This window comes from Malaclemys terrapin, chromosome 12 (assembly GCF_027887155.1).
Source record: "Malaclemys terrapin pileata isolate rMalTer1 chromosome 12, rMalTer1.hap1, whole genome shotgun sequence".
In the NCBI taxonomy this organism is placed as follows: Eukaryota; Metazoa; Chordata; order Testudines; family Emydidae; genus Malaclemys; species Malaclemys terrapin.
In genome coordinates, this window is record NC_071516.1 from 30,346,610 (window position 1) to 30,489,318 (window position 142,709).

The 142,709-nt window shown below is 48.6% G+C and overlaps 4 protein-coding genes across 9 annotated transcripts; 2 read left to right on the forward strand and 2 right to left on the reverse strand.

Moving 5' to 3' along the window:
- Positions 1 to 1,864: 1,864 nt before the first annotated feature.
- LOC128846712 (uncharacterized) lies at positions 1,865 to 11,376 on the reverse strand. 3 transcript variants are annotated; one of them, XM_054045955.1, is made up of 4 exons: positions 11,293 to 11,376; positions 10,542 to 10,649; positions 7,066 to 9,914; positions 1,865 to 2,134 (listed from the first exon to the last, which is right to left on the reverse strand). In XM_054045955.1, exons 1-4 carry the CDS (start codon positions 11,294 to 11,296, stop codon positions 2,030 to 2,032), a joined length of 3,066 nt encoding a protein of 1,021 aa, XP_053901930.1. In that variant the 5' UTR covers positions 11,297 to 11,376; the 3' UTR covers positions 1,865 to 2,029. The 3 variants fall into 3 exon arrangements, with proteins under 3 accessions (XP_053901930.1, XP_053901931.1, XP_053901932.1); XM_054045956.1 differs by lacking the exon at positions 11,293 to 11,376 and adding an exon at positions 11,204 to 11,282; XM_054045957.1 differs by lacking the exon at positions 11,293 to 11,376 and adding an exon at positions 10,740 to 10,824.
- Positions 11,377 to 17,132: 5,756 nt separating this feature from the next.
- LOC128846975 (mediator of RNA polymerase II transcription subunit 15-like) lies at positions 17,133 to 19,563 on the forward strand. The gene is made up of 2 exons (XM_054046273.1): positions 17,133 to 18,099; positions 18,990 to 19,563. The coding sequence occupies exons 1-2, from the start codon at positions 18,024 to 18,026 to the stop codon at positions 19,490 to 19,492; spliced, it is 579 nt and encodes a 192-aa protein (XP_053902248.1). The 5' UTR covers positions 17,133 to 18,023; the 3' UTR covers positions 19,493 to 19,563.
- A 3,918-nt stretch (positions 19,564 to 23,481) lies between these two features.
- On the forward strand, positions 23,482 to 43,283 carry GSS (glutathione synthetase). 2 transcript variants are annotated; one of them, XM_054045722.1, is made up of 13 exons: positions 23,482 to 23,548; positions 25,696 to 25,841; positions 27,913 to 28,058; positions 29,912 to 29,987; positions 33,066 to 33,205; positions 33,419 to 33,535; positions 34,068 to 34,148; positions 35,646 to 35,723; positions 38,095 to 38,161; positions 38,840 to 39,034; positions 39,392 to 39,473; positions 40,248 to 40,437; positions 41,864 to 43,283. In XM_054045722.1, exons 2-13 carry the CDS (start codon positions 25,704 to 25,706, stop codon positions 41,985 to 41,987), a joined length of 1,434 nt encoding a protein of 477 aa, XP_053901697.1. In that variant the 5' UTR covers positions 23,482 to 23,548; positions 25,696 to 25,703; the 3' UTR covers positions 41,988 to 43,283. The 2 variants fall into 2 exon arrangements, with proteins under 2 accessions (XP_053901697.1, XP_053901698.1); XM_054045723.1 differs by having other exon boundaries at positions 23,534 to 23,616.
- A 12,656-nt stretch (positions 43,284 to 55,939) lies between these two features.
- Positions 55,940 to 121,229, reverse strand: ACSS2 (acyl-CoA synthetase short chain family member 2). 3 transcript variants are annotated; one of them, XM_054045512.1, is made up of 19 exons: positions 121,038 to 121,229; positions 117,987 to 118,182; positions 82,209 to 82,300; positions 81,215 to 81,318; positions 80,708 to 80,780; positions 79,729 to 79,804; positions 78,693 to 78,810; positions 76,100 to 76,138; positions 70,150 to 70,287; positions 69,620 to 69,790; positions 67,876 to 68,009; positions 66,461 to 66,593; positions 65,754 to 65,810; positions 65,187 to 65,267; positions 63,842 to 63,950; positions 63,543 to 63,611; positions 59,762 to 59,938; positions 58,244 to 58,318; positions 55,940 to 57,911 (listed from the first exon to the last, which is right to left on the reverse strand). In XM_054045512.1, exons 1-19 carry the CDS (start codon positions 121,159 to 121,161, stop codon positions 57,784 to 57,786), a joined length of 2,094 nt encoding a protein of 697 aa, XP_053901487.1. In that variant the 5' UTR covers positions 121,162 to 121,229; the 3' UTR covers positions 55,940 to 57,783. The 3 variants fall into 3 exon arrangements, with proteins under 3 accessions (XP_053901487.1, XP_053901489.1, XP_053901488.1); XM_054045514.1 differs by lacking the exon at positions 121,038 to 121,229 and adding an exon at positions 120,622 to 120,642; XM_054045513.1 differs by lacking the exon at positions 76,100 to 76,138.
- Positions 121,230 to 142,709: the final 21,480 nt, after the last annotated feature.

Below are 142,709 nucleotides of genomic sequence, written 5' to 3' on the forward strand. Positions count from 1 at the left end.
GCCACCTCACTGTTTACTCCTTTTTCCAGATCATTTATGAATATGTTGACTAGGACTGGGCACGGTACAGAGCCCTGGGGGACACCACTATTTCTCTCTCTCCATTCTGAAAACTGACCATTTATTCCTACCTTTTGTTTCCTATCTTTTAACCAGTTACCAATCCATGAAAGGGCCTTCCCTCTTATCTTAACAAACTGTGGTTACTGCTGACATGGGCAGCATTGAACCAGTAATTCAGCAGTGAAGTCTCCAGGTCACATTTCCAGTCCCAGAGTCAACCGGCTCCCCTGGACTAGTGTATTGCTAATGGAATACTGGCATCGTGCACTGCCATCTAGTGGGAGCAGAGTTCATGGCCACGCAATGAGCTTACCCTACAGCTTCTCCGGGGTTGATAGACCAACAGATGCTTCACCTGATGATGCGAGCATATGGGCCAGAAGATAACGGAAATGATGGTCAGATTTCAAAACAATCCTCTTTCTGCACGCCCCAGATACCAGTCGATGCCTACAACAGCATTGGCCCCTCTTGTGTGTTAACAACAGTGACTTTAACTAGGGATGTAAATACCGTTTAAAAAGTTAACTGTTTAAACGATTTAAAATATTTCATTTAAACGGTTAACTGATTAAAGGGCCGGCTGGCCAGCATGGCTGGAGCAGCAGCTGCTTCAGACGGCGTGGTGGGGGCTGCTGTGGCTGGGATTGGCGGGCCGGCCGGCGCGGGGCTGCTGGGGCCGGCCAGCTGGCTGGCCTGGGGGTTAAATGTTAAGGTGGGGTAACCAGTAAGACTAATGCTTACCGGTTAACATTTTACATCCCTAACTTTAACATTGAATTCTTCCAGCCCCCAGTTCCAAAAGGACTCTGGGGTCCTAGATGAAAATCAAACAGTCACAAAAAGCCACATCTCCCCAGTGCCCACTCAGAGAGTGATAGAGCTGGTGAGGTGCTCCCCACCATGCCAGGCGCTAAGCCTGCTGCCACTGCGCACTCCCAAATCCTGCTGGTCACAGAGATGAGCAAGGACCTCCTTGCTGTACCAAATGCCCTGCCACTGCATTGCCCTGGGCCCCTAGGCCTAGGGGGAGTGAGGGGCTGACTGAGGGGCTTCCCCTCCGTCCTGCTGTCAGAGATGGGCAACCAGCCGTTACCCAGGGAGTGGGACTACATCTGAATGGGTGCTCATTTGACTATGTAGATGTGGAAAGTGGGGTGCCACTTCCTGGCCAGCAGGACCTGGGAGTGCTGCAGCAGCTGAGCCATGGGTGGGCTGAGAGCCCTTTGCTCCCCAGATGGCGCAGCCTGGTGTCCTCAGCCCGGGAGGCAGGAGCTCCTCACTCCTCAGGCAGCAGTACGAGCACTGCAGAAGCTGCACGCTCAGCTTCTCCTGGGCTGGGAGCATCTTGTTTCCCAGGCCAGTGGGGGTCTAGCTCCATTTTATGGGTAAGGAAATTGAGGCACAGAAAGGTACCTGAGGTGCCCGGCTGCCCAATGCACCGTGGCCTTGTCCCCTCCCCGCTTTACAGGAAGGAGAGTGCTATTGTGCCTGGCCCTTGTGCAGTGAGTAAAAAGGGAGCTGGGGTGGGCCTTTCCCCCTCTGCACACCCACACAGGGGCTAGACACCACCTGCCCCCTAGCGTCATTCCTGAGGCACACAGGGAACCTGAGCCCAGATCAGAACCCTGCAGTTCCCAGCCCTTTTGCTCTGTATACAGCTGTAGCGCCCCACACCCCGATGAGTGAGCGTAGCAAAGGGAAGGGAGAACGAGGGGACCTGTAATGGGATAGGATTTTACAAAGGCTAATAATACACATCTGATTTGGAGGCTGGGAACCATTGTTTTTTATGTATCAGTATCGATGGGCTTCGTCCTCTCACGTTCGGTCCATCACACTTCACTGCTTCACCTCGGAATAATCAGCTTTGCTGAGCGCTTTATTGGAGAGTCTCTATTTAACAGGCCCAGGTTCTTAGGCATAAATGATCACTTCCACCATTTTGAGCTCTTGCTTCTTGTTTTCACTCAGCGCCCCTCCCACCGGCAGGCCACACTGAGCTTTGCCTTCCCAGGCAGCCTGCTCGTTCCGCTGGTCTTTTCCAGCCACAATGGTTTTGTGAAAAATCCTAAAGAAAAGAAACAAGAGTTAGTGGGAATAGAAAAACTGCCTCGCTACTCTCGGTAAGGGGCTCCCCTGTTAGGGGAAGGCAGAGGATCGCTGTGCTGTTCATACACGGGTCTGGTTTGTCAGTGAATTACACTTTAAGCTTTACATTTCAAACAGTCCTTTTGCTTGTTTGCTGAGTATGGGTATCACTAGTAAACAGAGAGGGCAGGGAAAGGGCCAGGAGGGAACATCTTTCAGCAGATAAGTGTCCAGCTCCAAAACGCTGCTAAATGGAAGAAGACACTGTTGTTGAGGTTGGGTGAAACCTCGTTGCAGCTGGTGGGTAAAACTGCTGCCTTTTACTCAGGGCTTGCCTTCACGTACAGCCAGGGCCAGCTCCAGCTTTTTTGCCACCCCAAGCAGCGAAGAAAAAAAAACCAAAAACAGCCGATCAGCAGCACTTCAGTGGCAGCTCAATTGTGCTGCTTCATTCTTTGGCGGCGGGACCTTCACTCCCTCTCTTCCTCTTCGGCAGCACTTCGGCAGCAGCTCAAAGAAGAAGAGAGGGACTGAGGGACCCGCCGCCAAAGACCTGGACGTGCCACCTCTTTCTATTGGCCGCCCCAAGCACCTGCTTCCTTCACTGGTGCCTGGAGCCAGCCCAGCGTACAGCACCACAGCACCAGTGCAGCTGCGCCTGTCACACTTTCAGAAAAGACGCTATTATGCCAATTGGAGAGTTTCTCCCGTCAGCGCAGTCAATCCACCTCCCCGAGAAGTGGTAACTACATTGATGGCAGAAGCTCTGCTGTTGACATAGCGCTGTTTACATGGGGGATTAGGTCAGTATAACTATGTCGATCGGGGGCGTGGATTTCACATCCCTGAGCGACACAGTTATACTGATATAGGTCTGTAGTGTAGACCTGGCCTCAGAATCAGTATAAAAGCCACAGAGTCAGACAACACTAGGTGAGATGCGGGAATGTGCTGGAGAGGAGTATCTCAAAAGTACCAATGTAGCATTTTGGATCAGATTGTCTCTGAAAATATAAATCTACACCGTTGCCGTAGTCCCACCTTAACTCTTCCCCTTGTGCGTATATGTTATGAAAAAAATCTTTAATTATATGACCCCGGCCAGTTGTCCACAGGACCCTGGCTTCATTCAGTGCACAAGTTGGATGTTGTGCAGAGGATGACGCAGGGATACGTAGTGAGTCTGGGTGGAGGTGTGGTGAAGCGGGGAGGGCAGATTCTCTGTTGTCCTGCCTTGTGCCATGTGTAGCTACTAACTCCAGTGCAAAGTGGGTGTAAAATACTCCTAGATCAGAATGAAAGTATTGTACATCCACTTTGTGCTGGCGTAGGTGACTCCACAGGCACAGGGCAATGGAGAACTAGGCCCAAATTCTGTTTGTAATTGGCTAGTTCTTGGTTAGACAGCGCAGAAGCCACCGAACGCGTTATGAGCCTCCATGGTGCTCTGTCCAGAGCCAAATCTGGCGCGTTACAGGTAGAATGTAAGGGGATAGGAGTCTTGATGCTGTCCAGACGTTGTGTTGTAAATCTCTTAGGGGGTCTTTTCACTGGCTCAAAGTCAAAGATGAATCTCCCAGGGAAGTTGGTAGGCATTGGAGCAGATGACCATACCACCTTAGCGAGCACTGGGTGCCCATTTCAGGGAACGGGACCTGTTTAGTTAGGAAGCAGAGCTCTTTGTTTGACTTGAATTTGTATCATTTGATGGTTTTGATCATGCTGAGATGTTTCATCTCAATGGTGTCTAACTTCTTTTCAATCTTGACAGCAATAGGTTTCAGTCCCCTAGCGCAGAACACTGACCACTGAGCATTATATATCCTCAGTTTCATCTCTCTACCAAGCTAGGTGTTCGGTTTGAGAAAGACATTTTTGACAAGACTCCCCCATTACTGACTTCGCTTGTGCAATGCGGACTTCAGGTTCTTTCTCGATGCCCTTCATTATCGACAACAGAGCTGAGGTAGGTGAAATCACTGGCAATATCAACTGGGTGGTTGCCCACTAAGATGCTAGAGGCCACAGCCCAGCATGTTCCAGATCAGTGACCAGAAGAGTTTTGGGTTTACCCGAATTAGTTTTCAAGCCAATTTTTGCAATTTGCAATTCCCATGATGCAAATATGGCCTACGTGCAAAATTGCAACACTGTAACTGAAATAACATCTGAGCCCTTAGTGGACATAGTGGGCAGCATGTACAGTGGATGAGACAGGCAATGTAGTATAACATTATCAAAAGCACCAAAGTTCTACTGAAAGTCATTTGACCATAGCCTAAGGGTCATGTCAGGGAATGGCTAGAGCTTGCTGTGCTCCGGCTATCCCAGCTAGCATACAGTCTCTTGGGAACTACTGCCAGCTGGTAAGATCAGAGCAGCCCCAGAACTGCCCTGAGAATCTGAGTGCCATAGCTGACTGCACCTTCCCTCCACATCAGAACTTGGCCCAGCAGATAATCTGGGTCTGTGCTATGAAGCATAAGCATGAGGGGGCAGAGTTAAGGGTGTGCATGCAAGACTAACTTTCCCTGATTCTAGAGTGCTGCATTTTACAGCCTCACACTTCTTTTACCATCATTTTTTAAAATGGAATATACTTTAATTGATGGTATCTCTGTACACACATTGCATATATTATGCATATATTCAATGCAAAAATATGTATTGTTAATTCAAGGTTAAGATTGCAAAATCAAGCACTCAGATCAGGAAATTCCAGGAGTTAACTCCTGTGATAGATGCTACAGAAAAAATTAATATCAGGTTGATAGTTTACTGTATTTAATGCAATAATAATTTATGTTTGTACTGTTTCCATGGGATCTGAGGTCCCAAGTAAGTTTTATAAGTTCCATTCAAAGAACTACATTAAGGGGACACAAGAAATGCACAGTAGCTCTGCCCCCTGAGCACTTGCTTTACAAACCCATCTTTATTTACAATCCCGTTCTCAAATTTCCCCCCACTATTGGACACACACACATTGCAGGTTGTTAACCACAGTTGTGTTCAAGTGTTCTAACGTTACATTCATTTCAGTCAGATGTTGCGATGGGTTCAGTGAGTCTCACATTTTCGTCTCAGAAATGCCCTATGCGAAGTGCATCCTAAGTACTGTAACGAGTTGGTTCCATTTAGCACCTATCACAGTGTATGGAGGAGGGTGAGGTTGGGAAATAAATGCTCAGAGGGGAGCCCTAGTGATGATGAAATCTTTGCTCTATTTCTGTTGCTGCCGGGCTGACATTATCTGCCGGCGATTTCTGGAGTCTAGTTCTTTTATTCGAGGTATTTCTAAGGATTTGCCCAGGGTGTTCAGAGTTTGGCACGCAGGCTCTTTTGGGCAGTGTAAGTATACATCGGAACAAATAAAAGAGGAAGAAGCAATTTTTTCTTTACACACAATCACGAGGTTAACGCTGCATTAGCTCAGAAACTGCTTTCTACAAAAGTATGCCTACCGCTTGTTATTTGGTTTTCACTTCCCAATATTTCTTTTTAGCAGAAGTTATTTTTGAGGCAACTTTTTAGTTATGTTCCATTCTCAATACAGATTGTTACAAAATTGTATTGATGCCATTCTAACATTATTTTCACACTGCAGCAAATGTTGTTCACTGCAAATGTTTAACATTATGAGAGAGACAAGGTACATAAGGGAATATCTTTTATTGGACCAACCTTGTCTCTCTCATATACTGGGATCAATACGGCTACAACACTGCATTTAACACTATGTCATTTTGAAAATTACTGACTGAACTGAAATTGAATCATTTCCAGCTTTGCATCTTTTACTGAAATACCATGTGACAGAGCAAAGGAACATTTTAATGAAATGGATAGATAAACGTTATGTCTAAGGTTGTAAAAAGAAGTGTCATCTTGTATTACTTGAGAACCTGCATGTAATCATGTAATTAAAGAATGTATTAGAAATGCATGCACCCAATGGGAGAGAGTTTAAGAGTACTTACTTATTATTATTTATGTTATGGTGGAGCTCAGACACTCCAACCAAGATGCCATAGGGATGGACACCGTCCAGACCCACAGTGAGAGACATTCCCTGCTCAAAGCTAGGAAATGCAAGCTATGGCTGCATTAATCAGGATTCACTCCTGCTGGCACACAGAAGTGTAAACTGCACCTCCCTGCCCCAGGGAGCTCACTATATGCTAGGGGGCATTCACCCCACAGGAAGGCAGAGTTCACACACAGCTTTAGTCTCCAATAGGAACTCTATAGACACCATGGCAATGGAGGCTGCTGGGGGGCTGTCGGGGGTGCAGGGCACATGGGGGGGGGGAGAATGCTGAATCATTGTACCCCCTTCCCCGCCTCGCCAGAGCTGCCCACTCTTTGAGCTGTGCTACCTGATGCAGCCACCTGCTCCAGCAGACGGGAGATGACAGACACTTCCCACTGCATTCAGTTCACCTCAGACCCAGACACAATGCAGGGAATTTGAAGAACACCAAGGAAAAGGAGCTGGGTCTCAAGGACTGACTTACAAAGAGTGTAGGCTAAATAGCAACGAAGGAAGGAACATGACAAGTATCTGAAGGATGTAAACACCAAAGAGACAGACTGCAAAGATAAACTGAATCTGACTATCAAGAGAAATGAGACCTTTTATACTGGTGAATGCAGTTTTGATGGAAGCCTCATAGATTGAGACCTTTAAAATTAGCTTGGACAATGCACTTGAAAATGCATTATAAGAACAACCCTGCCCTGCTGGGGCTGGAGCAGAATAAGGTTTTTCCATCTCTAACTTCTATAGTTCTTCAGACATTCTGCAGGATGCATGTACTGGGGGAATGTTCTGACTTTTGCGGGCACTGAACAAGATCTTTAATGTTATCCAACTGAATGTTTGCATAACTATTTTGAGTTGGTACAAACCTGAATTAGGTCTGGGTCATTTCTCTTTGGAAGTGTAGCTCTATTTTCCTCATACGGGATACTTTGTTCCAGGTAGGGAAGGGGGATTTCTTGAGAACATTTGCATTGGCTCCTATTCCCCAGGCAAGGATCAACTGTAAACCCTCTCTCTATGCTCAAGGAACTCTTGGGTTCTTTCTGCTTTGACTTGAAGCAGTTATAATAGTCATTTGATGTGCCTAGTTTTTGGGTAGCAGCAGGCTGGCAGGATGGGCAATAGTTGGGGTGATATATGGAATACTCTGGTAGTGTTTTCTCTCTCCCACCATGCTCAGAAGGTGTTGCAGCATACATGCCATGTGCACAAATTTGATGCATGGCATCAACTTCCATATTGCTTCTGATATTCCCGCTTTCACCCATTTCCATTCGCTTCCCTTCTTTTAGGAGTTCATTTGTCACCGTCTTTGCTGGAACACTGTTCTCAAAGTAAGACTGTGTGTTAGTGAACTGCCCCCTTGTGGCTTCTTGCTTGCGTATGTTTTCCAAAGATGAATGAGTTGGAAATACAGATTGGTTACTGTACCAGTATGTTTCATTCATGTTATCTGGTATTTCTCTATGGCAGCACTCCCTTGCTGGCTCAGGTTTGCAGGGTCCCATACCAGTAGCAGGACGGCTTATGGTTTTCTTAGTAACTGACTGGAAAATATCTCCAGTAGGGAAGAGTCCATGTTGTGGCATCTGTCCACATCTGCAAAACATGAGCTTCTTCAGGATGGAGTCTCCAGAAGGAACTGGGGCAGACTCAGAGTCCAGTTTCTCCAACGGTACATTATTAGTGGCCTGAAACATACTCCTCTGCTCTGGTGGCTGTACTAAATTACTGATATTCCCAGTATAAGGAGAATCCAAGGTGTTCAAATTGTCTTCAGGATGAAATGTCCCATCTGCAAGACTCTGACTCTCTCTTTCATCTTGGAGAAATGGGGCAGTCAGACTTCTCCTCTCAGCTGGTAAAGGTGGGCTCAAAAGACCTTCCTCTTTTGTTTCTGGATCATATGCAGTGGAAGAGATCTCTCCTTTACATGGTGACCTCTCATGTTTCTTTTGTGCCCCCGGCCACCCAAAACAAAAGTTCAGAATGCTCTGCATCTTCAAATCCTTTTTTCTTTTGGAAGGAGAGATGTATTGGGTCTCCTCAGTACTGTCTCTATCACTTAGCAGAGACTGTGCAGAAATTCTACGTGTTACACCACCTCTTTTGGATGGTTTTCTGTTAATGCTTAGGGATTTCTCAATGCCAGAATATCTCCGCTTTGGATACAGGTTGACACTCAAGTTAGATAAAGGACCACAATGACACTTAACAGTTTCTGATAAAGGCACGTAATTCAATTTACCTATTTCTGTTTCTTTCACAGTTTTGTAGTGACCAGATTTTTGCTTAAAAGGTTCAATATCCAAAGTCTTTGTGTTGTCAAGGTTGGAAGAGATGTAGGGTTTGTTTATAAATCTTTGATCTCTTTGAGCTTCTTTGGGTTTGGTAGACACGATAGGATGTCTTATGGACCTGCAGACTTTTAATTGATGTTTCTGCTCTTCAAAGGGCTCTTTAATGGATATCCCTTTTCTGTAGGGAATTTTTTTAACACTATAAGAGGTTGAAGGCCAAACTGTATCCTGTGTATCTTCAGAGGACACAAAGAACTGCTTGGCAGACGGGGGTTTAAATATAGAAGATGCTTGTTCTATCTGAGCTCCGGGAATGTCAGAATCAGATGAATCGGTCTGCGTTTCCAGAGGCTGATTGGCTTCAGGACCTGGGACTTGTTGGAGTCCTACCTGCCCAGTAAACGGAATAGCTTGCTTTCGAGTGTCAGTATCTAAGTGCACAGGATTTGGAACTATAGAAATACGCAACTTGTTAAAATATTGGTTAAGCTCAGGCTCTCTAAGTTTGAAAGCTAAGGCAGGTCTACTTGCATCGCCTCTGACTTTCCTAACCTTTGAAGAACTACTATATTTTGTTTCAGCTCCTGCTAATGAAACAGATGGAACTGAATAACCTGCTTCCAATGCTAGAGATATAACAAGAGTTGATGAACTAATGGGCAAACACCAATGCTTGGAGGTCTGTGGTTTGACAGGTATATCAGTCACTGCTTCCAAAGGACAATGTAAATGTCCATTCACCAGTTCACCAGAAGATAAATCTTGATTGGCAATACTTTCAGTGTTATGAAACACAGCAGCTTTCTTCTTGTCCAGTTTTCTGTTTCTCTGTTCCTTTAATAGTGACCGTTTTGAACATTCACAAACAATACATTCACCAGGGTCTTCCCCTCTACAAGTGAAAGAAGCCTGCACAGCTTTATTGCACTTCGAAGTTGGAGGAGAATCAGCTGGCGGGTGCTTTTGATGTAGCTTATTAACTATGTAGGCTTTCTTAATTGTGAAAACGGCTGGCTCCTGTATTGGTTGCTCAGTAATGAAGAGCTGGGGGCGGTCACTTTGGGAAAGTAAATCCTTTCGAGATGATAATGCAGACCTTGACTGAAGCACTCGTGCTGAACAACTTGCAGATGGGTGATCAATTGTTTGACTTCTGTTAAATGTAGAAGGTGGTATGGATTTTGGTGCCTTTTCTTTTTGGCTACTCCTAGAATATTGTGATTTTTTCCCTTGTAGTAAAAGATAGTCCCTGCCGTTATTTTTTTTGTTGGTTTGATTGTTTCCTGAGACCAGAAAAGCTTCTGTCAAGTCATTGGTGGTTTGGCTTCTTTCCCTCTCTTCTCCCAGGGAATGGTACTGATCATTTGTATCAATGTAAGAATGACGATCACTTTCACTGTCCGAGCCAGTTAAATCTAGAGAGGAAACACTTAGAAGTTATTTTCAACTAAAAATGATTCTTTACAATAGAACACTTACAAAATATATCACAAGGAATCATTATCACTCACAATATTAACTAATGGCAAGATACATTACTATAAAGCAACGGTTCTCAAACTGTGGGTCGTGACCCCAAAGTGGGTCGTGACCCGTTTTAATGGGGTCACCAGAGCTGGCTTAGACTTGGTGGGTCCGGGACTGAAGCCCGAGCCCCAGTGCTCGGGGCCAAAGCCCAAGGACTTCAGCCCTGGGTGGTGGGGCTCAGGTTACCCCTGCCTAGGGTTGAAGCCCTGGGGCTTCAGCTTTGCCGCCCCGCTCGTCCCTCACCGGGGCAGTGGGGCACGGTTTTTGGCCCCTACTCCTGGGGCGGCATGGCTCAGGCTTCGGTCTCCCCTCCAGGGGTCACACTGTAATTTTTGTTGTCAGAAGGAGATCGTGATGCAATCAAATTTGAGAATCCGTGCTATAAAGTATCAGCAACAAATTCACCAGAGAGAAACAGATTCATATTAATTTCTTTAATAATTCACTACTTAGTCTTCAAACCAAAACACTGCTGAAAGTTTAGACAAGGTTTTGTAGCCTGACTTTCATTTTACCTTTGCAGCTACAATGGCTATGTGAAAAGCTTGCTTCCCAGGAACAAGAATAAAAATCAGATTCATTTGCAACGTCACACCATGCTGAGTTCTTGCTGGACATAGCACCTAAAATATAAATATATAAGAAGAGGCTTTGAAAAAATAACTCCTCGAAACAGGGAGGTTGATGCCACAGATAGAAAAAATGCTATGTACCTGCCCTCCCTGTGGGAGAGGAGCTGCCCACTCTCACTCCTGCTGTACCCTGTCCATCTCATGTGGGAGAGGCGACATCACCCAGGGCTCCTCCAGCTCCATGGGGAGAGCTGCCCCCTGAGCACCCCAAACCTCACCAGCCCATTGGGAGAGCTTCCCCCTGTGCACCCCAAACCTCACCAGCCCATTGGAGAGCTTTCCCCTGAGCACCCCAAACCTCACCAGCCCATTGGGAGAGCTTCCCCCTGAGCACCCCAAACCCTGCCAGCTCCATGGGGAGAGCTGCCTCCTGTGCCCCCCGAACCCTACCAGCTCCATGGGGAGAGCTTCCCCCTGAGCACCCCAAACCCTGCCAGCTCCATGGGGAGAGCTGCCTCCTGTGCTCCCCGAACCCTACCAGCTCCATGGGGAGAGCTGTCCCCAGGCACTCCCTGCCCCCTGGGGTCGGGCTCCGCCCCGCTCACCCGCAGGCTCCGCCCCTCCCGTGGCTCATGGCCTCTGCTGCCCACGCGCCCGCCGCTTCCGGGTCCCCGAGGGGATTTGCCTGACGTACGCATGCCTCACAGCGCGTCGGGGTGACGTCACACGGCACTGTGATGGAGTTCCGACGTCAGCCCCCCGTCCCCGGTACTGGCCGGCACCGAGCTCCCCCGGAGGGCCCACGGGCTCCCCCTGCAGCGCCCGGGGACTCTCCGTATCAGGAAGCGGTCCCGTGCCGCTCCCCGCCCCAGTACCGCACGGTCCGCACCCCCCGGTTCCAGCCCCTCCGCCTGGGACCTCGCCTCTCCCTTGGGTGCTCATCCCCCAGCGGGGGTCTGCAGCCAGCGGGACCCCTCCACGGGTACCAGCCTCCCAAGTCTGGGCCTTGCCCAAGGGACCTCCCTGCCAAGTGGCACCCCCCCTCCCCACGGGCTAAGTGGCACAGTGACCGCCCCGCCTCTCAGACAGGGCCAAACCAAAGGGCCAAATGAGCAGCTCAGAAGAGAGAGTTGATAGCATCAGATTGAGTTTCCCTCCTCCTCTATGGGGGTGTCTGCAGTTTAATTGCCCTGGGAAGGTGAAGGAGGGGAGTGCGAAGCCCTGCGGAGTGCCTTCCTGCCCCCACTGGCACTTAGGGCCTGGCAAGGTGAAGGGGTTGTCTACCTGGGAAATTATTCTAGCCAAAGTGAGGTAGGGTGTGAATTTAAAGCACTCCAGCTATTCTGGAATAACTCCTTGTGTGGACACACTTATTGTGGAGTAAGAGGGCCTTTTTCTGGTTTTTGGCCCTGGAGTAAATGGGCATATCTCCCATTAACTTCGCTGACTGCTACTGGACTTCATTGTGAGCATGTACACCAGACCTGAATTTGATGCAGAATATGGCTAGTGACTTCACAATAGTCATCTTGGCGCTCCACGTTTGTCTCGCTGATTCCATTTCCAAAGAGCTGAATCTACAAATTAAAAACTTATCTACTCCACATGCCAATGACACAAGTTCCACCTGGAACACTTCTGGTCCACATGTCACCAACCATTAAAATGCTGCAAACAGAACTTAATTCTGTTGATGTCTGAGGCAAAATAGACTCCAGCTTTCTCATCTGATGTAAAGGAGCAGCAGACACCACTGATTTGGTCAGCTTAATGGACTCTCTCTACATACACACTCATCATACATCATTCTAGAGCTTATTGTGTATACTTGAAGATGAGGTATGATGTGGAGCTGTCAAGTGGTACCCTTACCATAAAAAACAGGGATAAATAATGACACTATCAACACATTAAAATGACCACTTTGAAATATTTGCATTAGTTTCTGTTAGTTTAATGACTGTGTATTATTTCAAAACATAAATTTGGATTTCTTTTGACCTCAAAGCATCACAACAACAATCTAAAGGGTAAAAATAAAATCTTAGCACTGGTGACATTTCTAGTCATCATCATCATGGGTTGCCACATTCTTTATTCTCTTGGTATATACACAGTTCTGTGCAGGAAAGATTGTTCTGACTACAGTTGATTTTCTCAAGTATTTTTCATGGTGAATTGGTGCTGGACGTTTTTTGTTTTTTCAAACACTGCAAAAGAGAATCTGCCTGGGTAGAGTGACATTTTTTCCCCACACTTCAGTGATATTTCTTGTGATGCTGGACTATCTGGAGACTGTTCTTGAAATACCTCTCTGTCTCTTGAGTGAAAGATATTATTTCAATCAAGGGTCTCTATGATGATTATATTATCTTCTTCATGGATGAGATTTCCATCCGCATGTAGTGGTACAATTCCATTTGGAATGAACACATCTCCTTGGAGTCTTTCTACTTCAGTTTTTGCAGCACTAGTGATGAATTGCCTCAGTTCATCATAATTGATAAAATCAGTGAAGATGTAGCCTGTCAATTAAACTACAAGCCCCAGATTCATGGTGTAGCTGTGCAGCCAGGCTTATGTGCAGTGGTGTGTTTATTTTGGAACTGTTAAACCCTATGTGCTCTGCAATTGAGGGCATCTTATTTGACTGTCTTCTGAAAGATGATACTCATTGCTGGCTGAATTATGTGCATTTTTATCCATCCATGGATGGACAAAGAAACTCTTGCACCAACTGGGGCACAAAAGTAGATGACTTCTCTAAACTACAATCACCTGGCTTTGGATAATATTCTGAGACTTTCATTTTGGCTATTTCAGACTGAAGGATTGAAGTGGCATTATACAAAACCACTCGCTCACCAGAAGAACATTGACCAAACATTTAGATGACTTAAGTTCCTGCTTCAGATTACTAGTAGCTTGGATAGCATCAGCTAATGTTATTGCACTTTATAGAACAAAGGTAGATTTGCCTAGTTCGTGCTGTGCATGGAATGAAATTGCAGAACCAGAATGTTTTTCTAATCTTGCTGTTGGGATTGCTTGCAGTTTCTACATCTGAGGGAAGTAGGGCTTTATATCTTTGTAGCAGCTTGGATAGGAGAAGAGCCTTCTTGCTGGTTAATGATCTTATATACATTTCTTCAATCAATTGATTGAAATGCAGTGTCATAAGATGACTGTATTGTTGAAGTGTAACTAGATGGTTTTGTGTTAAGATTCGTTTTACTCAAGTAGGAAGAAAGGCACGTTGAGTAATAAATTGCATCCTTAGCAATTAAGTCTTCCACGGGTATTCTGCACAACATATCATCATCTCCTCTTTGAAGTGCTGCCTCCTTGAGATTGGTTGCTCTCTCCAGTGTTTCTATTTTATTAATGTGTTGTGTTTTTTATCAAGCAAACAATGCAACAGGACCAATCACTGGAGGATGTGCATACTCTGGAAGCAGGTGAATATGATGCTGTCTGATCAGATTGTCGGTTTTCTTTCCTGGGTTCACTACATGTGTCAAAGTCAACTTTCTTGTGTATTTCTGAAAGCAGGCCCTGTCATAGAGTATTGGTGACACATCATCTAAACTAGAAGAGGCATCCAATAGCTGCCAATACAATTAATATCTCCTGGCTTTTGCTGCCAGCATCACAGAATTCTGTCCAGCATTGGTGGCTTTTGGCAGTTTTATATTGTTTTGATTTCCTTGACAAACAACAAAGTTTGTGGAGAATCTTTTTCTCTTTGATGTAAGCTTTAAGGGGTTTGTGTACTCCATGTCTTCATATATTGTAACTTCCCTATAGAGTTAAAATTCCCAATGTATCTTGTTAGCATTACCATCACCACTATCACCCTTTCTCACTTTGTACAAGTAAACAGGCTTGTGCTAATCTAGATATAAATTAGATCTGTTAGTATCAAAATTGCCATTTTTGTTTAGTGAGCACTTTCTGTACCAGTGTAGACCAATATAAAGCTTTGTATGATCATCTCAAACAGTAAGTGTGCATAAGTGTCACTAAATTAAAAGCTAGTTTCCAGAACATTTCAAAGGCTAGTATTCGACATTGGGGAGGCCTCATCTGGAGTACTGTGTCCAGTTTTGGGCCCCACACTACAAGAAGGATGTGGAAAAATTGGAAAGAGTCCAGCGGAGGGCAACAAAAATAATTAGAGGGCTGGAGCACATGACTTATGAGGAGAGGCTGAGGGAATTGGGATTCTTTAGTCTGCAGAAGAGAAGAATGGGGAGGGATTTGATAGCTGCTTTCAACTATCTGAAAGGGGGCTCCAAAGAGGATGGATCTAGACCAGTAGTAGGCAACCTATGGCACGTGTGCCGAAGGCGGCATGCAAGCTGATTTTCAGCGGCACTCACACTGCCCGGGTCCTGGCCACCGGTCAGGGGGGCTCTGCATTCTAATTTAATTTTAAAAGAAGCTTCTTAAATATTTTAAAAACCTTATTTACTTTACATACAACAATAGTTTAGTTATATATTATAGACTTAGAGAAAGAGACCTTCTAAAAAAGTTAAAATGTATTACTGGCACGTGAAACCTTAAGTTAGAGTGAATAAATGAAGACTCGGCACACCACTTCTGAAAGGTTGCCGACCCCTGATCTAGACTGTTCTCAGTGGTACGTGATGACAGAACAAGGAGTAATGGTCTCAAGTTGCAGTGGGGGAGGTTTAGGTTGGATATTAGGAAAAACTTTTTCATAGGAGGGTGGTGAAGCACTGGAATGGCTTACCTAGGGAGGTGGTGGAATCTCCTTCCTTAGAGGTTTTTAAGGTCAGGCTTGACAAAGCCCTGGCTGGAATGATTTAGTTGGGGATTGGTCCTGCTTTGAGCAAGGGGTTGGACTAGATGACCTCCTGAGGTCCCTTCCAACCCTGATATTCTAGGATTCTATACTACATGCATTTCAAATTAAAACCCTCAACCAGGCAGACTAGATGCTACATTGTATGTACAAAAGCTTACAAATGGAGAAGGATTACATTAGGAATTCACATACATTTATATCTACCCACTGTTCAGCACAAACTATGGGCATCCAATCTATGCTGCTGGTGCACAACCTTCAGTCTGAGATTGATCTGGTCAGCAAATTTCAATTGAAAATATAGAAAACTATTAGAATGACATGGGAGATGCATATTCTTAATTGTCAAAGTAATGTGAAAACATTTAATATTAGTATATTGGAAAATTTGATATTTGCCATTCTTACCACATGTTAAACAGCTTAAGCATTCCTGGAAAAAAATACTTGCCCATGAAAAACCAATACAGAGCTTTTAATATATTGTTCTATGGTACCTTTAACCAATAAACACTATGGTAAGGTGTTGAAATTAACTTAAACAGTAAAAACTGTATTCAGAATTATGTTGCTGTATTTCTGGAACTGTGCAAAAATTGAAACTTTCTCTTTCTGGGTACTATTGTTTCACTTACAGCACCACTTGACAGTTTCACATCATACCTTATCTAAACATACATAAAATAAGCTTTCAAATGATAGATGATGTCGGTGTGTGTAGGGCAGGTACATTAAACTCCAAAAAAATTGCCTTTTTTGGAGAACTGCCACATGCCTTACAACTGTGATTGGCTCTTAATAGAAAAAGCAGCTTGATTTGTCACCAGCAGCTCTAGATCTTATATACACAAAGCAGATCTGCTGAGTAAGAAGACACAGTTTTTATGCCCCCTTCTTTTCTGCAGGACTTCCTGGATGGCAGGGATTCGAGCCTTTAACTCTTGCTTTTCTCATACCATCTGTGTTCAAACTTTCTCCCTATCTTGACATATACTATATGAGGATTTTTTCCTGAAAAATGTAATGGCGTCTGTCACTTCATCATAGTACAATACCCCCTTGTTAATCTGTGCTTCACAGCAACCAGAATGACAAAATGGAGGCTGCTGGATTGGGGTGTAGCACTAGACTTTGAAACAGAAGATCCATGACATGCGATAGTCAGAGCTGTAGCTCACCAATAACTGGTACACCAGAGTCTTCTTGGCTAGACTGTGGCTATTGGAAATGTCACTGCTTGGTCCTTCATGAGCTTAATCAGAGCTCTTACAAGCAATGAGATCAGAGAAATACAGACTAATGATCCTGATGGGGCTGATGCAAGATGTGGAGTGGATGGCTCTGCAGTGCTGTCTTTTTGCCATGTGTAAAATACTTGAATCATGACTTTTGTGATTAGGGGAAGCAACTTGACACCAGTTACTTAGGTCTGACACCTTCTGGCTACTTGAAGTATCCTGTTGAACTGATTCTTTGGATCATTCACAAATCTCTTATTATGCATGGTCCTCAGAGGTAGCAACGCTGTCTTCACCCATCTGTATGGTTCTAAGGCCAAGCTTCTTAGGAGCCACACAATCATTAGAAAGTCTCTTCCTTCGCTTTTCATTCTTTCCTCATTGCCAGGAAAACCTACCGTACTTCATGAGACACCACTCACCATTTATCTATTCAGGGCAAATTCAATACACAAAGATTTTTGAACTGCAAAGAGCAGAGATTTGTGGAGCTGCTGGTTTTGCTTAGGCCTGGTCTACACTACAAGTTTAGGTCGACTTTAGCAGTGTTAAATCAAATTAAGCCTGGACACGTTCACACGACGAAGCCCTTTCTTTCGACTTAAAGGGCCCTTTAAACCGGTTTCTTTACACCACCTTCGACGAGGGGATTAGCGATAAAATCGGCCTTTGCGGGTTGGAATTGGGGTAGTGTGGACGGAATTCGACGTTATTGGCCTCCGGGAGCTATCCCACAGTGCTTCATTGTGACTGCTCTGGACAGCACTCTCAACTCAGATGCACTGACCAGGTAGACAGGAAAAGACCCGCGAACGTTTGAATTTCATTTCCTGTTTGCCCAGCGTGGAGAGCACAGGTAACCACGCAGAGCTCATCAGCACAGGTAACCGTGATGGAGTCCCAGGATTGCAAAAGAGCTCCAGCATGGACCGAACGGGAGGTACGGGATCTGCTCGCCGTATGGGGAGATGAATCAGTGCTAGCTGAACTCCGTAGCAGTAAAAGAAATGGCAAAGTATTAGAAAAGGTCTCCAAGGCCATGAAGGACCGAGGCCATAACAGGGACACACAGCAGTGCCGCGTGAAAATTAAGGAGCTAAGGCAAGCCTACCACAAAGCCAGAGAAGCAAATGGAAGGTCCGGGGCAGAGCCGCAAACTTGCTGCTTCTACGCGGAGCTGCATGCCATTCTAGGGGGTGCAGCCACCACTACCCCAACCATGTGCTATGACTCCCTCACTGGAGAAACACACAGGGAAGAGGGTTCGGGGAACGAGGAAGATGAGGATGGAGTAATGTAGGTAGCTCACAGCAGCAAGGAAGTGGAGAAACCGGTTTCCCCAACAGCCAGGATATGTTTGTCACCCTGGACCAGGAACCAGTAACCCCCAAACTCACCCAAGACCCTGAGGGCACACAGGGGACTTCTGGTGAGTGTACCTTTGTAAATATTACACATGGTTTAAAAGCAAGCGTGTTTAATGATTAATGATTAATTTGCCCTGGCAATCGCGGCCAGTACAGCTACTGGAAAAGTCTGTTAACGTGTATGGGGATGGAGCGGAAATCCTCCAGGGACATCTCCAGAAAGCTCTCCTTCATGTACTCCCAAAGCCTTTGCAAAAGGTTTCTGCGGAGGGTCTGCCTTATCCCGTCTGCCATGGTAGGACACTTTACCACGCCAGGCCAGTAGCACGTAGTCTGGAATCATTGCATAACAAAGCATTGTAGCGCATGGCCCCGATGTTTGCTGGCATGCAGACAACATCCATTCCTTATCGCTCTTTGTTATCCTCAGGAGAGTGATATCATTCACGGTCACCTGGTTGAAATGGGTGATTTTATTAAGGGGACATTCAGAGGTGCCCGTTCCTGCTCTTCTGAACAGAAATGTTCCCCGCTGTTAGCCACGCGGTGGGGGGAGGGGTGAAGTGATCATCCCAGAGAATTGTGTGTGTGTGTGGGGGGGGGGGTTAGTTGGGTTTGTGCTGCATGTTAACCCGGAAACCACAGCCCCTCCTTTTACATAGAAAACCCATTTTAAATGGCCAACCCAATTCATCCTTGATATGGGAAATGAGGGCGCTGCTGTTTGAAACCATTCCCACATGTTAAGAAGGTTAAAAAAGCCAAAAGACTGTGGCTTACCATGGCTGCCTGCAAGCCGAAATCTGTTGCCTGGCACTGCGTGAGTGATCTCTCATACCAAACCAGCAGGCCCTCACTATAAGAGGAAAAATGTGACCTTGTAACGAAAGAGTGTACCCATTGTTCTCTAAAATGTGTCTTTTTTAACCACCTCTCCCTTCTCCTCCACCAGCTGCAAATGTTTCGCCTTCACAGAGGCTAGTGAACATTAGAAAGAGAAAACGGAGGACGTGGGACAATATGTTCACGGAGCTCCAGATATCCTCCCACGCTGATAGAGCACAGCAGAATGCGTGGAGGCAGTCAATGTCAGACATGAGAAAAGCACAATATGAAAGAGAGGAGAGGTGGCGGGCTGAATCGCGGGATGAACAGAGCAAGTTGCGGGCTGAAGATGATAGGTGGCGTCAGCTTGCAGACAGAAGGCAAGAGTCGATGCTCCGTCTGCTGGAGCATCAAACTGATATGCTCCAGCGTATGGTTGAGCTGCAGGAAAGGCAGCAGGAGCAGAGACCGCCGCTACAGCCCCTGTGTAACCAACAGCCCTCCTCCCCAAGTTCCATAGCCTCCTCACCCAGATGCCCAAGAACATGGTGGGGGGGCCTCCGGCCACCCAGTCACTCCACCCCAGATGATTGCCCAAGCATCAGAAGGCTGGCCTTCAATAAGAGTTAAAGTTTTAAAATGCAGTGTGTCCTTTTCCTTCCCTCCTCCCCCACCCATCCCGGGCTACCTTGGCAATTATCCCCGAGTTGTGTGATGAATTAATAAAGAATGCATGAATGTGAAATAACAATGACTGTATAGCCTCTGCAAGCGGTGCTCGAAGGGGGGAGGGGAGGGTGGTTAGTTTACAGGGAAGTAGAGTGAACCGGGTGGGGGTGGGGGCGGAGGGTTCATCAAGGAGAAACAAACAGAAGTTTCACACCGTAGCCTGGCCAGTCACAAAACTCGTTTTCAAAGCTTCTCTGATGCGCACCGCGCCCTGCTGTGCTCCTCTAACCGCCCTGGTGTCTGGCTGCGCGTAATCAGCGGCCAGGCGATTTGCCTCAACCTCCCACCCCGCCATAAATGTCTCCCCCTTACTCTCACAGATATTGTGGAGTGCACAGCAAGCAGCAATAACAATGGGGATATTCTTTTCGCTGAGGTCTGAGCGAGTCAGTAAGCTGCGCCAGTGTGCTTTTAAACGTCCAAATGCACATTCCACCACCATTCGGCACTTGCTCAGCCTGTAGTTGAACAGGTCCTGACTCCTGTCCAGGCTGCCTGTGTACGGCTTCATGAGCCATGGCATTAAGGGGTAGGCTGGGTCCCCAAGGATCACGATAGGCATTTCAACATCCCCAACGGTTACTTTCTGGTCCAGGAAGAAAGTCCCTTCCTCCAGCTTTTGAAACAGAGCAGAGTGCCTGAAGACGGAAGCATCATGTACCTTTCCTGGCCATCCCACGTTGATGTTGGTGAAACGTCCCTTGTGATCCACCGGGGCTTGCAGCAGCATTGAAAAGTACCCCTTGCAGTTTATGTACTCGGTGGCTTGGTGCTCCGGTGCCAAGATAGGGATATGGGTTCCGTCTATGGCCCCACCACAGTTTGGGAATCCCATTTCAGCAAAACCATCCACTACTGCCTGCACGTTGCCCAGAGTCACTACCCTTGATATCACCAGGTCTTTCATTGCCCTGGCAACTTGGATCACAGCAGCCCCCACAGTAGATTTGCCCACTCCAAATTGATTCCCGACTGACCGGTAGCTGTCTGGCGTTGCAAGCTTCCACAGGGCTATCGCTACTCGCTTCTCAACTGTGAGGGCTGCTCTCATCCTGGTATTCTGGCGCTTCAGGGCAGGGGAAAGCAAATCACAAAGTTCCATGAAAGTGCCCTTACGCATGCGAAAGTTTCGCAGCCACTGGGAATTGTCCCACACCTGCAGCACGATGCAGTCCCACCAGTCTGTGCTTGTTTCCCGTGCCCAGAATTGGCGTTCCACGGCATGAACTTGCCTCAGTAACACCATGATTTCCACATTGCTGGGGCCTGTGCCTTGTGAGAGGTCTATGTCCATATCAATTTCCTCATCACTCTCTTTGCCGCGCTGCAATCGCCTCCTCAGCTGGTCCGGGTTTCGCCTTGGCATGTCCTGGCTCTGCATATACTCCAGGACAATGCGCGTGGTGTTCATAGTGCTCATAATTGCCGCGGTGATCTGAGCGGGCTCCATGATCCCAGTGCTAGCTATGGCGCCTGGTCTGAAAAAAGGCACAAAACTAGTATCTAACGGACCAGGGGAAGGAGGGAGGGCCGAGTGACGACATGGCGTACAGGTACAGGGAATTAAAATCAAGAAAGGTGGCTGTGCATCAGGGAGAAACACAAACAACTGTCACACAGAATGGTCCCCCCAAAGATTAAACTCAAAACCCTGGGTTTAGCAGGCCGTTGATTTCACGGAGTGAGGGGAAGGAAATGAATACAGAACAAATCTATTTTTTACATCTTAAGCTGGCAGCCGACGGTGCAGCATGACTGATAGCCTCTGCAGTACGACAACGATGGATACCAGTCATAATATAACATCTTCTACCAAAAGGCAAGGGGCTGCTGCTGTGTAGCAATGCAGCCCCACATCTGCCAGCCCCCAGATCACCCTCGGCCTCTTCTGGGTGCTTAGCAGACAATACTGGGCAATTGGCAGAAAATAGCATACTACGACTGATAGTCATCATCATCAAGACAATAGAATGTCTGCCCAAGTGCCCATGATTGACAGCCACTGCAGTACAACGATGATGGTTACCAGTCATAATATACCATCTTCTACCAAAAGGCAAGGGGCTGGTACAATGCAGCCCTACAGCTGCCAGTCATGCTACACCATCTACCACCAAAAGGCAGTTAGCTGCTGCTGCTGTGTAGCAATGCAGTACCACGTCTGCCGGCACCCAGATGACATATGGTGACGGTGAGCTGAGCTGAGCGGGCTCCATGCTTGCCGTGGTATGTTGTCTGCACAGGTAACCCAGGTAAAAAGGCGCGAATCTATTGTCTGCCGGTGCTCTGACGGAGGGGGAGGTGCCTGACAACATGTCCCCAGAACCCCCCGCAACACTGTTTTGCATCATTCAGGCACTGGGATTTCAACCCAGAATTCCAATGGGCGGTGGAGACTGCGGGAACTGTGGGATAGCTACCCATAGTGCAATGCTCCGGAAGTCGACGCTAGCCTCGGTACTGTGGACGCGGTCCGCCGATTAGAGCACTTAGAACATTTTATGTGGGGACACACACAATCGGCTGTATACAACCGATTTCTATAAAACCGGCTTCTATAAATTCGACCTAATTTCGTAGTGTAGACATACCCTTAGTTTCTTTCTCTCTGGCTAGTGTCTGAGCTTTTTATTAAAAACCTCCCACAATTGGTGTAGTACTGGTGCAGCTCCAATGGTGGGAGTGCTGTTATAAACACTCTGCCTGTATTTTTAGCCATGTGTCATCTAGACCTGCTTTAAGCAGTTGGACAACAGTGGTAAAAGCATCAGTAGCTAGTCTGTCTTAGTGCTCCCCCTTTTTCTAGCCCCAGTGGAGCTCAATCAGTCATATAGCAACATTGAGAGATTTTTGAAGAAAAAGTTCAGTGTTAGACACAGCGTCCCAGACTGGGCCCACGGAGGAACCTATTCTCAGCCTGTGGATCACTTTCTGTCTCAAGACGTTGGCCTACTACACTAACAAAATTTGGCCTTGTATTTCTTCAGTAGTGAAAGAAGTTGGAAGCATGAAGCAAAGCTGTGTAGGTATCCAGGAGACCTTTCCCAGACCTGAAGAAGGGCTCTCTGTAGCTTGAAAGCTTGTCTCTCTCACCAACAGAAGGTATTACCTCCTTGTCTCTCTAGGTATCGGGGAGACATTGAACTGAGGAGAAGGGGATAGACTTCAAGGGCTGATACGCAGGGAACCCTGCTTCAGCTGACCACAGAAGTCCAGTTAAGCAGGGATCCCCTCCTCCAGACTTTGGTAGCTGGCGAGCAGGAGGGAATCAGGAGTGCCTGGAACAGGGTTGAACTAGGACAGCTTGGGCTCCAGGAAACAAGCAGTGGCACACTGGGCATTGGGTGCAGCAGGCAGGAAGATCAACTCACAAAGTGGGAGCAGCTCACAAAGCACCTGACAAAAATGGGCTGGCAGGGGGCTGCATTTGAGAGAGGTCGCAGTTGAAGCACTGGTTGCCGGCCAGCGTGGGCTGGAGAGCGAGGGGCGGCTCTGCTCCCAAGCTCCCCAGGTGCCCTCCAGCAACTCGCATAGGGCCGGGCATTGGTGGGTGACGCTGCCTCGGCAGGCACCGAGCGGGGTGTTTAACGATGTGCATTGCCAGGGCCTGAGCACCCTGAGGGGCTGGCTCAGCCAACCTGTCGGGCGCCACGCGACGCGAGGGCCTGCCTGGCAGCCCGGCGCAGGCGCAGTAAGCGATTGGGTACGCAGGGGCGGGCGACGGGGCATCCCGTTTCCGATGTATTCCTTCTGTAGTTGCTCCAGAGTCCAGCCCTGACTGGCGCCCTCGCGTCCCTCGTTACTTCACGGTGATAGGCCCACTCTCCTGCCAATCACGGGAGAGGGCGCGCGCTCGGTGCGGCTCTGGGCGCTGAGAGAGGCGTGTCCAATCAAAGGTTGAGCAGAGGAAGAGCGCGTTTCCCTTCGCACGCGCAGCCGGCAGGTGCCGCGAGTCAGGTACTGGGGCTTGTCGCTTCCCGTGGGAGGCCAGTCCTCCTTCCCCCGCTCACGAGAGCCCGCCTCAGGTGAGGTTCCTGAGCTGGACCTGCCCTGCGGGGGTGTCCCGCACTCTGCCCCCCCCCCACCCCCGGGTCCGTTCGCTCCTCGGGCCCTGCCGTGCCGCGGGCCGGGCAGGTGGCCCCAGCACGCCCCGGGGGCCGGCAGGAGCGAAAGCGGGTCACACGGTCCCTTGGCCGTGGAGCTCCCCCGGGCCCCGCTCAGCGTCAGGCGTGGCTGTGCGGGCCCGGAGGCCGGGCGGGCTGTGACCCGCTTAGGGCGGGAGAGCTGAGGAAGGCTGGCGCTGGCTCTGAGCTTTGTGGGTGAGGTGGGCTCCGCTGTACGAAGGACTGGCCTGCTATCCATGCAGCTGCCCGGGGGGGCTTTTCCTTTGTTCCAGCAGGACTGGCTTATTTGGATTAATAGGTCATGTACTTAACTGGTATATTTGAAATGGCTTATTGTTTATCAACTACTTTATAAACAAAATGGCACACGTCCCAGGGTGTGGTATCCTTTGGCCAAGGAGAAGCACTTCATTGGGCTTTGTGTGCCTTGCTGAGAAGCACACACCTTAAATATGATGGCTGTTTCAAATTGCCCAGTTAAATGACTGACTCCTTTCTAAAGCAGGTGTCTATATAGCTATTGTAGCCTTGTGCAGTCCTTTTTCTAAGGGCTAGTCTACACTGGCAACGTTTAAAGCACTGTGGCTTGTGTAGTCATGGGAGAGCTCTCTCCCAGTGCTCTTAAAAAAACAAAAAAAAACCCATCTCCATGAGAGGCATTGCTACCAGCGCGCCCCATCCTGCTGCACTGTCTACACTGGTGCTTTACAGCGCTGAAACTTGCTGCGCTCAGCGGGGTGTTTTTTCACACCTGAGTGAGAAAGTTGCATTGCTGTAAAGTGCCAGTGTAGACAAGCCCTAACATGGCACTTCTCCCGGTGACATTGTGCCTTGAAAGGCTCCACTGACACTTCTGTTACGTGTATAGAGTGCTGTAATAAATGTGAGCAATGCTTTGTAAGGCACATAAAGAAGTCATGACCTGTGCCATGGGGAGTCTGTTTACGTGCAGAGATAGTACAACCTGAGCGATGATGATGCAAGTTTCCTACATACATGCTATGCTGCTGCCTCATCAGTAGGCCCCAACCCTGCCCTGGAGGGACAACTTCTGTGCACCATGTAGGACCGTATGAAGCGTAATTAGAAGTGGTGACATGCTCATTTGACATAGTTCCAGCACTAACAAATTTCAGTGCATTAACACTGCATGATATTTCCTTGCTTAACCATACTGCTGTGGTGCAAAAATGTGGTTCTTGGTGCATTTTCGTATCTCTCCCAGACTGTTCTGGCTGCTGAGAGCAAGCTACACTGATGCAGCTTGGCAGTCATGATAGAAATTACAAATTGGTGAGAGCCTGATACTTGTGTTACAGCCCTGTTCACAAGCAGGGTAAAAAGAGTATAGCCACGTGGCTAAGAACTTTATCCTAACCATGTTTTGGATGGTCACAAACATGGTACCAATCAATAGTGCAGATAGGAGAGTTGGGTCAGTCCTTGACCTCTCTGCTGCATCTGTTTTCTAAGGGTCATGAAAACATGAGTATCTGCTTTACTACTTCTCCCCACAAAAACAGTTTTTCTATATCTGGCAATACCTTTCCCTCTAAATATGCATCTATTATGTTTAATAGGTGATATTAGAGCAATTAGTTGGGTCAAAAGCCCCAGGAATATAGTTACAGTGCGTGGTCTGAAGATCTGTTTGGCACTTTGGCAAATCTCCCAGGGAAGTTAGTGTGAGTATTGCCTGAGTAAAGAATGCTGACTAAGGCCCATATCATGCTAAGAGCCTGTTCAGCAACCCTGTGTATATCACCTCTGATATCCAGATCTGAATTCAGTACAGAAGGGAACTTGCTAAAGCTAGAAGAAAACTGCACTTCCATCTGGTCTAATTTAAAACAAAACAACCACCTTTGCACCCCACCACCATCACCTACTAAGCAAGAAAGATTAGGCCATGTACAGGTAAAGAGCATTGGATTCTGGTTCCTCCCCCTGTCTTGTGAGTGACTTCTTTTCTGTCTTTAGCATTTGAAATGACTGCCCACCTGGCCGTATGGGAAGATGTTTTGCACAATGAGCAGCTCATTCCGGAGGTAGCTGCAATCGCTGTGGATGCAGCATTGCTTGAAGGAGTTCTGATGAGGACCAAAGAGGAATCCAATTCATCCGATGTAAGCTCAGCTTATTTAACTACTCCATGTTCTCACATAGAGATAATGCATTCTTGGAAAAGGATCAAATGACTCAGCAAGATTTCTGCCCCGTAGGACAAGGTCTTGGGAAGGGAGATGGTTGCAGGTGATGTGGCTTGTTTGTTGAGTCATCATGAAATATGCAGTATTTTGCAATAACTGCACAGCTCCACAGGAGACTAAGCAGAGTTGAGACAATAGCAGAGTAAACTTCCACCATACTCCATAATACCAACTGTGGTCAGACTAAGATATTCTACTGGGAGATCTACCTGCATTATGAAAATCTGTTTTATTTGTCCATGAGAGAACATGAGGTTTGGATGTGGTGTCTGAGCACTGGATGTCAGTGCTGTGTGTTCACTCTCCCCAGGGGCAGTCCTGGTGTGATGGACGTGCTCCCAATAACTGAGCAGAGCTCATCTCTGGTGAATCTCAGGAAGTTTGTCAGTGGGAGGTTCTGCTTTTGAGGAACCTTTAGCTACCACCATAACTGAACAAGGAGAAGAGGATGATGTCACCTGAAATGGCCTGGACTTCGCAGGGATACCAGCTCTGCTTGGGAGGAAACTTCTCCCTTTGGTGAACCTCCTATAACTTGCCAGAGGGGAACTCTTGTGTTATAAGCAAGGTCTATTGGACCAGGATGCTGCTGGTGGACCTAATCAGGTCCACCAGCAGCATGTGAGAGAGAGAGAGGGACTGTGTATTGGCTAAAAGCTGGCTTGTTGTCTGGCATCTCCATGGGCAGGCTGCAGGAAGACTGAAGAGATGACTGACAGTGATACTATGGAGTATGTCTCTGCCATGTATCTTTGTGTTCTGATGCTGGCTCTGCTGTCCAATCAGTCTCTCTAAGATCAGCATCCGCCTAGGGCAGAGGTAGGCAAACTTTTTGGAACGAGGGTATAGAAATTGTATGGCAAGCCATGAATGCTCACAAAATTGGGGTTGGGGTTTGGCATGCAGGCTCCGTGCGGCGCTTACCTCAAGTGGCTTCCGGAAGCAGCAACATGTCCACCCTCCGCCTCCTATGCGGAGGTCCGGCTGGGTGGCTCTGCTGCATGCTGCCCTGTCCTCAGGCACCTCCCTGCAGCTCCCTTTGGCTGTGGTTCCTGGCCAATGGGAGCGGCAGGGGCAGCGTGTGGAGTAGAGCCCCATGGCTGCCCCTACACATAGGAGCCAGAAGGGGGCCATGCTGTTGCTTCTGGGAGCCACGTGGAGCAGCCCCTCACCCTGTTCCTTGGCTGGAGCAGGGCAAGCCTCAGACCCTGCTCCCCAGCGGGAGCTTGAGGGCCAGATCCGGCCCGTGGGCTGTAACTTGCCCACCCCTGGCCTAGGGAATTCTAGGATTTGATGCTGAGGAGTGGGAAGGCAGTGTTGCAGAGCAGACATACACATTGTCTTCCGAGAAAGGCCTTGGCTTCTCTTGGCGTGCACAAAAAGTTATGACAAACAAGGAGAATAACTTTTGTCCTGTATAAAATTGCTGTTTTCAAAGTGGCGTATGCCTGAGATGTGGTCCTAGTGAAGAGGTGTATGGAGTTTGGAATTTGCAATGACGAGTTGAGTAGCTAACATGAGTCAAAAATAATGATACCCTCAGGGATAAATTTCAGAACTGGATATACTATAAAATTCGTTCTCTAAACAGTGCTTGTGGTGAATCTGGAGACTACATTCTATCATTAAAGTGAAAACAAAGATTATACTCTTTTAAATGAAAAGTTCAACACAATTGTAACTATGGAGTTGCTACTGAGGTCTCCCAACCCAAATTCCATTATATTAAGTTTTGTAAAGTGAAACACTCAAAACTAGACATGCCGAAGTTTCGGCCATGCAGCCTGTGGCGTACTGAGGGAAAGTCTGTTCAAGGACAAATGAAGTAAGGATCTGGTCTAGAATATGTCAGTTTTAAATTGGGACTAACTTAATTTAAATTGGGACTGGCTGGGCCACACTTTCAGAGGGCTTCAGCCCAGTCTGTTAGGGAAAGGAAGTGTGAGGGAAATGGCTGACTTTTCCATTGTTGGACCCTTATCTGCAGGTGGTGAATTATGCTCCCTTTACATTGCTTCCATCTGTAGTACCAAGCACCATCTTTGAACAAGCCTATGCTGTTCAACAAGATTTTAACCTACTTGTGGATACTATTAGCCAGAACGCGGAATTCCTGGAACGCACTCTTGCTAGGTATTTATTGTACTGTATGTGTTAACTAAACAAATATTTTAAATGTAAAGCTTCTATCGCTCTTACTCTTAGTCCATTTTTGCTTTTACTTCTTGAGTTGATGCCCTAAGTCATCTCTCCTGATAGTTTATGGATGTTCTTCAGGTTACAGACAGAGGGTATAAATACACAACTTCTGCTACAGATTACTATCTCTGTCTGCCAGACTGATTACAGAACTAATCTCTCCTTTTCCCCACCACATTAGTTTTCATAAAATGGTTCCCAGTAATCCATAAGTAGTTAGGTGCATTAGACTCTACATTCTTATTTAAAATTAGTATTTTTTAGCTGTTTTCATTAAGGTTTTGGAGTCTCTTTGGGTCCTGCAAAAAATGACAGATCTATATGGGAAAATGGGGTATGGAAAGGGCTTCTCTTGCCTCACTATGTTCCCCACTTCAGATGATCTTACAGACTTTATCCTCCCATCTGGGAGTCTGCTTGGGACTTAAATTCAGTGTTAACCACTGGGATCTCAGTGAGCCCTGGGATCTCATTGTCTGTACCACTATTCGCTGAAGGTTTTGTTTCTGGCAGCCATTGGCATGGCCAGGAGGGTCTGAGAGCTGCAGGTTCTGATTTCCAGCCCACTTAATAAAATATTCCACAAAGACAAGATATTTGGATCTTGCCCCAAATTTTGGACCAGAATTCTGTTAGACTTTCAGCTCCATCTGTCGCTATCCCTGCCTGTCCAGTAATCCTGCGGGGGAGCTGAGGGTGCACCTTGTATGTTCAAAGAGGTGTTGTACTATGATGACATGACTAATCTGTTATGACCCTTGTGGGGGGAGGAAAGGGACTAAAGGTTGAGCCATCTAACCTGCAGGGCTGTCTAAATGGACGTTTGCCGGAGAAGACGTACACACACCAACCTAGTCGCTGATACCTGTGGCTACGTGGCCAGGCACAGGATTCCTGTGGCTCTTGGCCAAGGGAACTGGGGGTAGTGTGTTATGTAAACAACTTATTGCTAGTAAATAATCCTGTTGTTTGGAGTAGAACATACATGTAGTTTGTGCTAGGGCCCTTTCTAGAAGGGTTATACAGCAGTGAGTACAGTGATGTGCAGCATGGCCAGCCAGTAAACTACTAAAAGGTGAATTTGGTGATGGGCCCCCATAATTTGCGCTGTGAATTATTATACCAGACCCCAATGGGAGTGGGGAGTCTTTTGGTCTTTATCTTTGCTTCTTTTCTCTATCTTCTGTTTGTCTTCTCTCTCTTCCTTCACAGAGATTCACACCGGCAGTTGCAGAGGGAGAGCCTCTGCAGCATGGGGCCTGGGTCACTTGCAGGTTTAAAGTAGTGTAAATGGTGGATTCTCTGTAACTAGAAGTCTTTAAACCATGATCTGAGGACTTCAGTAACTCAGCCAGAGGTTAGGGGTCTGTTACCGGAGTCGGTGCGTGAGGTTCTGTGGCCTCTGATGTGCAGGAGATTCGACTAGATGATCACGATGGTCCCTTCTGACCTTTAACTGTATGAATCTCTGAACCTTCTTCACAGAGAAGCTTTTTACTAGGGTCCCTACTGCTGTGTGTGTGTGGAGAAGGGTTATCTGACTACTTGAAACTCTTGCCATATGCACAAGGGTACATTGTAAATGCCCTAGGTGAGGCTTTAGCTTGTGCAGCTCTTACTAATGCTCAAGAGCATGGTCTGACCACAGCCCTGTGCATTGTGCTGGGGAGTATATCCTGTAGCTTCCACCGTGTAATAGATACTAGATTACCTCAGATAAGGGCTTTATTTATATATCTCCCTTATAACCAGGTAAATTGATTGGTATACTCTTTCTTTTTCTCTAGCACCATCAAAGTGGATGACTTCACAGCTCATCTCTTTAAAATCTACAAGCAAGTTCTGAAAGAAGGGTTGGCTCAGGTATTCCACAGGAAGTCTTTTCCCCCTTACCCCTCTCCCCCCCATTAGCTGCCACCCTCCTTTCTTTCATAATGGAAGTTTGGGGTTTTTTGGTCATTTGAAAAATCTCTCCCACCGGTTGGTTTTGAATTGTTCAGTCAGGAGGAGGATGTGTAGGGTTACTCTCTAGATTATGGTATCTTGGCCAGTAACACACCATAAGAGTAACTTGTCCCATTTTATGAGACCATTCAACAATCATGCCTCTAGTATTCTTGGTGGGTATTGCTGGAAACATCTAACCTTGTGTGAAAGTGGACCATGATTATACACACTTATAATGCTGTCTTCTGAAAGTCTCTAAAAGTAATTTGGTGCGTTCCAGTTCAGTGTAGCTGTGTCAGAAGTAGCACTTAAGGGCTTTCCTGTGCTGTTAAGTTTCTTTTGTACCATATATCGGGGGTAGCCGTGTTAGTCTGTATCCACAAAAACAACAAGGAGTCCGGTGGCACCTGAAAGATTAACAGATTTAGTTGGGCATAAGCTTTTGTGGGTAAAAAACCCACTTCTTCAGATGCATGGAGTGAAAATTACAGATGCAGGCATTATTATACTGACCCATGAAGAGAAGGGAGTTACCTCACAAGTGGAGAACCAGTGTTGACGGGGCCAATTCAATCAGGGTGGATGTAGTCCACTCACAATAACTGATGAGGAGGTGTCAATTCCAGGAGAGGGAAAGTTGCTTTTGTAGTGAGCCAGCCACTCCCAGTCCCTTTGGATCCAACCAGGGGTGGGCTTTGGATCTTCGTTGGGTCTGTCCTGTAGTAGGTGACTTCTGGGTAGAATGTTGTGTTGAGAATTGCCTGGCAGCCTTCAGTTCATAATCCAACCTGTTCATTATAATCAAAGGGACTGACAAAGGAGGTGCTGTAGTCGGATTATGAACAGCAGGCTGCCAGGTAACTCTTCAACACCACATTCTACAGGCCACTATCCTCCGATCCCACTGAGGACTACCAAAAGAAACTACACCGTCTGCTCAAGAAACTCCCTGCAATAGCACAGGAACAAATCTACACGGACACACACACCCCACACACCCCCGACCAGGGGTATTCTATCTGCTACCCAAGATCCATAAACCTGGAAACCCTGGATGCCCCATCATCTCAGGCACTGGCACTCTTATAGCAGGATTATCTGGCTATTTGGACTCTCTCCTCAGACTCTATGTTACCAGCACTCCTAGCTATCTTCGAGACACCACCGACTTCCTGAGGAAACTACAATGCATTGGTGATCTTCCTGAAAACACCATCCTGGCCACCATGGATGTAGAAGCTCTTTACTCCAATATTTCACATGAGGATGGACTACAAGCTGTCAAGAATAGTATCCCTGATGAGGCCACAGCACACCTGGTGGCTGAGCTTTGTGACTTTGTCCTCACGCACAACCATTTCAGATTTGGGGACAACTTATACCTTCAAGTTAGTGGCACTGCTATGGGTACTCGCGTGGCCCCACAGTATGCCAACATATTTATGGCTGACTTAGAACAATGCTTCCTCAGCTCTCGTCCCCTAGTGCCCCTCCTCTACTTGCGCTACATTGATGACATCTTCATCATATGGACCCATGGGAAGGAGGCCCCTGAAGAATTCCACCTAGATTTCAACAATTTCCACCCCACCATCAACCTCAGCCTAGACCAGTCCACACAAGAGATCCACTTCCTGGGCACTACAGTGGAAATAAGTGATGGTCACATAAACACCACCCTATACCGAAAACCTACTGACCGCTATACTTCCCTACATGCTTCCATTCAGGACACATCACATGATCCATTGTCTACAGCCAAGCCCTAAGATACAACCGAATTTACAGACCGAGACAAACACCTACAAGATCTTTATCAAGCATTCTTAAAACTACAATACCCACCTGGGGAAATGACTAAACAGATTGACTGAGCGAGACGGGTACCTTGGGAGGCAGGCCAGTCCTTGCTTACGGACAGCCCCCTGAAGCAAATACTCATCAGTAACTACACACCACACCACGCCACAGAAACCAATCCCTGTAACAAACTGTGTTGCCTACTCTGTCCCCGTATCTACTCTAGTGACACCATCCGAGGACCCAACCACATCAGCCACACCATCAGGGACTCATTTACCTGCACATCTACTAATGTGATATATGCCATCATGTGCCAGCAATGCCCCTCTGCCATGTAGATTGGCCAAACCAAACAGTCTCTACGTAAAAGAATAAATGGACACAAATCGGACATCAGGAATGGTAACATACAAAAGCCAGTAGGAGAACATTTCAGTCTTCCTGGACATTCTATAACAGATTTAAAAGTAGCAATACTTGAACAAAAAAACTTCAGAAACAGACTTCAAAGAGAAACTGCAGAACTAAAATTCATTTGCAAATTTAACACCATTAATTTGGGCTTGAATAGGGACTGGGAGTGGCTGGCTCACTACAAAAGCAACTTTCCCTCTCCTGGATTTGACACCTCATCATCTATTATTGGGAGTGGACTACATCCACCCTGATTAAATTGGCCCTGTCAACACTGGTTCTCCACTGGTGAAGTAACTCCCTTCTCTTCATGTGTCAGTATAATAATGCCTGCATCTGTAATTTTCACTCCATGCATCTGAAAAACTGGGTTTTTTACCCATGAAAGCTTATGCCCAAATAAATCTGTTAGTCTTTAAGGTGCCACCGGACTCCTTGTTGTTTTTGTACCACAGTTATATCGGTTACCTTTTCTTGCCATAAGATGTATATTAAAGAGGGAAACGATAAGGGCTTCAGATGATGTCTGTCCAAATAAATGCAGGAAATAAGTTAAGGACCCAACCTACAGTCTTGTCTCTGCCAAAATTCTACTTGACACCAGTGGTTATTTTATCAGAGTGAAGATTGCTGGTTCCAGCCCTAAAAAAAGGAGGGTTTTTTTAAGTGAATTTGTCAAAGTGGCCTGTGGTAAGTGAAGGGCCTCACTATGCTGGTCAGAAGTGTGGAGGAATGGCAGTGTGCTATATTTTGCATTTTATTTTCCCTCTCGTTCAGTCAGTATTCTTAGGAATAAATCGCTCCGATTATATGATTGACCATGGCACAGGTGGCACTCCGGCACTGAAGCAAATCGAAATAAACACCATTGCTGCCAGCTTCGGAGGCCTTACTTCGAGAACCACCGCTGTGCATCGGTAAGGGAACCCCTTTGAAACAGACCAAGATACTTCATTGCTTAGCCAGTGAGGAGGTTTCAGCAAACCATCAGTCTGCATGCTCTGTGTGTCTTATACTGTATACATCCTGTTGTAACCTCTTAATATCCACAAACTCTCTGAACTTTTGTTTTACAAATCCTAGGTCAGCTGGGATTATCATCTGATTTTGTTATTTCTCTTATGTCACAGGCACATACTGAATGTTTTGGGGAAGTCCAAGGAAGCTTTGAAGTTACTGGACAATAATCCATGCAAAGGGATTGCCTTGGGCATTGCGAAAGCTTGGGAACTCTATGGCTCAGCCAGGTAAGGGAGGAGTAGCCTGTGGGAAGATGTCAGGATGAGTACATGTTTATTTCTCGAACGGCACCTTTTATAAGGGGTCTATTTAATGCATACAACACTTCTTTTAACTCTGTAGTGCTCTCATTCCCCTACCATCCCAGGGAAGGAGGATCTCTGTTCTTCAGAGCACAAAGTTACTGGGTTGGCCATACACTGTTTTCTTTAAAATTAGAGAGTATCCAGCTGCCCACAGGTGCTCCCTAAAAGGCGTGGAAGACTTGTCCTGGTAGAAGACTGTTTGTAGCCATTCTTGAATCCTCCTATTTCTTCCCCTTGTGCTCCTGCCCAGAGCTGCTTTCTAGTAAGAACACGGCACCTGGCACTGCCCTTTAGAAATGGACTAGGAACTAGCAAAGAACATCAGTTGGAAAGCCTTGCAAGCAACACACACCACCAAAGTGAATTTAAAAGATGAAATCTTTAGCTAGAGGTCCATAGTTCTGTGTGGGGTGTGTTTCAGGCTGTAATGCAGTTCTTGGGGTGTATGTTTCAGGGCTGTGGTGGTGGTCCTGGTTGCAGACCCCCAAAGGAATATTTTTGACCAACGCTGCATAGAAAATGAGCTGTGGACCAGGTAACTGTTTAACGTTTTAGGATGAAATAATTTGTTTAATCCCATTTTACAGGGACCCCGATCACATAACTCATTTTTAAAAAAAATAAAATAACAACAAAAAACTTTCATGTCCTCCTAGTATTATCTAAGATTATTAAAACTGAGCATTTAAAAATCCAATGTGCTTTTAACCACTTGTGTTAGGGTTACTTGGCATTTCAGTTTGGGCAGTAGACATGCTCTTAGACTGGTGGTGGTCTTTGGATCCGGCCTGTGGGATTTCCACCCCCGAGGCACCGTGGGCTCCATGCCGTTCCTGTAGCAGCCGGCACCATGTCCCGGTGCCCCCTGGGGAAGGGGGGGCAGAGGGCTCCACGCACTGCCCTTGCCTGTGGGTACCTCCCCCAAAGCTCCCATTTGCTGGGAACGGGGAACCGCGGCCAATGGGAGCTTTGGGGGAGGTACCCACAGGTGAGGGCAATGCATGGAGCCCCCTGCCCCTCCGTCCCCCAGGGGCCACAGGGACGTGGTGCCGGCCGCTTCTCAGAGCGGCGTGGGGCCAGGGCAGGCAGGCAGGTAGCCTGCTCTGGCCTCGGTGCACGCCGCTGCCACCCCAGAGCCACTCCATGTAAAGCGGTGACGGGCTGGAACCTGCACCCTGAACCTCTCCTGCACCCCGTACCCCAACCCCTTGCTGCACTTGCACTCCAACCCCCTGCCCTGAGCCCCCTCATACACCCCGCACCCCTCCTCTGCACCAACCCCTTACCTTGAGCCCCTTCCTGCACACTGCACCCCCTCCCACAACCCAACCCCCTGCCCCAGCCCTGCATTCACAGCCCTGCATGCAATTTCCCCACCCAGATGTGGCCCTCGGGCCAAAAGGTTTGCCCACTCCTGTCTTAGACTATGAGCAAAGAGTAAACCTGCCACTTTCTATTGGTCCTCCTGTATTAGAGTAATGCTGTTGTATTTGGGGGTCACAACAGTGCAGGGGAATATTTCTGTTCATAATAGGCTTGGTTGTACACTGCCTCCCTTCCCCTTATACCCTCAAACCCCCCCCCCCTTCAAATCTAAATTATGCCTAAGACCATCACAATTCTCTATCCTTATAGTGACTTCTCAAAGGATCCTAGCCCAATTACATTGGTATGAAAACCTAGGGATGTTTTTCTGCTTTTTGATCTATTTTGTGCTATGTATATTAATAAGATGGGCAGGAGTGATGAGGGCAATCTGGTTGATGGAAAGGGGACATGTGATTATGGGCCAGCCACATAAACCTTTTTTTATTTCATTACCTTGCTTCCTCACCAGTATTTAAGACCTCTAGGTGCTGAGGAAAATCTGTTAGAGTTAAATTACCTTGGAAAGAAGGAGAGAGAAGCCAGCAAGCCTTACCCTTTTCCTCTAGGGCTCTAAAGCCATTGGGGATGTAAATTCCACTTGAGATTTCACTTGCAGATATCTGTCTCTTTGCCAAGTTCGATGACTCTCACTCCTCTCTTAAAGGAATATCCGGGTGATCCGGAGACGGTTTGAAGATGTGTTTGAAAAGGCATCTTTAGATATTGACAGGAGACTGTACATGTAAGTACTTGCCAAGGCCCTGCCATAACATTCTGCTCTGTTCTCAAAATGGCGTTAGGCACAGATGTGACCCCAGATTGTCTCAGACCCACCTCTGCCATTCTTTTTACATCGCACTCAGTAAATGGCAACTTTCAATCCAAATTAGTGGCATATCCCTCTCTTTTGAGATTGATTAGGTTTTACATTTTTATCCTCTTCAATAAGAAATCCAGAGCTTGCTATTCCTGGTTTCACTGGAACTGAAATAGTTTTAGAAATGTTTCTGGGTTTTTTGCATATATAAAATTAGTCCAATATCACATGGAGGCATAAATTCCCTCTTCTGAACAACAGCCTTGAGGACCCGGCAGGATGGCATGTTTCGTGTGTGTGTGTGTGTGTGTGTGTATGAATACATGCATACAGCGAAGCTGTTATGGAGCAGTGTTTCTCAAGCTTTTTGGTACCGGGAACTGGCTTACTGCCTTCTTAAAGTGTGTCAGGGAAATCTTGGGGACCGGCGCCAGTCTGCGGACCAGTTGTTGAGAAACACTGTTCTAGAGGGTGTCCCAAAGAGGACTCTTCTGCTGACCGGCAGTGAGACACATTTCTCATGGGAACATACATTTACCGGGAGAACTTTATTGCATAGTTATTTGTGCCACTATAGGAAGCACTGTTTCCTTTCTGTACTCAGTTTTTGTAACCTCCAACTTATTCTTTAGTTGGAGAAAGTCTCATTATTATTTCTGCTCTTCAGTCTCTTGGAGTCCTGACACAGGTCAGACTGTTGAAACCATAGTGTGACGTTCACAAAATCCAAATACGGTGCTGCTTATTGTTTGTTTTGGGCAAGTCCTCAGTGTGTGTGACTCTGTCCAACCATAAAAGGGGCATGTCCTGTCCCAAAGTTTAGCTATGTGGCTACATTCATTTTTCTCCAGTTTCACGTGTGATGTTTCTATGGTTATGTTTTTCCCCCTGACTTTTTAATCAGAGGTATCATATCAAACAATGTGTACATTTCCTCCAGGAATTCCTCCTTTCTTACTGACTGAATCCCTTTAAATCATTCCTGGTAATAACTAGTTTCTCCAGCTGTTACTCACTGATCACGTACAGAGTTGGTGAAGCCAGAGTTTGGTCTTGTGGTAGCTGCTGAACTGGAGAGTGGATCTACTAAGATCACCTGCATCATCAAGATATCAAAGTTGTTGTTCATATCTGAGACTTAATGGCAAAGCTAGGGCAAACTGCTCTTCCAGTGATTTGTGAAGAACAACTCCCAGTATTTTAGGACAGTGGTTCTCAAATGGTGGTCTATGGAGTGTTACCTAGTCCTCTGCAGAGAGCAGGCAGGTCACATAGTGCTGCCTCCTTCTTCCAGCTGGTGGTGTTGCATCCAAGTTCTTCATTTCAAAGAAAAATCTGGGTGTCCATAGAAACAAAGAGGACAGTCTTGATGCATCTACCTTGGACCACTTCTGTAGAGCAGCAGATGGAGCCAGAGCTATCAACCAGAGCCACTGGTGGGAGGGGATTGTCCTGGAGAGAAGAAAACCAGACAGTATATCCAGGGGGAGTGGAGGGAGAGGAGGACAAGGCAGTTGGTGTGGCGTTTGGGTTTGACGCAAAGTTTGCGGGGTGAGGTTCTTTGGCCTGAACTATACGGGAGGTTAGTATAATGGTCACTTCTGGTTTTAAAATATATGAATTTTCACTAGAGAAGGGAAGCAGCCAGCAGAGAAGTATGTGCCGGAGAGCTGAGCAAGGGAACTAGTAGCAGAAGAGCACTGGCAAGGGTGTGAGGCGATGTCAAGGAGACAGTGGATGAAATCTTGGCCCCATTGAAGTCAATGGGAGCTTGCCATTAATTTCAACAGAGCCAAGATTTCACCCAAAGTGTGATTAGCTTTTACTGTGATCAAGAGCAGACGACCGGTGGTATTAAATGCAGTTAAAAATGCATCAGAACTTTCCTACCATCACTTCTCCATAGAAGCAATTTCTGTAGTTGCCACAGGGGTGTTATGCAACAACAAATAGGAGGGGAGAGGGTCTGTGCACTGGGACAGGAGGTGCTTTTTAAAAAGCTGAATAGCTGTTGCTCTAGAAGGCGTTCATGTCTGATTGTATGTTCTGAATGCTCCATTTCTCAAATTGTTGATATTCTGATGCATAACCAGAGGCTTCTAGCTACTCTTCTGTGAAAAGCCTTGCATGTGTGCATAATCCATTGCTTCTCCCGCTAGCTAATCATTACCCACAGAGCTGTCTATACGTGTATTGTTCTTTGCAGATGTTAGCTTTCAGACATGGGGGGAGAGCCATCCCTGTTACAGCCTGAGGGCGAGAGGAGGATGGATTAATATGATGGTCTTTATTCTAGGGAAGGCCAAGAGGTTGCGGTGGTGTATTACAGAGAAGGTTACATGCCAGAGAACTATAACAAACAGGTGGGTACTGGCTGCTTTTATTTAAAAAGCAAACACCAAGTGCAGTTACCCTGAACGGGGTCATGCGTCCCTCAAGTCTGTAAATTAAATCCCTTAATTATCTGAGCTTCTTCAGTGCACCCCTGGCATTCAGATAGTGCTGGCTTGGAGAATATCTGGGACGTCTGAACAGATTTCTTCTCAAAAGAATTTTCTGCTGCACATTGTTGTCATGTTTTATAGAAGCAGTTCAGTGCTTTTACAAAGCTGAAGGGGATACTTTCACTAGTAATGTATAGGGCTAACCCTCTGACTAGAGGTAATGTCTGACCTGGAGTATTGCATTAGGACCATGTTGGAAAAGTACATGGTCTGGAATGGATTTTTATCCTTGTTTAAGAGGCTTTAGGCAATAAGGTACTTTCAGACTAGCACCAGAGCGTAGAACTTAATCACCACCACCAGTGCTGAGCTGTCTGTCTGCGCCAATCCAGTGGGGGATATCCAGGCTGACCTACGGCTCATTTGCTAGTGCTGCTTTCAGCAGTAGCAAGGGACCCCCATGGATTCGGGTCTGCATGCCTTCTGTGTGCTCCCTGCTGGGGCTGCATGAGAATGTTTAACTATAGGAAGTGGAATGTGTGGGGGATCAGGGAACCTAGATTCATTCAAGTGACTCTTGCTATATCTCCCTCTTAGAACTGGGAGGCACGGTTGTTGATTGAAAGGTCCAAAGCAGTTAAGTGTCCTGACATTGCTACCCAACTTGCTGGGACCAAAAAAGTTCAGCAGGAGTTGAGCCAGCCAGGAGTCGTGGAGAGATTACTGCCCAGCCAGGCTGAGGCGGTTGCTCGGATAAGAGCAACCTTTACTGGCCTCTATTCCCTGGATATGGTAAGTAGTCTCATTTGTGTGGTGCATAAATCAACACTTCTGTCTCCTACTTAGTTCACACCTGCATTGATTTGATTGTGTGACCTTTCAGTTAAAAACTACAGCACAGTAGGAGAGTAGTAGAAAACGCATTTAACAAACCCTCTCTTAAACACAGTGCCAAATTTAAGACTTCAGGTCTTTTTTTTTTTTTTTTTTTTTTTTCCCCCCCTGGCCTCTTCAGTGAACTTGCTGTGTGGAGTGTGGTATTTCTGCTCAATTTTGGAGTACAGAACAGAACTGGCTGCTTGTTCAAGATAGAAACAGGGACAGGAATATTGCTGGGATTTTGTTATTGCTATTTCTGTCTCCCACTAGGGTGAAGAAGGTGCTAAGATGGTTGCAATGGCCATTGCTGATCCAGAACGATATGTGCTAAAGCCTCAGCGGGAAGGCGGAGGTATTCAGCTTCCTTGCTATGTGATTTGTGAGCTACAGAGCCCAGAAGCCTGTCTGGAGGATCAGGCCTTTGCACTTCTCTAGGATATCTGTTTTGTATTTTCATTGCAGTGCTCGTAAGATACCTGGAACAGGCAAGGTGCCTTATAACGCCATATTTGGTGTATGTAATACTTTGGCTTTCCTCTTACCAGCTGTGGCATTAGGACACAAAAGTGGCTTAAAGCCATCTTAGCCCCCCTCTGTGGGCTGTGAGTTGTGTTGCACCTCTTGGAGGCACAGCACAAAATCTCACCCAGCAAGTTTATTTTATCTTATGCCCTCTCCCTTCTATTCCTGCCCAGGTAGTACAAGCATCCAACATCCTATGTTGACTAGTCAGCTTTGGTTTTCCTTCTCTTTCCTGTCCCTTGAACGTAGAGAGATTTGTCTTTTTAACCTGTCTTTCAAACCTCCAGGCTGTTCTGCAGCCATGGGCCAGCCCCTGTGCGACCCCCTCATTGCTAGTGCTGCTGACTGCAGTTATTGGGGTGGGTGATCACTGAGGAATCCCAGGACCTAGACTAGTGAAAACCAGGCTCATAGAATTGAATCTAGAATTCCATGGAGAGCCAGTGCAGTCTCCAGGGGGTGGCGATTGCATCCATCCGTGTTGCTTAATGGGTGGGTGTTCACATTTGCACCATTTGGGGTTTCTTCAGGGCCACCTAATGCAACTGGATCTAATGGCTTCTGCTGTGGGGATTTGTTGAAATGTATAATTGTATGTTACCAGGGAACAATCTCTATGGGGAAGAGCTCAAGCAACTTCTGGAGAAGATTAAAGACAGCCCTGAGAGGGCCTCCTATATCCTAATGGATAGGATCAGACCTCAGACATCAATGAATTACTTGCTCAGGGCTCACAGTCCCCTGAAAATATCAGAATGTCTCTCTGAGTTGGGGGTCTTTGGTGTCTACGTCAGGTGAGAAGTTGGCTTTCTTTGCAATATTGCTGTGTCCCGGTCTCAGCCATCCCCTCAGCTTTGGTAAATTAAAACAGTTCTGAGCAGCAGGCATTACAATGAAGCAGCATAGGCCAGACAAGTGGGCGGAAGTGAGTTCATAACAGAAATGCAAGTCTTCCAACATCACCTCTGTCAGCAGCTTTCTGTGCGTGTCACACAGACACCAAACATTGGCACACTTGCACTCCCAGCTAGTGCCAGACCATACCAGTTTAAAATACAACTAGAATTCATGCCAGCAGACTGGAACATAAACTGCCTGAAGTGTAAAAAAAAAAAAAAAAAATCAGAAACTTGATTTCCGAGGGTGTCATCTTCAGGATCTTAGGCCTTGCAGGAATTTCATACGCCTGGGGCCACAGAGAAAAAGATTCATATTGGCAGGTCTCTGTGTGCTGTATGGTGCTGAGTTGTGCAGCAGCCTCAAATACATTCCAGGCCAGAGGTTTTCATTGAAGGGACTATGTGGCTGAGCAATACTGCTTACAGTACAGTTTTCCCTGTACTATGTATTTTGATACTACGTCAGCTGATGCTTTAACTCTCCTTTTCTTTTTGTGTATCGATAAACCAACCCCTCCAGGGCCCCTAGAAATGTTGCCATGATTTCAAAATAGAAACCCATTATATACAGCTTTAAAGACAAACATTCTCCCCAGCAGTACTTACAGCCAAACACTGCAGCATATGCTAGTGAGGAAGAACTAAAGTGCAATTGATGAGAAATTGACTAGCCTTTGTACAAGCCCAACGCAAACAATAGTCAACATACCTGGGGCAGGAGAAACCCTTTTTTTTCTTTTTAATTGAAAAATGGAGCTAGTGCCATAGGAAACTTCTTAGTTTTAAAACTATTTAACTTGACAATGTTTTTCTTTCCCCTCTCTCGCAGCCTGCTCTAATCTCAGGCAGGTAGGCAGGCCTGTTGCCTCTCATTTCCCTGCCATGCATTGAAGGCACAAAGTCTAATGAATTTCCTGAATTTAATTTGCCAATATAGCTCTTTCTTGGGCTGTGACTAGGAATAATGGATGTGACAGTGCTATTATTGCATTGTTCCCTAGGTAGATGTACTCCTCCTGAAACAGGTGCACGTCTAATCTTTTTGGGGCAGGGTCTATCTTTTTGTTTGTGCATTGCCTATCCCAGTGGAATCCTAGCCCAGGACTACAGCTCCTAGGCACTACAGTAATACAAATCTGTTGTCACCAGAAGAGAAGCCTTACTATTATGCCCAAAGTGTTTTACACATGTCCTATTGCCCAGGGCGGTAGCAGAGGGGGGGGACCAGGCTAGAATTCTCCAGATCTAGGATCAGTAGACATGCCAGACATTGCATAAAGCTTTAAATTTTCCAGCTGCTCACTTTACCCTTTCATTGCAGGCAGGGGAAGGACATTGTGGTGAATAAGCACGTTGGTCACCTCTTGCGAACCAAGGCAGTTGAGCATGCAGATGGCGGGGTGGCAGCTGGGGTGGCTGTGCTGGATACTCCCTATGTGATATGAAGAGGATACCTCCCACATCTGTTGCCCTAACTGCTGCCAGAAGAGCTGTGATTTCCTTTAGGGTTTGATTACTTCAGTGTCTTGATTAGACACATTTATCAGGACCACAGGGACATTCCCTTTCCAGGCCCAGTGATCACGAGGAGGGCATGTGCAATCACACTTGTACCAAATACTTTTATGCTACTCCCTCCCTCCCCCTTCTTCTTATCTTTCCTTTTTAATTCTTCCCTCAAAATCTTTGGGTTCTCATCTGATCTTTTTGCTTTATTGATAACTTCACACAAGCTAATCCACAGACCCGTCACCACCTCTGCTCCAGGCAGCCAGATGTGAATGTAACACCGTGAATTGTCCTGAATGCAGCTGCTTTCTCAGGAATGAGGCTAACTTATTGTTCAGAACTCCTTGTAACTAGGAGTTGGGATTTCCATATTGTGACAGACCCAGACCAGTGGGGTACAGGAGTCTGGTAGAGGGCAAATATACTGGTCACTGGATGAGTAGTTTTCTGTTCACCAAGTGACCAGAGCAGGGGCTGTACTAGAGTAATCAGGAACCTGCTAGAACCACTTAAGGCAGGCAGGCTAATTAGGACACCTGGAGCCAATTAAGAAGCTTCTAGAATCAATTAAGGCAGGCTAATCAGGGCACCTGGGTTTTAAAAAGGAGCTCACTTCAGTTTGTGGTGGGAGTGTGAGGAGCTGGGAGCAAGAGGCACAAGGAGCTGAGAGTGAGAGGGTGTGCTGCTGGAGGACTGAGGAGCACAAGTGTTATCAGACACCAGGAGGAAGGTCCTGTGGTGAGAATAAGGAAGGTGCTTGGAGGAGGCCAGGGGGAAGTAGCCCAGGGAGTTGTAGCTGTCATGCAGCTGTTACAGGAGGCACTATGGACAGCTGCAGTCCACAGGGCCCTGGGCTGGAACCCGGAGTAGAAGATGGGCTTGGGTTCCCCCCCCCAATTGACCTGGACTGTGGGCTCTCCCAGAGAGGAAGGTCTCTGGACTGTTCCCCAACCCACATGGTGAATCTTTGAGGCAAGAAAATCCGCCAATAAGCACAGATCCCACCAAGATCGAGGAGGAACTTTGTCATAATATGTACCCTGTTCAAGACACTACAACTACCCCGTGGCTCCTTAAGTGCCTGATCCCAGAGGGTTAAATGTGCCTTCTACATTTTCTGCTTCTCATTTAATTGCTACCTCTGAGGGCATTTGCTTTCTGGGCCAAAGGAAAGGAAGATGGAGAACAAAAATGAGGGTAGATGGATTTAGTTAAGGGCTTCCACCCCACCCCACCCCACCCCCACCAATGCTGCTAGCCTCCGTAGTAGAGAGAGAGCCTGGAGCACAGGGCCTGGTGTGAGGCCTAAACCAAAGTCGGCCAAAAAAAAGCTATGAGTGAAAGTCATTCTCTCAACAAGCAGATACTTGCTTACACGTTCACTGTCTGGCAAATGAACAAGGCAAAAGCACAGCTAGCATTGCTAAAACACAGGCATGCCGAAGAAGTTTTAGGTACAGGGTATTAATGTAAACACATTCCAGAAGGCTAGTACAGGTACATCACAACACAGTTATGGAATAAACACAATCCTAGGAGATTGTACAGAAACACACCAACCCCAAGTAGGACAAAGATTGGAGGCTAGAATGACAGATGGAGATGTCTTATTCAAACCAGCATGAACAAGGTGTAGGGTTGGTAACTACCCATGGCAGGAGTGTAATATGTAACTTGTTTGTATCAATGTATAAAAGGAGAAATTATAGGAGGGGGCAATAGAAAATCCTGCTGCTGACTGAGCTGAGCCCTTGTCACTAGGCACTCGTGTTAGCATACGTGTAACCATAGAGCCAGGGTGCTAATGCTGTGTCTTAAGGGCAATAAACCTGGCTGAGGGCCTTTGCCACCCAAGAGTCTGGTCTTTCTGGGTAATATTATGGAGGTCTCCTGTACTAGCTATCTACACAGAGCTGGGACAGCGTGCACATACAAAGATGTTAAATTGAACCCTCTAGGGCTAGCAGCCCAAACAGTGAAGGTGATAAATTCAAAGAACCATGCAGGAGGGCTGGGAAATGTGGTGGACTGAAATATAAACTGTGTGGGCTAAAGATTCCCTGGACACAAAAAGCACAGTCCTTAGTTAGCTTGGAGGGAGATATTCCCCCATAGGTTAAACAATATCCAATACCCCAGGAAGCAAAGGAATCATTATGACAGGGCCTGACTTTTGCTCATAGCCTCCTTTTTGCTGACTTTGGTTCAGGCCTTGCACCAGGCCCCAGGCTCTCTCTACTACAGCCTCCTGATTCTCCTCTGAGGAATTAGCAATTCCTGCCTGGGGGAGGCAGCAGTGCTGTTTGCACTGGAGTGTAATTATGCCTTTTGGCACACAGGACATGCCTGGTCTGCTCTGGTGCTGCCTAGTTCCTGCGTGCGGTTTAGTTCAAATTGGTTCCTCTTCACTCAAAGGAATCAACTCACTAGCTTCAGACGGAGCAGGAAAAAAGTGGCTAAGCAGAACTGCAGCCTCCGTTCCATGTGGTTTTTACAGAGCTGCTCTGCTATAGCGGTGCTTTATCTGCTCAGCTTACTGCTTGCACCCCCCAGCAATTTCACCCTACCCAGCCAGCTGCTGGCTTTACTGTTACAGGCAAAACCAACTAATCTAGGAAAGGGGTTATTGATAGTAGCAGAATAAAGTGCCCAGGGCTAAAAAAGTCTCTCGGATCCCTCTGCGATGTTAAGTAGAGAAGAAGAGTGGCTAGATGAGTCTGGTCCCTTCCCCGCAGCCCCATGTCACTGTTATGTGATTACATTGCGCACACAACAACTACCTAAAGCTACTGAGGTTGCTGAGTTAAGTGCATCAATGTTAGGAAATTCCAGGACTAAGGTTCCTGTGAAATCTTAATTTGGCCCCCTGATCCACATGCATTTGGGTACAGTCTTTAATTAATTTAATTTAGTCTTTAATTTAGTTACATGGTCACATGGTACATTTTCAACAGGCCCCTTCCTCATTCCGTGCACAGGATGGACTTACTCACTGAGTGAGCAGCTGTTCAATATGTTGGTTTGTTGTTGTTGTTTAGTCAGCGGCCCCAGACCTTATTTACTGCACACTTTTCAAACCCTGTTCTAATACAGAATTGATTTCCTCTCAGGGTTGGTACTCATCACTATAGTATCCACACAGGGTCAGATTAACCTTTTGTGGGCCCGGCTCCAAACATATTTGTGGGCCTCCATGGGGGCAATGGAGCATGGTGCAGGGAGGTCGGTCCCCAGAACGAGAGGCAATGGGGCATGGCACTGCAGGGGCCTACCTGCTCCCAGCCTAGTGCAAGGGCACTGTTTACAAACCGGCAGTTGCCAAATGCACAGTGGCCCACCTGGCCCTGTGCAGCCAGCGTGCCTCTTCCCCTCAGGGGTGGGCGCATGTTGTGCCACACAGCCCCCCTTGCCCAACACGAACACCACCACCCCCAACTCCCTATCACCAGAGCCCCCCCATACCTGCTATGCCCAGCACCCCTTCCACAAATGCACAGCACCCTGCACCTCACCACCCCAGCCCACAACCCCAACACAACTACCCAGCACCCCACACAGAACCCCCATTCCCTAGTGCCCCAAGACACACATCTTCCCTGCCCCTAGAGCCCCCAGAGACCCAATCCCCCATGTCCTGCCTCCTGGGCGCACTCACCAACCCTGCTGGGAGGTGTCGGTGTCTGCTGGGCTGAGCCAGCAGTGCAGCCAGGGCTGGTCCTGGGGCGTGGAATCGTTCCTGCCCCTCAGGAGTGGCGCGATCAGCCAGGCCAGCGCCTGCCCCAGCTGGGCTCCCTTAGGACCCACTTGCCTGGAGGGGCCCAGCCAAGCCCCCACTCCCCTCCCCACTGTTCCCTCCCCCCTAAACTGACCGAGACTGGCCGGGCTTCTGCACCAGTCCCAGGCGGCTCAGCTCCGGGGAGACAGGCGGGACCCCACAGGGAAGCAGGGACTAGCCGGAGGTGCACTGGGGTCTGGGGTGGGATTAAGGGGCAGAGAGGAGCCCTAGGCCAGCCGGTGACATGAGGGGGGGTTATCCCCAGCTCATTTTGAGATGCCTAGGACCTGATTTTTAAGAGTACTTAGCATTTTATAGCACTTAATGTATTCAAGCACTCCAGTGACTGTAGTTGCAACACAGTGCTCAGCACTTCTGCAAATCAGGTGCCAGGTCTCAAGGTGGGCACCCGGAAAATGAGGCACACCCCATTAGTGACCATCTGTGAAAAGCTTGCTAAATGACTTGCCTCGCATCACATGGGAACTCTGGCAGAGGTAGGGATATAGACTCCAGGTCAGTAATCAAGTGCTATAACTAGGAGACCAACCTTTCCCTCATGCCCCTCCGCCTCACATGCAGTCTTAATCCTGGCATCTCCTACCTTTTGTGTGCTTGCCTGTGCCACCTTAATGTTCTGTTTAACATTGTTTCTATGTGTATGATTTCCTAGAAATCCCACCATGTTGACACCCCCATGGTGCATCAGCAGGGCTGGCACCTTAGCTCCACCACACAGACCTCTAGCAGCTGATAGCAAGAGTAGCTTGTCATCCTGTGTGTGGACAGCGCTGTGGGGGAGGGGACACTTTTGCCAGTGGGTTCCACAGATATTGGCTGACAGCACAGGAATGGTGAGATTTAAGAATTTTGGGTTCTAGTGTTGGCTCTGGAGGGGTTTCTGCCTGTCCTCTCCACCCTGTCCCAGTCCTTCTCCTCTCCTCTCAGCCTCCCCATGGCTCTTCGCCCGAGGGAAAAGCCTTCTGTGCCCCAGCAAGCACGCTATGCAAATAGATTTAATTTTATGCAAATCAATCTACTTTTTTTGGTCAGCAAATGTTGGTAGGTGAAGCGTACACATCAGTTATTTAAGGTGAATGACATTACAGGGCTGGTGTCATTATAAATCCCTAGGCTATACCCTCCCAGGAAATTCAGTTAAAATGAAACATAAGAGCTGTAGCCCTGGTAGGATCTAGAGATGTCCTGGGAAGGCACCAGAGAGCCTGAGCGCTGCCCTAGAGTGAGGGCCACCATGGAGGGAGAATATTCAATAAAGCCAGTGGTTTGTTAAGAATCCGTTTGAGCTGTGCCTACAAACACCATAGGGCATTAACCATACTTGCATGGTTAATGCCTGGCGTTACTACAGAGCGGAGTTACACTTGTGGGTGGCTTAACTGTGTGTGTAACGGTTTGGGTTTATTGAAGTGTAACTTTAACTCTGAATTTCCTGAGTTTAGAATGCTCAGTGTGGGGCTAATTACAGCACTCCTACCATGCAGATTGCCCTGACTTACTAATGACTTCTCACCCTTCGTGGAATTTTAATGTCATTTTTGTCTGGGCATATTACGTTGTACTGCTGCACTCGCTAGTCCTGTTGTACATTTGTACCTGAGGACAGGAGTGCCTGGAGCATATGGATCGGCCTCCTTAATTTAGCATTTGCATAAATCTAAATAAACAAATAGCCCAGGCCCAGCCCATTTGCTCTGCACATTTGCTAGTGGAGGCCTGTTCCCCACTTCACTTGCCCCCACCTGCATCCTGTTCCATGTCAGACGCCTCCAGCACCCCTAGAAAAGGTCTCCCTCCACCCCCAACTGGCTCAATCCCTCCCCTGAACTCCTTTCCTCCCTTCCCCCTGCCCATCGCTGTGACAACACTCAATGCTGGGGGCAGGTGAGAGTATCACCAATGCTATTGTGTGGGTGCCATGCCTGGAACCACCCTGCTGCAGCCGGGAACAGTTACAGACTCCTAGACCTGAAGGGCCCCGCGTGATAATTTCACTGCACTTTCCTGAGCGATTGGTCTGACCCTTGTGTTGCAATCAAGTCTGGTGTTTTCTCCTCATAACCGAGGCTCTCTCCTGCCGCAGGGCTGCTGCTGTGGTACAGACCAGTATCTCGCGCTGCACGTTCATGGGGACTTCCCTGGTTCTTACCCCGCTGAGAAACTGTCACTAGGGAACACTAAATGCCAAGGCTGGGCTATGAAGAGCTGCTAGATCACTGGCTCTTAGGTTGGCCACCCGCCCTCAGCGGGTGGCACATCTCAAGGAAAGGCCTGAGCTGGAGGCATTCCCATGAGTCCCCTGCATGGAAATGTTGGCAATTGATCCCCACACCCCAGAGGGCTTTATGCTCAGTTACTGTTACACAGAGGCAGAGGCCTCTGGAAGAGATCCCTGCTCCCCTCCTTGCTACCCCCCATGAGAGAGGAGGCAGGGAGCAGACCAGCCTGGCCTCTGGCTGCAGGAGGGAATATGGGAGGGGGGTCAGAGAGGGGCTTGTGCCACACCCTGGGTCTGAGCAGCCCCAAAGGCCATGGGAGTGTGGATTGGGCACTGAACTTCATTGTTTGGGCCCCGCTCTAGGCTGAGGCAGGAGCCACTGAGCACCGTGAGTGGGGCGAGGCCAGCACGTCATAGCGATGGGGTGGGGAGCCTGGATAGTTTAATAACATGCGATTGTTTAGCTGGAACCATCTGAAAGAACATGGGGGGTGCGGGAGAGTTGAAGCACAGAGGGGAGCCTGGGCCGATGACACTTGAGCCTGTCCCCCCATGTGATGCAGGGAAAAGAGGGCTAGTAAAGTCATTTCTTCTGCACTGTTCTTCAGCGCCCCGGCAGGCCTCACGCGGAGGTGGGAATGGGGCATCCCAGCTCCCCGCGAAGTCATGGGGAACAGGTGCTGGTACTGCCCACATGAAGTCAGTTCATCACAACTTCCCCTGGTGCCTCAGTTCCCAGGGGTGATGGTCTCTCCCTGCAGGTGCAGAGGTCCCAGTAGCTCCTAGTCCCTCCTGCTGGGCCCAGGCCTGGTGCAGAGGCCATGGCGATGAGCTCAGTCTGCAGTGCTGGGAGTCACCTGGGCCAGTACAGGTGCTTGGGAAAGCCTGTCCCAATGCCTTGGTGGGGCTGTGAAAGCCCTGCCTCTGCCATGCTCATGGGGAGCCCCATACCACGCAGGGGAGGCTCATGGGGGCTAGGGATCGCCTGGCTTCCTGGGGCCTTCTCAGAAAGGATGTGACAGGGAAGCGTTAGGCACCAACATCTCCCTGATCCTGACCACCAGGCCCCACTGTGGCCAATCCCCATCTGTTAGGATATAGATAGTCAGGCCTGTCTGTAAAGGCCTATACATTAAGAATTTAGGGATATGTTTATCATTTAGCTAGTTATAGAGGTATAAAAGAAAGAATCAAAATCACTGCCTGTACGAGGGCCTTCTCTCACAGTGACAGCCTGAGGCCCTGTTCTTAAGCTAAGGCCTTTGGCTAAGCAGTGGGAGCAGGCATAAGCTGGAAAGCGAACAGTCATGTTCTCACACATTCCAGATCAGTCATATTGAAATAAAGCAATCTGGGGCTCTTAGAAAGGTAGTAAGTTGGGATTCAAAAATAAGGAAAAAGGAACTTGGATTTAAGCTGCTGGAAGTTCACCCCAATAAACATTGAATTGTTTGCACCTTCGGACTTCGGGTATTGTTGCTCTCTGTTCACGCGAGAAGGACCAGAGAAGTGGAAGGGTGAAGGAATAAGCCCTCTACCACCATCTTGGCCCCTTAACTACAGCCCCTTGCTGCCCCCCCTCCCCACCAGCCTTCAGGGGGTCTCCTTACCCTCCCTGCCCTCATGCCAGCCTCTGTGGTGCTGAGTCCTCTCATTCCCCCCATAAAACCAACCTGGCTCTGGGGCTCCTTCCCCACTCCCAGCCGTGGCTGTGTGCCTTCCCCAACATGCCCAGCGCCCCCCTGCTGTCCATGGTCAGAGCAGCAGGGCCGTCCCTAGCTATTCTGGGGCCCTACGCAGGCCACCTCCCAGGGGTGTGTGTGGGGCTCAGGTAGGGTGACCAGATGTCCTGATTTTATGGAGACAGTCCTGATATTTGGGGCTTTTTCTTATATAGGCCTTTATTACCTCCCACCCGTCCCGATTTTTCATGCTTGATATCTGGGCACCCTAGCCCCAGGCCTCCATGGGAGAAGCTGGCTTGGGGGGCAGGAGGGAACCGCCCCCCAGCACTCACCAGCGGTGCGGCTGGGGCTGGGTCGCTGCACTTCCCGCCACCGGTGAGTGCAGGCATAGGCGCCAACTCCGCAGGTGCTCTGGGTCTGGAGTACCCATGGGGAAAAATTGGTGGGTGCTCTGCACCCACCAGCAGCTCGTTGCCCCGCCCCCTGCCCCAGCTCACCTCCGCCTCCTCCCCTGAGCCCGCCGCCGCATCCTGCTTCTCCCTCCTCCCTCCCAGGACGAGCTGGGAGGGTGGAGGAGGGGGAACGAGGCACTTGGAAGAGGAGGTGGGGCTGGGGTGGGGATTTGGAGAGGGTTTCAATAGGGACAGGGCAGGGACTTTGGGGCAGGGGCGGGGCCAGCTGGTCACCTGACCTGGGGCCTGGTTGGAGCCAGTGAGTGCGTGACATGCTCCAGAGCCCATCTTGCTGCACCTGGCCTGTTCCTTTGATGTCTGGAAGCTGCTCCCAGTTCCCCAGCCAAGATTGGCTGGGTTTCTCCTCGCTCTTGGCTGGATTTGTGCTGGGGCCCTATGGGAAACTAGCACAGCGTGTCTGAGCCTGGCTCCAGGTGGAGAGTCTTGCCTGAGACCTACATCTGCAGTAGTTCCAGTGGGCAATGGATTCCCTTAGGGCTTAGCCCTATAGCATTTGGCTAGAGACTGGGACCTAACTCTGCAATGAGTTCTGTCCAGTCTCAGCCCCTTGGCATAGGGATACTCCTGGATGGAACATCCAGACCTGCTCCATGTCACACCCCTACGTATGCTCATGGTGTGTCATGTGTTCCCACCCAACGGGCAAAACCTTACCCCTTCCTACCAATGTCACATACTGCCTGGAACTTGGGAGCGCCTAACAGCCCAGAGCCTGTGCGTTGAATGTGGGAAGGCTGGGCCAGTTACAAAGGCTGCTGGGATAATTTGCTAACGACTATGCAGCTCTTTCCAAACCCCACCATGGGGGCTCATCACCCCCTATGGTCCGGAGGGAGGAAGTGAGGCACGTGGGGAAAGAACTTGTCCAAGGTCACACAGTGGGAGTAGAAGCCAGGAATCTTGACTCCCACTGCCCCTATTCTAACCCTGAGACCCCACGACACTCCCACAGCTGCAAACAGAACCTGGGGTCCTCATCACCCTTCCCCGCTGCTGAATTGGAACAGCTGGAGTGCAACCTGGTTAACAGTCTCACAGCCGGCACAGTTCAGAGGCAGGAAGTGTTGCAAGCCAGCTCTGAAGGTGGGTAATAGCCTGGCTGTGTTTCAAAAGCCTGGGATAAAGGGTAATGCCTCCCCCTGCCCCCCCTCACAGCCTTATCTCTGGCCCCAGTGCAGCTGGCAAGGGACAGAGTTAAAGTGACATTGTGTGTGTGTGGGGGTGCACCTCAGGTCTGCATTCCCTGGTTTCCAGAGTTAAATTCAGCCCCACTCTGCATTGGGGAGAGGCATGTAGCAGCTGTGGGCAGCCTGAACACTGCGGGAGCAAATCTTGTGGCTGTTATATTCCTTGGTTTTAAACAAACGTTCTCAGTACGCCCCATACCCAGTGCAGGGGCACAGAGCTGTGCAGTGGAAAGTGGGCTTCAGCTCTGTGCCCCCCCCCCCCCCGACTCCCTGCAGGGTAGAGAAGGGGCTAAGTACAGCCAGCATTTGCTGGGGCATTTGCTGCCCAAGGACCAGAGGCCAGGGGAGGAGGAGGGGCTGGGCTGTGGAAGATAGAGGGGCTGAGAAAAAACCCAGGAAGTTACTGCCCACAACCTTTCAATGCAGGGGAGAGTGCCCAGTGCTGCCTTGTGTCCCCCAGACCATGGAGGAGGAGGCGCCGAGGATTGAATTACAGGAAGCGAGTGAGACCAGTTTTTAAAGACACATGAAGTACAGTTCTGACTTCCTCCTTTCCACCCTACACTCCCCTGCGTTGCTTCAAGCCCCACTGCTCAGCCTTCCTCACTACTCCAACACCCCCCATGCCCACAGCTCCACCCTCCGCCTTATCCCACAGGTCAAACAGATTCTGCCTTGCCAGACCAATGGGGGGGAGAGGGGGGAGGGTGTGAATGCCCCTGCTGAGGGCTCTCCCCTGAGGATTCCCAGCCCCCAGGAACTGAAATCAAGGGCCTGGGAAAAAGAACAAACCCAAGCTCCACCCAAACCAGCATCTCCGACGGCATTTGAACTAGGCCAGCAGCAAGCGCACTGCTGTAGCTTCCGCATGGGCTTGACACGGCAATAACCTAATCTGGAAGTACAAAGGCCCTGGTAACAGTGATAGCCTCTCTCAGAGAAGGGGCTGTTACTTCCTAGCCAGTGAAGTAGAGACAATCCCGCCTGGGGAGGGCTGCTCCCTGGGGCTCCAACCCCCTTACTTACTGCAGCAGATACTGCCGTCTCCTCCCCCAGGTTAGTGGGTCCCAAGCAGAGTGGACAACTAGCTAGGCACATGGCAGTTACTCTCTGCCTCATCCCCATCTGCTAAGTCACTTGAAGGAAGATAAATGCACATTAAACACATCCGTGCTTTTGGTTCTCCATGGAAGCAGTTGTTGTAGCCGACACAGGAAAGTATTTTATTGCCATGGGAGGGAAGACAGACCCATGAAGTGATCACTCTAATAGGGCTTGAGCCACGCACTGAAAAGGTTGGCGAACTGCTGCCCTAGGTGCTTCACTGCGGCCACCAGCAGCATCCCCAACTCCATCCAAGCCTACTTCTATAGGCCAGGCCCTGGGAAAGCTCACCCGCTGCCCTGCCCGTCTGTGCAGAGACATACTGAGGACACAGGAAAGTCCTGGGATTTGCCCAAGGCTACATCTGAGGTGTGTTAGCTGGGTGATGTTAAACAGAAGCTACTACAGTTGGACATTTTAAAATCAGCAAGTCCAGACAATTTGCATCCAAGAATTTTGAAACCGCTGGCTGAGGAGCTCAATGAACCATTAATGTGGATTTTCAGAAAGTCTTGGAGCACTGGAGAAGTTCCATAAGACTGGAAGAATGCTAATGTGCTAATTTTTAAAAAAGGGTAAACTGGATGACAAGGGTAATTATAGGCACTTGAGCCTGAGATCAATTCCAGGGAGGATAATGGAGTGTCAGTTACAGCACTTGATTAATAACAAGTTAAAGGAGGGTAATGCAATTAATACAAATCAACATAGATTTATGGCAAATGGATCCTATCAAGCTAACTTTTTTTTTTTAAATGAGATTACAAGTTTGGTTGACAAAGGTATTAGGTTGATGGAATATACTTAGACTTTTGTAAGGCATTTGATTTGGTACTGCATGGCATTTTGATTAAAAACTAGAATGATATTAAAATTAACAGCATACATTAAATAATTAAAAACTGGCTAACTGATAGGTCTCAAATGTAATTGTAAATGGGGAATTAAACAGGTTTATTTCTAGTGGGGTCCTGCAGGATTGGTTTTTGGTCCTATGCTAGTTAACATTTTTATTAGTGTCCTGGAAGAAAACATAACATGAAAATGATGCAAAAATTGGGGGAAATAGTAAATAATGACGAGGACAGGTCACTGATTTAGAGCAATCTGGATCCTTTGGTAAACTGGGTGCAAACAATATGTTTTTAATAAGGCTAAATTTAAATGTATAGATCTAGGAACCAAGAATGCAGGCCATACTTACAGGGAAGCAATGACTGAAAAAAACTTGCGGGGGTCATGGTGAACAGTGTGACGCTGTGGCCAAAAGAGCTGATATAATCCTGGGATGTATAAACAGGGGAATCTCAAGTAGGGCTAAAGTTCATTTAACCTCTGTATTTGGCACTGGTGCGACTGCTGCTGGAATAGCGTCCAGTTCCAATGCCCACAATTCATGAAGAATTTTGATCGACCGATGAGGGTTCAGAGAGGAGCCACAAGAATGATTAAAGGACTAGAAAACCTGCCTTATAGTGATAAACAAATGGACTCTGAGTCTAACAAAGAGAAGGTTAGGGGGTAACTTGATTACAGTATAAAAGTACCTACATGGGGAACAAATATTTGATAATGGGCTCTTCAGTCTTGCAGAGAAAGGTCTAACACGGGGTAGGCAACCTATGGCACACGTGCCGAAGGCAGCACGCAAGCTGATTTTCAGTGGCACTCACACTGCCCAGGTCCTGGCCACTGGTCTGGGGGGCTCCACATTTTAATTTAATTTTAAATGAAGCTTCTTAAACCTGTTAAAAACCTTATTTACTTTACATACAACGATAGTTTAGTTATATATTATAGACTTCTAAAAACATTAAAATGTATTACTGGCATGCGAAACCTTAGAGTGAATAAATGAAGATTCGGCACACCACTGCTGAAAGGTTGCCGACCCCTGAACATGATCCAGTGGCTGGAAGTTGAAGCTAGACACACTCAGACAGGAAATAAGGCGTACATTTTTGACAGTAAGAGTAATTAACCACTGGAACAACTGACCGAGGGGGTTGATGGATTCTCCACCACTGACCATTTTTAAAATCAAAATTTGATGTTTTTCTAAAAGATCTGCTCTAGGAATGATTTTGGGGCAGTTCTGTGGCCTATTATACAGGAGATCAGAGTAGATGATCACAATGGTCCTTCTGGCCATGGCCTATGACTCTATAAAGGTAAAAGATGTTGCAGTGGGTCCAGTACTAGGGGAAAGCATGTGATTAGATCGAGGTTAATTAATTAACATCTTTTATTGGACCAACTTCTGTTGGTGAGAGAGACAAGCTTTCAAGCTCCACAGAGCTCTTCTGAAGGACTGGGAAACGTACTCAGTGTCACAGCTAAATAGAAGGTGGAACAGATTGTTTAGCATGAGGAGTTAATACACATTTCAAGGGACCATTCAAGATGAACTGGCCTGTTAACATCTCTCCACCCATAGGGGCGGGGGAGGCAGCTGCAGGGGGAGCCAGGGGGCAGTTGTTACTGGGTTAGTTTGTTGTAATGAACCATAAATTCAGTGTCTGTTCAGTCCATGATTTTTAGTGTCTAGCAGAGTTATGCATTTAAGCTCCCAGGCTTGTCTTCTGAAGGTGCTGTGCAGGTTTCCTTGGAGGATGAGGACTGAGAGGTCAGACCCAGAGTGATCGCTCTGTGAGAAGTGTTCACCCACAGGTGACAGGGTGGTTTTGCCTTTAATCATTTTCTGTGAGAGTTCATATGAGAGCGTCATGATTGTCTGGCTATGGGACCCTTCATAACTTCTCAGGACAGCTGGGTTGATGCTCACACTGCCCCAACAGGCAGCCTTCTGTGAGATGAGCACATCCAGCAAGGAGAAGCCATTCTTGAGGGAGACCCCTAGTTAAGTGCTTGGTGATTCACTGCAATCCTGAGCAAAACAGCATCTCCAGGGCGAGTGGAGGGCTGAGGGGCTGTGAAATCCAGTGCGATGTGAAGGGAGGACAAACGTTTCCAAACTGCCATGCAGGGAGCTGGAGTGTCCCCCCCACCCCCCGTGTATGTGAAATCTGTAGCTCTCCCATCAGTGATCTCATGTGCTGCAGCAAGGCCCCATCTTGGGCTTTGATCTCCATAACCTGCACTTTCAGCTAAACATGGTTTATGGACAATGACAAAAAGTCCAGTCACTGCCTGCCTGCAAACCTCCTGCCAGTATACACTGGTCACACAGAAACAGGACACGGAGCTGAATCTACTGCACACTCAGATTTACTGGGTGCAGGTCTCAGTGTGACTGCAGAATTTAAACTCCTGCCCCAAAATGCCAGGTGCCTTCTGCATCAGGTGAGTGATGGTGCAGATCTGAAGTGGTAAGTGCCAGCCCAAGTCCACGAGGGCACTGCAACTAAGATCTTCATTTACCAACCACCCCCAGACCGTCACCCGCAAATAGTGAGCGCTCCAGAGTGGGTTTCATTTTTATTTCTTTGAGTTTTATTCCAACTAGAACAGGAGTCTAGCTGTTTTCCAACCAAAATTACAGACCAAGATAAAAGAGGACAATATGGTTTTGAAGCTATTCCTATGAACAGAATGTAGCAGGTTAATGGCCCAGTCCCATTGCTGCTGGGTACACAGGTCAGATGTATACACAGAGGTTACAGATCACAGACATGTACATGTAGCATAAGAACAGCAGAAATGAGCGACAGTTAGCAATGAGACAAGTCTAACGTTATCCATTAGGACTTGGCTTTTGGGACAGAGCTTTGAGTTTGTTTTGGCCAATTCAAGTGCCAAATAGTTGTATGGACAATTACAGCATTTTTTTGGGCAGCCACAAGACAGCCAGGGTTGCAAATTTGAAAACCTACTTTCTCTGTATGTTAACGTGTAAATTATCAAATGAGCCTGGAAGCCATTTCTAACACGAACACATCACAAAGGCAGTGTCTCCGCAGAGCAGCCCCAAGGCAAGGCCGGAGTTAAGCAGCATGGAAACTGACTCGTAGCAGAAACCCTGTCACCATCCGTAACCTTCATTGTCAGGTATGTTCAGGCTGTCGGTCCTGAGTCCGTGCAAGGGTTTTCCCACCATGAAGCAGCACGTCTGATTTAAAGCATAGACTTGATTTAAACACCTTTCACTTAGTTTTTCGGATGAGGAAGCACCTTGTTGGAATAGTAAGGCCCTGCCTGCCCCTTTCCACGAACTGTGAGACAGGGCACCTCTGGAGACGGGTCCTGTTCGCCTGGCAACAGGGAAGACACCTCTGCATAGTTCTCAACCTTTCCTTTGATATGTGTAGCACCCACTCCCCCCTCAAAGGCAACTGGATGAGCTATCCTACTGAGATTAACTGGCACCGACGTTATCTGTTGGAACCAACAATTGGACAGCAATTGCACACTATGGAGCACAGCCAATATGGCACGTCCCGGCACTGAACTCAGCCCTTCCTGACTGCGGTTCCCTAGTACATCCACTGCACATGGAGGACCCAGTGCTGGGACAATCCAACTCCTGGTGCCAAGCAGTTAACATAACAAAATATTGGTACCAAAAGAGTTATATAAAACATCACTAATCCCCAAAGCCCCCAGCCACAGTCTACTCCCTTGCCGAGCCCCAGAGATCTCAGCTAACATACAGCTCAGACTAAACAGATTTGGTGGAAAGAAAATTAAAAATAGCTGGCACAGCTACAGAGTTGCAGATCCTTTTTCTAAAACTCCCCTCAGCCTCCAACAGACGGATACAGAAGCAGCAGCTTATTTGCAATGTGGATAGTGACAGACAAATCCCACTACACTCTGGTTTATTAAGAGCAATTCCAGTCGTTCTGCATTAACTTAGAGAGATTGTTGCCAGGAATCTGTTGGGGCCCAAGGCACATAACTACTGTTTGGGAGCAAAACACCATTTGCCATCAAACCACCAATCCCCACTCTGGGCACGATGCCAGGCCCCGCCCATTACACAAAGTCAATTTAAAAAACATGAATAAAATGATGGAAAAGAAAACGATGTAAGTCATTCTGCAATGAGTGACCGAGGCTGGAATTTCAGATACGCAGTATCAATCAACAACATCATGTACATCCTCTCCAGAGGCACAGACAGCTAGATACAACACAGTGAGAGGACCAGCTCGAGAGCCCATCTTCTCCTCATTGATGGCATTTCACATTCAACTTGACAGGTAATGGCTTCTCTTCCCCAGTGAATACAATACTCCTCCGGACGGCCCCGCTCTACTAGGACTCGGTGCTTCGGCGTCTCTAGTCTGAAGGACGGCATGCTGCTCTGCTACAGCACAGTCTCACACCTGTTGCTGAACAGGTGGTTTATAACTGCTGGATCTGCCACAGTCGAGGTATCTCCCAGATCTCGGTCGTTCTTTGCAATCTTCCTTAATACGCGCCTCATAATTTTACCTGTCAAACAAAGAGCTGTGGTGATTCGCTTGTATGTCCAGGGAGTCAAACCAAGACTCAGGGTCGGTTTTCAGGAGGCTCCCCCTGAATAAGCCATATTGGGTCATAGCTTTCTTCAAGTCTAGACATGCAGAGACCTGGGCAATCCAAGACCATTCTCAGGACAGCTGGACCCCACCAAAATCTATCATAATTATCATAGACTGCTAATCCCCACTGGGAGCACTCCGGTGACTCCCTTCCTCCGGGGCTGCCCGGCCTGCAGACACCAGGAGCTCTGCTGCTTGCTTCCCAAACGGTGTATCTGAGAAGAGTGAACCAGGACTCCTTACCTGAGCGGGTCTTGGGCAGACCAGGAGCATGCTGGATGTAATCAGGGGTTGCTATTGGTCCAATTTTTTCTCTGACTACAAAACAGAGATTTTCAGTATAATTATTAAGATTTCCCAGAGCGCTTTTTAGGGCAAAGTGACTCAGCGAGAGCTGGAACCCAAGTGAGCAGCAAGTGGGACAAACGAGCCCACCAGGGCTGCACTGCGATGACTCCGGTATCTCCGCTGTTGGCAAAGGTGCGGGTGTTTGCAGAATGGGGCCAGGCAGCACAATCGCACTGCTCAGGATTCTGCACCTGGAGACCCGGGGCTGGAGGGGAGGAGAGTGCATGCAGCTCTCCACAAAACACACATGCTCCAGCTGCAGGAGAGATGTTTGACCATTTCTAGTCTCTCTCCATTGCTTCTAGGGAGCACTTAAGGACTCGAAATTAAGACAGCTTTCCCCAGGGTTTGTGCCCATTTCCACATAGCAATGACTGACCCCCCTCAGGGTTCCCCTGGGGCAACAGGCAACCTGGATGCATTTTGTTTACTGCTTTGTTCATGCACCACAGTCATCTCGGATGTCAATGGAGGTTGTGTCAGTTTAGCTGGACTCCCACACGCATCACACCACACCCATCTATAACTGCTCTGGGACGGCGCGCTGGATTCACCACCAGCTTACACCAGCTCTTCCAGTCTCCCATCCCGCTTGGTGCCACGTATGTGGGTTTACAGCAGCAAATGACGAGCCAGGAGAGGAATGCAAAGAGGCTCCCATGGAGCCTCTGCACGCCTATCACTGTCACTATCACTGTCTTCACGCCCATCCGCTAGCAGCATGGATGGGCTTTGGAAGGGACGCCCTGAGGCGGACGTGAGACCTGGACTAACATTCCCTCCCTTTCTAGGAAAACCACAGACATTGACCAAAACATTTTGGTTTCAGTTAAAAGGCAGCAGCCAGCACAGCAACCCATACGGTCCATACACCAGCACAGATCACAACTACAGGAACCACGCATGCAGCAGCACCCACGCGTGCCTCCAGCGTACACTCAGCGAACGGAGCTGGGGAACGAGGGGTCTGGGCGCGTGCCAGCACAACGGCCCCCACGCCCAGGGTTGGAGAGGCAGAGGCTGTCCTGGAGAGCAGGAGCCTCATGCCCCTGCCAGCTCACAGGAGCCAGGGGGTGTCACATGAGCAGCTACAACATTGGGCGGAGATCTAATTTTAGCCTCTGCTAGCCCTGGGACGCGACCCTTTTCCTTGATGTTGCTTTGCTACCCAGGCTGCAGGGGCACAAGGGGCTCAGATGGGAGCTGGCCATAGCCCTGGCAGGGCACTGGTGTTCTCTAGGCGAGAGGCACCTTCCTTCGGCGTGGCCACGCTGCTTAACTCCCCAGCAGGCACGTCAGCCCCTGCAGAGCCTTCGCCACGTCCAGCAGAGCCCTTCCCTCTTCTCTGGCGACAGGGGGCACCTACCCCAACACACTCTACACGAAAAACGCCGACAGCTCTGCCGCCGTTACCTTGTTTTCTCAGCTCGTCCATCAGGGCCGTGGTGAATTTTTGGCCATCCCTCAAGGTCACAAAGCAGTAGAGGCACTCGCCTTTCACTGGGTGGGGGTGACTCACCACCGCAGCCTCAGAAACGGAGGAGTGCTCCACCAGGGCAGACTCCACCTCCGCGGTGCTCAGCAGGTGGCCTGGAAAGAAAGAGGCAGCGCTCTGCTGAGTCCAGCAGTGTCTGGCTCCCTTGCTCCAGGAGGGTCCTGGGAGCGAACAGGGCCCCTAAGCTCCGGTTGGGTGGTCTGTTTGCATGCACTACAATGGACTCTTGGGAGATTCTGCTCAGAGCCTTAGGGCAGCCCCCAGCTCGTTCTGGGGAGACCTTGTGCCATGTGCCCCACCCCTGGATACTTGACAAACAGCAGGAGCTTTGTGTGAACAAAGGGAGAAGCCCAGGAAGCTACATTCTGTCCAGAACACGTGTCTCTGAGCAGGCCCTTCCATGGCTGGGCAAGCTGCCACCAACCACTGGGTGCTGATAACACCTAGCTATCCCACTGGCATTTAATGACACACCGAGCAGAGCTACCCATTAGTTATGGGCTGTCACAGAACTGTCACTGTATCACACGAACGCCCATGGTACTGGAAAAGCTGCATTCCTACCATACCCCAGCCAAAAGCAGAGGGAGCAGGTAACCAACAGGCCACTTCTGTCAGTTACTATCTAACCGATAGATCCTATCAAAGCACCCTGACATCTTTTTTTAAAAATGAGATGACAAGTTGTGTGATAAAAATAATAGTGTTGACGTAATAGACTTAGACTTCTGTACGGCATCTGACTTGGTACCGCACGACATTTTGATTGAAAAACTATAAAGATTTAAAATAAACCTGGCACACGTTAAATGGATTAAAAGCTGGCTAACAGATAGGTCTGAAAATGTCATTGTAATCATTATTGAAAGGGTGGGTTTCTAGTGGGATCCTGCTAAGATTTGTTCTGGGCCCTACGCTATTTAACATGTCTATCAACGACCTGGAAGAAAACAAAATTGTCACTGAAAAAGTTCACAGATGACACACAAACTGGAGGAGGGGTTAATAATGAAGAGGACAGGTCACTGATTCAGAGTAATCTGGATTGCTGGGTAAACTGGGTGCCAGCAAACGTGAGTTTAAATACGGCTTCATGTAAATGCATTCATCTAGATGCAAAGAACTTGGGCCACACTTACAGGATGGGGGATCTATTCTGGGAAGCAGTGACTCTGAAAAAGATTTGCGGGCTGTGGTGGATAATCAGCTGAACATGAGCTTCCAGTGTGACGCTGTGGCCAAAAGGGCTAATGCAATCCTGGGATGCACAAACAGGGGAAACTCAAGCAGGAGTAGAGAGGTTATTTTGCCTCCTGTATTTGGCACTGGTGCAAACTGCTGCTGGAATCCTGTGTCCAGTTCTGGTGTCCACAATTCAAGAAGGATGATGATAAATTGGAGATGGTTCAGAGAGGAGCGATGAGAATGAGTAAAGGGTTAGAAAACCTGCTTTATAGTGATCGACTCAAAGAGCTCAACCGATTTAGCTTAACAAAGAAGGTTAAAGGGTGACTTGATCACAGTCTACAAGTACTTACATGGGGAACCAATATTTAATAACGGGCTCTTCAGTCTAGCAGAGGAAGGTCTAACAGGATCCAATGACTGGGAGCTGAAGCTAGACACATTCAGGCATAAGTGTTTAACGGGGAGGGGAATTAACCAATGGAACAACTTACCAAGGGCCCTGGTGGACTCTCCATCACTGGCAATTTCCAGATCAAGATGGGCTGTTTTTCTAAAAGCTCTGCTCTAGGCATTATTGTGGGGCAGGTCTCTGGCCTGTGTTACGCAGGAGACCAGACTGGATGATCACAATGGGCCCTTCTGGCCATGGACTCTATGATTCTATGTAACAACCCGCTATGTCATGGAGCAGTAACGCACCTCGGTCTGCTTAGACCTTACCCGGAGTACGATAACCAGCACTGGGAACTGCCTTATGAGAGATGAGGGAAAAAACTGAGGGAGCTGGGGGTGGTGGGATTGTGTTTCAGAAAGGTTTAGAAGAATGTCTCTAGCTCGACCAAACGATAGAGGAGTGAGAGAGAGAACCAGCAACCAGGATCCAAGGGCTCGGCATGCCAGCAAGGGAGGGGTTATTCAGCCTGATACACTGAATGAGGAGCAATGGGATGGAAGGAATTAGAGACATTGGTTGAACCTTTCAGACTGCATGATCACCAGCCCCGTGGAATCGTCTCCCTGGCAGTATGGGGGCGCCATGCCTGGAGACAAGATAAAGCACCAGAGAACAGCTGGGGACAGCCTGCCCTGGTTCCGGGAACAGGGGCTAATTTCACCAGGAGCTTCCCCCTTCTCCAAATGTCTACAAGTCAGATTAACAATGTTATTTACATGGTGCCTTTAATCCACTAGCAGGGAGCAGTAACCATGGTAATTCGCCTCACCAAGCTCGTAGAGCATTCCCTGCTGGTGCAGTACTCACACTCCTCCAAAGGCAGGCAGGCAGGCAAGGCCCTGCCACGAGGCCAGTCCCGCTGGGTTCAGTGGAAGTGCTCCTGGAAGTGACGCCTCCAGACACCCGGCAGGCATGACAGTCTCTCAAGTTACGACTCCGGTTTGTATCATGGGCTGAACACACGTCTGACCCTGCTTATTACTGTCCTGTATTGCAGCCAAAACCCCGTTTAGGAAAGGCGCGTGACGCCTCCTGAAGGGAATATCGCTGAGATGGCGGCAATTGAGGGCCACTAACTCCAACTGTCTCAATTACCAGCCCCTCCCCATGCAGCAATGGATCTTCTGCACAGGGACTTGCAGGGTGGGGCGAGTATGCCTGGGGGAGGGGGCTGGAGCGTCCCAGTGGAGCACCTGCAAAAGGGACAGGAACTCTAAGAGCAGAGGTGATGCTCTGAGTGGGGAGCCAACCGCTGCCACATGTATGAAGGTCCAGTAGGAGAGAGAGAGAGCAGACAGGACATGACGTAGCTGGAAATTCTGACAAACCTCACCCTGAGTGCGAGATCAGACTGTGGACGGGGTGTTTCAGGACTTTCGTTATTTTTGGCTCTCGAGCTACTTAAGAGTAAAGTCACTGTGGGTAAGAAATTCCTTTGCTAAGCCTCTGGTCCTTGCTTTTATGCTGCATTGTCCATGAAAGAGTTAAAGTAGAAGCCCAGCATGCTCACAGCCTAGATGGCACTCTAGGGGAGCACATGTAAGCGACAGGGGAGCTTGGGATGTTTCATCCACCAGATTCCGGATCTGGGTGGTTGGATGAAGGTGTCCCAGGTCCTCAGACAAGAGTGCGCCGTAGGGTCCAAGAGCTTGAAACTGTGACTAGTCTCTAGACAGACTCAGCTGGTTTGGAAACGTGGGGCCCAGCAAGTGGCTCCACTCACAGGCTGGTGACAGCATAGAGGGACAATGGGCCAGGCTGCAACAGCTAGTGCTTGAGTAAGCCCCATGCATGGCTGGCTACAGACAGTTTACTGGCTGTGTGCTTCCCTTCTCAGTAGCTTCAGCTGAGACTATCCAGTTGTGGCCAGAAGCTGTGCAAACAGCCACTGGTGTGGGAGTGCCTCATGTTGGGCAAGGCAGAATTTGCTACCGGGGGCTGGGAGCGAGGGGGGATTCCCTCTCCCACTGCTTTGTAAAGGTTAGCTGGAATTTTTAACCTGCACCTTTAAAATACGTGCCTCCTCTCTCCACCACAGCCAAAAGGTTTGTTCTCACCAGAGACGTTCAGCATATCGTCGATGCGCCCTGTGATCCAGTAATAGCCGTCCTTATCTCTCTTGCAGCCTACAAAGAACCAGTCACCAGCATGAGGACACAGCGGCAGAACTCAATGCATCTGACAAAAGAGTCGGGGAATGGAATGCAGTGAGATCCCAGGGGCTCTCCCATGCCATGAGCTGCTAATCCCCAGCTAGCGGAACGGGCCACCAACCCTCCCGCTCAGAAAGCAGGGACACTGAGGAGGCCACACAAGCTGCCACTCCCTTGGACAAGGCTGCTGCCTGAAGTCTTACCATCTCCTGTCACGTAGTACCCTGGGAACTTCTTGAAGTAGGTGGTCTCAAATCGCTGGTGGTTCCTGTACACTGTGCGCATTATTCCAGGCCAGGGCTGCTTAAATACCTGTGGGAGAGGATACTGAGATGTGGCATTAGAATCATGGAGCCCCTCCGGTACACAGCCTTACAGCAGCACGAGTTCTTGGCCTAAGTTGTAGGTCATGGTCTCTAATGGGCTCTTACTTACACAGCCAGAGAAAGACAGAGGAGTCTAGCCGGCAGATAGCCATGTCTGTCTCCTGCATTACTCCAGGGCCTATTCACTAGCTCAGCCCCATACTACCCTGTGTCCGATCTCTGATCACAGCTGCCGAGAGCAGGATGCTACAGTGTATTAACCAAAGTCTCTCAGCGCCCAACACACAAAGGGCAATATGCTGCTTCTACCTTCACATCCCCACAATTGTATAGCCATTAATTACAGGGTATGAAGTGTGTTTTGCCCCTTGCAGAGAAACCGTAGATTCCAAGTCCAGAATCCCATGGGGCCTCATGCAATTGCCCTACTTGCTAGCCCTAATTCTGGCCCTAGCTTTTATATGCAGAAAAACAGTTGTTGTGGCACACGTGGGGGGGCCTCAGAAAGAAAAAGGTTGAGAACCCCTGTTCTAGAACACGGGCCCCCCAATAACTCCCAAGCCATACCTGTTAGAAAAACAGCCTACCTTGAGTTAAAATTGTCAGTGATGGAGAATCCACCATGACCCTCGGTAAAAGAGTTAATCGTACAGGGAAGAGCTGCTCCCCCATTGTGACAGACATAAGTAAGATCTCCCACGGGGCAGCCAATATTAGAGAGGTAGGACGCCGCCCTATCCACATCCCGGATTCCCAAACAGTTGCAATCACTGACTTCACCCCAAGCATCGGCTCATGCTGCAGAGAGCTGACAGCTGGGAAAGCCCCAGGTCCCCTTGCTCCTGATGGTGAACTCTACCGCAAACTTCCTGAAGAGGGGAGGATCTCGCTAAATAGCCTTTAACCCCCTCTCTGCAACACTTTCATCAATTATACAATAGCTCTGATGACAATCTACAGGGCTCCTACGCTGGCGGTTAGAGTCCAACGTCATTTCTAATGGCACAAGAGCGTCTTGCAGCACAGATGTGAAAGGTGTAACTAGATATGCTTTTGAGGGGATAAGCTCACACCAGTTCAGGCCCCTGGCTTAGAACCAACATGCATGTGACTCCTGCTCCCAGTGGGAACCAGCCAGTCACTCAGTGAGCCCCAGCTTCCCTGCAGCCCTGGTGTAACTGTGACAGGGCTTGGTCTGAGCCCAGGATCAGCTGTTCTTTACCAGGTAGCCTTCTGCTTCTCCCTCCAGCTCCTCCCCGGATTCATCCAGGATAGCAGGGACGACACCAAAGAATGGAAACGTCTGCAGGAGATGTTCATGGAAAGAGAAAGTTGAACCACACAAATTAAAATTCCTTAAAACAGACAAAGGAAGCGCAGAGTGAGCCTGGCTTTGGGGAGGGATTCAGTCCCTGAGTGTCTGCCAGTAACCATGCAGATGGAGCAGCACGTCTCTCGCTAGGCTCCATAATGGCCATACACCCAGGGAATTCACCCCTGCTCAGGCCTGGCTCAACCCCTTCCAGCCAGTGCTCATGCTGCCCAGGCTTTGGGGAGGGAGAGTTCCCCCCACATATTATCTAGGGAGTTCAGTATCACGCCTGTGCTGGGCAACGTAGCAAACCAGGTAGTTACGCTCACGGAGGGCCCTGTCGGCGCAAATGGGGCCTTACAGGTGTCACTGAGCCCAGGCCCCACCCCTGAGTCACTGCCCCGGAAAAATCCCAGCAGCAGGAGAGCACAGAACAGAGCACGCCAGCCACAGGGCGCTCGAATGGTTTCTACTCACCGCGGAGCCCGGCTTCATGGGTGTGGCAGCGGGGAGCGGCGTCAGCACATGGCCACCCTGTGGGTGGAAGCAACGGAGATCAGCCATTCACACTGCCTGACCCTTCACACACGGACACTGCCCGGCCCTGGAATGTGCTCAGATGCTGGCCAGCAGCTCGTGGCACGGCGGGAGGAGGGACTGGTGCACAGGCAGGATGTGTGGCAGGGAGTAATGCACGGGGGCAGCTTGGCAGGAGACAAGAAACAGAGGGAGGAGTGCGGGGGCACAGTGACGTATGGGCTGAGGAGAGGCAGGTGGGAAGCCTGGAGAGCAGTGACAGCAGCAGCCAGTTGGACACAATAGGAGCAGGAGGCCAGAGAGCTCGGTCTCCTACCCCAGCCAGCCCCTGGCAGTGCCCAGTCTGAGAGGCAGGCCCCGTACTGCCTTGTAATCAGAGATGCACCGGGCAGGGGGTAAAAGGAAGAAGCTCCCCACTCACCCCTAGCCTCCATGGGAGCGTGTATGGCTGTGACGCTCCCGGGAAGGTTAGACCCTACTGTGTGGACACGACACTGCAGCAAGCCCACAGAGCAGCCTGACACCTCACAGGGACCGAAGGGGGGCAGCGCCTGGCACCTGTAGCGGTTACAGAACTCCCAGGGCTCCCTTCTCTCTCCTAGAGGTCTGGAGGGGGGTCTGAAGAGAGCTGGCAGGAAGGAACTCACAGTCTCTGTCTGCCAGAAGGTATCCACGATGGGACACCTCTCTTCTCCAACCACCCGATAGTACCACAGCCAGGCTTCGGGGTTGATGGGCTCCCCGACCGTCCCCAGCACTTTCAAGGATTTCCTGCTGTACCTGCAGTGAGAAGCGGCGGGTTTCACACATGCACACGCGCTCTCTAGCCTGGATCAGGCCACAGGGAGACTGGCTCATAGCCCTGTTTGTGAGCTTGCCCAACCCAGACAGCCAACTTTGGCATAGGGGACCTCGCCGACCATCCAGTTTGGGTTTTCAAGAAGCTCCTCCAGGACTGTTCCCATCACCCTTCTCAGTTCCTCCACAGTGTCTGGGAACATTAGGCTGGTGGTGGAGATGGAACACCCCCAATGCAGGAGCTCTCTGTGCCCAGCACACACCCCTGCAGTCCCACTCCAAGGCTGGTGGAAGTTGTTCTGCCATGCAATCTGGCCGTAGCCCAGAACTCTGACATCAGAACATGAGGTGGGTGTTTCAGACTCTGCCTAAGACCAACCAGGAGCAGCGCTGAGAAGTGACATGGGATAAAGCGGCTCACCATAACCCACTGCCCAGGGCTCAGAAACGCGACCTCCAGATTCCTGGTACCCTCTTACAAGCATCGTAACGGGAAAGTTCCCCCATGTGTGAAGGCCAGACACAGCATAGACTCATTGACTCAGGCTTTAGAGCCAGACATGATCACCTAGTCTGACCTCCTGCACATTGCAGGCCACAGAACCTCACCCACCCACTCCTGTAACAGACCCCTAACCTCTGGCTGAGTTACTGACATCCTCAAATCATGGTTTAAAGACTTCAAGTTACAGAGTACCCACCATTTACATTAGTTTAAACCTGCAAGTGACCCAGGCCCCATGCTGCAGAGGAAGGCGAAAAACCACCAGGATCTCTGCCAATCTGACCTGGTGAAAAGTCCTTCACAACCCCAAATATGGCAATCAGGTAGACCCAGTAGCCAGACACCTGGGAAAGAATTCTCTGCAGTAACTCAGAGCCCTCCCCATCTAGTGTCCCATCACCGGCCATTGGGGAGATTTGCTGCTTGCAGTTGCAGATCGGCTACATGCCATCACAGGCAGTCTCATCAGAGCATCCCCTCCATATACTTATCAAGCTCAGTCTTGAAACAAGTTAGGTGTTTGCCCCCATGGCTCCCCTTGGCAAGCTGTTCGAGAACATCACTCCTCCAATGGTTAGAAACCTTCGTCTAAAGAAAATGCTCCAGACAGCTGCTGTTGGCGATCCACAACCCATCTGCTCAGGGAGGGGCGGGAGCTCTCAGGCAACTAGTCCCAAGCCAGTCCTGTGCTCCGGGGTCCTACTGCCTTGTGCCCACAGAGCTACCGGGGTCCCACCCCCGCTGGGGAGCTGTGCTTACTTTTTGACAGGCTCATCGCCGTACTTCATGAGCAGTCGGATGGCTGTGGGCGCAGTGTAGAACTTGGTCACCTGGTACTTGTCAATGATGCTCCACATGCGGCTGACGTCTGGATAGATGGGCAGACCTTCAAACTGAGCGGGAGACACCCCGGTCAGCACAGCCACTGCCCAGCCTGTGTGACGGGCCCCGGGGAGAGCCTGGCACCCTGCCCTGGAGCCCAGGCAGCTGAGACTGAGCACAGCGGGGCCCAGGGGATGCTGGGAGCCGACCTCGCTCCAGGCAGACCAGGCATTAGGCCTAGGGCTGCCTGAACAGAGCCGAGCCTCTGTGCCACCGAGAGAGGCAGGGACCAGGTCTCCTCCACGCTCCGGGCTGGGAGCCTCTCCTGAGCTGAGCCGCGCTTGGGGGCGTGAAGGAACAAGAGCAGGCCAGAGGCAGGGATCTAAGCTACCCCGGCCCCGCACCAGCCAGTGCTCCAATGGCTCCCAAGGTTCAGCAGCTCTGCAGAGGCGAGGGCCCAGAGACTGCTGGTGTATGGCCTTTAGGTTGGGGATTAAGGGCGACTGGCTCTTCATGCCTCCCCTGCTCCCCCCAGTCCCAACCCCCGCCCCACTTTTCCCCACTCCAGGAAGAGCTCCCCCTGCACACTCACAAGGGCTGGCAGGGCTTCCCACCCAGCAGGCACAGCACCCTCTGCTCCACCCCCTGCTGCTTCTGGGCTCCATGGCTTATCAGCGCCAGGTAGGGACACATCTGCCAGGCAAGTGGGGGAGAAGGCCATGTGCGGACTGGCTCCAGCCAGAGGACTGCCAACGTGGCCCCTTCTCACAACAGCCACAGCACAGCGCCTACCGGATGTGGGTCCTGCAGCTCGCCCCCCAAACAGGCGGATGTGCTGGGGGCTCATGTCGACGTGACAGGGAAAGCCAGCCCTACCATCCCAGTGAACGCAGCTAATACAGGCTATGGGAACAAGGACAGCAGCAAACTTCCGTGTTCCAGAACTGCACTGGGCCCGAAAGGCGTAACACACGGCCTGCAGACACTGCCACGCTGCTCAGCATCGCCCCAGAAAGGAAGAAAAAAATTTCTTCCTCCTCCTTTTTCCCCTGAGGAGTCTGGGGTCTGACAAGTCCCTGCCCTGGTTTTGCTGGGGTTCCTGAGGGGAGGGTTGGGGATCTGCCAACCTCTCTCTCAAGTGTCCTTCAGGCACTGGAGATAAATGTGCTAGCAAAGCATCACAGCGGCAAGACAAAACCCCTCCCAACAGCAGCTCTGCTTTCACGCTGTCCCAACACCCTGATTCATTCGCTCTCCCATCCCCGCAGCATCCCCCAGGGCAGACAAGGCCCTAGTTTCTAAGGGCAAACAAAAACCACTTGTTTTCTTACACAAGAATCTCACAAACCAAGCCCTTCCTGCCTTATCACAAAGCAGCGAGAGCAACAGGCACTGGCTTCCTCTGCTGAGCCCTCCAACTCCACTCTGTGAGGCCTGCGTGCCGGGTGCCTCGCCCTCCTCACGGGGCAGCACTCTGCTATTGCAGCCTCCCCGGCGCTGGTTACCGCACAGCATGCGCGCTGACTCCCAGGCTGCTTTTCAAATGAGGTAGAGAGAAGAGCGGGTCACAAGGGCAGGGGCTTGTGCTCATTACAGAAACAGACAGATACCAAGGGAGGCTGCTCAGCATCAGGCTGGTCTCTACCTTCCAGGAGCGGCTCCCAGCCCTCACAGAACTTACCAATACACTGGTTGCCCCATTTGCCAGAGGTCCGTAAGTGAGGTAGGAGTGGCCAGTTATCCATCCGATGTCAGCCGTGCACCAGTAAATGTCCTCAGGATGGTGATCAAACACATACTTAAAGGTAGCAGCTGTAAAAATCATATATCCACCCACTGTATGCACGACGCCCTGCAACAAGAACACATGATCAGCAGGGAACGCTTCAAAGGCAAAGCCACCCCCAGCCCTCCCAAGCTGACCAGCACCAGGAGCAGGACTTCAGTGTCTGAACTGGAAAAGCACAGCTCCATCCCAAAGCTACCACCTCTCCAGCTCAGAGTTCTCGCAAAGTGCAGCAGAAAAAACAGAGCCGTAGACTAAGTACTTCATAGAATGCTCCATAACTGAAGTATGAGCATGGTTCATCTCTAACTTCCCCCAGGGGTAAGCCCCTATTACTGGTATCTCTGAGACCTATGGACTAGTTCCTGTTACAGACATCGTTTCTGGCCAGGGAAGCAGTATGAATTAGCCATTGTGAAAGATACCTTGGGCTTCCCAGTTGATCCACTGGTGTAAAGAATGAACAGCTCATCTTCAGCATCGCACCACTCAGGCTCACACTCCTTGCTGGCATTCTTCATAAGCTCATGCCACCAAAGGTCAACATGGGAATTCCATGGAGTCTGAAGAAAAGCGAAAGATGGAGGGGATGATCTCCAAAGGCAGCTAGACTGGGCAAGCAGAACATGCTGTAGCAGAAGACTAATTAGCTTGGAACAGTGCTGCATGTTCCATGCCCTTGAGCACACCCCTGCCTGCAAAATCATGTTTCAGAACCACAGCCTCCTTTAAAACCAGGGATGTTTCCCACCCACAGGGCTACCAAGAAAACCTTTAAAACACGACCCGAGTGTAACAGGTGCAGCAAACGTCGGCTCAAGTCTGCAAAGAACCTGAAACTACAAACGCACCCCCACCCACCACAAGAACTTGGCAGTGCAGTTAGTATTAAAATACTTAGCCCAAGGGATGCTGTGCCAATGGGTATTCATCAAGCCTCCAGGTTTTACTTTATTGGAAGCTGCACAGATGCTCAACTGGTCAAAGAACCAGGGGGCCGTGCTGCAGAATTTGGGTCCAGTCTGCTGTGGAGGACACAGGCCTCAAGTGGGAGACAGCAGCAACGTGGCTCAAGCCTTTCCTGGCCATCAGTGCCAAGCTGGGAGAGCTAGTGGCCATTAACCTGACAGCTACTGTTCATGTAACTGAATATCTTCCCTCTAAGGAACGCCATCCCTTCCCAGCTATGCACGGACAAACCTGACACGCTCTCCTATCTTACTGGAGAGGCGGCATTGCACTGCCCTGCACGGAGCTGGCCAGTACACAGGAGAAGGGGCAGGGTTAATAGCCAGCTAGAAAGCCAAGCATAACGTCCCTTTGTTCTTCCACTGCCCATCAAGCCATAGAATCCGACCTGGCAAAGTCTTGCCCACCTCCCAAGAGCCTCGCCAGGCTGTTCTCAACACAACACTCTTTGGCACTTTGTTCAGTCTAGTTTTAAGATGTCCCAAGTGATGGCGCTTGCAGCCTTTATGGAAACTTATGTCTCACTCATCACCATCGCTTAGTTTAGCTGTACACCGTTTATCTTTCCACCATCCCTAAAGAGTCAATCCCTCCAGCTCCCTCCATCACGGCTGGCTGGGCTCTGAGCCCCCTCCAGTTTGTCAATACAGTTCTGGGAACATGCTGCTCACAACTGAAAGCAGTATTCCAGGGACAGCTGCTCCAGTGCCACATGCACTTATCTCCCTCCGCTGGGACATGGGGCCTCCGAGCTGCACCGGGGTCTCCTTCGGCAGCCATTTCACCTTGCACACTCAGCTCTGGTCTCCTGACTACAGCTGGGAGGGAAACCCTAGGTCCATCCTGCAAAGGTTTTCCCATTCTGCCTTGGGATGAAAGCAAAACTGTAGATGTGAGATTGCCCCCTAGTGCCCTCAGTGCAGCCCTGCACAAGTTTCCTTTCTTCGATGCCCAAATAAACTCCACACAGGATTCTCCAGTCCAATCACAACAGCCCTCCTTAGGGTTTGATTTACTAACAAAGTTCAAAACTAAACACAAGAGTTTTCTCTACAGTCAGGTACAGCCCAAACTCCCCGGGTCTGCTCAGAGTACTTCCTTCCCTAGCAGGCTACTCTCAGCTGTTCTCAGCAGCAGCAATTCTCCAGAGGAAGGGACAGGACTTCTTCAAGGGACGGCAAAGAAGGCTGGGCTGCTGTCTGGTGGGAGGAGGAAGCGGATTCAGCATTGTAGGAACATAGGGTTTCATAGCAATTCCTACAATGGAGTTAAGGTCTAACTTGCCTGAAACATGAGGGTTTATATCCATTATGGTTTGGTCTTGTCTAACGTAACTGAAGAGACCCTCATTACCCACCATCTACGAATCCTTTGTTAGAGAGACCAGGTGGGCGAGGTAGTATCTTTTATTGCACCAATAACAGATATTCCCTCATCCACCTTGTGTCTCTAATAGCCTGGGACTGACACGGCTACAACTACACGGCATAATCCTTTGTTGGGATTCAGCTACGTTTGTGTCTTCCATGGTAGCTTGTGGCAGAGAGTTCCACACGTAATTATGAACTAAGAATATTCCTTCTTTTTCAGTGTTAAACTTGTTGCCTACAAAATTCATTGAATGATTCCTTGTTCCTCTATTATGAGGATGGGAGATCCTGTTGCCCAATCTCCCTTCTCTATATTGTCTCTATCACATCCCTTCTTACACATTTCCTCTCTAAATAGTCCTAATCTTTCACACTCTCTTTATATGCCAGTATAGAACTAAGTTTTCCTCGCCCCCCTCTGCATCTCCCCCACCCCATCCTGTCTGCTATATCCTTTTTGAGACAGGATGATCAGAAGCAAAACCAGCATTCTGGGTGAGAGCAGGTCAATTTAAATAATTAATTTATTTCCCAAGACCTATGATTTCTCTCCCCTTTGAGCAGATGCTTTCACGGAGCTGTACACAGAAATGCTTCTGTCTTTGGAATCCATCAATGTGTTGGAGAAACTCAAATTATTTTAACCCGCAGTATCTTGTACTCATCCTCAGTGGCATTAATATGCTATCATGTACTCTGCCCACACTCCTAGCTTTATCATCAGAGGTCCTTCGGAAGTTCTTCACACACCATTATTTAAGTTAGTGAAGACTACAATCTGAAAGTTTTGCCATTTTACTGTCCCTTGTAGAACGGAACTTCATGGCAACCCACTATTAACTTCTATCAATATTAAAAACTCCCCATTTATTCCTACTCTGTTTCCTGTGTCAGACAGTTTCTGATCCATAACAGTAGTTTGCCTCTCAGCCCATGACTACTTGGTTTCCTTAGTAGCCCTCTTGTGAAAGTCTTGTCAAAGGCATTTTTGAAGCCCAAATAAGTATCAATGGGTTCTCCTTTACCTACCATTTTGCTGACATGTTCAGAGTTCTGTTCTGGGGGCTGAGACAACTAAGGAGGCATATGATAAAAGTCTGTCAAATCACAAATGGGGTGGAGAAAGCAAATAAAGAAATTTCATCTATCCCCTTCACATAACACAAGAACCTGGGGTCACCTGATGAAATTAATAGGCATCAGGTTTAAAAACAAAACAAATAAACAAATGGAAGTACTTCTTCACACAACACACCGTCAACCTGTGGAACTAGTTGCCAGAGAACATTGTGAAGGCCAAAATTACAATTGTGGTAAAAAAGAACTAGATAAGTGCATGGAGGATAGGTTTATCAATGGCTATTGGCCAAGATGGTCAGAGATGCAACCTCATGCTCTGAGTAATTCTAAGTTCTAACTGCCAGAAGCCAAGACTGGATGACAGGGGATGGATCACTTGATGATTGCTGTGTTCTCTTTGTTCCCTCTGAAACACCTGGCCCCAGCCACTGGCAGAAGACAGGATACTGGGCTAAATGGACCGTTGGTCTGACCCAGTATGGCTGTTCTTATGTTCTAGTAGATTAGATGCATGACTTTGTTTGTCCCTATTATGTTAATCTAGGCATCGTTATAACTAACTTTAATGATTGCTTAGACCGATTTCCTTGATGCTGAAGCAATGTTCACGCAACTGATTTCCTGAGTCACCCACAGTGCCTTTCTGAAAGCAAGGTACGTTTGCTACTCTCGAGAAGATGAGCTGATTTTAATAAGTGACTGCGTATTACTGCTAGTGGGTAAGCCACATCGTGAGTTCCTTTAGAACTCCCCGTTGCAATTTAGTAACTAATGTACTTCAACACCTCTGACCCCTCAGTCTGACAGTGGCTCCTACCCTGTTTCCCCGAAAATAAGACATCCTCCGAAAATAAGGCCTACTTACAGTTTTGCCTCTCGTTGTAATATAAGGCATCCCCCCGATAATAAGACCTCCCCGATAATAAGGCATCCACCGATAATAAGGCATTTTTCATTTCTGAAAAATAAGACATCCCCTGAAAATAAGACCTAGCGCATCTTTGGGAGCAAAAATTAATATAAGACACTGTCTTATTTTCGGGGAAACAGGGTATTAACCTAAAGAGTAGGTCCGACACCTCTGCACTGACATTCAGGTAACGATATCCCTTCTATTGGAGAACCTTGCTAGTTACCCACACTGTGCTATCCTGGCCAGTCTGCTCCCACAGGGTGACACAGACCCTGCGTGGCTCCATCAGGGCGGTTTACAAAACCATCCTGCAAAGTAGAGTGGAGAGATTTCAGAACATTTCCTCCTTTTTGACTTCAGAGCCTTTTTTAGCCGCTTCCTCTATTTTTCGATATCCCTTCTCTATAGTTGATGTCACTGTGCTAGTTTTTGGTAGAATTCCTCCCCTGAGGACGTTGCATTCAATTAGATCGTGCTCAGTATTACTTGTGGGTCAAGCAGTAATTATCGTTGAGCCAACTCCTGTTTATTCTTCGGACTAAGTCGAGAGTACCCTCTGCTCGTATGTACTCTAGAAATTAGCTAATACAATTCTCTTGGCTTCTGTCCTGCAGCTTGGGACAGGTTCTCTGCTCATTCCCAATGCTACGGCAGGAATTAGCGAGATACAAGAGAACAGAGGGCGACAGTGATGATCTTCAAAACAAAAAGGTGGGATTTTCATAAGGGCCTAAGGGAGGTCAGCACCAAACTCCCATTGACCTGAGCACCTAATTCCCTCAGGCTCCCTCAAGCATCCCAGCCTAAGATCTGGGCAAACCCTCCATTAATGGAAACAGTAGGCGTGCAGTGTCCACGCCCAGAGTAGCAGCACCTTGCCAGCAGGAACAGGATATCCTGCTGCAGTTCTCCTGGAGCCATCCTGTGCCCCTTCCTGCCCAGCCTCTGTTACCCATGTCAACACACTGATTGGGGCCAGCCAGTATATGAGAGAAGTGGTGAACAGCAAGATAGGCCCATTTCCCGCTGTGTTAATACGGGTGGTAACACAAGGCAAACACCTTATCACCAAAGTGTACACACTATTATAAACTGATAAGAGACTTTATTCCAAGGAGCTGGTGTGAGGGCTGGGCTGGGCGAGCTCCTGCTTGTTCAGACGAGCCTACTGCTTTACGAGGTCTCACGCACAACACTGTGCCATGGACAGCTGCACTGCCTAGCCACCTCTTTTTATGATGCAGAATGCTTTCTGAAGAGCCCCCTTCATCCAGATGGAGCCCCACACGCAAGCTCCTTTTTCACAGAAGGCAGGCATTAAAGCTGCAGGCTCCCTGCTGCACAAAACCGCCTCTTACTTACCCGTGTCAATGTCTGTGTGGGTAGAAAAAACATGACATTTGAAAAGGAACATCACTAACGGGTTTAGTGAGGATTAGTAGCAGAGCTCTCCTTACACAGAACAGCAATTGGAAAGTTAACTTCAATTAGTGCCAACTTCACTACAAAAAGAGGCTAATTTTAAGACCCGTTTTTAAAGGTAAACAGATTAAATGCCATCCTAATACTGGACACACGGCTTGTACATCTGCCGTGAGCCTGCTGTGTATTGTGCTGCTCTCTCCACACCATCAGGACTTCTGCACTAGCCGTTTACGAAGGGTTAAAAAACAGGCAAGGATATTACCATCAAACAAACCCTGACCCACATTACGAGAGTCTCTGATATTTGTTTCTCCATCTACGCCTCTGCACATTCATGCAACTACAGAAGATTTCTAAAATGTTAACACAACAAGGTTAGCATTCCCATCCCATCCCATCCCAGGGGAGTGGTCTGCAGACCCCCGGGTGACTAAGGCCAAGGGGGTCAGTGAGTCTACCACTAACATGCAACTGCTGGTAACCCGATTAGGAAGATACACATGGCTGTGCAGACACAGAGAGAGAGAGAGAGAGAGAGCTGTTAGAGAGGTGGAGCACTGAGAGGGAAGCAAAGGGGAGAGGTGCTGAGAGGAGGAAGCTGCTGCTAGATGTAAATACCTTGGGATGGAATCTCTTTGAGCTCTCAGTCTCTTTTTCCTGTTAAAAATCCACAAAGAGGGTGTGTGAGTTGAGAAATGGAGGATCCACATTGGGCCTTCGTCCACTTCTGTGCACACAGGGAGTTTTCCGGGCTAGCGTCAGGATGGCTCAGCAGGCAATAGATTCCTATTTTCATGGTGACGGAGGCTCAGCCAGGAGGCACTCTCTGAATGAATGCCTGCCCTTCATTTCCACTTCAGTTCTACTCCCTAGAGATTCACCTCTTCTGCTAAACACTGTGTAGGCCACCACCTGCGAGTGTGCACACAGTCCATTGGGAGTAAACACACAGACCAGTTACGCAGCTATTTAACCCTCACACGGTGTGTTCAGCGCAGGAGCAGCAAGTGCAGGTGGAAGGGGACAGGTTTGGACCCAGGACTAAATATCAGCATTTCAGGGAGCGCTTACATGGATTTACCAGGAGGAGGCGTTAAGTAATGAACAGCACCCCACAGCATCTATCACCCTTCTGGGTCTTGACAAATAGTAACTCAGCCCTAGGTTACACACACACCCTGACAGGCAGGGCCCAGACAATATGTACCCAGTGTGAAGGCAGGCACCACCACCCCAAGAGAAAAGACAGACTACAGCCTACAGATCAGATGAACGGAAGCAGAATCACTAGGCTGCAGTTAATCGATTTGTTTAAAATGAAGTGTGCCCACTATTTTCCCTGTATTTGGAGCTACCCAGCATGGCTAACAGGCCAAAGTTGCAGCAAAGACCAACATATACGGCCAGATTGTCAGGAAAAAGAGGGGGATACGCTGCCCCCTACAAAACAGTGCTACCATCACAGATCACCAACATGCCTATGCAACCTGGAGCCTGCACATCCATGCATGCAAATACCCCATCTACTGTGCACACATTTTTTGAAGGGTGCATATGGACTATTACTTCGAAAACATGCCCAAGGAGCGTTCAGGAGCATGAGATATTGCGTTCCACACTTGGGGGAGCAAGCACACCATTCAGCAAGCCTCAAACCTGCCATATATTACCACTATTTCCACAGTGGTCAATTACCACGACGACATGTCAGAATAGCAGCTCTCCCAACCCATTCCAGTCACACTTGGGACTGTTGGATGTCTATCATAGACGTGACGGACAGCACTGGCATTGACCTATGATACCACCTTGCAAACGGGGCAGAAGGAGCAGCTTCAGGGCACTAACCTGAGCTTTCGCAATCTTGGGTAACTGTCAAGGAGGGATTCCACCTCCACAACTGGGCTGTGGTCTCCTTCCAGCGAGAGGAGGCAGAGATGGGCAGCACGTCTCTTGGAGTGTGCATGTACACAGCATGATTGCACGCCCCCTCAAGTACTTGAACACCATGGTCAGACCATCTCCCTCCTTTTTCAGTCTCCTGCACTTCACTGGCTTCCACCCCTGCCTGAAATGTTCTCCAGGCATCTGGCTCCAAGCCTCTTAGGCACCATCAGCTGTGCTGGAGAATCGCAGCAAGCCCTCAGGCCCAGCAAGGCCATACTTCACAGAGTTCTCCCAGCGCAGAGGGAGCAGACAAGACTGCACTCAGGAAACGTGCTAAAAACAGACTGAAATCCCATAGGGCATAAGTGTTGGGTCTGTGCAGGGCGATGCCCAGGGACCTATCCAAAGGTCATACCTACACTTCGCATGGTTGATCCTTCCCCCAGAGAGACAAGCTATCTTCTAGAATGCAAGGAAGTCGCTAATCATGTAGAGAATTCCACTCTCCCCACCCTGCCAAGCTGTGCTGCCTTCAGCTCCACCTGCAAGCGGAGAGGACACTTGCCTTAGGGTCCCTACAATAATTTAATATGTTTCTCTCAGATGGGGAAAAGCCCTGCCTTGCAGACTGGTTGCCTCTGAGATAGCTGGACATTTATTGATAAAACAAGACCCTGTGCCTTGCCTCAAGAAGCAAATGTCACGTGCCCAGCAACTGCAGCTGTTTGACCTTTCTAGTCAGTTACTACAATACTGTGCACTTGGTTTGCCTCCAGGCCACTCAGTGAAAGCTCCCATTTACCCACAGCTCGAGTCACTGCTCAGCTGATACAGCCGCCTCTCCCCACACTGTCAGCAGGGAGATAGAGGCAAGGCTGGGAATCGGACTCAGCTGTCAGGGTTACGGGCACTTTCTGGGAAGACGTGTCATTGTGCCTGGGAGGGGAGATGGCTATTTTCGTTCAGAAGGAAAATTCCTCTGCCAGAGAGAGGAACATGTCTCGTTCTAGCTCCTGGGCTGCTCAGCTCAAGGAATCTTGCACTAACGTGGGTACCCAGCCACTCCTTTTGGGGAGCTGCCAGGGGGGTTAAAGGAAACAGTAGGATGCCAGGAGGGGCTCAATCATTTCATTGGGTGGTGGGTGGTTCTTGAGAGGTCACATTGCACCATAAATCCAAAGGGGAGGGAACAAGCAGCAGGGAAGAGTCTGCACACACAAAAGCCCAGAGAAGCATCACAGTGGTGGTTGTACTGATCGATTTGTTGGGCTCACACCCAGAGCAACGAGGGAATCCCTCCTCCTAGCTTCCTGCGGGAACCCACCTGTACATCCTGGCACAGCCTCTTCAGAGGTGGCGATTTGCTGCATATCCCGTCTGACACCAGCTCCTCCTCCCTTCCCAAGTGCTTGACCACAATGCAGTTTTTCAAAGGGGAGTCTCTGCGAAGGGAAAGGAGGAGTCATTAGCCTGCTCCCGTACAGCCACGGACCCGTTATACAGGCTGCTGCAGAGACAACGAGGCTCTCACTGCACTGGCTGAGCATGTTGGAGCTGCACAGCTCTCCGAGGCCAACATGCTGATTGTATGCGATTAGTTACTGCTGAAAGCAATCATTCCACCAGTAACAGCATGTGTTGCTACCCAGGCCTGCTTGCTCCCACAACCGCTGTCTCAAAGAGCTAACTGGCAGAGCAGGGAGGGCACGGAGTCGTACTGGATTCACCTCGTGTCTCCCTCAAACTGAGCACCTGAGCTTCCAGCCTCAACAACTAACTGAAACATAACCGAACAGCAAGGTTACCACAGCAAACGGCTCAGCATTCACCATTACTCCACTGCTGGGGAGAGACCTGCACCTCCATCACTTCTCCCACCACCATTCATCTCCCTTCCCTGTGTCATTGCCAGATCCCGGGACTGTATTTCCTAGCAGCTCAGGGAAGGAGCTTTCCCAGGCAACTGGAAAGGAAGAACTTCAGTCAATTGTCTGGGTTTTTGTTGTTTTTGTTTTGCTTTTTGCCAAACAAACAAACAAAAAACAGTCAGAGGGCAACAGGTGAGACCAGCTTCCATCAACGGCTACTGAGCACACGTTACACACAAGACCAAATAGCCTGCACACCCATAAGGTGCACAAGGTACAATATGCACATTTAGAACAGCAGCTCAAGGTAAAAAGGTGTCTTTGCAGTGTCTTTTAAGTATATATCTGGGCACACATTAGGACCCACCAAGTGGATTGCTTATTTCCAGACTCTGAATCACTCTCCAAATAGGTACTAGTAGGCTTAGGCCTACACCAAAAAGATGCCTCAGCTGACCAAGGTCCCCTCATTCCAGGCGAAAAGAAACTTACTTGTCTTTACATTTCTGCAGGGCCTCGTCTGCGATCTGCTTCAGGTTAATCAGCTTATCACCTCTATAAAAGGCATCTACAAAACAGTAAGTGAATCATTAAACTAGCCCACTAGCCAGGACAGCCTACAAATACTTGAAGGTCATTGGTATTAAGGAGGGGAATGAATGGTTCCGGGAGGATGACTGGAAGAGAATATTTGCACAGGTGTCAGGAAAGGTTGCCTAACAAGATCAGTTGAACTACAGAAGACTCCTCCAAGGGAAGTGGTAAAATCCCCTCCTTGGGAGAGGTTCACATTTAGGCTGACCAAAACACCTGGGAATGTTCTGTAGGGAACAATCCTACACTGTCAGAATGCAGACTGCACGATCTAATAGGCCTTTCCCATTTCTCTGGTTGATTAATAATATAACCAGTGCTACAGAGACCATGGTTGGGCAAAAGGCAGGGGACTAATATGCAAATCTCACAGCACTCCAGATGGACTGACATCTTGCTTTACAAGTTAAGATGTGTAGCAACACATTACTGGACTTCTTCAAAATGCTGCAGTTTACTGGAGGGGTGGGAGGGCACCACATAAATGATGCATCTGGGAAACTGCATCAAGAAGCATCCAATTTATTTCAAAGAGAAAAGCTGACGCACAGCTAGTTTTTGAAAATACACTTGCTATGAAGCGTTGGCAGCAACACAAGCCATTGAGCAAAGTGCACAGGCTGCTTTTAACTCTCCGCTGTTTATCAGGAAAGGAGAAACAGTTACCAAAGCACATGTGCCAGTGGAACGTACCCCAGAACTGGCAATTCTATTCAGAAACAACTCCTTCCTCCACCCCATCTGAACAGAATACCCCATTTGCAGGAATATATTTTTCCTTCATTAATAGTTAATCCAGTTTTAAAAATAACGTCCGTAACCACGGCGTTAGCTGTGGAAATACCTGCAAGGTAGAGGGGATTGGGGAATATTTTACCTGCTGTAATGAGGAGAGAACAATTGGAATCGAGAATCCGTTCGCAAAGGGAGTCTGCTGAGAAACCTGCAAACTGACGAAAGAACACAATCATTCTCAGCAGCGAAGGATGCTGAAATGCTGGGAATTACAGGATTCAAAAAGGCAACAGTGAGCCTCAGAGCACTAACAGATACTGCCAGAGGGCCAGGAGGCGCACTGGACTCCAATGGGCCAGTCAAAGACCTGAGGCTCCCTTTGGAGAAGAGCAAGGTGATGGCCCCCTCCAGGCTGCTACCACAGTACAGCTTGCAGAGCAAAGCGAAAAGCTGCTCCACTTTTAAACTCAAGTCTTTTAGCGAGGGCAAGTGGGATAGGAAATGGCACCTTAATTTTAGCCGCCATCCATCTCATAATCACTGCCCAGCTTACCAACTCTTCTCAGCCCTGTCACTCTGCCACAGGAAAACTATCTATATCCCAAGCAGCAGCTCTGAATTTAGCATAATTCCCAGCAGTTGCTCCTACCACAATGGAGTGAAGCGCTCCAATTCTGGCACAGGCAAGCATGGCAACAACCAGCTCGATAATCATTGGCATGTAGATAGAAACTCTGTCTCCCTTCTTTATGCCTGTGAAAAAGAAACAGAAGATATTTCCCATGCGGGCAGGCTGGTGGAACAGCTAAGATTTCAATGACACGAGGCTATCAGAGATCTGTGCCCTGCTGCTCCTAGAGAAAGCATAGGAAACAACCACTACAGGAGACGGGAAATAGGATATAAAATCCCAAACTAGCAGAATGTTAATCAACATCACTGCCTCATGCCAAGAAGCTCTCAGTTTAAAGCTCAGCTGACAGGAGCCACTGGGTTGAATGTTTAACCTTGTATGCATTCATGTGTTTAATAAGGATGCAAGGCCCCACTGAAGATTTCCAGTGACATTAGCTTGGAGAGTAATGACTGACTGGCATTGTCATCACGATGTATAAAGCCAAAGAATCAAAAATGCTTACAAAGTTTTATAGTGAAATGGCAACAATATGAATGCCAGCGATTTTCAAGCCATGTAGATGCAGATGCACAAGTGTGCACACACACACTTTGCTTTTGTAATCAGTGAAGTTCTTGGTAAGGCACCTGGAATGGTTACTGCACCAGGGTGTCACTCTATGCAATGCCCCTTTAAAGAGGTACCAATGCAACCAGCTTCCGGTGCTATCATCAAAACCTCTAGAAAGTTCCTAGCAAGGTGTCAGTTATAACGCAACTAAACACAGTAATGGATTTAATAACAATAATCTCTAGCCCTTGTATAGTGCTTATCAGTAGCTCTCAAAGCACTTTATAGAGGTCAGTATCTTTATCCCCATTTTACAGATGTGGAAACAGGTGTGCAGAATACAGGCCCATGGCAGAGCTGGGAATCCAAATCTCCCAGGTCACAGTCTGGTGCCCTCGCCCCTAGGCAATACCACCTCCCACATCAGAGCAGCATAAAAGTGAGCTAAGTCAGGTACCTTGTTCCCGGAGAACATTGGCAAATTGGCAGACCTTGTGCAACAACTCGCTGTATGAGATCTTCATGGAATCCCCGGGTTCATTCCCTTCCCTGCAAAAACAGAGATCAAGATTCATTCAGAGAGGATTACAAGGATAAGCAGTAGCTGTGTAGCTTCAGCGCAGCTCTCAGCACAGCCTATAGTCTCTAATGAGCTGCCTTTCTGAGCAGAAAGGGCCAAAGCTTACCCTTCCCATCTCAGGCCAAACTCGCAATAGCAGTAGGATTTAATCCAGAGTCACAGCCAAGCTGAAACCCATCTCCAGGATAGGGCAGCATGGATGGAAGCAATCAGAATTCACTGAGCAGCACTGAATTTCCAGTCTCCAAGGGTGGGGAGGGTCACAAACAGTACAGATGGCAAGAGCCAAAGGCACCCCTGCCACAAAAACTGAAGCAGTGCATCCCTTCATGAACACACGCATTGGAGAACAAAGCCCAGATCTGCAGCACAGCATTTTGCACAGGCCCACCCTAGTTGGACATGCACATATGGATTCCTGGAAACCCAGGCCAGTGCCACCACTGGTGACTCGGCCACAGCCAGGACGGAAACCCCAGGGCGCAGCAGATGCAAAATGAAGGAGCAGAGGAGGATAGGAAAAGCTCCCCTCTTTCCCAGTACCATTTACCTGATGGCTGGGGAATGCGGAGAAGTACCCAAAGACTTTTAAAAAGCTCGCCCACACTGCAGTGCCCTGTCTGTAGTCCCCACTGGGTCTGCACTGACTAACGTGAATGCTCCCTGCCACAGCCAAGGCACACATTCAGAGGCTCAGAACATGTCATGATTAGCACCAGACATGGTGATGGGATGAAAGCCGAGAGCTGTCACTCAGAGAGAGGGGAAGTGCTTGCTGACATACTGGGCAGGGCATCAAGACACCACGGGCTTTGTTTTTAATTTGATAACATGCTGCATCCACCCCAGTGAAGTGCACGGGGTGCGGCTCATGGTTAGTCAAAGGGTTAACATGGGGGATGCAAACAATACCAGGCAGCAGACTTCCCACCCTGGTGTTAGCGCCAATGGAAAGGACTTACAACCTGGGCCCCTTCCAACGGGACGGTACCCAGCAGTTTTCTACCAGATCCTGCCAGCACACAAGTTTCAGTCATCTTTCCAGAATCGCGAGTCTCCGGTTCCTTCTCACCTGCATCCAGGATGGACCCTACATGGCTCCAGACAACAAGTGCTGCCTCTGGGGAGAAGGCAGAGCCATACCTGCATGCTATCCCCAGTTCAGGGGAGCAGAGCCCTCCCTGGAACTCTCCCCTCTGACAGACACTGCCCAAACCACAATGCTTGCCCGGTCGTGGTGCAGCAAAAAATATTCTAACGTGGGAGCACAGACCCAGCAGTTTAAAGCATCTGAATATCTACAGCCTACAAAGGTAGCTGCTGAGCCCTACTCAAGCTGCGCCCTGGACACCCATATCCAAACAAGAAAGGCCAGCTGTACCTACACAGGTGTGTGCATATGCATACATGCTGCCAAGGTACTACACCTATGTGCACACAGGTGTGCGACAGGCAATGGATCTGTCAATCAATGGCAATGGAAAATGGATTTCTGTCTTGATCACAGGTGCCAGCGTGGCCTCTGGCAAGGAGGAGAGAGTAAAATGAAGGGAGGGAAGTGAACTAAGGATTAGCGCAGGAGGCTTGGGCCCTGTCGACACTAGAGACAATTTTCAGACACTTCCCACCATTGCTAAGACCAGTTCAGCTCTGCCGCCATGAGCAACACTGGGAACCCTTGTGTAGTCAGATCCACTTTGAGCGAGGTTAGGTGACAGGAGGTTTAGCCATGGCAGCAGATGGCAACCCACTTGCAGTAGAGCTGTCAACATTGCCAACACAGGTGCAGATGAACTAGGCAATCTGAGTGTGGCCCTTGTGTAGACAGGATTTCAGGGTCAAGAGAGACTCGAGGAACTCTTCAGAGCTGGGGTAAAGCTGATGCACTGGCTTAGACCAGGTAAGAACTTGGCCCCAGAATTCCATTCTTGGATCTGCCAGGGAGTTTCTCAGTGACTAAGTTGAATCCAGCCCTCTACTGAATGCGACTCTCTCAATGGGAACAGAGAAGGGGAGCTGCTTCTTCCACCTACACTTAAGCAACAGGGCACAAGCTAGACACAGCCCTCAGAAGAGCATTAGCAGAAACATCCAGCAGATGAATCCCACAGGGGCATGTTGCATGAGGAGAGAGCATGTCCAGACCACAGGTGCAGCATGCTAGCTGGGTGCTCAGGCAGGCAGCACAGCACGCTCCAGTGCCAGCAGAATTCTGTCCTGGCCAGCAGGGCAGGTTTGCTTTAGCCAAGGACACAGCGAGCAGTGTGTCTGCTCCCCTGCCCCAAGCTGTCTGGGGTAAAGTGTGCCACACGCTGCCTATCAGGGAGTATGTACAACAGTCGCCCCACAAGGGGCTGAGAGGCTCAGCAAGCGAGTAAAGCCCTAGGATCCTCCCTCAATAGTTACTGAACTTCAGTGCTCACTGGAGTTGTTCCAGGATGGCTTGGCTTCCTGCCTCAAGTGTTACTTGGCTGCATTTAATTCCTGTGCCATTAACATATTATTACATCAGCAGCCCCCTCCACGCTCCCTCCCTGGCAACAAACTCCAAAGGAGCCCATTTGTTTCAGGCGAGGGTGGTGTCTGGTGGAGTAAGATGAGCCGATCACTACACCCTGGTGCAGCAGCCAATGAGAACAGATTACACTTCCCACCCTGCGCTCTGCGGAGGGTCAGACCAGTGGGGAGACTGCAACCCTGGCAGGCAGCTACAGGGCCAGAATTGGGAAACCGATCCAGAGATGCCAAGGCCAGAAGGAACCATTGGGATCACCTAGCCTGACCTCTCCTGTACAACACAGTCCAGAGACCTTCCCTACAATCATTCCTAGAGCAGACCTGTTAGAAAAACAGCCCATTTCACGATGGAGAATCCACAGCAACCCTTGTTCCAAGGGATAATTACCCTCACTGTTAAAATTTTACACCCTACTTCCAGGCTGAATTTGTCTAGCTTCAACTTCCAGCCAGTGGATTGTGTCAGACCTCTCTCTGCTCGACTGAAGAGCCCAGTATTAAATATCTGTTCCCCATGCAGGTACTTGCAGACTGTAATCAAGTCACCGGTTAACTTTCACTTTGTTAAGCTAAATAGACTGAGCTCTGAATCTATCGTAAGATTATGCTTTCTAATCCTTTACTCATTCTTGTGGCTCTTCTCTAAAGCCCCTTCAATTTATCAACACCTTCTTGAAATGTGGACACTACAATGGGACACAAGATTACAGTAGCAGTCACACAAGTGCTAAATAGAGGTAAAATAACTTCTCTGCTCCTACTTGAGATTCCCCCGTTTATGCAGCGAAGGATTGCAAGTCAAATCTAAGTATTTTATTTCAACACTAGTACCTTTATTAACCTGTAATCTCATTAAAAAAAAAGAAAAAATAAAAAAAAAGAGGAGGTGCTTTCCAGGGTGAATCCCTCACTTTTGCCTCAGAATACCTTGCCTCGCTGTATATATTAGAGTCCCACCAGAACGCAGTCCCCACACAAAGCAACTGTAAGGAATGTACAAGTTCCCTTTGCCGTGGGGCCTGTATGTCAAATTGTCACTTTTAATCCCACAGAAAATTCACCCAGTCCCCCAGGAGCAGAGCAGCTAGTGGCCACTGATCACACAGAAGCATTTTCCTAAGTGTGTGGATCACTCCGGCTTCCTAAAACACAGCACTTGGACTTGTAATTTTAAAGTTATTTGTCTTCTTAATAAGCACATGGTACAATACGTGAAACACTGGGGGTGAAGAATAAAGACTGGGCAGGATCAAAGCCTCAACATGCACTTCTGCTTCTTTTGGGGATTTTGGGTTTTTTTTTTTTTTTTTTTTTTTAAATCTTTTGATAAGAATTAGCTTCATCTGCTCAGTGTTTAATAGGGTTTCACTTGACTCGAGAATGAGAACCTCAGGCCTTGTGACGGGTTTGAGGTGCAAAATTTAAACATCTAGAATACCTTCCCCATAATGTTAGGACTGTTAATTTGGTATGGGTCCATCTCTACAGAAAAGGCTGCACAAACACAGTGTGGGAAAACCAGTCAGTGAAATTGATCAGCTATTTTCATTACTCAGGCTGGGTGAACTTCAAAAATAAGACTATAAATGACAAAGAGTAAATTGAAGAGTTCTTACAGTTCAATAGCCTCATGTGTTAGTAGCACAGGCAAGAAATTGCTGAAGTGTGATTTTTCCTAACAGTGTTTTCTTTAAAACTATGAGTCAAGAACCAATTTTCAAAATTGTTACAAAGGAGAAACAAAAGCTCCTTGAAATACTTTACTAAATTAAATACATCTATGAAATGCCATTTGGACCTGGCACCAATCCACAGCACAGTTTGAATCCTGGCATTTAACTGTTACTTCATAACTTTATGACACCACATGGATCACAGCATGAAGAAGATTTAACACTTTCAAGCCCTTGAGAGAGTCACAGCTACGTAACACTGGACTTCCAATCCTATGGTTTAGGAATTCCCATGCTGCATGTGCATATGTAACCCAATGGTATGTGTTACAGGGCCCCCTCTGTGCCTGATCCACAGAGGATAGGAACCATTACAGCCCGTAGCTACAGAGGCACAGTTCTTTAGCATAAGCTGTAACAGGTCATGCTTTTAGCTCTGGAGGTCCCTAGTACAGTCTGGGTGTGTTGGCCAAGAAGGCAGTGCGAGAGACACAGACAGACAGACACACCCCCACCCACCCACCCACCCCTTTGCCTACAGAGACCCTGCAGAATTAATTTTCAATGACTGTACACTACAAAGTTAGTGACTGACCAAACTAAAGATACTCAAGCAGGGGCGGCTCTAGGCACCAGCAAAGGAAGCAGGTGCTTGGGGCAGCCCATTTGCAGGGGCGGCAGGGATCCAGCATGGGAGCTGAGAACCAACAGGGGGCCCTGGGAGCCGTAGTTCCTTGGTTAGCTCCCTGCCTATACAGCCAGCCCTGGAGCAGGGAAAGAACTACATTTCCCAGCATTCCCTTGGCCACTACCAACAGGAAAGGGCAGTGGAGGGAGTGAGGTAGCTGAAACCTCATGCTGCAGCTTGCTGTGAATGGTGAGCTCACTGCTAGAGCGGGGTGGCCCTAGGAACAGGGAACAAGTGTGCCCAAGGAGTAGAAGGCTTTAGCCCAGCTATCCCCTTCTGAAGACTCCCCAGACTGGATTAGGGATACTGCTGTGATCTCACCTTGCAGCCCCCAAAGAAAGAATTGGGTGGACTCAATGGGCAGTGCCCCCCTCTATCTGAAGCCTAGCAAGGGTGGTACGTGGATCCCACTAGAATTTAAAATGAAAAGTAAGGGAGGGGAGGCTCTGGAACTGGGCAGCTTTAGATACAGAACCAGGGCATGTAGGAGGATTTCCACGTCTGAGCCATGGAAGCAGAAAATGATTTTTCCTTTCCAGATTTAGCTAATATTCAGAAAGGGAATCTAGCACCTGCCCTCCAGATTTGAACACCTCAACATTCAGGGGTGCTCAAGCTCAGTTTGGGTGGCTGTTACTTCATTTCTCCCAAATCAAATATACTGATCCACTGTAACTTGCTGTAGAAAAAGTAGGATAAAATTGAGCAAGAAATGCTTCCCTGTGGTTATTAGGACTGGAATTGCTATTTTCAACAGCCATTGCCTTTTGTTTGTTTGTTTGTTTAAAAGGAAGACAGTGATATTGCATTGGCAAATTCCCCATAGAAACAAAGAATGGAAGAAAAGAATAATAAAGGCACCTCAACTTTTCCTCATTTATGGAGGACAGTCTTATAATATGCTTCCAGATATCCTCCAATCACACAAGCTGAAAATTGTTCCACTTTAATAGAGTTCTGTAACCATATGGGAACCAATCCTATCTGTGTTCTGTGCACATCTAAAATTCCTGCTCAATGACCCGCCCTGGGAGCGAGTTACCAGTGACCCAGGACTGGGGCGGAAGGAGGGTACAGTTGGCAGGGGAGAGCCCAGGGCTGGGGCAGCAGGGAGTGGGGTGGAAGGGGGAGAGCCCAGGGCTGGGGTGGCAGGGGGTGTGTGGGTGGGAGGGAACTGGTGGGGGGAAAGGGGGGAGCCCAGAGCTGGGGCAGCAGGGGGTGTGGGTGGAGGGGGTAGAGCCCAGGGCTGGGGCAACAGGGGGTGCAGGGGGAGGGGGGGGAGAGCCCAGGGCTGGGGCAGCAGGGGGGTGGGGGGAGGCCCAGAGCTGGGGCAGCAGGGTGGGAGGGGGGTAGCCCAGGGCTGGGGTGTGGGACAGCCAAACATTTTTTTCTTGGGGCGGCAAAAAACCTAGAGCCGGCCCTGTACTCATGTCCCTAATTAAGCTGGAACAAACACACAAAAGACTGCTCTGGGAGACGTCAGGCAGCTGCTGGAGGGAGCAGGTCAGCTTTGAACTATGCTCTGAACTCAGGTTTCCAAAAAGGAAAATGATTTCCAAAGTCAAGGGCCTTCTACTGAAGATCCCCACCCAGCAGCCCCCAGATACCCACTTCCAGGAACTGTTAGCCAAAGCACATCAACAGGTGTCAAATAACATAATGGTGCATTAGAAGGGAGACAAGTCTCGGGTAACCGGTTTCAGAGTGGTAGCCATGTTAGTCTGTATCAGCAAAAAGAACAGGAGTACTTGTGGCACCTTAGAGACTAACAAATTTATTTGAGCATAAGCTTTCGTGGGCTAGAACCCACTTCATCGGATGCATGGAGTGGAAAATACAGTAGGAAGATAACACACACACACACACACACACAGTTGCCATACCAAACTGTAATGAGAGTAATTAATTACTCTCAGGTAGTGGGTGCCAAACTCCATAGGGCTTCTAGCTCCTTCTCAGCACACAGTTTTAGGCGAGGAGGAGCCAGCAGGCTCTCCAGAGCATGCTTGCAATGTGCTCCCTGCAGCTAACCCAGTCACCAGATTCAGAGCAGCTGTGACACAGCAGTCACCCCCGGAAGTATGCCACAAGAGGAGTGAAATAGAGGAGGAGTTAAAGGCTGAGGTATCAGTAAAGCAATATGGGACCACTCCGGTAGATGAGATGTACCCAGCTGGGAGCAAGAGGTACACAGGAATGGCTGCCACCCCAGGGAGAGGTGGGGGAAAAGCCATCCCTTGGCGAGGGATCAAAGAAGGATCTATTATAAAAAGATGATCCGTAGAAGCCTGGGAGATCTCATTATGGGGGCAGGGACTGGTTTGATTAACTGAGGTTTTTTAATCTGCTGCAGAGTCCCGGAGCTGGAGGAGCCAAGGACCTCTGTTATTTGAAACACGCAGCATCCCAGCCCCAGGTTCGATTGGGAATCAAGTTTAACAGAGCTCTTGAATACGGCAAAGGGCAACGGAGGCCAGCCAAGCTGTTAGCATTCAACACCCATTCTCCCTTCAGCACAGGGCAAGCACAGAACCCTTTCTCCACAGCCATCTTCACTGCAGCATTCTTCAGTCATGGAGGGCTGGCTTCATCTGCACCAACTGACAGGGTGACAAACACGCTGGTGAGAAGTCTGGAGAGGCCTCCGGGTGTGAGGAAAGGTGGTGTGGGAAGAAGAGCATGGGGACTAATGCCTCACCTAGCACCTGCAGCTCACACCAGGAGAGGGGAAGCCAAGAACCTGCCCCCAGATGAGTCACAGGAATAAATGTCAACATCTCAGTGCACCTGGGCACGTCTTCACTGGCAATGTTAAAGTGCTGCTGCGGCAGCGCTGTAACTTGGCTTGTGTAGTCATGACATAGCGCTGGGAATAGCTTCTACGAGGGGCGTAGCTCCCAGCGCTGGTGCACTGTCTACACTGGCGCTTTACAACGCTGAAACTTGCAGCGGTCGGGGGGGGGTGTTTTTTCACACCCCTGAGCGAGAAAGTTGCAGCGCTGTAAAGTCCCAGCCTAGACAAGCCCTTAGATGACCTTGTAAGCTACTGTTTGTGTAACCTGCTTGAGCAATGGTCAAACACATCCCCCACCCCAGTGTTTGCACTCCACAAGCAGCCATGGCTTTTATCAGCAGGGATCAGGTCTGAGGGGATGTCACCGATAAGCAGGTGTAAGGAGAGAGGGGTTGTTCAGACTGAGTGGGGGAAGGATAAGGAGTAACAAGATGAAGCTGCGCAAAGGAACAGTTTCCTGGAAGGGAGATCTGCCAGGCTGTGTGACAGTCAGTCTCCCAAGGGAGGTGCAGCAGGACCTGAGGCACAGCCATGTTTGGGGGCCCAGACAGAGCCCAGCAGGAAGCCAGCATAAGGGTAGAGCAGACAGACTGAGCCTTTAAGAGCATCTCCCCCATCTCCCTTTGGCCAACAGTACGAGGGGGAAGGCACACACCAGCTACAGCAATAGTTCTCAACCTATTTATCATTGTAGGCCACAAAGTGTTACCTGGGCTGCAGGTTGAGAACCACAGTGCCCCCCACCTAACCCTCCCCACAAACTCCTATGCCCAGCGCTCTCCAGCCAGAGACCACTCCACAGAGAGGGGCCAAGAGCAGAGAGCCAGGCGTGGGGGCAGAGACCCCAACCCCAGACCCCGCCATGTGGGGCCGTGCAGCAGCCGGCAGCCCAGACCCCACCGCAACCCTGGACCCTGTTGTGTGGGGCTGGGCAGCAGCCGGCAACCCGGACCCTGGGCCCACCGTGGAGCCAGGACCCAGAGCCCGTGGCCTTTAGCACACAGCTGAGCTGGGCCGCAGCTGTGTGCTAATTGGGCTGCATGCAGCCCGCGGGTTGAGAACCGCTGAGCTAGAGGCAGAGGCCCAGCCAGTGCCAGCTCTGTGGCCTTCTGCCCGCTCCCCCTTCCCCATCCTACATGAGGAAGGCCCATATGTGAACTCCTAGGGAGACACCATTAAATAGGTGGCTGGGGACAAGGGAGGGAGGGAATTCAGGAAGGTGTGGAGAAGTAAAGGAGAGCTCCCAGGGGAGGAAGGACCCCTTGGAAGAGGTGTTCTCTAGCTACCAGGGAACAAGGGAGAGGGAAGTCCTGTTCCCAGGTTGTGTGACAAGGTTGGATATACACACCGTTTGTGTGGATGGAATTACAAATCGAACAGGAGAAAATAAATCTTGCCTGAATGCTCTTCTGGGCTGTCACGGAGGCTGTTATTCTGGACAGCTGATAAACAAAGCTAGGGGCGTAAAATGACAAGTTAGCCTCAAAGCCCGACACCGCCACTAAATTGAAATCTAGCCCCTCTGCCAACCAGTTGGGGTTTTATAACACAGGAAGCTACGATTTGTAGCACATTTTTTACTCCCTTGCACTGGGTGACAGCACAAGAAAGTGACCAATTCAGCAGGGAAACAGCCACTCTGACCATATACTCAATGCTGTCAAATGCCCAGCATAAACTAGCTGAGAAAACCGAGACAAACTCCTATAGGGGGGAGAAAACATTTTCTGACTGTGCTGACAGTGTCCCTTTAGCTGACTAGAAGAGCTCCCTAAGGCACAAGAGGGAAAACGTAACCCAGTTATAAATGCAAGAGGGAAGTATGCAGTCTTTGGACAGGAAATGCTGAAAGAGGTCTGAGGTACACAACTGCACAACAGAAAGCTCACATGGGAAGCCAGAAAGCCAGCTCCTGGCCTGCGGCATGACTCAGCAGTGCAGACACAGGAACCTTCAGGAAGGTTTGGTTGGCACCACAGAACTTTTATAATCAAGTCACAATGTGGTAACTGGAAAACCCCCCGTAGCCTAGGGACCAAGCCAGTGCCCGGACCTGGGGCAGTACAGGCGGTCATCCCTCTGCTCTCCCAGTAGCCCTCTCCTGAGCACAGGCACAAGCAGAGGGGAGAAGCTGGAATCAACCGCTCATCTGCTGGAGACCAGGTTGTAGCCCTTGTGGTATACCCCTAACCAGTCTATAATGCTCTGAGGGATAGTTATCCAACTAAGGGGGATCAGAAAGGTATTATCAACCCACTATACAGAGCTACAATTTAATAAATTGAAATACCAAATGAAACTGCTTGAGACATGATTTCCCCAGCCAAGATGGACGAGAGACGCAGAAGCAGCCAATGTAACAGTAGTGCCAGAGCCTGGGAAAGACTTGTGCCTCTAATGGGCCCACATTCCTAATCATAACCTAAGAAGATGGGCTGAAACATTCAGCTAAAATCCTCTGCAAAATGCATTAATAGGGATCATTTAAGATTATGATGAAATGAACAACCAATAGATAAAGGGAGAAGGTTATTTGCCCTGGCAAGTGCAACAGAGAAAACACTGGCCTATTGTTCAGTATTGATGCAGAAAAGACAGACTTTTCTGTGGGTGGAGTGAATCCTAAAAAATGGTCCCACAGAAAATGGGGATTGGCACAAAACATTAAGCCTAGACAGAAGCCCTACAGGTCATGCAAAGAGAAACCAGAAACAGATCAGATTGAACTGGGTGTTTAATACACGCCATGGGAGACAGCCTCTCCATTTGATATAGAAACTTTCTCATGAACTGCACAGAGGAATGAAACTTACTGTAGCGGATTACTGTCTGCTACACTCAAGGACAGGCCTCAAATTAGTTAGGGACAAGATCTAATGGGGAGATTCTCCCCCTTCCTCACCTACTAATGCTGAGGTTCCACATCTCCTGCCTCTCCCCAACCCAATACACACCAGCTACTTAAGCAAACTCCCGAGGTGCTCTGGCTTTCTACAGTGACAAATGAAGGGAGTACTTTTCATTAGGAGTCTTGCCAAAAGGCCTGTTTCTGCCCACCCCCAGCAGTCAGCCTGACATCTTATTTCCTCTTGACAATGAACACAGAGGTTTCCGTTTGGGGGGAGCGGAAGTGGATTTGAACATGACAATTTGTAGGGGAGCCCGGGAGGTTTGGCACAGAAGTAGTTCCTAGAAGTTTTGACTAATTTGGCAACACTTTACTGTTTGACTGTTAGTGCAAGCAGAGCAGCAGAAAGCACCCCTGCAAAGCGCAGACTGGGCTACACACAGGAATAGCACTGCTTTAACCACACTGGCTCTAAATCCCCTTGTGTGGGCATTCAAACCAACCGAAACTTTCCGCATGGATTTCACTAAGTAGAGTCAGGCATTCTCTACACACAGACTTGCAGCAGTTTAACTAACAGTCAGTCTAAAGCAGCGTGTTAGTTAAACAGGGCAGGTTTGTGTGCACACCTGGCCTCAGAAGTCAGTTTACTTCAATCGGTGCAGTCTCACCGCGCAGATCAGGCCTCGGAGACTACTTCCAAAATGAAGTGGTTGCACAAGAAGCATCTGTGTAGGTGGCGCCTTGGCACAGCCAGCACATCATTGAGAAATGATCTCCTGAGGCACCCAAGCTTTCAGCCCCCGGGGTTGGGAGGGGACTGGCACTGGCGGCAGGATGTTTTCTGCAAAGGACCCTCAGCTTTGGATAGGACTGTCCCCCCGGTCCAGAACACTCCTTACATAGCACCTGGATGAGCTGCAAGGCCCATCAATCCCCTGGAAGTGGGGGTGGTGCGGTACTTTATTTTCCTCTGTTTGGTGGTTGGGACGGCTAACTGGTTGGTTGATGATGTGGGCGGGCAGTGACACCGGCTGGGTTGGCTGTTTTAGTCTTGACAGGCATTTGAACAGATCATATCATTTAGATTATGTGCAAACGCCTGGAGCTCCGTATGGTATCTTATCCCTGTGCCTGCTGGCCCTGCTAGCTCAGTGCTGCTCAGGCTGACACTCAACCTCCGTGACAAGCTTAGGAGAACATGACTGACTGTTTAGGCTCATAACATAGCCCATCGTAGGCTTGCTGGAAGAGGCCTTGGACGATTTAGCCAAAACTCCCAAGGGGACTAAATTTACTAGCCAGAGGCAGAAACAACAGAGAAGGGGAATGCCACTAGTGAGGTTCAGAGTCAGCAATCTAAGGAGAAGTCCAGCCCAAAGTGCTGGGGTTCCTAGCGAGGAGCTAGTCCTGGCCCACCAACATGGACTGCACAGTAACAAACGAGGCCCCTTTACCCGTGGGTAAGAAACATGAAGAACGTGGGAGCTCTATTATTTGGAGTGGTGTGTGAACCTCCATTTGTTCGATTCTGAGTGGGTGGTGGCTCTATGGAACACAAAAAGTTAACTTGGTGGGCCCTGGTGGGCTCCGGAGGGTTGCAGGAAAGCAGACAGTTAACCCCAACATAGGTGTCAGCTCCTTCAACAGTAGCCCCACCACACTCTTGACCAAGGCTCTGGCTGCCCCCCCTGTGAGCTGCAGGTTGACCAGGTTCAAGCATCGCAGGGCAGACTTTGAATAGGACAGAAGACTGCCTATGAGCTGAGAAACACACAGACTGGGGGCCAGGCTGACAGAGGCAGAAGCAGAAGCTGTACAGGTAGACCCTCTCACCCAGCCCCAATGTTGGGTGGGGCCTGGTCAAGTGGGGCCTACTTCCCCTGGCAACGAAAGGCTACATTTAGCTCAGACATGTCTGCAACTGTCCCGAGTCACTGAGATTTCATACCAGTCACAAGCTCCCAAAGAGACGCCTATTAGCAGCTGTGGTGATACAGATGGTAACCAGGGGGTGTTGTCGCCTGGTCAATCCAGTCCAGAAGTGGGGTGAAGCACAACACTGAACTCACAGAAGGAAAGGAAAAGTGCCTGCAGAGACAGAAAGGGCAAAGGTCCAGCTCACCCTTAACTGTAACAAGTTCAGACCCTCACATGGCATTGCAGCTTCTGTGCACCTGCTGTTGCAGAGGAAGCACAAACTGACCCAGCAAACATTGCTCTGCCTGGGCGCTGCTGCCACTGTTGATGCTGTGCATCAACAAAGTGTGAACCAAACCAGTTGGTGTTGTTTCACTCCCTGTTTCTAATGGTCCTGGTAGCAAGAATCCAGAGTTACCCAACAAAGGGCAGGAAAATGGTATTTCCAAGTGTATATGAAGTTATTACAAACAGGATAAGAGACACCAGTATGAACACACTACTCTTACACAGTGCATTTCATCAGTAGATCTCAAAGTGCTTTACAAAGGAGATCCATATCATTAGGCCCAGTTTACCAATGGGGAAACTGAGGCAGGGGTGAAATGATTTGCCCAAGGTCACCCAGAAGGACAGTAGCAGAGCTGAGACTAGAACTGGATCTCCAGAGTCCCAGTCCAGTGGATTATCCACTAGGCCACACTGCCTCCCACCCCCAGTGCCCATTCCATTCTGCCCAGCAAGCTAATCGTCCGAAGGAGAAGAACAGAGCTTCACAGCACAAACTTCACAATGTATCTGAAAACTAAGTGCAATTCGAACGGGACTTCTGGTGTCCCTGCTGCTGGCCGCAACCACTTGCTGGACGAGTTATCTGTGGATATTGTTAAATGACGAAAGCACATTTGATTTTTAAAATTTCAGCCTCTACTCTGCTATCAGATCTGCACAGATTCACGCCCAAACCCATGCAGAACCCCATGGGATTAACCTAGGTAAGGATTTTTTTTTTTTTTTAATGTCTTTGTCATGTCCCTTTAAGCCTAAAAGGATTTCTATCACGTGCAAAGGTCCTTGGCACTGCCTTTACGAGTAACACTTTACTAATGTTAAAATGCAACCTACAGTCATAAGCAGCAAACAGAACCTGTCCACGCACAGAAAACCAAGCAGGCAGCTCCCCTCCCCCACCCCCCCTATCACAGAGTCAGCTCTGCATTAATATGATGCCTTTTGGCCATAATTAAAGCAAGGCAGGAAATTCTGGGCCATTTACATTACTTACAGCCTTTCAGAACTTGAGAAACTGCCAGGAGCTTTTAAAGAAAATTACACTTGTTCTTTCCAGTTCCAACACTGCTCACTGCTCTGCACTCCGTGCTGCTCCGACAGCCCAGAATTCACCCAGCTTGAGATGGACGCTGCTCCAGAATGCATAGATTTGTCTAGTGAATATCTAGATTGGCGGGATTATTTCATCTTGTTTGCGGAGCTATGCAATAAAATTCACTACAAGTATCAGATTTCGCTGGACTGTAGACTCTACCTGGACACCATTGATGAAGTCACCACAGAAATTCTCTCCCCAGTGGATGGGGCTCAATTACTAACTACACATTCACTCAATGCACACCTCTGTAGCTAGCAGCCAGCACACAAGCATTAGTGAAGCAGAGCAGACAAGTGTTTAGCATGGCCTTCGTTTCACACGGGAGAGTAGGGAGGCTCAGTTAATCCTACCTTCTCTAAGGCCCCATTAACGCCCCTTACAGAAATGCTTCCAGTTACACCTTTGTATTTCACCAAGCAAAAAACAGAGTTTCAGGTGAAGAACGTTTAAATCAAATACAAACACTTGCAAACTGTTGGGTCATCGTATAAAGAGTTATTCAGCATTGACAGCTATATAAATATAGGCCAGGGGAAGCTTCTGTCTCCCCCATCCATAACTTTGGGTTACACGACTCTGCTAGGCTAACTACAGTAGTAACTACACCCGGCCTAGAGAATGTATGTTGTGCCTATTGGTTGATACCCAGCAAGCGCCGTTTAGAGAAAACACCTTCATGCTAAGCCTTTTTTAAACAATGTATTTCATTCCCAAAAGCTTGTTTTCAGGGCAGGTCTACAATTGTGATGCTTTCTCAGGGCCATCCAGAACTATAGGTGACCTTGTTACCTTTCTCCCTTAGCAAAACAGATTTGTTGGTGTTAAACTGATGACAGCTCCCTGTAACTAGAGCCCTGCATGGATACAAAATTTGTACCTGCATCCAATCCACAAACATGGTCCGCGGATATATGCAGATTTGCAGCACTCTACCTGTAACCCCAGTTTGTCAGCCAGCCAGCCAAACTCCCTAGGATCCTGCCAGCCCTCCTAGCCTCGCAGGAGACCCTGGATACACCCTAATCCCCAAACCCTTTGGAAGAGCACTCCTCCGCATTATGCAGCTCATCACTGGACACTCACAGACATTTGGGGTGACCAGATGTCCCGATTTTACAAGAACAGTCCCGATTTTTGGGTCTTTTTCTTATATAGGCTCCTATTACCCCCCACCCCCATCCCGATTTTTCACACTTGCTGTCTGGTCATCCTACAGACATTACCTCCGCTGTCTCCCATGTGTTGATTTCACAATGTTTAATTTACATTAAAGGCAGGGAGATAACTACCTTCCCTCCTGTCTGGAAGAAAACCTGTTTCTCCCTTTGTTTGGTTACAAATGTTAAAGTATATCAGTAACTATTCATAATTCTTCATTTAGCGTTAATATACACGTTTTCACAATGATATTAATTACCAGTGTGATACCAGCTTTCATTTGATACCTTACAAGACACTTGTAATGTAAGAAAAATGCTCCTTGGATTAGTCAAACTGCAGTGATTAAGACTTTTGAATTAGGCTTGTTATGAATGGACAAGCGAAGGAATAGTAACAGTAATGTTTAATTGATTTAAGGATATTTACTTTGTATATTTGACATGCGATGCTGACCATTTGTGTTTTAACAGTTTATAAAGCTTTAACCTTTTGAACCCCCAATGCGAACTGTCCTTGAATAATTGTCTGACCCCACAGTGAAAATTTAAAATAGATACAAATCTTAAAAATGCTTAAAAATAAACCTGGATATTATCCACCACAATTATAAAACCTGTTAGAAGTTAATCAAGACGTCAAGCTCTATTATGTAAACAAATGACAAGTGTTGAGAGTCTCCTAGAGAGGATTTTATCTCTGTTCTCTTCATGCTTTGGAGCCATTTACCTGCAGGATTTAAAAACCTTTTGCCCAGAACACACAGGAAGCTTCCCCAGGCAAGTGCCAACCCTTTAAAATAAAAGCTTAGATTCTGTACAAAAGTTTCTGGCCTTTATGGTTACAAAGATAACCCTTCAAACATGAACCAAGGTTAAACCAATGTAATGTTCAGCCTGCAGACAGACTGCTCCAGTGCCACTGCTGCTGCCCAGAGCTTCCACAAGCTGCACAAGTGAAAACTAGTCAGTCTTGTTAGTTTAACAATGCTGCTTTTCAGATCCAGGTAGACAGCCCTGAAGTTGACATGCATCAGGTCAGTTTCATTCTTCAACAGCTTACAAACATTCTTAACTGCAGAGGCAGGGGTGGGAACTATTCTCAGGGGAAGGGAACTCAAAAGTGAAGCCCAAAATGTGAGGGGGGGGGGGGAGAGCCCCCTTCTTCCCCCCTTGCAGCCACCAGGAGACTGGGGAAGGTATGAGGTAGCAAAGATTCAGCACCTGCACAGAAACCAGGAGGTTGAAGGAAAGAAGGGGGGCAGGGTGTTGTTAAAGACAGAGGAAGAGAACTTGATGTTTATCAAACACTAACAAAATAACATAAGAGAAGGAGTCCCCAGAGCAGGGTCCAGGGACAGCGCCCTCGGAGGAATCCCAGCACGCTTCCCTTTCTCAACAGACAGAGGGGTCAGGAGATGCCGTCTCACCGATGCACTGTCCCGGATTGGTGAGGTGCCCATACCTCTGTGGTTAATAGGTTTAGTCCTCTGGCTACTGCATGTCTGGTAAAGTTTCCAAGATCTGTGGGGTACCTGAATGGGGGACGCTGGAAAGTTCTGGTGTTAAAACAGAAATATAGTCAGAAAGATTTAGGGGAAAACAAAGGAAAAATATGCAACAAAAGGTAGGAAAAAGGAAAAAAGCAGAGGGTGAAGACAGCTCAGGAAGAGACGTATTGTATTCTGTGAAAGGCAAAAACCCGGGGAGCGGAAAGAAGGAAAGAAAAGAAGAGAAGGTCTGACAACTCCAAGGGATGTAGTAATGCGGGTTAGTGGAGCAGGATTCAGATATTCTACTAGATGGATTTGCCTAACATTTTGGGCATTTCACCAGCTCCGTAATGAGTCAAATACTATTCCGTAAGTAGATTAGCATAGTATTGGTGAAATTAGCCTATGAAATTTTATTTTCTGCTATTTGACCAGCCCTGGTAGTAAAGTTATAGTCAGGAAACCATCCCCTACACAGAACTGACAATATGCTACACACAGACGCAGCAAGAACTGTTAAAATGTCAGGAACACAGTGGCTCAAGCAATTTTTTGCCCAGAGTAGCAGGCTTATTCCTAGGACTAGGAGGGGTAATGTGCATTTTTCAAGCCCTGTTCATCAATGACTGTGTTGACTATCTGCTCCTGGATTAAAGTCTTTGTATACAAACACAGATGACTTGCACAAGATTGAGATGTTAATATATATTCCGAAAGCCTTCTGTTGGATGCTTTCACTCTTTCCAAGCTCCAGACCCTCCCCATACTCACCTCTCTACTTCCCCAGGTCCATTTCCCCCATGCGTCGTTTGTCCATGCCCAGCAAAGGATGAGAGTCATTAGAACAGCTTTATATTTTGCATAACTGGGCTTTTGGGACAGCCCCAGCAAGAAATTGATGTGTATTATAATATGGAACCATTTTCATTCTGCTGGTGCTAGGAAAATGCTACTGACATAACTGCCACCAGCAATTACAAGATTCTCCCATCGAGAAATCCGAAACACGGGAAGGGAAGCATTTGGAGGAAGCTAAGCAAAAGTCCTGATGTATCCATTACTCTGTGTCACTGAAGATTTACTGAAGATATTTTCTTTTCCTCCAATACACAACAGAAACCTGTTGCTCTAAAATGCACTGCTCATTTTGCAGGTGTATCTATGACATTAGCAAGTATTTAAGTGGATTACAATGCAGTAGCTATGGTGGTACATATGCCATTCCTATCTTAGTATCTTACTGGTGGCTCTCTTGTCTGCCCAGAATAATTTCATCTCAGAGATCTGTATCTGTTTTCTCTCCAAGGTTAATTTCATAATGAGGACAAATAGTAATTTAGACGAGCTTTCAGCCAGTCATAGAAACTAAATTTAATCACTTAAAGCCTGGCACAAATCCATGCAGACAGAAGACAAGAGATTCATGTCTATTTATCTTGCCACGGAAAAACACCATGGTAGCAAGAGAAAAAGTTACCCACATCTGCATGTGCCTTCAAAGTGCAGATTGGCTCATTCTGTAGCTCAAACTGTACTTGATATTTTCTTCTTTTGAATGCTCACTCAACTTTTAAAAGAATCTTCCATGAACAATTTCACTACAGCCAACCAGCAAAGTTACAGGTGGAAGCAACAGTGAGTTGTGTACAGAAACAACAGGTATACAAACTACCACCTCCAAAAGGAGAGTCATGCGGAGAGCAGGAATTCCTTCATGAGGGTTTCCAGTTCTCAAACAAGTTAGATGTATTTGGCTTGCCCTCTGGCCAGGGTTCTCCTCACTTGGTGCTCTAAGAAAGGTGGCATCAAAGGTAGAAGTTATTCTAAGCAATTTAGTTATAATGTCTGCTTTCCCTGAACTACTAGCTGCACCACCAACACACTCGGAAGCTGAGCCCAGCCCTGCCCTCCCAGTGACTGGGTACACCAGTATAGCCATCAATGGACACTCTGGCTGTTACAATACTCTAAGCCCAAGAAAACCAGAACTAGGTCGCCCACCGATATGTGCCTATTCCTAGTGAGAACACAGACTTCTACAGACTGATTGTTTCTGCAATTTCCACAGGAATTCTGCATCCCTGGCTTTCCCTCTGCTCTGCCCAGGGGGTCTGTAACTTGGGGATTGAGCTTGTTGGTGGGTGGGCCAGGAATCTCATTCACCCTCTATCTTTCCACTTCTGCTGTCCCTACCCAAAGAAGAAAGTTAAAAACTCCCAGAAAGAAAAAGTACTTCTCCATTACCCTCTTATTAAATTAGCTGATTTGACAAACTGACATTTTCCTCTGTATCTTAGAATCATAGAATATCAGGGTTGGAAGGGACCTCAGAGGTCATCTAGTCCAACCCCCTGCTCAAAGCAGGACCAATCCCCAGATAGATTTTTGCCCCAAATCCCTAAATGGCCCCCTCAAGGATTGAACTCACAACCCTGGGTTTAGCAGGCCAATGCTCAAACCACTGAGCTATCCCTCCTCCCCTCCTAGTCCAGGATAGACTATAACACTGTTGTCAAAACCAAATGGCTCTGTTGCTACAAGTTGCTCCTCTTCTCTTCTTTGCTACCACATTCTTCCACTCCCCTGTATATCCATCCCACATGTGGTCTAAACCTACCACAGCTCCCCTGACCATGTCTCTCTTCAAGCTCTATATGCAGCTGGTCTGCAAGTGATTTCTCTCAACAACATTAGCTGTTGTCAGAGTTCCTCCACATTCTCTTCCAAAATGGAAAACAGGTTGCACTGTTTGCACCTGCAGTTCTGTCTTCCTGCAGAAACAGCAGCAGTGGCACTGAAATGGCTACCAATGGAACCAAAGTAGCTCGCAGACAAGCTACAGTATCCCAGGAGATGCTTCTTTTAGTAATGACCTCTTCAGTTTCAAGAACCTATCTGGATTTAAACACGCACAGCCTTCCCATTCATTATAGGTATATTGATACGCTTACCCATAATTAGTAGAATGTTTCTCGACAAGTGGTCTCACTTAATTCAGTGAGACTATTTCTGGAGATAGGTACTAAACGTGAGGATCTCACAATCTGGCCCCATGTTCCCTGGGACCTGGCTGTAAGAAGTGACTCAGCTATTCCACCTCATTTCAAATCTCTCTCTCACACATACACACATGCTCTCCCAAACCAGAATCAGCTCCCAAGCAAAACTTACTGCACAGATGGAATAAGCAAAGGTTTAACTCCTTAAGCAAAGCCAACTCCTTACCAAACAAAGCACCGGGGTTTGGTTGAGTTGCAAAGGTACAAACGGACTTGTTTTGTAAACTCCAGAATATTTCCACTGTTTGCTGCCTCACTCAGTTGGTATCGTGACACGCCTTATGAACAAGAAGGCTAACTGGTACCAGTTATAGTAGGGGTTTTGAGGATACCGGTCTACCAAAAACCAAAGCCACTAAAATATTTCCCCAATGGGCCAATTATAACAGCACAGAAATTTTAAGTCTGGGAGGGTTTAACTAAAGCAAGAAAACAGATCCGCCATGCGCCTTTAGACGGGGACTGTGTTATTTCATAGATTCCAAGGCCAGAAGGGACCACTGTGATCATCTAGTCTGCATGGTATAACACAGGCCAGAGAGCTGCCCCTAAATAATTTCTAGAGCAGCTCTTTTAGAAAAACATCCCATCTTCATTTAAAATTTGCCAACAATGGAGAATCCACCACAACCCTGGGTAAATTGTTCCACTGGTTAATTACTCTCACAGTTACATTTACACCCTATTTGCACAGCTGAGTTAAGTAATATCTGTCCTCCTGCATACGACAGATGTGGATGTAACAGCAAGTACAGATATTTACTTCAGCAACTTCAAGGATGCTATACCTCTGTGCATCTGCAGTTAAGTTCACTTCAGTGCCTCATCCAAGAAAATGTGCTAGGGAAGTGTTCCAGAACAGGATCTGGCTGATTATGCACATCCCAGTTTTTCAGACCCTTGGTGTTGACAATTACCAGGGTCTCCAGAAGTGGTTGCCAGGTTGACTGCACTCCAAAGCCACTCATGCACCAAAACACCCTCGCAAATACAAAACATCAGCAGTAAGTGAACCATCAGCAAGCTAATCATTCACACTCAGCCCTCCTTTCACAATTACTGCTCAGTGGAAGGGGAAGCTTCTGGCATTTTTTAAAGTGACAAATCTGAGGAACTGTCCAAGATCCAGGTGTCAGTAGAGGAGGTTTTGGAACAAACTAATAAATTAAACAGTAATAAGTCACCTGGACCAAACGGTATTCACCCAAGAGTTCTGAAGGAACTACTAACTGGTATGTAACCTATCGTTTCAATCAGCCTCTGTATCTGGAGGATAGAAGAGAGTAGCTAATGTAACGTGGATTTATTACAAAAGGCTCCAGAGGTGATCTGAGCAATTACAGTCTGGTAACCCTAATTTCAGTACCAGGCAGACTGGTTGAAACTATAGTAAAGAACCAAATTATCATACACACAGACAAACATGGAATATTGGAGAAGAGTCAACACGGCTTTTGTAAAAAGGGAAATAATGCCTCACCAATGTATCAGAATTCTTTGAGGGAGTCAATAAACATGTGGACAAGACTGATCCAGTGGATATAGTGTATTTGGACTTTCAGAAAGCCTTTGACAAGGTCCCTCACCAAAGCTCTTAAGCAAAGTAAAGCAGTCATGGGATAAGAGGGAAGGTCCTTTCATGGATCAGTAACTGGTTAAAAGAAGGGAAACAAAGAGTAGGAATAAATGGTCAGTTTTCACAATGGAGAGAGATAAACAGCAGGGTCCCCCAACAATCTGTAGCAGGACCTGTCCTGTTCAACATATTAATAAATGATCAAGATTAAGAAAAATAGGAGAACAGTGAGGTGGCAAAATTTGAAGATACAAAATTACTCAAGATGGTTAAGTCCAAAGCTGACTGCGAAGAGTTACAAAGGGATCTCACAAAACTGGGTGACCGGGCGACAAAATGGCAGATGAAATTCAATGTTGTTAAGTGTAAAGTAACGCACATTGGAAAACATAGTCCCAATTCTACAAACAAAATGATGGGGTCTAAATTAGCTGTTACCACTCAAGGAAGACATCCTGGAGTCATTGTGGATAGTTCTCTGAAAACATCCACTCAACGTGCAGCAGCAGTCAAAAAAGCTAACGACAGAAACCATTAGGAAAGGGTTAGATGAGAAACAGAAAAATATAATGCTGCTATATAAATCCATGGTACGCCCACACCTTGATTACTGTGGCAGTTCTGGTCATCCCATTTTCAAAAAGATGTATTAGAATTGCAAAAGATCCACAGAGAAGGGAAACAAAAATGATTAGGTATATGGAATACACCTAATACAAGGAGAGATTAAAAAGACTGGGACTTTTTGGCTTAGAAAAGTAACAACTAAGGGGGACATGACACAGATCTATAAAATCATAACAGGTATGGAGAAAGTGAATATGGAAGTGTTATTTACCTCTTCACATAACAAAAGAATGAGCCTCACCAAATGAAATTAATAGGCAACTGATTTAAAAATGAACAAAAGGAAGTAATACTTCACACAACATACAGTCAACCTGTGGAACTCATTGCCATGGGATGTTGTGAAGGCCAAAAGATAAATGGGTTAAAAAGAATTAGCTATGTTCATGGGGGATAGGTCCATCAACGGCAATTAGCCACAATGGTCAGGGATGCAATCCCATGCTCCGGGTATCCCTAAACCTCCAATTGCTAGAAGCATCTGGCACCAGCCAGTGTCAGAAGACAGGATACGAGGCTAGATGGACCACTGGTCTGACCCAGTATGGCTGTTCTTATGACTTAGAGAAAGCCCTACTGTTTTCACTCTAGTGAAAGCAAGAAAACCAGTAGTCTATTGCAGTGGTTCTCAACCAGAGGGAACGGCAGTATGGAATAGCTACCCAGATTCTCCTAGAATGCACTCCATTAATACAAACATAGTTAAGCAGCATGGAAAGTGTTGGCCATACAAACATGCACAGCCATAGTTGTGAGGCAGAAAAGCTGCCATGTGAGTACAACTCAACTGTGTGTGTTGCAACCAGGTCAGATGAGAAAGTCACTAACTGGTTACAAAGATACCGTTAGACTCTGTCTGCATTACAAGAGTCAGTCACTGATCCCAAGGCATAAAAGAATGTGCCACTCTGTCAGGTCTTCATAACCATAAGACAGAAACTCCCTTCACGCCACACATCTAAAGCTCACCCCTAAACATTTTTTATACCACCAAATGCAGTTTCTGGATATGGGTATCCATTCAGCAAAACAAAAAAGCTAGTTTTATTTCCATATAAATGTCTGCAATGTCACATTCTGACAATTATTTAAAGGTCTCTCCTAACAGATAAATGTTTGTCCTCATCTAAGCTGCCATTAATTAAGCTGGACCACCAAATTTAATCACTGTATTGGTTATCTATTTTTTTGACTGTATTGTGTTAAGTAGTCTGGCTTCTTACTCAGTTACTGTCTCCAGAGATATATCATTGCTAATGCATTGCAATTTCAGGAAAGAAATCTTGCAAGAGCCATAAATTGTACACACCCTACAAGGACAGAGAGGGCAAGAACAAATGCCAAACAAGATGCATAAGAAAATGTGTAGGTGGTAATCATACTTAGGAAATGGGAACTGCCACAGCATCTCAAACTAATGCCCCTTTGCAGCCTGGAACTGAATCTCTGCCAATGACAACAATGCGATGAAAAAGGACTCCGAAGAATCACCTCTGGAATAATCCAAACCGGAAGCTCCTTCCCTAACACAGGTAGTTAACTGAGCTGTTGGCTTATGCCTTGTGCGTGGGAGTTTCCACATGAACAGTATTGCAAGTGAACATGGGTAAACATCATCTATGGGGTCTTTTGCTAAAAGGGAATTGTTAGGTGAGGACTCAGCTCTGTTCTTCTACTGTGAGCCTTTGGGGTTTGTTTCTTCATGGAGCTGTTCAGGGCCAGCTACTCCTGAATAGCTCTAGGCATGGACATGCTTATTCTGGAAGAAGTGTTTTGTTCCTGTGTAACTTTAGTTTAATGCACTTTGCAAGTGGGGTTAAATTATGCAGGAACAAAACACCTATTCCAGAATAAGCACATCCACACATGGGGTTATTCAGGAATGGCTGTTCCTGAATAGCTCCATGTGTATACAAGCCCTTAGTTAAAGCCACCATGCACCAGAAGAAGAAACTGAGCAGTCGCTGCCCTTTCCCTTCGGTCCTTCTCCTACATGGCCCTGGACTCTCATCGTCCGAGGGCAGCACCATCCCAAGCCACATCTGACCACAGAGCAAGAAAAACAAACATGGCACCGGGGAGCAATGGAAGGAAACATTCCTACGTAGGCTCCCAACTGTGTCTTGCTATCAGCCCAGCCTCACAGAGAGGCTGCATCCTATGACAAGGAGTGGAACCTTGATTTGTTCTACACGGAGGCCCTCTTGCACTGGGCTTCCCTGCTGTGGCAGCTCAGGTCTGTTTTGGCCCTAAGGAATTCCCCTCCCTTCACCTGCCAAGTGCCAGGCTCTGGATTTCGCTGGCTACAGTTGGTGGCCCCACTAACATTTCAAAGCAGCATAAGGATTCCTTGCACCATTCTAGATGTTTGAGACACCAACTGTTTGCAGAAGAAAAAGTCCCAGCCTCAAGTCTTGGCAGACAAGCTCTGCAGCTCTCCAATGCCGATGTCAGTTCAGTGACCTGGCTTACACACAGGACAAGGGAGGGTCACTACTTTGTAAGAAGGTTGGAGTTAGTTTTATGGACAGGTGTTCTGGTCAGGAGTTAACTTCTACACTGAGATGCCTTGGGTCACATCTCAGCTCACCCCACGCCTCTACTTGCTTTGGCCTTCTGTTAAAGCAAGAAGCTCGCTATTCTGGTGCCAGCCTATTCTCTTCACATATTCCTCAGTGTCACAGCCAGGAACATTTCAATCTGACAGACACACAAGTCACTGCAACAAGCACAGAGGTAACCAATGTGCAAGTTCAGCATGCTCATCCATCAATGCTACGAACACAACAGAGGCACTTCCTGGCACCTCTCTACGCCCTAGCAGCCTACACCTGTCATGCAGACTTCACGCTTTGCTTCTCGCTCAACTTTCAGAAGCGAAAAAACAATTCCTAATGACCAAAAAACCTGTAGGTCAGCTGTCTGGATAACAATGTCTGGCATGGCGCGGCAAGCGAGACAATGCGTCAAGCACAGATTTATAGGTTTTAGGAAGTAGTCTGTTATAAGAGAATTGTAACGAATCACTCCTATCACTGGGCCAATACAGACTGTGCTAAACTGACAATGGGGTTTTACTGCTCTGATGTGTTTATGCATTGTCACAAAGTGTCTTCTCTGCGACTACTGCATTTCTGATGAGATGGCTGGGGCAGAGAGTTTATGACACAGGCCATTTTGAGGGTGAGTCACAGGCCATTTCTTCAATGACAGCTGGAATTCTGAAGCTCCGATCATTAAGAAATGTGTATTTTTAATAAGGCCTAGATCTACATCTCACTCTAGGGTGGGTGGGAGTTTGATGGACACTAGACCCCAACCTGATTTCGAAAACTGGCCCTGGAAACAAGTTTCAGACATTGGCAACTGTGTTTTCTGGGCCTAGCCACCATTCCCCCTTAAACCAAGCCAACGGGATCAGGAAACATTTTACTATGCCTGGTCCTGCTGACAAGAGACTCTGCCTAGCCCCATCTCAGCTGCAGCCACACCTATCAAAAGCTAATCTCATTTAATCACACTAGCTTTAAGTTACAATAAAATAAGCTCCCGCACGCTAATACCACCCAGCTGCATATGGAGGATCTACCTGTATAATTTCATTAAGAGAACAAACACCAAGTTTCCTTCAATCTCTTCTCTGGCCCTTTGTGCTTTTTTCACCAACTTTGCCACATCCAAACAGAGCTGGGAAACCATTCCACTGTATTTTTTTCTCTCTCTCTCTCTCACACACACACATACACACTTGGGAAGAGCTCTTATGCAATCTTGCCACTGGTAGTGCTGAGAGCCTTTCAGCTAACCGTTTACTTGGTGATTTAGTTGGTGTTGGTCCTGCTTTGAGCAGGGGATTGGACTAGATGACCTCCTGAGGTCTCTTCCAACTCTAATATTCTATGATTCTATAAACCAGCTAGGAGACAACACTCAGATGCTCACCAGGATCACAATGACCTTTGGTGAACAGAAGAACAAAAAGTTCAGCATTCCCAAACTGAGACTAGTTTGGCTTTACTCAGCATCCAGGAGCTGAAGCACCTCAGAGCGAGTGCCTCAGACCAGCCCCAGCTGTGATGCAGGCATGACACGAAATCAGTCCTCTCCACAGAACGAGATACACATTACCGCTGAATGACCAAGGGCAAAATCAGCTGAAATGCAGTGTCCCAACAAAGCTAAAGCTCTCTCAGTCCAGCTTCTGACTTCAGTTACACACTACAAATTTTCCACTACTCCCTTACTTTAAGGACAGGTTCACTGGGCAAGTCACACCCATGAGTTTTAACTAGATTTTAACTCAAGTCAGTGTTTATATGCTTGCCAGGACACTCCACAAACATTTGTGGTTGCCCCTAGGGTCAGACAGCTTGTGGACTTCCTTCGCTGGCAGTATATATTAGGGCACCTGGAAAGTCTCGCTGGCAGGAAAGTTCTGAGTTCTGGGAAGTTTCCTGCACTGAGGGCTTCCACCTCAGTATAGTGCAGAAGCATTTTGCAGTAAGAACACCCAGGAATTGGCCTTTTGACAAACGAGCTATGGAGCATATTGGGCAATAAATATGTCCATCCCGATACCCCACACTAGTAGACTTGGGGCTGGAGATACGTTGTGAGACTCTCCAGGGTTGCGCCCATTCTCACGCCCTGTTTGCTCTGTCTGGTCGTTTACTTGGACAGAGCCTATTTAGTCATTTTTCCAGGTTTTCTTCTAGGATCCCTCAACAGACTGAAAATTTTGAAGGGTTTTTCTTATTTCCTGTTTTGTGCCTCTTCAAAAGACAGCCGGTCATTAGGAGTCACTGGCAGAAACCATCCCCACCCAGATGCTCAGTAAATTTGATCCACAACATAAAGGCTTCTCTCTGCTTCATGTTTTAATATCCAGCTCTGTCTTGGTGCTTCTGGGGCTCCCATCAACGAAGCATCCAGCAGCTCTCACTCACTAATGGGCTCACCCTCCACAGCTCTGTGAAGCAGGGAAGTATTCTTGCAAGATTCAATGAATGTCACTCTTGCACTGACAAAGCTGGCACTGCTGCTGCACTGAGTTTCATAGCAATCCCCTGGAGTCTGGAACTCTCAGATTGCACCACTAGGCTACAACACATTTTAGTTGGTGGAAACACAAGCACTACTTTTACCCTCATTTTTAAGAGCAGCAAATGTCTGGGTTATTCAGATATTTTACTGTTTACAGCTTTATTCCAGCCACTCTGGGTGTGTGCATTAGCTGGTTATTTCTGGAAGGATGGAGAGCACCGAAATGATTGACAGGGCTGGACTGTAGGGGGCTACCAACAGCACAGTGCGTGAAACAGCAGTGCTATACACAATGGTTTGGTACTGGCCAGTCGGCCAAAGCAGCTGAGCTCATTAGAACATCATAGGCAGTAAAACGTGGGCTGAAAGATATGTCATTTATTTCAACAGAGCTCTTAGTAAACAAACGTTACCCTCTCCAATTCCCAAGTGGCATTTTTTCTCTTAAAGGGCAGCAGGTCAGCTGGGCTGTGCCTGCACCAAGACAACCATGTTTAGAGAGGCCAAGCAGCTGGGCACAAGATAAATCAATCAGGGAGCTATTAAACTGGAGGGTGAGCGTCGAGGAGCCTGCATTCATCACCTGCCCGAAGTGAGCCAGAGTGGGATTTTCAAAAGGGCCCAGCAATGGCCTAACTCTGCCCCACTGAAGACAATGGGAGCATTACAACAGCCTGCAGTGAAAGCTGAGCTAGGCCAACGTGGAATGCTTCTGAAAATCCATCCTCAGTGCTACAGCAACACTGACCCAATGCTTGCGAGGGCCGAGGGACATACTGGCCGCCGCTTCCAGCAGCTCCCATTGGCCTGCAGCAGCGAACCGCAGCCAGTGGGAGCTGCGATCGGCCGGACCTGCGGACAGGGCAGGTAAACAAACTGGCCTGGCCCACCAGGGGCTCTCTCTACACAAGCGGCGGCCCCAGTTTGAGAAACTGGTTTAAATTCAAGCTTAGATTCTGGAAAACTTTACAATGTGCACAAAAACCCCAAGTCCTCCCATCATGTATATGTCCACATCCAGGTCATCTATTGTCCTACATTGGCAGGCTGTGTTAAATAACAAATCTCTCCAGTCTCCTAGTCCCTATTAACAACACTTAGCAGCAGTCAGAGAACACTGTCTGGTTTTTCCAGCAGTGCATTTCTAAACTCACTTAGCTTTCTTCCTTTCAGAGAGATTTATTTGAAGAATTTTGGAATAAATGCCCAAACACTGGTTATCAGCTGAAGCTGTAGCAACTCTACCAGATACTTTCCCCTCTACAATTCATCCTAATATTTGCTCCTTCTTAACACAGCATTTTATGTTTACCCCAGATTCATACTGGGCGAGCCCATTAATTGTAATATCCTCTTTTTCTTTTTTTAACAGAGCTGCAGTAAAACTGCCAGAATTTGTTACTGTCTCTGCTTCCCCCTTTTAAAAACGATGATTCATATTTAGTGCTCAAGAAAGCAAGTAACCAAGACGCTCTTAAAATGATCAGAGCCGGTAGGCGCCGTAGAACTCTCAGAGCTGTGCCACTATCCCACTTGACCAGCAGCATGCCAACGCTACCCCAATCCTAGGCACCCCTCACTGCTCTGCCAGCGCCGCTTGGTCCTCATGTGCAGCACCCCTAGAGCTCCAATCCCACCCCTCCCTGAATACATCCCCAGGTCCCTAAATCCCAAATGGCTGTCACTGCAACTGTACAATGGGCAGGCTGTCTCTCTCCAAGAGGCCAAGTTACATGCTACAGGTTCTCCTACACACAGGCCAAGGTTAAAAAAAACCCAGTTACTTACCTACACTGTAACTGTTATTCTTCGAGATGTGTTGCATTATTTAATCCACTTCAGGCATGTGTGTGCCAGTGCACTCAAGATGGTACACTGAGTATGCACACCCCTAGAGTGGAATAGACGTGGGCAATCCCTGGAAGAGTACATTTCTACCTTGGGATTTAGAGGTTGGGGCAGTATTAGGTAACAAAGTTTTTCCTTTTAACTCTCTTGCCTGGTTTGTTTGTTTATTTTTAACACCTCAAACTATTAAGGCAGTGACGACATAACCCTGTGATCTCAAAGAAGCCTCAGCACCAGATAACTAACTGCAATGCTGCATTTAGGACAAAGATCTTTTATTTCAGACAAATGAGTTATTTGGGGCACATTTCCTGGTTTTCTGTTGCTTTTTAGTTGGTGGCAGCAACACTAATCACAGGAAGAGGAATCACAAGTGGCGGGGGACAGGAAATAAAAGTACTTTCAAATGTTCCTAGGCAGCAGAAGATGCTCAGGAATTATCAGAAACTGAAAACATCTTGCATTTACTCAAGATGGCGTCTGCCTCTGTTCTTGCTGAAGTTCTGTTATCGACAAAGAGAGTCCTATTAAAGGGAATAAAAGTGATAGGCACCATGCATGCAGAGGCAAGAGATCAGAGAGATAACTGCTGCCCTTTGTGCCGAAAAAGCAACCCCATGTGGGCAACAGTTACACTGCTGCCAGCGGTTACGACCCTGACATACTACCAAGCCTGCAACTCTGCTCTGGCTTTCAATTCCCACCCCCAGCAGCTCTGGCGACTTTACAATCGTCATCTATTACAAATTTCAACATTAGTCAATAGCCTATGGTCCCACTGGGAGGTCCGGTGACAATTAACAGAGCTATATCACCCCACCAGCAACTTCTGACTAATGAAATGGGGCATGATTCTCCTCTCTTTCATGCTGGTGTAAACTGGGAATAATGCCACTGCATCCAAAGCGTAACATCACTCTCAGTCAGGTGTGGGAAGGAAATCAGGCCCAAAAGCTAACTTTTGGCATTCCCTTCCCATGTGTTTATTACTAGACCCTACATTACACCCCATCATTGCCAATTGCTCTTCTCCAGAAAGGACAAAAACCACATACCATATTTATCTGCACCATGTTCTGGAGCTAGTCATTCTCCCATAATTGGTGACCTATATTCTATCATAATCTTGAATTCTCTCCCACCTAACTTTGCCAAAATTTAACCACCTGCCTGCAAATTAGCCTGACGAGCCCTCCCAAGAAAGGAGATTGATGGCAAGTTTGAGGGAAATTAGTCAAGATATTTCCCGATCTAGGGATTCCCTAGAACAGAGGTTCCCAAACTTTTTTCCCTGAGGCCCACCTGTGCAGCTACAATAGTGGGCCCCGGTGCCTATTAACATGCATCCATTAGGGCAGTGGTTCCCAAACTGGGGTTCGTGAACCCCTGGGGGTTCACGAAATGTTACAGGGGGTTCTCGGGAAAAAATTCCCTAATGGCGGACAGAGCTGTCCCTAGGGACCTCAGGCACGATGGGGCCAGCAGCCCGGAGCCCCTGGACTTCCAAGAGCTAAGCAGATCAAAGCAAGCATATCTATCACACTGAAGAGATTTCAGCTTCAAGACTCCTTATAAGAAATGGAAAGGGAGGTAGATATTTTTTGCTGTTTTTAAAATTAAATAGGCAGCTAGTATTGTTTTTAAAATTATTATGAAGAACAAGTTTAAGCTTTGTTGTAACGTGCGTTGTTTGCCTGGACTGCTCAAGACCTGAATGCTTGTGTTGGAGGAACTCTGTAAGTTGGTTTCTTAAATACCTTCATGCTTGTTTCACATCTGATACTCCTTGATGAAACATAGGAGCCTTGTCTTATAACAGGCTTATTCAAAGTGATACAAGCTATGAAAGTGAGATCTTGGAAGAATGTTGCCGTTTTCATAATGTAATAAGAATACTGTAATGATTAATAATAATAAATAGTGTGTAATAAGCAAGTCATAAAAACAAATTTTATATTTCCAAGATCACTGCTTTTATAATTTATACTCAGGTAAAGGAGAAAATCCCTGGAAATATTCGTTTTTAGGAGGGGGTTCGCGAGACTTGACATTTTAGTGAAAGGGGTTCACATGTTGTTGAAGTTTGGGAACCATTGAATTAGGGAGAGTGGCACCCCGGGGCCTGCATGGCCCCCTCATGTCAGCAGGGACTGGGGCCAGCGAGAGGGCAAAGGGGGCAGGCAAGTGCCACAGCCAGTCCCCGCCAACACCCTCCACCTCAGCAGCCTGTTGAGTGCCTTGAGCTGGTCACCTGGCAGCCCTACCTCAGTCACCCACCCAGCACCCTGGTGCACCTCACAGACACCCCCTGCCCGGGAACGAGGGAAGGGTTTGGGGGCCGCCAGTGCTGAGCCGAGGCAGGCGCTCAGGTCGGGCCCGGCTGTTACCTTGATGGTCCCAATCATCCACCACCAATCCTCGATCCCTATGGGGACTGTGAGGCTGATACTCCAGGAGGCCGACAGCCACACATTGCGGGATGCGGCAGCTTGGGAGTGGGGCTGGCCACAAACCCTCCTGCCTCCTTCAGCCGCCATGGAAGCCACCACTTCTCGGAGCCGGCCCCTTCTATTGACCTTCCGCCTCCATTTTGCCCTCCAGGGGCGCTGGGCTCCTCTGGCCCTGGGCAGGGGCCATCACCAGCCACCACTCCACCAACATATACAGTTTGGGGGGCAATGTCCCACCATGCCCCCCAACTCCGCCCATGGCGGACCATGCGGGACTGTGTTGCAGCCCACCTTTGGGCCGTGGCCCACATTTTGGGAACTCCTGCCCTAGAAGAGCTGTCTGGACTTTCAGAAGAGTTTCTCAGTCTTTTTGGCCTGTCATAGCTCAAAAATACTTGGATCTAAACTCCAACATTTGCATTGCAGAGATGGCTGAGTGCTTTTCACTAATGTGGGGGTGGAGGGAATAGTTATATTTAGTTCTGGGGGAGGTATAAGTACTTTAAGTTGTGTGCATGTTTCCAATGTACAATGCTCTTCTTCTGACACTCTCAACCCCTCCTTACAGACTTCCTAAAGGCCTACTCCATAGCTACTGTGCCGTATTCTCCTCAGGTCCATAACCACATGTGCCTTATGTTCCTTGTACCACTTACTCCTGGGGGAATTCTGCACCACTGCGCATGCACAGAATTCATATTTCCCTGCAGATTTTTTTTTCTCCTCACAAAATACATTCTGCCGGAGAGGCACTACAGTTACACCTTTCACCTACCAGGTGCTGCTGTGGCACCAGAACAGAGGGCAACCAGCTCACCGGCCATAGTAGCTAGCCGTGGAGAGGAAGGAGGAGAGGCTGCGTTCCTCACAGCACTCTGCCCGCAGGGCCAGGTGAGGAGGCAGAGGATGGGGCGGGGAGACAGACAGAGCGGGGCACATGGAGCTGCTGGGGAGGTCACATAGATTGGGGTTCAGAACCGCTAGTGGGGGGGGACATACTGGGGCGGGGGCTGAATGGGAGTGGGGTTGCAGGGCCACATGGGGACGGAAGTGGAGGGGGTGGCGGTGGGACATATGGGAACAGGGCAGATATGCCCGACTAAATGGGAGGGGCTAGGGGTCAGCTAGGGTCTGCACAGGGGAAGCTCCCCAACTCCCAAACAACCCCACAAAAACCCTGTTCCATACTTCTCCCACCCACACCCAACAACCCTCCAGGTTCCTTCCCTGCTTCCCTCTCCCTCAGCTCCTTCATTACCCCAATTCTTTATACTGCTTCTACAGGGTGCGGGAAATACGTTTCTGTACTGTAGTTAAAATGAATTATTCCTCACAGTTCTGTATTAATAAACTTAGTGAGGAATCTATTCGTTAAAAATCATTTCTTGAATCTTTTTTGTTGTCTTTATTGTTAAACATACTTGCTGACAGGTATTTTGAAATAAATTACCAAAATAATTGAAACTGGTGTGATTATATTGTGTTATTTTGACAAATAAAATATGCAGAATTTTAAAATATTGTGTGCAGAATTTTTAATGTTTTGGTGCAGAATCCCCCCAGGAGTAACCACTGCATGCACATCTTATAGCTACAGACATTCTCACACCAGCTTCAGAACAAGCAGGTCATGCTGGCTTTAGAATGTTCATAAGCAAGCCGAAGATTTATCCAACAATATTTTAATGTATGACCCTTGTGTGCTACTAAAATTTATTTTACCACCACCACTTCAGTGCTGCAAGATGTCCAGAACCAATATTTACATCTCTGACATCCACTGAGTGTGTCAGACAATCTTACAAAGCCTGTCAAATCAAATCCAAAGAACTTCAGGCAAACAACTTTTTTTTACCATTACTGAAGGTTGAAACCGTAGGCTGCTGACTGCCTGTCAGAACCTTCTACATGCAGGTTTATATGAACTCGGAATGCCCAGTCTGAATGAACAAAACATGCACACGCACATAGAAATCCTGGCCCGATTGTCAACCTGCCATACAGTTTGTAAGGTGTGTACTTTTACATGAATGAATTTACAAAAGTTTTCAAAAGGAATTTAAAGAGTCATCTTAAATTTAGAAAAGCTGCAAAATTTGTTCAGTATGTATGTGAATAAATATTTTTCACCAACATGTAGGCCTGTCTATACTAATAAAAATTTACCAGTATAACTATTTCTTAGGGTGGGGGGATTTTTTACTGAAGTTACATTGGTTAAAGCTCTTGTGTGGATACAGTTATATTGGTATAAAGATGACTTATACCAGTCTCCTCCCCATACAGGAATAGTTATAACAGTATTGGGGTACCTTTCTACTGGGGCCATGTCTACACTACAGACTTCTGCCAGCATAGCTGTGTCAGTTAGCATGAAGAGGTGTGATTCCCCAATCGACACAGCTATGCCAGCAGAAGCCCCTAGTGAGGACATAATTATACCAACAGAATTGTGTTTTTAACAGTATAGCTGGTTTTGCTCAGGGTGTGTATGAAATAACCTATACCAGTAAAAGCACACCTTTGACCAGTACAAGCTACGTCCACACTAGGATCAGTATACCTGTACTGGCAAAGAACCCCTAGTGTAGACGTGGTCCAATATACGAATATAAATGCATCCAGTCTAGAGGGTTGTACCACTTTGACTACAGCACTACACTTCAGAGCTGTAAAGCTTCCTTCCACACTACCATTGGTTCTTACCACATAAGCCCCACAATTGAGGATTCTATGCTTAAAAGGTTCATATCTGTTGGTGGGGGAGCTGAGTGTCTGATATCTTTGTATTTGGAGGCATGTGTACCTTTGAAAGGCAGTGTGGAATGACCACACCCAGCTTTTGTATATTATAACCAAGTACACCTCTACCTCGATATAACGCTGTCCTCGGGAGCCAAAAAATCTTACCGCGTTATAGGTGAAACCGCATTATATTGAACTTGGTCTGATCCGCTGGAGTGCGCAGCCCCTTCCCCCCCCCCCCCCCCCGGAGCACTGCTTTACCGCGTTATATTAGAATTCGTGTTATATCGGGTTGCATTATATCAGGGTAGAGGTGTACATATTTTTCAGTGGACTGCATGTGACCCTAAAGAACCAGGAGTCATGGGAACATGCGATGTAATCAGATGCAGTCTGGTTCAAGTGATACAGCAGCACGCGACCCCTTCAAGATGAGTAAGGTAGCCTAACTACTACTACGTTTTGGGAGTCACTCATAGTGAGTATTCTTCAACATGGCACCTTAACATCAAAACTCCAGGTTTTCTAGCAATTGCTTTTTTGGTTCAGGATGGGAATTCCAGGTGTAAATAACTCTACAGAAAGTGTTTTCAGAACTGTTACTGGCCTAAACTTTCAGCCTTTTCCTCAATGAAGTGTTTTACCTGGGACTAAGAGCAAAACACGCAATGCTTCAACAAGAATGTACGAAAGACACATGGACTCAACTGCACTGACATATCCATGGATTACTTTGCTTTCCACACAAAATTCAGACTTTTTCACCTTGAGCCTGAGGCCTTGCCCAAACGGCACAAGACTGGAGCTAGGAGGTGGGTTTCACTCTCATTCTGACACTGATTTGCTTTGTAACTTTGCAGAAGTTAATATCTGACCCTCAGTTTCCTCATCTGTAAAGTGACATTTACCTGCTTCACAAGGGTATGTAGGTGCTATCAGCCAGTGACTGAGGTAGGACTAAGACGTGGGAGGTGCCGCCTACCACCCCAGCACTTACTCATCTAGATCACAAGGCCCCTAGCAATGCACCATCTTCTCAGCATAGCTTTTACATTATTTAGAAAGTCTGTATCTGCTGACTGCAAGCTTCCTAGAATTCATGTTCAATTCTAGGCCAGGCCATTTTGGAATTCTGACAAGCCAGCAAAGAAGGTTAAAATGTGTTGAAGGGGATCTCGCCACTTCATGTTTTTGCATGTACACACCCTGGAGTTTTGAAGAAGTTAGAGAAGGTTTCACAGCCAGCTTCTAATGGGAAGCTAACTCTAATCGTAACTATGGAAAGAGTGGAGTCTCCCCATCATTTACCTCTCAGGTCATTATGTTTTAACATGTACCTTAATAGAAGTCAGGATCAGTTATACTCTTTACTCTAGGACCATGGTTTTCAACCGGTTTTCATTTGCAGACCCTTAAAAATTTTCAAATGGAGGAGCGGACCCCTTTGGAAAGTCAACCTGTGGTCTGCGAACCCGTACCATAGCTGTTTTAGACTGAAAACTGACTAAACAGAATGCAACTATAAATGTTGCACATGCTTGGCATGGCACTTGATGCAGCGTGAGAAAGGGCGCTAAACTGGGTTTCTAAAGTAACAACAACACTTCCGGGTTTTGACCTGTAGGGGGAGGGGTATTCACATACTTTTGATTGATCAGAAAAACGGAATGCCTTTTCTGGGATCTGAAACTTTATTTTCATAGTCACCTTTTGTGGACCCCTTAGATAGTCTGCAGACACCCTGAGGTCCACAAACCACAGGTTGAGAACCACTGCTCCAGGATTACATGCAACACTTTCTACATTATAATAAAAGCAGAACATTACCAGTAAAAAGCAATTTTGTCCCCAAGTTTCTTTTCATTGACATTTCTATCCAACAGGTTGTAGCAGATGTTGGTTGTAGCCCCTTTCATCCATTCAATAAAGATTTTTCCTTTTGTCACATCGAAATTGTACTTCAGAAAGGGTCCAGAGTGTTGGCTCCTCCAGTAAAATTCCTTAGCAATGTCATCCCAAAATTCTGCAAAAGTAACACAGTCAAACTTTAAGTGACAAAAATGGATCAAGACACATTTAATATCTGAAGATAAAATTCAATGGTCCTTGATAGGAAACAGAAATAGGGTCAAATTCAGTGGAGGTTGCAAACCTGCTACACTTCATGCAATGAAAGTTTGCATGAGCTAAGGCTTCTTTTAAAAGCAGCCTTTACCACCCTCATCAAGTCGCCCTCTAATACTCACTCTTATACTAAACTGGTTCAACTGAGATTACAAGACATGGTGGTGCAGTTGCCACCAACCTAGTCTTCAAGTATGTAAAAGCATTTTACCTTCTTCCAAAATTTGGAGATAATACACCTCTACCTCGACATAACGCTGTCCTTGGGAGCCAAAAAAATCTTACTGTGTTATAGGTGAAACCATGTTATATTGAACTTGCTTTGATCCACCGGAGTGCGCAGCCCCGCCCCCGGAGCACTGCTTTACCGCGTTATATCCGAATTTGTGTTATATCAGGTCGCATTATATCGAGATAGAGGTGTATGTTACATTTCAACATTTCTTCTAATGTTCAAGAGATCCGTCTCCAGCTGTGTCCTCACACCATGCAGATTGTGTAACACACCCACTCTTTCCAAAACAAAACCGCACACCTTTTCCAAGGAGCAGATTTTTCCACTATCCCACTCTGAGCTTCAAATCATGTACAGTAATTCCTGGGAACATCATAATTTCCTGTGGTTTTCAAAAACTAACTGTATGTCCATAATATGGACTGGTTAATATGAGCTCAGATATGGACAGCACCACCCTCGCTGACAGGTTTAGACGCACAGGCATTTACCCAAGAGAATGTTTCACATAACATGCACAGTTCTGATGAAAAACTCTACACCTACTTATACTGTGCAAGCAGAATAATTTGCATTTAGTTATAAGGAAGTATCAAACAGAGTGACAGCCCTGGGAAATGTACTGAGTACATTACCTCTGAGAACAACAGAGAAATACCGGTGAGGTGTAGCCTATGAGAGCAAATACCGGTGAGGTGTAGCCTATGAGAGCATAGGAGAGATGGCATTCAGAGACAGTGGGAGGTGTCTACCAGCCAGCCAGCCTACTTCCGCTAGGAAATGCCTCCTCAATGACCTCCTCAAAACCCTTATTTGTCCCTCCCCATTGCCAAACCACACAAAATACTGCTGTTAAAACAATTCCCCCCATGCCCAGTTTCTACCATAATAATCCTCTCCCCCCATCTTTCAATCCCTCCCTTCACTATATCAAATTCAATCTTGTTACCAACTTCGGAGCCCTGTGTAACTCTGCCCCCTCTACACAGCCACCCATGACTCATTCCTTGCCCTCCCCGGACCTTCCACCTCACTGCCTGTTTGTCAGCATCTGACACAAATGTCCGTGCTTTCCTCCACACCACATCTAAGGTTCAGAAAATCCTTCCTGAGTTTACATCAACCCTTTTCTCGTTTCCAACCCTCCAGGAGAAGAACCCTCTAGGGTCCTGTATGGGATCTCTCTGTAGGAGAGGGACCCTCTAGGGTGTTGTAGGGGATCTTGCCACTTCCTGAAGCTTTGAAGCTGTTAGAGAAGGTTTCACAGACACAACTGGATATTAGTTGCTCATACACCATAAATCTGCCCAGCTGGTGAACTCCTTGGACTAGGAACTGTGCCTTCCTGTTTGAAAAAGATCTAGCGCACAATGGGCACTGCAGAAATACTAATAAGATTATTATATTTTTCCCACCCACAAAGCTAAGGCGCATTTTAGGGAGAGGTAGAAAGGCAGGGTTGGGGGTGGCAGAGGTCACCAGCATTCTGGCATACTCTCCTTTCCAACCAGTCACAGCAAGATCACTCTCAAGCAGTTTTGCTTCCTCCCACTGCATAAGACAGCCCTTGGGTAGCACCACAGGGCAGTGGCTTAGGCATGGGACTGCATCCACAGACCCAAGTTCCCTTCCCTGCAGCACTGCTAGCAACGTGCCTGCTGCCGGGGAAGTAAGAGCTTCAGATTTAACAGAGGTAACCGTGCTGACCCGCCTGGGTAAAGCCCAGACCTGTGCCTGAAAAGCGTTCCAGAGGCGGTAAGAGTTCCCTTCCTCCCTCCCCACCTGGCAGTGCCTTGCTGTATGAAGCTCAGAGGGGAAGGATTTGAGGCAATGAACAGAGGACGGGTTTCAGTTTTAGAAAACACCGTCTGGCTTTACAGCAAGGGTTCCCCACGGTAAACACAGGGCGGAAGGCCCCGACACAGGAAGCCCTGCTCCGAGGGACAACGGCGCATAACTAGCACAGTAAGACCAGTGCTTAATGTGTGCCAGGGCCGAGCCCCAGCCCCGCTGGGCTTGGCTGTCAGTTATTCAAGTAAAACCATCGCAGGAGCCCCGCGCCGCTTTCGCTCCCGCTCCAGGGGCAGCGCTGCTCAAGCCTACCAAAGGCTCTGCTCTGGTTCAGGCAACACAGCCCGACGGGCACCCGCTGCATCCCGGGGCAGCCCCCCGCTCGGCCCGCCAGGCGGGAGGGTCCGGCGGAACTGCCCGCACTCGTGTCGGCGCGAAGCCCGGCGACCGCCGCTGCACGCTGGGTTCACACCGCGCCTAAGGCCCGGGGCTGGCCGCAGCCGAGGGCGGGGAGCCGGAGACGCGGCTCCAGCTCAGCTCTGCCCCGCGGGGCCCTGGCACACCAGGGCTGCACCCGGCTCCTGCCCCGCCTCGGGCCGGTCCCCGGGGCTCCCGCCCAGCACAGGCCCGGCAGCGCAGCGGGGTCCCGGCACAGCCCGGGGAGCGGCCGGGCACAGCGGGGCCGGGGCTCCGTGCCCAGGCAGGCCTGGCCCCGCCCCGGCACTCACCGTGCGGCTCCTCCACCGAGCGGCGGTAGCGCTCCCGGTAGGCGGCCAGGCTGGGCACGTGGGCCTCCAGCACCAGGCTCTGCGGCGCCCGGAACAGCCCGTCGCACTCGGCCGGCAGCGCCATCCTCCAGCCGGGCAGGGCACTGAGCGGGGCGCGCACCGCGCCGGAGCCATACGGAGTGAGGCGGCGGGCGGACCCGTGCAGCAGGGCCCGCCCCTGGAGCCGCCCCCCCCGGGCCCAGCGTGCCAGGGGGGCCCGGCCCGGGAAGCCTCCGCCTGGGGGCGCTTTGCCGCACCCCCGGGAGTAACTCATCCCCTCAGGGCGCTGCCCAGAGCACCCCGCCCCCCCGAGCACTTAGCTCACCACTGGTGAGGAGCAGGGTTTACAGCGGAGCAAAGCGGGAGGGGCCAGTCTCCCTCTGCAATTAGCGAAGAGGGGGAGCTGTGCGTGTGCTCTCCCCCGCACCCCATGCAACCTCTGCCGAGGACAGCGACCTCCAGCAGGGCCCCACTGCCTTCACTTCAACTATTAATGACACTCCACATTGATCAGGGGGCTGGCTGCACAATCCTCATATGGGGTGACCAGATGTTCCGATTTTATAGGGACAGTCCCGATTTGGGGTCATTTTCTTATATAGGCTCCTATTATCCCCCACCCTCTGTCCCGATTTTTCACATTTGCTGTCTGGTCACCCTATCCTCATAACGCTCTCAGATAGTAACAACTGCGCCCCAAAGCCCTGCCACTCAGACCAACTTCACGATCCCCATTGCAGGGGCAGGGACCAGAGGTGCAGGGAACTGAAGTGACATGCTCAGGAAGTCAATGGTAGAGATGGGCTGGGAGGAGAGGTGCTCCAGATCCCCAGATCCAAGCTCCCTCTATGGCATCCCACTGCCTGTCTAGGGAGAGAGAACTACTTGGGTAAAGTCCATTTTCATTACATTATTATACTCCTAGTTGATAGCACCTTCACCTGCTCTTTGTGGGCTTGACACCACCCACCTTCAACAATCCTCTTGGCTAAAATCCCATAAACAAAGCTGGTGACTTTAATTTCTCAAAATTGGAGGTCTCATCCCCAACCGAGTTACTGCACAGGAGTTAACAAAGTTGTCCTTAATTACTTAGAAACCGTTAGGCTGATGCCCTTTCATGATTTCAAAATGCCAAATGTAGGTGCTCTTCTGTTATCAGTGGCCTGCAATGAGTGTAGCATATTTGAAGACTGACTTAAAGGAAACCTGGAAATGAATGTGGTCAATCTTTCATTCAATCTATTATATAAGTGTCTTATATTGCATTGTGAACATATAACAAGGTAATAAATCTGAAACAAAAATAATAATAGAAGGGAAATAGAGAGGAGATGCTTTGTAACCAGGCTCAAGATAGTCCTGGAATACCCTTGACTGGATTCTGGGCTCACTCTAGAAATGTATAGCCACTGAAATCAATGTCATTACACTAATGCACAGAGTGTGAGATCAGAATCAAATTCACAAGCACGTGAGAGGCTTGAACCACATCTTTAAGAGAGAGGAGAAGGCTGGGGCTGTGGAAGTATCATCTCCCAGGAGCCATAAAGAGCAGGGAGGCTGGCTATGATTTCCTGCCCATCAGTGGTTAAGTTTTATCTTTCTCTATAAAAGCTTCCCAGTGCCATGAACCCATCCACTAGGATAGGCTTGAGTAATATAGGTTCTGAATAGGCCCTTTTCATTTCATGTTTCGTCTGCTGCCTTGGTTTTGTCTTTTAAACAGTTCATGCCATGAATAACATTTCCTTTAACTGCACAGTATTTTGAGAGCACCAACATTGCTTTTTCAAATGTTTGTTATGTGAAAGGCAATGTGGTCCAGGCACTGCACTTGGTGTCAGAAGACATAGGTTCTGTTCTCAGCTTTGACGCTGACCTAGGGCAAATCACTTCACCTCTTTCTGCCTTTGTTTACCCCCACAGTTTGTCTGTTGTGTCTGTTTAGATTGTCATTTGCACAGTGCCTAGCACAATAGTCCCCCATCCTCATTTTGGGCCTCTACTGTATAATAAACAATAATGTTATGAACAGGGCTGCTCTGATCACATTAGCTAGTCATATAGCAGAAAGTTTCAAAGTCTGGATCCTTCACCTTTGTGGTACAAAGTTTCATTGTGCCTGAGGAGCAATGTTGTCAACCACAGCCCACATCCTGGAGCTTTATGTGATCTTTTAGATATCTTGGGCCCAGGCGTGGAGCCCCTGCAAGATACGGACTGAGACCTTGAACTTAACTTGATATTCCAGGGGAAGCCATTGTAGAGAGCAGCTAATGGGTGAGATGTGTGATGTGGTCCATGTTGATGAGGAGACACGGTACAGTGTTCTGTAGTGCTATAGTTCAGACTGGAGGTATATAAATAAACCAGATCATCATCTGCCAGGATGTGACAGAGATTCCTAGCTGAACAGGGCTGGTAGAAAGGGTCGACTCACGGATGCTGCTATGTGAGAGCTTAACATTAGTGGGGAATCTAGTAGCAATCCTGAATTGACCAAGTCTGGCTGTGCACCAGCATCTTCAACCAAAGGAGACTGACCATTGCTGCAAACTCTTCAAAATGCTTTCCTATGCCCTCCAGCATCACCTTTGTCGTATCTGGGTTCAGCTTCACCTATCTATGGTCCCATTCAAGTCAATGGGTATTTTGCCATTGATTTCAAATGGAACAGAGTTAGGCCAATGCTGGACACTTTTGAAATCCCTCCCAGAGTATTTCAAATGCTTTAGCCTTGTCTACCAGTGAGGATTTGGGCACATTAACCACTGTTTGGACAGAAAACTGTTGAAACCCCATATTTATAACCTTGACACATGTTCCTACAACACTCTATGTATTGCCATACATACCTCCACCACAACAGCACCTACCACGGGCTTCCCAGACTGATCAGAAGTGACCCCAGGCTCCACAGCTCCTACAGAGAAATCACCATTCTCTTTTCCACAGGGAGTAGAACTCCTGTCCTGGTGCTGCATGGTTATATCCTCACAGAAGTAGAGAAAACTCTCCTTCCTCATTCAGAAGCTCTGCAGCCAGATCTCGAGAAGAACCAGGCTGGTTGTGGTCCTGACTCAAAAGTGGCATTTCATCCAGTAAAGTTTGCCAAGGGACTCACACAGCTGCTCATGCTGGGGTGCAGGATGATGGGGCCTCTCCCACTGAGCTGTAGCATTCATTCTTTATACTGCTGGTCTTGGTCTTTGGCACTCCAGGTGTTTTGCTGGAACACCCGACCCTGTCCCTGGGTCCCTGGAGACACTTTGTGATTCAAAAAACTGTCTCTGAACAAAGAGAGAGATCTGGCCATCCAGCCTGTACAGTGAATATTTTCTGCAAGTGGCTGCAATTCCTAGGGAGTTATGGGAGCTTATCTCCTTCTTTTACAATCCCCTGGGTCTCCAGAAAGCCTTTTCAAAATCCCACAACCACTGCTTCAGGGAGCAGTTTGGCTAGGTACTGGAGGGTAGTACAACTGCAATAACCATCAGAGTGCTGAGTGTGGATATAGGGCAGAACCTGACATCAAACAGCTAGTGTGAACATCTGCACGATTGCTCTTTCAGCTGGTGCAGTCCCACTAGACCCACTCCCACTTTGTTTTTAAACCTGCCAGGTCTTCTTTGCATTTTATAAAGAAGCAAAAAATGGGCACAATCTCCACGTTTAAAAGTCCTCTGCAGGTCACCTCATACAGAATAATGCTGCTGTACACAAGGAGATGTCAGCACTTCATGTTAGCAACTTAGTTCTGCTGGATTTTGCATTTGCATGGGGAAGGATTAATTAGATCCCTAACAAGTGCCATTGCTTTGTCCCTCACTCCTTAAACATTAGGCTCTGCACCCTTATGCGTCCCTCCAGGCCCTGCTCAGCTTTGCCCCCCCACCCACTGCTGGACACTGTTTCTGCTCACTGTCACCACTGTGAAAAGTTTGCTTTGTCCTGGCTGGTCAGTTTCAGGGCAGTGCATATCTTATTTCACTGGGTGGCATTTGCTGTGCCTGCATTGAATATTTACTGCGCCTTAAAACTGCAACTGCCTAGATAGTGAATCTAATTCAAGATCTGTCCAACAGAACCCTTCTTCTGTATGCAGCTGAGATGGTGGGAAGCACAGAAAGAAGAGCTAGTGTGAAGAGCTGTCAGGATATATATCCCTCTGTTCACTCTCTGTTTTGCCTTTTACTTTGGCGTGGCACATCTGTCAAACTGAAATTCTCCACCAAGACCCATGACAGTATGATTTCTATCTAGCAACTGTTCCTCATGGTAAGCAGGACAGGATAACTTGTCAGAGACAGTGGCAGTCAGCTGTCTGGAACCAAGAATTGCCCAGTATGGCCTGACAGTCTGAAGAGAATGTTAGCCCCCTTGGAGTTGCCTCACTTGTCAGTCACTTTCTGTATTGCAATCAGAGTAATTGTCCTTCAGTGTTCCTGCATGTCTCTCCAACCCTGTGTGCAGGGATGCCGATTGAACCTGCCTATGTCCAAAGCTGTTGCTTCAGCTCTCATGAGACATCTCTGAACAGGGCTAGCTATGTCAGCACAGCCAGCATCCCTGGTGAACCCTGAGACTTCAACCTGCAACTGAGCCCCAGGCAGCCACACAACTGCCATCAGAGGCAGCAAATAAGACTTCTCCATGGAGCCAGATGTTCAGTGTAATTAGACTAGTGTCAGGGAGGAAAACAATACAACAAGCCCAATAGCTCAATCAGAGAATAAAGGTAGAGAGGCAGCATTGTCTAGGGGAGTGATTCTCACTCAGACTTTCAGACCTAGCATACCACATCTGAAACTTAGTACTTGGCACCTTTACTTAGTGTAGGTGTCATAGATTGCTGTTCTGATACCATACTTTAGTAAGCCAGCTCACATACCATGGGACTGCCACCTGCATACCACAGTGTGAGAACTGCAAGTCTAGTGAATAGAGCCTGGGGCTAGGAGCCAGAAAATGCTAAGCGCTGCTGACTCACTGGACGGCCTTGGGACAATACCTTAACTTCTGACTCCTCTCTAAAGTAATAATGAAATGGAGAAAGGATGTGATAATACAACATTACAGTTATAAATTTAACCTCAGAAAAACAGGGATTGCACAGGTTAAAGTTTGCATAGTGACCTTAAGTCACCCACGCTGCCCATGCTGTGTACACAGCTAATAACCTCATTTGTAACTAAAAATAATACAGATGGGTGAGTTAATGTTGCTATGAAAATCTTAACTTTTGTTTCCCTGCTTTCTGTGTTTATGTATATGTAAGCTTAGTGTTGTATGTATGCAATGTTGTTAGTTTATGTAAATATGTTACCTTAATGTTACATGACTGTAGGGGTTATGTTGCTTTTAATTTCCTTGGGTTTTGTAAAGAAAAAACAGAAAGAAGCTGCCCTGGCTAGTTGTATCACTTTAACTGTACTGGGGTAGGTGTGGCTTCTTTTGGTATCAAGATGCTTAGGCTGTGTCTAGACTTCAAAAGCTACAGCAGCACCGTTGCAGCGCTTCAGTGTAGACACTTACACAGTGACTGGAGGGGTTCTCCAGTCGCTGTAGTTAATCTACCTCCCCGAGAGGTGATAGCTAGGTTGAGGGAAGAATTCTTCCATCGAACTAGTGCTGATTACACCAGGGCTTAGGTTGGCTCAATGACATCGCTCAGGGTTTGGATTTCTCACACCTCTGGACGACCTAGCAATGCCAATGTAATTTTTAAATTTTGCAGACCAGCCCTTCTACTGGTATAGCTTATTCCCATATGGGCGGGGGGGCTGTGCTATATATGTATAAGGGCTGGTCTGCACTAGAAAATTAGATCAACCCAGCTACATTGCTCAGCGGTGTGAAAAGCCATATCCCTAAGCGATACAGTTAGGCTGATTTAAGTCCCTATTAACTACAGTGACAGGAGAACAGCCCTTCCCTCCCCTCCCCCGCCCATCAGCTTATAGTGTCTACACTGAAGCGTTACAGTTGTGCCGCTCTAGCATTTTACTTCTAGACAAGCCCTAAAGTAACTGTATCCTGGTATAACAGTGTCTACACTAAGGGTTGTAGCAGTATAACTACATGGGTAGGATTACACCCATAACCAGCGGAGTTAAATTGGTGTAATAACTGCATGTGGACCTGGGCTGAGTGTTCAGTGGTTCCAGGAAAGCTTTGAATTTCCCACATGGCAATGAGTGGGGAGGTAAATTATGTAGTTCTTAGTGCACTGCGATGAATGGGGTGAGGGAAGACGCAGCGCTGAATCATTCCTGGGGAGCATTGGGTGGCTGGGTGAGCTCGCCTCTCTGCTCTTATTGTTTAACTGAAGGCATTTTTCTGACAAGTCTGGGGGTATGTCACTATGGAAACCACGCTGGCACCGCCCCCTCGGGCAGACACAGCATGCGCTGCCAGACAGGGATTTCCGCTGTTCTGGGAGCACACCTCCCCGAAGGACACTCGCTGTGCTGTGAGAGTGCTGGGCAACAGCAGCTGTACCGGCACTCTGATCACTGCATTCCCAATTAAATCACCCCGAGTAAACCTGACGGGCTGAGCTGTGCCGAGCTGACAGATTAGATTGGGTTAATTAGTCCATTAGCTCAGGGAGTAGAAGACACAGGAAGGAAGTGGAAAGAGGGAGAAAGAGCTTGAGCACATGGAAGCCAAGACATAGTTCCTCCCTCTCCTCTCTGTGGTCTAAGGGGCTGAGAAATCCTATGCATTGTAGATAATGTGCTGCCCAATGCTGTAAAGGCGATGGGGGAATGCTGTAAGTGAACCCCACATGGAGTTCACAAGCAGAGTCTCCTAGCGGTCTGCGTGGGCCGAAGGGGCGCCCTTATACACATGCCGGCAGAAGCTCTCTTCTGTCTGCTTAGCCGTGGCTACACTGGGGTGGTCTCAGCACAGTGGCATCACTGGGGGATGGGGTGGTTTTTCACACCCCTGATTCACATAGGTAAGCTAGTATAAGCTTTAAGGGTAGACCAGGCCTAAGTTTACAGGGGAGCAGCAGAGCATCTCGGAAAGTGACAGAGGAGGCCAACAGCACCAGAAAAAGACAGCAAGCGAGGCCTCAATCCTGCAAACCTTGAGTTTGATGGGAAGCCCATCAAAGGGTTTGTATCTTTGGGAGGATTATGCTGTGTGTTTCCATAAGAGAGACTCCCCCACCTGCAAACTGTCCCAGCAGCAGCTCCTGGACTGGGCCAGGCCTGGGCCAAGCCTGGACACTGGGTATGGTGAGGTTACAGGCAGGCTGGCCTTAGGTTCAGCCCCTTGCCCGTTTTTGGTTGCAGTCACATTCAGGGGAGAACATTTTGGATGGTGGACGTGGTCTTTGATGAACATCTCTCCAAAGCAAAGCAAACACTCATAGGGATTGAGCTGACATACCAGAGTAGGGTGACCAGATGTCCTGTTTTTAAAAGGACAGTCCCGTTTTTGGGGACTTTTTCTTATATAGGTGCCTATTACCCCCCACCTCCATCTCGTTTTTTCACAGTTGCTATCTGGTCACCCTATACCAGAGGCATCTGCATGGCTTTACTAATACATCTGAGAGCAAGACGGAGAGATTTATTTCACTGAACTGGAGGCTACAAGAGAAGCAGGAAATAGAACGGAATAGAGATGAGGAACAAAAGAACAAGGGAACTGGAAGAAACTCCGAATGACAACAGCAAATGCTTCAGACAACTCCTTGCCACGAAGCTATGGGAAAAGTGGTCTGAGTCTCTGAGAGATGGTATCAATTTACCACTTGGACAGTACAGCTAAAAGGACACTGTCAAGGTTAGTTAAGTTAGAAGGCACTTGCATTGCCAATGTCCCCCCTGGCAAGTTTCCTCCTCTGACGCCTGCTATATCAGAAAGCGTGCGAGATGAGGACTTTCAGCAGGACTGTCAGCAAGAGAGCAGATCTCACCACTCACAAGGACATGCTGTATTTTATCTGAGAACCAGCTCAGAATGTAGTGTGTAGCTTCTGGTTTATTCTGCACGCGGCTTATGTTGGAGTTAAGTCAATTCTACTGACAAGAAGCAAGGGCTTGTCTATATGGGGAAATTGATCAGCATAGCTGTTCTGGAATAACTAATCTGCAATAGATATTCCAGAATAGTTCCCTGTGTGGACCCTTTGTTCTGTGATAAAGTCCCCAGGATTCTGGAATAATTACTCCTTTGTTGAGTATCACTTTTATTCTAGAATAGTGTGTCCACACAGGAGTTATTCCAGAATAGATAAATTATACCAGAGTAGTTATTCCCATGTAGACAAGGCCCAAGTAACCTTCCCCTCTGCAATGTATTTGACCCTCCTATATACCACGGTGACAACAATTCACTAAGGAGCAAAAACAGGCAGAAAAAGAAAAGAGACGCAAGGAAAACAAACTAGGCAGGAGCAATTGACTGAGCTGTGGGCCCAGCTGTGCCTTTTTGTCACTCCCTTACCCCCAACTCCATCGCTTCATCTCATTCTTCTTCCTGTGGGTCTCAGGCTAGGTCTACACTACCCGCCTGAATCAGCGGGTAGAAATCGACCTCTCGGGGATCGATTTATCACGTCCCATCGGGACGCGACAATCGATCCCCGAATCGACGCTCTTACTCCACCAGTGGAGGTGGGAGTAAGCGCCGTCGACGGGAAGCCGCAGAGGTCGATTTTGCCGCCGTCCTCACAGTGGGGTAAGTCGGCTGCGATACGTTGAATTCAGCTACGCTATTCACGTAACTGAATTTGCGTATCTTAAATCGACTCCCCCCTGTAGTGTAGATGTACCCTCAGGCTGGCAGCAGTATCTCTACCTCGGGGAGGCATGGCAGAGTGAGAGTCCTGTTTGGTCTCCACACTCACTGGTCTCCATGTTCTCTTCAGTAACAATGATAGATCCCAATGGTCCAGGTGAATAGCATTCAGCTCACCTGGCTATCATGTTTCACAGCCACAGCTGCTGTAGAGGAGAATTCTGTAAAGTCATTAAGCTCACAAGCCTGGTAGATAACAGAGACAGACCATCCCAGAGAGCAGAAATAAAAGTGGGTGTGTAGCAAAGCGAGACTCACCGGCGTGGCGCCTCCTGCTGGTTATCTTGTGAATTAGCTCTCCAGCACTCAGAGCGCCTCTTACTGGCCAGTGTCTCGCCTGCCGCTGGCCCCTGTGTCCCTCCCGGACTCCGGTGCTCTTTACCTTGGGGTGCTGCCCCAGCAGTACCCCACCACGCTCTGGGTCTCTCCTCCCAGGGGAACCCCCAATCCCCTCACCCACCTTGCCTCAGTGGCTACTGCCAGTCGTCATCTAACCCCCGCTCACTGGGGCAAACTGCAGTCTGTCATGGCCACTCATCATCAGCAAGGGGGTTAGGACCTGCTGCCTTTGCTTATTCCCGGGCTGCCCCTCTGCAGCCCCAATACCTTCTTTAGACCTTCTTCAGGCCTTGCACAAGGCCTGCAGCCTGGGGAGTTGCCCCACTACAGGGTGCCAAAGGAAAGACAGAGTCAGAGAGAAGCAATTCTGCATAATGTATGTTCCAGAAATGTTCACTTGTTACAAAACATCCTGGTCCAGCATGGGAGATGGCAAAGAATAATGCTGCTGGTCAGATGGAGACACCTGTAAAACAAGGACAATGCTGTCATAAACTGGCTAGCGTGTGCCTGTGTGTGTCTGCGCGTGCGTGCATGCATGCACCCAAGTGCACAACAGTTCCCTCTACTGGATGGAATCAGTATTGTTCAGCTGCGCCCTTGTCTTCACTCCACAGTTAACTCAGGCCCTTAACCCAGCTCTTGTCCAAACACAAACCTTCTGCCCCAAGTGTGGTGGTGCTTTACACGCAGGCTGCCTGGCTTGTCTGGGGCTACAGGCTAAAACAGGAGTGCTGCTTACACTCAGGCCAGTAACCCACCCACTTTACAGGGAGGCTGCAGACTGGAGTGCTGATAGTCCTCAAATGCCTTCCCACAATTCCCTCCCCACCATCTGCCTAGAAGGGCAGACAAGTTCTCCCACAATTCCCTGGGAAAGAATCAGAGCAGCACAAAGAACCATGGCATATGCTCCCAGCAGTCCTAGCAACTCTCGGAGTGAATGCAGCACCTGTGGATGCCATCAAATGGACACTCAAGTCTGACCTTTGCAGTGTGGCCACTCAGATCCTGGCTCAGTTAACACTGCAGTGCAGACATACCCTGTGAGTCATAGGCCCTATACTGTTACAGATAAAGAAGAGTTGCCTAGGTTGAGTGGTAGGGACCTTTGCTTTTGAAACAGGAGGGTCAGAGCTTGACAGCGTTTAAGGCCAGAAGGGCCCATTAAATCATGTATCCTGAATTTCAGTATATCGCCTTGATGGATCGGTCCTTCAGCCCTCGTATAGATTGCGCCGATCACAACACGTCTTCCATTCTTCTCGTATCCTGGCCTTCCTTCTCCATGTGCGGCCATGTCTTTTCACGATAAAATCTTCCCATCTCTTTGGAGCTTGGCTGAGTGGTCGTTTCGGTTCCCATTGGTACCACTCGGCGATAGCTGTAGTCCATCGATTGTCAGGGAGCCTTGCTATATGCCCGGCCCATCGCATTTTATTATGCCTGCTCCCAACAATGACGTCCTGCACTCCACTCTGCTGTCTGATCACTTCACTGGGGACTCGATCGTGGATTGAAATTACCAGAATTCTTCTTTCCATCGCCCTCTCCGTAACAGACAGTCGCTGTGCCCCTGTCTTCGTCAGCGCCTGTGCTTTGCTGCCATACAACATTACTGGCAGTACTGTTGAGCATTGTGCAAACATCCGTATATACACCGTTGTGTGCCAGCCTGCACTGCATGACTGGAGCATGACTTGGGTGTCTGGGGGTGTGAAGGGGTGCCCACCCCAGCCAAGGCCTGAATAGGTAAAATAGGCCAATTAACCTTTAGTCTGCACCTGGAGGGGAGCCAAGGCCTGATAAGCCCAATGGCTGATGATGCCCAGCTAGGGGAGAACACAAGCATTGAATTGAAGGAGTTCTAGGGGGACAGTAAGCCCTGGGCTCCTGTCTTGGATTACAGACTGGCAAGAACCCGAGAGCAAGTAGTAGTCACGGGGCCCAGAGGAAGCTCCCATAGTAAATCCAGAAGGTAGGGAAAAGAGGTAGGAAAGAGTCCAGGAAAATACCAACAACAGGGTCGGAGCCTGAGCAGACTGTGGTTGCTGGGCATAGGGTCCTTGGCCGGGAACGTGGAGTAGTGGGCGGGCCTGGGTTCCCCTGCCAGCCACTGGGAAAGTGGCACAGACTGGGCAGTGGATTGGGAGACTGAGACAGCAGATAGATCATTTGGCCGGTGGGCCTTGGCTACCCAAAGGGTGCAGAGCACATTGACCCAGCCTGAGGATTACAAAGGGAGCAGGAAGGTAAGAGAGTGAGCAACATTAGGTCCCTTCTACACTGGGCAAAGGTATCGGGATAGGGAATAACATGGTAGCACACAAAGTAAAGGATGTTTCAGCCTTGCAGTGTGGCTCAGACTGAACCTGGCTTAAACTATCATGTTGCAGCCTTGGACTCTGAGGACTGAGAAGCGCCCTGGTCTGTCCCAGTAGCTTTTTGCTCCTTGCAAGCATTCGGTGTAGGCAATCTCCAAGTAAGATCACCTGTGCACACCTGGCGCATTCAGTGCCATGGACCCTGGATGGGCGGCAGCTGCACTTCAGCAGAAAAATTGGAGTCTCCTGCCCTCTGCTGGTGAACTTCTGACATTGCAGGAACATACCTGCTCCTCACGCTGACTGCATGTGCTGTGTAGACCCTTCCATCACCGTACACAAGGCTTTAGCCAGCCCCCACCACAGCCAGCTCTATTGCCAGGATCTGTGCCCTACCACACATGCAGGCACTCAGCACAGCGAGCTCCAGGGCACCCCTCTCAGGAGCTCACCCAGGGCTGCTTCCCATTTGTCTCTCCCTAAATAATAGTAATAGGGATTTATTTTTACAAATGGCCCAGCATGTGTGGTGCTCTCCAGAATGGACAGAATGACGGCCTGGGCCTTCTGCGCCTGAAGCCAGAATTTTCAAAAGAGCTCAGCACGTCGAAGGGCATGGTGGGAGCTGAGCTCATCTGAAAATCTGGCCATGCTTGTGGGTGCTGAGCCTTTGAAATCTGGCCTCATTTTATATACACAATCACAGGTGCTGGAACTAGGGGTGTGTGTGTGGGGAGGGGGTGCTGCTGCACCCCCTGGCTTGCAGTGCTTTCCATCATATCCAGGGTTTACAGTTTGGTTCAATGGCTCTCAGCACCCGCACTATACAAATTGTTCCAGCCCCCCGTATACAATATATAAATGTGAAACCTACTGTGAATGCAGCATTAAGGACGCACACTCGGAAGGGGGAAGCAAAGTGTGAATGTGCAACCTTAACTCTGCCCCCTTGTACACCACCGGACAGTACTGCTAACTCTTGCTGGCTTATGATGAGATTCACAATATTTAGTATTTTTCTTTACAGCTCCTGGAGTCAGGTGGTTCCATAAAACTCTTGGCTTTCATTAAAAATAAAGTAAGTTTCTACCTTTGTGGTTGTGGAGAAAATGACACCCCGTATGGCTCAAAAACTAGGTGACAAAGACTCAAACTTTATTATTTTTTAAGATCTTGTGATTTTTATTTGTAGCCAGTTTCATGGTTTGGGGGGACTGACACTTAACGTTTGAGCCCTTGGGCTTGGCCTGCTGTGTGCAATCAGCCTTACCACACCTTTCCTGACTGCGGCGTGTTTAACTGAGCAGCCTTCATGTGCATTCCCAGAGAGCTCTTTTATTTAACTGTCCTAAAGGGGTAAAAAAAGCAAAGTCTACTTCTCTAGCAGGCAGAGCCCAGCCACAGGGGTAAACTGTGTGTATGGTGCCCGCCCAGGCTGAAGGTTGAGCACTGCCTGGGAGTACTGCTGGCTAGCTGTATGGTTCCAGACCCGTATATATACTTACTCTGTAAAGGTGCAGTTTGAAACATCCTTCGGGGATTATTTATAGCCTCCAACCACCGACCCAATTCTCACAGCTCCTTGCTGTCCCCTTCTCCCCATTTTGGGGGGGATTTTTTATCTCAGGGGAACACCCTGCACCCCCATGTTCATCCTTATAATATGATTGTCTGATATCCAATGCAAAGTTTGTCATGTTGGGTGTCTTCGGAAGGCTCATGATGCACTCAGCATTGTTGTTATAGTAATGTTATAGGTTGTAATTTCATGTATATAGTTATGAGGCTGAAAATGTATCCTCATGGCTTAAAACAAGCCCAGGCAAAACCCTCCAGGAGCAGAAGGGCAGTTCACACCTCATTAGGGCATGGATGGGACAAACCCAGACAAGCCTCACAGGAACAAAGAACACTGGCCTAGGCAGCAACAAAGGATCTGTTGGACTCTCAAGTGAGTCACCCCCCTTCCCTTGGTCAGTTTTGGACTTCGATGAGGTAACATTCGCCTGACCCTGAAGGAGGAGAGGCAAAGCCAAGAGGCAAGAAAGAACATTATAAATTTCTTGATTTGCCATACTCTTCCTCTCTCTTCCACCTCCATCTACAGACATCACCACCAAGCGACTGAAGGGAAGAGCGTGGCTGAAGAGCAACCAGCCAGCCTGTGGTGAGAAGCATCTAAGTTTTTAAGGGCACAAAGTGTTAAGATGAGCTTAGAATACGTTTTGCTTTTATTTCATTTAACCAAATCTGACTTGTTGTGTTTTGACTTATAATCACTTAAAATCTATCTTTGTGGTTAATAAATTTGTTGGTTTATTCTACCTGAAGCATTGCATTTGGTTTGAAACATGTCAGAGACTCCCCTGGCGATAACAAGCCTGGTACATATCAATTTCTTTGTTAAATTGATGAACTCATATAAACTTGCAGTGTCCAGCGGGCATAACTGGACACTGCAAGAAAGAGGTTCCTAGGATTGTGTCTGGGACCAGAGATATTGGCTAGTGTCATTCGACTGCACAATCCAAGCAGCGGTTGGCCAAAAGTGCTCACTCACTTAGCTGGGAGCAGCTTACATGCTAGAGGCTGTGCGTGAACAGCCCGGGAGTGGGGGATTCTCAGAGCAGAGCAGGGTAAGGCTGACTCCCGGAGTCGAAGATTGGAGTGTCCTAGCAGATCACCAGTCCAGATAACACCAGGGGAACGTCACACCCCCGCAAAGCTGGTTTGCTAAATAGCCCTGAGCAGAAACATTCCCCAGCAGAACCATCATGGTAGTGATAGATTCAAAACCCAGGCAAACCCTCCCAAATCCACAGTCAGTGAGCACAAGCTAGACCGAGAGCAAGAACCACGTGTCAGAGGAGATCCTGCACTGTAAGGCATTTTCAGCTCGATTGTTCAAACCACAGGAAAGACACTTCTCCAAATATCAGAAATGACAAGAAAACTCCCATTAAGCAGCCTGGGAAAAATGAGTCAGAAAGAAACTAAAGAGACGGGGAAGCAACCTGCCAGCTAATCCCTGATGATAAATAGTCACAGTAAAACTCAGCTTCTACCCTCTGTGAAGCACCCTCCTAGACAGCGACTTGACTATTTATTTTTGGCAGCAACGGTGCCCCAGCCGTGGCAGTACAGTTACTGAGCAGGCCTGGTGTGGAGACGAGGAGTGTGAAGGGAGGAAGAGCCATACAGGCTGAGGGTGAAGGGGACAAGGTGCTCTGGTGGTTAGGACACTGCTCTGGGCTCTGGAGACCCACATTCACTGACTCGACTGCAGACTTCCTCTGTAGGTTTGGGCAAGTCACCGTCCACCCTGTGCCCGGGTTTGCTGTCTGTAAAATGGTGACAATACTTCCCAGGGTGCTGTGAGAGACAAATCCATGAACGGGTGTCAGGTGCTCACGTCGTACAGGCCATGGACGGATCTAGACAGACAGAGGGTCAGCGAAGGTTGTTGTGTCCAAAACAAAGCAGCAGGTTGCTCTGTGTCCTGCTCTGCAGAACTTTTGGTTCCAGAGCCCTGCAATAGCAGGGGAGCATTAGGGTGCTCACAGCCACTGAGGCTGTGTCTTCCCTGCACAGGTAGCCCAGGTGTTGGAGACCTGCAACACTGAGCTTGCCCTACCCAAGTTACCGTGTCCGCACTGGTGCTGCACTCACCTGTCTCTCTCACTAGGGCTTCTGGGGGCAGCTCCCATGGTTCTTTGCGCTGCCATAAGCTGAGCCACTCCGGGAGTATTTCCCAGTGAATTGTGGGAAAACTCCTGGGCACATGGGGAAACTTGTGGGAAGGCACTGGCAGACTACCAGCACTTGAGTGATTTAGCTTGTGTCCTCATGGCACAGTGGATAAGTTTCCAGCCCTCATGAAAGCAGCACCCATGCTCTAGTCTGTATTCCCAGCCAGGCCAGCTAGCCGAGGTGTAAAGCACCACCAAACACTGGTGCATGGGCTTTGTGTGTGGCCAGGAGGGGGGAACAAGGGGCAACAGCTGAGAATGAGCCTGAGTTAATGGCAGTGGAGAAATACCCTAAGAGCCAGGAGTTCTCACTCCCCAAACATCCACATGGAACAGCCCCGTAGCGTTGCCAACCCAAGCATTCAAAACTCATGAGACTGGCTTAAAGAGAATACATTTGGGTCTTTTTATATGCCTTCTGGATTCTGAGCCTTTTAGAGGTCACTTTTCATGAGGGCTAGAAACTTCCTCTTTTTTACACTGAATTGCTGTGAGTAGCAGGATCACCTGATGAGGAGCTGAGGCTTTAAGAGAAACACCAAATAGCATGAGTTTCACAATAAACTTGCAAGAGTTGCCAACGGCACCCAACTAGCCAAGTGGGGTTCTTGTTTGTCTTTTCCTGGCTTGCTCAGGCCCTGCAAGGCTGCAAGTTGGGCTGTGACTGGCTGGTTGGAAGGTGGCATTTCTCCTGCGTTCCTTTGATGGAGTGGGGGTGGGTTAGGCAGGCGGCTCAATCAGAGAAAGCTGGACGTGTTGCAGAGAAGGGCATTGTCAGGAGTGCTGGACCCCAGCGATATGGACCGTAGCACGGCAGACAGGGGAGTGTGGAAACCTGTACCAAACAGAGGATTGGCTTAGCCACAGCTAAGAGGATGGCTTAGCTAAAAGGATGAATGGAAGGGCTAGGCCCTATTGCGGCTGGGTGCAATCAGAGACGGGCCACTGGCCCAGCCCAAAGCCTGCATTTCACTGCAGTCTGGTTCCTTCTGTGAGGAGATTCCTGGTTCAGCTACTGAATGAAGCAGCAGCTGCTGCAGTCTCCCAAAAATGTTGAATCATCCCTGGGTGACAGAGAGCTGATGGTATAAATGGCATATCTATCAGCTTATCAACCGAATCCACAAGCCCCATCTAATTGCTGGCTGCTCCACAGACCCATCTCACGTTGAAAGTTGATTACACACAACTGGACACCAGGGGGTAGTGTGTTATTACTGATCCACTTAACATAGGCAGATTGGTGCCTCAGAGGTGTGGTCAATGGTTAGAGCAGCAGACTGGTAGTCAAGTAGGGTGACCAGATGTCCCGATTTTATAGGGACAGTCCTGATATTTGGGACTTTTTCTTATATAGGCACCTATTACTCCCCACCCCCGTCCCGATTTTTTACACTTGCTATCTGGTCACCCTATAGCAGGGATCGGCAACCTTTGGCACGCAGTCCACCAGGGTAAGCACTCTGGCGGGCCAGGCCCGTTTGTTTATCTGCCGTGTCTGCAGGTTTGGCCGATCGCAGTTCCCACTGGCCGTGGTTTGCCGCTCCAGGCCAATGGGGGCTGCGGGAAGTGGCGCGGGCCAAGGGATGTGCTGGCTGCCGCTTCCCACAGCTCCCGTTGGCCCGGACCGGCGAACTGCAGCCAGTGGGAGCTACAATCGGCCGAACCTGCGGACTCGGCAGGTAAAGAAACTGGTCTGGCCCACCAGGGTGCTTACCCTGGCGGACCGTGTGCCAAAGGTTGCCAATCCCTGCCCTATAGTCAAGACTCCTTGGTTCTCGTCTCGACTCTCACGCTAACTCACTTTGTGAGTTTCGGCAAGGTCCAAATCTTCGAAACACACACCAGCCTTTGCACAGGCTTGGCTGGTGTACATAGAGCATCGCCTGCAGGTGTGCAAGTCAAGCGTGTGGGTATGCAAACCCCTGACCTGCACGTGAGACTCGGGTGTAGCCTGTGTGCAAGCCGGGCATCTGCAGACATGCTTGTGTACTGCTGAAAATTTAAACTGTCACTTCTTTGCACCTCAGCTTTCTCCACCAGTAAAATTGAGATGAGGAGGTTTCCTGCCCACCTGCTATGTGGGCTGCGGGGCTCACGTCCGTCCATCGCTGTAAGATCTCCAGAGGGAAGCGGCTATTGGGGGTGGTGGTGGGGGGGTGTTAATGATTTCTGCTGTTCCAGAGAGGGCATGTGTGAAGCAGTTTCCTTGGGAATTTCGGGGCGACATGCTGATTTCCCACAAAGGACTCTGCACCTGGGGTTTCAGAAATCCCTGTTAAAGGACATGCTAGCCCTGCCCAGGAGTGCAGGCCCCCACCCCTGTGACTGGCAGTGATCTAGCCAGTACTGCCTGCCGGCAAAAGGGTGTGGCTTTGGGCAGAGCATGTCGGGGCTGTAACCTGGCCCATATTTTTAGCACTTTGTTTTGAGCTGACATTTCCTCTCAGTCTCTCTCTCGGCTTAAGCTGCAGATACGTGTCTCTGCTCATCTCTGGCCTGATTTCATTTTCCTCCTGCTGCTTGTTTACTGCCTTGGTCCTTTTACCTGTAGCAGGTCCACATTGCTCTGAAGGCCAAGGCTCTCTGCCATCGCCATGGAAACAGAGCCTGTGGCTCCTACGGAAACGGGAGCGGCTAAGAGAGGCTGGCTGGCCCCTGTGGAGTTAGGGCTCTGGAAAGGCTGCCACAAGCCGGTCGCTCAGCTGCCTGGATAAGCCCATTGATGTGGGGGGCTGCTCTCTCCTACCCTCCAGCCTCGACCATTCCACCCTGCAGTCCCCAGGCGGTGGCCACCTCTTCCTGACACTGCCCGCCTAGCGGCGCCTGGCTGGGATCTGACTCAGGCGCACGCTGGGGACAGGTGTCTGTCTCCTTCCAGGCACGGCTGGGTGACCTGTGCAGGGGAAATGGGCCGGACCAAGCCTTCCCCCCAGACAGGAACCAAATCCGCCATGATGTTCAGAACCGGGCAGTGAATCGCTCCCAGGCGCAGGGCTGAGTCGGGGCTGCCAGGCAGCTGTTCCCCCTCCAGCGATGGGGCGGCTCAGTAGGGAGGGTGTCCAGGAGCCTGACGACAAACTGGTGTCTCACAGGCATCACCAGGGGTGACCATGTGGCTCTCACAGTCACGCTTAGCCCAAAGGCCCCGTGGCGTTGAGGCCCCAGAGAGGCCTGCAGTGTGGGGAAATCCCTGGGCTATCCCCCCTCACTCCCATGAGATGCGCTTCCTGGAGGTGAGGGGTGGGACTCCAGGGTTCCCACAATGTCCTTCATTTAACCCCTTAGGGCTCACTCGATCAGTGGCAATCTGGCACCGATTGATACTTACCGGCTCAGGACAAGTTAGCTAGTCGCTTCCAGCATAGGGCAGAGAGAAGAATTGCAGAGAAAGTTTAGTGTGCGAGGGCCTGGGGGCCACGGGACGGGGGTGCAGGTGGCAAGGGGACAGTGGGCATTAGCTTTGGCATGTCCAGGGAACATGTGAGAGCACCAAACGGGGCAAGAGGCAGGGTTTGTTTAGGCCCAGAGGATGAGGTGGGTGTCGTTCTGCATGCCTGGAGTCCCAGTGGTATTGCTGGTGGGCAGGACGCATGACGGTGCAGTAACAGCCTGACACGCAGGAGGGCTGGCAGGAGAACAAGCTTTATTCCCTGGCTTCAGGCTGCAGCGGCATGAAGAGGCTTTGTGCCCTCTGCCCCTTCCAGCCTGTTGCTGTTTAGGGAAGCGCTCGCCGTTTGGTTTTATGTTAGGAAGTCAGGTCTTCCGCAGCCTGTTCAACTCCATAGACAACTGGACTAAAATTCAGTTAATTTGTGCTTGAAACTAGTGAGTGGTTTAGGCCTTTAGGATTCCCGGTGATGCTTAAGATTGGCTGGTTTTAGACTCACGTTAGCCAGAATTTCATAACGAAGACATGGTGCAGACAGGGATGTCTTTGCGTCCTGCCACGTGCATCCCAATGCCAGGTGGTTTGTACCACAGCCACCCAGAGGGCAGGGGCAGATTTTAGTTATGGGACAGGATTAGAGCCCTTGGTTTGGGCCAACTTTTGGGAGGTGGGGGAGGTTAGAACTAGAGGCGATGTGTGTGAGGGGAGGGGTTGGAGGGTCAAGTGCCCCCCAGATTGGCTTGCCAGGGGCAAGGAGGGAGAGGGGCTCTGTCCCTCTCTCCCTGTGCATTTTCCCCTCTATCTCCTCCCCCCCCCCCCCCCGCCGGAGCAGACTCACCGCTTTCCCTGGCAGCTGCATGGAGTGGAACGGAGCCGCTTCTGCCTGAGAGAGCCTGGCTGGGAGGCAGCGTGCCGGTACAGGGGAGGTGGGGCTCTGGCTCGCTTGGTCCCTGTCCCCAGCAGCTGAGCCCAGGCAGGGCGCAGGCCACCGCTGCCTTCCAGCCAGGCTCTCTCAGGCAGAAGCGACTCCGTCCTTCTCCCCAAGCAGCTTCCAGGGAGATCAGCTGAAGGTGCGGGGGGGAGGCACAGGGAGAGAAGGACAGCGCTTCCCCCCAACCCCCACAGGTAACATAGGATGGGAAGAGCGCAGTGACCCTGGGCTGGGCACAGGGCGGGGAGGGTGTCACTGGGAAGGGGCGATACATCCGGCGGTCACATTTCCCACCCCTGAAGCATGGGGAGGCACAAGTCATCCATGGTTAGCGCCCACATTTTCTGATTGGACAGGATGAGAATCTAGGGTTGGGGATCAGAAGTGGCTTATGGGCCACTTTTTGAGATGTGATGGGGTAAGAGCCCATTGTTTGGGACTGGACTGGTTAGAGCCCCCACTTTGGGATGGGATATGGTTCAAGCCAGCATTATAGGATCAGATAGTGTAGTTTGGGATGGGCATTGTGGGATGGGATGAGGCAGAGGCCACGGTTTGGGATGGGACGGATGGACTTACAGCCCAGGTTTTGGAATGGAATGAAGTTAGAGCCTTATTTTAAGACAGACTAGGGTGAGAGCCCCCACTTTGGGATGGGCTGGGATTACAGCCCACGCTCTGCGACGGGACAGGCATTAGACATGGCCTGAGATGGGACATGGCCAAAGCACGTTTGGGTGGGAAGATAGGAGAGCCCACGTTTGGGATGGAACACGGTAAGAGCCTACAATATGCTAATGGTCTGGGCTGGAATCAGAGGCCATGTTTTGGTCTGGGCTGGACTTACAAACCATGGTTTAAAGAAGAGATTGGTTAGTGCCCTCATTTGGGGTGGGACAACGTTAGGGTTCCTGTTGTGGGCTGGGCTTGGATCTCACATTTTGCGATGGGACTGTGGTTAGAGCCCCTGTTTTGGAGACGGCACAGGATTTGGTGGGTGGGTGGGCGTGAGGGGGACACTCACCTGTCGTGAGTGTCTCCTATCAGCTGGGTTCGGTGCTGTGATCTTTTCCCCCCACTCCTGGTGCTCCCTGTAGGTTGCTGACCTCATTAGGCAGGCCTCCAGCGGCTCAGCTCTCTCACCAAGTCACACAGTCAAAACTGGATGAACTCCTTCCAGGGTAGCAAATGGTTCAACCAACTGCCTGACCTCCCAGGGTCTTCAGCCCTGTCTCTGGGCCCTTTAAATCCCACCACTTGCTTGGGCTTCTGAACATGCCTGGTCCCCTTCTCAGGGTTAGGCCACCCGGACAGTGGGGAAGCCCAGCCTGCCATTGCTCTGGGCTGCAGCCCTGGGACCCTATGAACAGCAGCTACATGCTGCTCCCTGCAATCCTCTGCTGCTGCTTCTGGGGCCTCTGCCCACCCAGCCCCTTTATCTTCACCCCTTAGCCTTCCACTTACAGTCTCAGGCCCTCTCACTCCCAGGGCCAGTAAACACAACGCCTCAAGTGCCTGGGGCCAGAACCAAGCCCCTTCTTCACTCCTCCACTCCCAGCCAGGAACTGAGCCACTCAGCCCCTGCAGTTCCTTTTATCTGAGCCTGTTGAGCTCCAATTGGCTGCTTCCAAGAGACCTCTCTAGGAAGGGCTGGAGGAACTACCTCCACTGCTCCTTCCTGCCGCGGGGTGTAGTAGGGCTGCAGGGCCTCCAGATCAGGGCCACAAAGTGTCTGGTGCACCCCATCCCAGTGGGGTTGGGGCCCACAGTTCGGGATTTGGGGACTGGGGAGTTGGAGTCCACAGCTTGGGATTTGGGGACTGGGTAGGGTCCATGGGTCAGGATTTGGGGCCGGGGGGGGGTCCATGGCTCAGGATTTGGGGACTGTGTGGGTGGGGCCCATGGCTCGGGATTTGGGGACTAGGTGGGGCCCACATGGCCAAGATTGTATTTGAGTTCTGAGCACAGACTAAGTGATCGCGTTTCACTGGATTTGTTTCACTATGGGGCAATGTCATTGCTCATGGGTCTGTCAGAGGAGACGTTTTCTCAGACCCTGGGGCGGAGTCCCCATCGAGT

Bases quoted from the DNA above. Each gene is read 5' to 3' on its own strand.
- LOC128846975 (XM_054046273.1), top strand. From the start codon at position 18,024: ATGTTTGTCACCCTGGACCAGGAACCAGTAACCCCCAAACTCACCCAA. The intron at 18,100-18,989 runs GTGAGTGTACCT...CTCCTCCACCAG, and splicing joins GGGCACACAGGGGACTTCTG to CTGCAAATGTTTCGCCTTCA.
- LOC128846712 (XM_054045955.1), bottom strand. The intron at 9,915-10,541 runs GTAAAATGAAAG...TTTCCTCTCTAG, and splicing joins TAGCCATTGTAGCTGCAAAG to ATTTAACTGGCTCGGACAGT. The intron at 2,135-7,065 runs GTTTGTACCAAC...TCTTTTCTTTAG, and splicing joins ATGACCCAGACCTAATTCAG to GATTTTTCACAAAACCATTG.
- ACSS2 (XM_054045512.1), bottom strand. From the start codon at position 121,161: ATGGCGCTGCCGGCCGAGTGCGACGGGCTGTTCCGGGCGCCGCAGAGC. The intron at 76,139-78,692 runs GTGGGTTCCCGC...GATTTTTAACAG, and splicing joins GGCTGTGCCAGGATGTACAG to GAAAAAGAGACTGAGAGCTC. The intron at 65,268-65,753 runs GTGAGTAGAAAC...CATCTCCTGCAG, and splicing joins CCATGAAGCCGGGCTCCGCG to ACGTTTCCATTCTTTGGTGT.
- GSS (XM_054045722.1), top strand. From the start codon at position 25,704: ATGACTGCCCACCTGGCCGTATGGGAAGATGTTTTGCACAATGAGCAG. The intron at 28,059-29,911 runs GTATTTATTGTA...CTTTTTCTCTAG, and splicing joins CTGGAACGCACTCTTGCTAG to CACCATCAAAGTGGATGACT. The intron at 29,988-33,065 runs GTATTCCACAGG...CCTCTCGTTCAG, and splicing joins TGAAAGAAGGGTTGGCTCAG to TCAGTATTCTTAGGAATAAA.